The sequence below is a fragment of the Balaenoptera musculus genome, chromosome 6 (genome assembly GCF_009873245.2).
Source record: "Balaenoptera musculus isolate JJ_BM4_2016_0621 chromosome 6, mBalMus1.pri.v3, whole genome shotgun sequence".
Classification (NCBI taxonomy): Eukaryota; Metazoa; Chordata; class Mammalia; order Artiodactyla; family Balaenopteridae; genus Balaenoptera; species Balaenoptera musculus.
In genome coordinates this window covers 35,677,505-35,815,269 of record NC_045790.1, presented here as the reverse complement: position 1 = coordinate 35,815,269, position 137,765 = coordinate 35,677,505, and the positions used below count along the sequence as shown (strand labels likewise).

The 137,765-nt window shown below is 46.4% G+C and overlaps 2 protein-coding genes, 1 long non-coding RNA gene and 1 other non-coding gene across 10 annotated transcripts; all 4 read right to left on the bottom strand.

The window, feature by feature from the left end:
• Window positions 1–21,171: 21,171 nt before the first annotated feature.
• On the bottom strand, window positions 21,172–70,963 carry B4GALT1 (beta-1,4-galactosyltransferase 1). Of its 7 annotated transcripts, XR_005020266.1 has the most exons (7): window positions 70,328–70,948; window positions 44,012–44,247; window positions 30,113–30,300; window positions 27,574–27,696; window positions 24,334–24,438; window positions 23,609–24,099; window positions 21,172–21,901 (listed from the first exon to the last, which is right to left on the bottom strand). XR_005020266.1 is itself a non-coding variant. In XM_036854981.1 (6 exons), the coding sequence occupies exons 1-6, from the start codon at window positions 70,755–70,757 to the stop codon at window positions 23,967–23,969; spliced, it is 1,215 nt and encodes a 404-aa protein (XP_036710876.1). In that variant the 5' UTR covers window positions 70,758–70,948; the 3' UTR covers window positions 21,172–23,966. The 7 variants fall into 7 exon arrangements, 6 of the variants coding, with proteins under 6 accessions (XP_036710876.1, XP_036710878.1, XP_036710881.1 ...); XM_036854981.1 differs by having other exon boundaries at window positions 21,172–24,099; XM_036854986.1 differs by lacking the exons at window positions 21,172–21,901; window positions 23,609–24,099; window positions 24,334–24,438; window positions 27,574–27,696; window positions 30,113–30,300 and adding exons at window positions 37,634–37,677; window positions 41,939–41,942 and having other exon boundaries at window positions 70,328–70,959.
• Window positions 70,964–72,042: 1,079 nt separating this feature from the next.
• On the bottom strand, window positions 72,043–122,573 carry LOC118897037. The gene is made up of 3 exons (XR_005020328.1): window positions 122,378–122,573; window positions 74,505–74,645; window positions 72,043–72,518 (listed from the first exon to the last, which is right to left on the bottom strand). It is a non-coding gene; the product is annotated as an uncharacterized LOC118897037 (long non-coding RNA).
• LOC118897036 (syntaxin-17-like) lies at window positions 99,584–101,168 on the bottom strand. The gene is given in 1 exon segment (XM_036855776.1): window positions 99,584–101,168. A coding segment is annotated over 1 exon segment (960 nt). The 5' UTR covers window positions 101,140–101,168; the 3' UTR covers window positions 99,584–100,179.
• Window positions 122,574–124,179: 1,606 nt separating the features above from the next.
• LOC118897641 lies at window positions 124,180–124,348 on the bottom strand. Its single transcript, XR_005020525.1, has one exon. It is a non-coding gene; the product is annotated as a U1 spliceosomal RNA (small nuclear RNA).
• Between the last annotated feature and the right edge of the window lie 13,417 nt (window positions 124,349–137,765).

Sequence of the window (137,765 nt, the reverse complement as noted above, 5' to 3'; positions counted from 1 at the left end):
AAAAACAATGAAACCAAATGCAAATGTGTAAAGGGCGATTTGAGACGTCTTTTGGTAGACTTGAAACCATACATTATTAAATTAGTAGAGACAAATGTAAAGATATCAATGAATTTCATAAAGATTATTTTTAAAAAATATTTTATTGCCATCCTATATAAATTTTTAAAAATATTTGCAGCACAATGATAAGAAATCTCTGTTGTGAAAATTACATATTGAAATGATTTATTTGGAGAGTTCCTATTGGCTTTCAGTCTTATCTGATATTTTTTCCAAAGGTCTGCCACACAACTTCTCTGTAGACTCTTAAATACTACTGCTTTTTTCAAATCTTTCTCAATTTCCCATTGACTCTTGAAGGACATGGTCTCCAAGATCTCAAAGGCCTTAAAAGTCTAAATGTTTGCTCCAACGTGTGGTGAGATATCTAGATGGGTGTATGATTTCTGACATATTCTTTCACTATCCCATCTCATGGAGCAGCATAGAAAATTATTATAACATCTTCCTTGAAACAAGACTTTGCTCATTTTCAACAATAGTGTATGCCTTCATTTTCCCTACCTAGTACTTACCAGGTTATTCTTACTTCCATGAAGATTATTTCCCTATTTCGCTTATACAAATAAGTCTCCTCTATAACTACTTAATACCAGGTTTTATTCTAGTGTCCATCACACCTCTGCTATCATTTTGAATGGAATGGCTTCTCTTCTTATAACTTCTATTAAATCCAGACTTGTTCATTATACATACAGCAAGCGTCTCATTGCTTCTTTATGTCTTTAGTAGTAATGCCCAAGGATTTAAATATTGAAATACATATTACTATATTTTATAACAAGTTAATTTCTTTTTATTTTCTACATATTAGGCATTATATTAATTTTTTCATTATCTATATGAGTAGATTATGTTATTTATGAATTTCAGGATACCAAAGAGAAAGTTACAGAATACTTGGAGGGCCTTAAGCCTAATAGTACTGAGAACATGTTGGGAAGATCCCCGTCAGAAATTATTCCAACATAATGACTCCAATCTCTTATTATCTTTCTTACTCTCATCTTTTAACCTTAGAAAGATATTTTAGAAAATAATATCTCTTGTGATAAAGAAATGTTTATGTGAAGTATGGCAATTCCTTTGGTTTCACTTCAGCTTGTATTTATTCAGTCAGTTATGGATACAATTAAATTGATTACTTTTTCTCTAAAAAATAACATGTATTATATTATCCTATTTTATGAAAGCACACATCCACGATTCCTTACCTGTAATTCTGAAATTTAAAAAGCTGTGAAAATTAAATATATTTTATAAGTTGTTTAGCAGCAAAATCTGTCCTGAATTTAAGTGAGGCTATTTGCAGTCTTTTAAACATCTTATAGTGTGAATATTCGTATGCAGAAGTGTTAATATATTTAATTATGTACCACCTAGATCTTGCTGGGAGATATTGTAAGATATACAGTGTATATACCATATTATCTTACTAAAATATAAAAAACTCCAAACTCCAAAACATGGCTAGTCTCAAGATTTTCAGAAAGAGTTTCATGAGCCTGTTCTGTCTGTCTATCTATCTACCTGGTCTGCTATTGTACGTAATACATAAAGGTTCGTTGGATGATATTCACCTAACATCATCTGGGTGACAGGATTTGTATTAATATTATATTGTCTTCATTTTTCTGCATCATTAAAATTCTTTTTCACAAGCATGTAAAAATAAAATCTTTTTTTTTAATTTTCAAGAAGAACAGTTATAGTACTTAAAGGCACAGATGTCAGTTATCAGAAAAATTTACTTATGTGGAAAAATTCAATCTCTGATAATTCTGATTTCAGAGAAAAAAATTGCCTCTAAAGAAAAAAAGGGGTGTGGACAGCTGTTTGGTGTTTGGGAGGGTGTAAACTATATTCTAGCTGCACTGCTTACTGCTTGAGAAAAATTCCTGGTGCCAAGAGACCTGTTTCTCTTGGCACCAAGTCAGAGCTTGCTATTTGCTGCTGTGTCCGTGGTTTATGCATCCATGGCAATCAGATCATCAGACACCATTCCTGAGAAATGAAACTTTATGATTACAGTTAGCATCCACAGATGTATCCTCATTCTTTGCTCCTTAAATGTATTGGATTTTTAATCTCTGATTGACAGCCAATGCCCCTGGCATCCCAAACCTCCTCCTCCATGTTTCCTCTCTAGCAACGGACTTGACTGTGACATTTGTTACTATATGTAATCAAACTGCACTCTTTACCTAGTTAGGGAGTTCCCCCACCCCCAAACTAGCTGCTTATGTTAAGTCTTCTGTATCCCAACTATATAACCCATCAGTTTCCATATCTTTTCTATACCCAAAGCATAAGCTTCATTATCTGACTGATCCCTTATTAGCAAGCTGATAAACTTTGACAATTGCTAAACATCAATTTGTCTAAGAAATTTTGTTTTTAACACTGGACAAAAAAAATATTCCTCTCTCCGTCTGTATATGGATGAAGAAACTCACACGGGCACACAACACAGACAACTTCTAACCTCTAAACCAAGCAGTTGTGTTCATCAGGAAGCTTCCCACCCCACGCTCAGAGCTGGATCACCACCTCCTAGACCTAATTTCTGGTGAACAAACGGCATAGAGTGACCCCAAGGGAAATCCGGTCTCCTGATCACATCCCCTTTCCGGAAAGCTGGCCCTTCCCAGAAGTCCACGTCTCCGCAATCTATCTCCTTAATCCAGCAGAGGGCAGGCCAACCACAGAAAAGCTGCCATTGTAAACCAGGCCAACAGGTGTCTAACTGGCATTGAGGAGGAGAGGTGTATGGGAAAGACATCCTCGGTCCAATGGGCAAAGGAAGTAGAAGGCAGGGTCAGTATTTGAGTGCTAAAATGGAGCAACAGTTTGGCCTTTCCTATTAAACAAGACCAGTTTCATCCAACATGATAACAGGGCAAAATCTAGAGAAAAATTATCACACAATTCTACCTGTTCATGGCAGAACATGACTTAGAGATCTTTTAACTCAACCTTCTCTTTTTAAATTCCCACCTCTGACCCCAGGGCAGGAATCCCTGTATCATCCCTGATGAAGGGCCTTCATCTTTTTTGTATACCTCCTTGAATAAAAGCCACCTGTTCCAACTTAGAACAAAATATGCTTTCCTGTAAATCCCAAAGAGCTAGGCTGTTCTCTTCAGAGATTGCAGTGTGGCTCTGGCCCTAGAGTCAAAAGGAGAGTTTCTCCACATGAATGATTTTTTTTTTTTTTTTTTTTTTTTGACTGTGCTGCCTGGCTTGTGGATCTTAGTTCCCCGACCAGGGATTGAACCTGGCCCACTGCAGTGAAAGCGCCAAGTCCTAACCACTGAACCACCAGGGAACTCCCCACATGGATAATTTTTATCAAGGACAAAAGCCTTTCCCAGGGACTTCCCTGGTGGTCCAATGGGTAAGAATCTGCGCCTCCAACGCAGGGGGCCCGGGTTCGATCCCTGGTCGGAGAACTAGATCCTCCATGCATGCCGCAACTAAGAATCCGCATGCTGCAACGAAGATCCCGCATACCGTAACTAAGTCCCAGGCGCAGCCAAAAAACAAACAAACAAATATTTTTTTAAAAGCCTTTCCCAGAAACTCTTCTTCTTCAGCTGATACATTGGCCAAGGCGGCATCATGTGTCCATTGTCAAGTTGAAGCCATCACTGGCAAGGGGAGTGGAATTGTCACATGTGGCCTAAACATGCACATGTGCCCTCTGGGGCTGTGAAGGGACCACTTTCCTGAGCATCCAAACACGACCGCAGATCATCCAGCAAGAAAAAGTAGATGGAGCCAGTGTAATGACTGTTGGGTGGACAGCCAACCCTGTCTGTATGGTCTGGTCTGTGAGGCTGGTAGGAAGCACTGAAGGGTCCCATCACACAGACAAGAAAGTGGAACAGAGGAACTGAAGGGCCCCACCCGGATCTCAAAAGGAGTAAGTCACAAGCTTGTAAAAATTCACCTATGCTGGGGCTTCCCTGGTGGCGCAGTGGTTGAGAATCTGCCTGCCAATGCAGGGGACACGGGTTCGAGCCCTGGTCTGGGAAGTTCCCACATGCCGTGGAGCAACTGGGCCCGTGAGCCACAATTACTGAGCCTGCGCGTCTGGAGCCTGTGCTCCGCAACAAGAGAGGCCGCAATAGTGAGAGGCCCGCGCACCGCGATGAAGAGTGGCCCCCGCATGCCACAACTAGAGAAAGCCCTCGCACAGAAACAAAGACCCAACACAGCCATAAATAAAATAAATTTAAAAAAAATTCACCTATGCTGACTCCTGTCCCTTCCCTTCTTTCTTTGACCAATGTCCAAATCAATGACAGCGGATGCTGTCCTCAGGGGACTAGCCAAGACCAGGCTTATAGGGCTGAAGGGAAGGAGAAAGGAAAGACGCCTTCCAAGGAGAGCAATGAAATGGGACTGATTTAGGGCACAGAGAATAGCTCTATCCTGACGACATGAGGCTTAGCCAGGACCGGAGCTACACGTGCCTATCGTGGAGACACCTAAGGAAACAGCATCACCCACAGTGCCACCTAAAAAGGGCAACCACAGGCGATCATGTTTTATACCATGTAACTCCAATCCCCTTCCCGTACCACACCCAAGAGCAGACAAACCATAGGCTGACCAGCATCCTATGACCTGAACTGGCTCAAAAAGATAAGTTGAACTGGTCAGTTTTATGACCTGGAAAATGTGGCGAGATCAGGCACTTAGGAATAGGAGCAGCTGAAAGTTTTTAAGGTGGAAGAAGCCATGAGATGTGTAAGATAGAGTGTGAGGTAGATTTAGCTGAGAGAGAAAAAAGATATTGAGCTGAGAGAAGGAAAGAGAGTGAGTGCCCAAGGCAAGCATGGAGCAGACATTTAAATTATGCTAAGTAGTGCTAACGAAGGGACTCTGGAGTGGGGAGCCTTGAATCCATCTTGCTGCTGAGGATGCTGGAGCGACCTTTGAGCCCTAGAGAACATTCAGACTCCTAAAGGCCTGCACCGTGGTGCCTATTTTTAGATTTCGAGCTTCCACCTCTTTCTTTCAGCCCACTTCTTCCTTTGAATAACCCCTCCTTTCCTTGAAAAAGCTTGTGGGAAGCTGCTTCTTACTTCTAAAAGAGCCTAAGAAGTATACACCATTGGGGTGAGAGCCGCAGTTCTGAGAGTGGTTAAGAGCACAGATTGCCTGGGTTGAAATCCTAGCTCTGCCACTTACCCGCTATGCAACTTTAGGCAAGTTGCTTAACTTCTTTTTGTCTTGTCTCCTCATCTGTAAAATAAGGATAATAATAGTACTACTTCAATAGTTATGAGGATTAAATGAGTTAATACATATAAAATACTTAGAGCACTGCCTGGCATATAGTAAGCACTGATAAGAGTTGTTTATTATTATTATCATCATCATCATCATACATTAAGAATTGTAAAAGTCATACTCATTTATGTTTCTTAACACCATAAGAGAATTAATACTAAAAGTCAAACTGAAGTCTAAAACTGGTTAAACCGTTTTGAAGGGAGGGACTCCTCCCCTCTTTTGTGTGCTGCTGCTTTGCCAGATGGGTTTGTATCCTGCTTATGTGCCACCAGCGGATGGATGGCTGGTCTCCTGTAATCCTCCACTTTGTCTGGACCCCTGGAATTCCTGTCTGTGTCCCCGCTTGCCAATTCTGCCCCTGTGACCCAAAGCCACAATGGGGTGTGTTGCCAGCACCACCTTTATTTACACAGAAGGTGTTCTTCCCACAAGCCTGGGGCTCAGATGGGAGGCCAGGGTTGGAGAGCCTATCTCCCCAAACCATGACTTGTTAGCACTTGTAGTTTCCGGAGGCTTCCCTTTACGCATCTTTGATCTGGAATCTATGCAGATGGAATCCACAGATCCAGGCCAGGACAAGCCCCTGCAGCTTCCTGTACTTCCCCCGCAGGGAGTTCCCACTCTTGTCCTTTTCTTAAGTAGCATCTCTGATCTCCTTATCAGACTAACTTCCATCAACCTCCAGGGACTCTAGGGTATAGAATAAGGATTAACTCTAGACACCTGGAATGCTTGGCCTTTCTCTACATTGAGGGAAACGGTCCAGGTTCATTCCCCGTATTACTCCTACTCTTACAGCAGACTGGGATTCCCCTCTCTCCAGTTGCAATTGACACCTTTTGAGATGTCTGGCCAACTCACAGTTCTTTCTCCTTTCCCCTTCTAAGTATCCTCACTCAAGGGTGGGCTTGCTACAGCTACATTTTACCAGGTATTTCTCTTCCCACTATACCTGAATGGCCCAGTGGTGGACACTGACCCAAACTAAGCTGATAGGATTCTCTCTTCCAAGTACTAAGAATTGGAATTAAAATATTCTAGTTCTAACTGGCCTGATAATGCTGAGGAGTTGTGGGGTGGTCACTTTCCCTACCTGACTGGAGAACAAAGAAAATCAGGTTGCAGAGAAAAGGAAACCAGCTGCATAGAGAAAAAGAGAGATAAGAGCACCAAGGGTGCTATCTGAGTTTCTGATGGCTTTTATTCCTCACAAAAACTGTGGTAGGGACTATTAATATCCCATTTTACAGATGAGGAAACTGAGGCACAGAACCATGACATTATCCAGGTGATATCACATGAGCTCCTGCATCTAGCTGTTCCTACACAGGATACAACTCTGCGCATCCTACTGTGTGAGTTGGTAAAGGGTCTCCTTTTGTCTCCTTAAGCAGGTTTGGGTTGGAATTCTGTCACTTCTGATTAAAAGAGTACTGACAAAAGAGAACTGAAATGGGTTCTTTGGGATGGATCTAGGCTTGAATGTGAGGAAGGACACCAAGACCCAGGAAAAGGAGATGAGAATGGGTGCAGCTGCAGACAAGTTTGGCGGTGGGAGGGGGCAGGAAATGGAGCATGTTCACACCCACTGGCCTCGGGTGGGGCGGGGAGGTGTGTTCTGTGAGGTGCTAGGAGGCAAGGCATTTGTGTTGAGCCCAGCTGAAGCCCCTGCGGTGGGGGAAAAGGGTGCAGCTGGAAAAGGCAATAGCTGTATGTTGTTTTGTTTTGTTTTGTTTGTGTTTTTGGCCGTGCCATGCAGCATGTGGGATCTCAGTTCAGGGATCAAACCTTCACCCCCTGCATGGGAAGCACGGAGTCTTAACCACTGGACCACCATGGAAGTCCCCTTGTTTGTTTGTTTGTTTGTTGTTTTGGCGGGGTGGGGGGCAGTTTGGCCACACCACGCGGCATGAGCAATCGCTGTAAATGGGAGAGGGAAGGCATGTATCAGGTAGAGGAATCCCCAGCAGCGGTTACAGGTAATGAGTTGTACGTAGACTCATCCACCCACCTGTACAATTTTTCTCCAATGAGGCTCCACTACACTGTTGGGGATTAGCCGGGTGGGGTAAAAGTGGGAGGTTAGGACAGTGAGGGTGCTGAGGAGAGAGCTGTCGAAGGATACACCTGGAGGTCAAGGCCGAAGGAGATGGGGAGCCCTGAAAAGGTGGAGGCCCCACTGAGGTGGGAGACAAGTGTGACAAGAGTCAGAGTGTGAGAGAACTGGAGAGAGAGGGGCAGGTCAGAGCCTGAAATACTGGATTTTTGAGACTTCTGAGGTGGAGCCCTTCTAACTGATGACAAGAGTCAGGACATGACCACAAGAGGGAGTGGCTGAAATAGAGTGAAGGAGAAATGCTGGCGTGGAAGAAGTCTGGGATTTGGGGGCTAAATACATATAAACATATAGGCTTAGAAACTCATGCAAACATATATCAGAGACACCCAGACACAGGATACAGACATACATGCAGATATACACAGGCACACAGCACTGGCAGCCATCACAAATGCACAGACACAGGACACGATGCAGACCCCACCCCCCATCTCCCTCCCAGCATACAACACAAACAGGGACACATATGTAGAGACATATATTCATGTGACAAACACGGAAACTTTGACACACATACATCCCACAATCCGGTGACTTAAGGGAGTAGGTTTTTCCTTGGAGTATTGTTTTTCTCATTGATTCTGGCCACTGTGGTGCCCATGTGGCACATCCCCAGTTCTTAGAAAAAAAGACAGAAACCTGAAGCCTCTCCCAAGTTAGAAACAAAGGGCCTGGCACGGCCAAGCCCTGGCTCACCAGTCCAGGATGTCTGCTCCTACCTGGAAGTGCAGTTCTGGTTCAAAAGCTGCCCCAGGGGCTCCCAGCCAAGGGAAACAGAGCCTCCCTGGGCACAGGGTAGCCCTGGGACAGCTGGCCCAGGCTGGCTAGACAAGCTCTGACACCCAGAGCCCCCGCCTTCCCAACCCAAGCATCTCTTTCCCAGACAGGTCAGCCTTAGCCCACACAGCAGCCCGCCAGGGAAAGGGAGCAAGAGTGAGACGGGGGAGGCTGGAGAGACAGGCAGGCTTCAGCTAGAGGAAAATGGGGGAGCCAGGGAGTGTTACTAACTGAGAGGTGACATGTTTAAATTTGCACTTCAGAGCTCCCAATACAAAGAATTTATTATGGCACATAATAAATATGAAGGGCTCTGGTGGCTTCCTGTAAAAGGGTCTGGAAACTGGTGACTCTAATGGTAGGAACCCTAATTAGGAGCATCAGATCAGTTAAAGGGGATGGGGACTTAGTCTAGGGCCAAGGATGATGTAGGAGTGAATAGAGGAAGAAATGGAAGTGACTGTGGATGTGATAAGAAAGGCTGGCCAGAGCGGGACCCCAGGAGTGCCAAGACCCATGGACTTTAACTCATGCTGATTAAAACACATGAGGCAGACATGGAAAGCCAACTTGTTGATTTACCTGTCACATGGGTATGAAATATACCTGTCATGAGGGTGGCAAATAGCTACATCAGCATAAGCATTCCCATCAGCATATAAACATGCTCTGGTATCTCTCACTCTTAAAATTCTTCTCTGACCAACATTATCCCTCTTCATCTCCCACATCACTTCTCTGTTTTCCTTCATAGCCAGATTTCTAGAATGAGTTGCCCCCCAAATGCTATTTCTATCCCTCACCCCATTCACTCCTAACCTATTTCGATCTGACTTTCATTCCACAAAGCCTTCTCATGTCAAGACCATCAGTGACTTCATGTTGCCAAATCCAGTGGGCACATCTAGGTCATCATCTTGAGAAAACTGAGGTTCAGAAGTTTAAATAGAGTTTCACTTCTTGCAATTAGGCCCAGCCCTCCTAGTGAGGACAACTGGAAAATATAAAACAAATCTGCTACAAGGCATAGAAGAGATAATAAATTGAGGTTTGGGACCACTTTTTCCCAGGGTGGGGTAATATTTGTTAGTACCACAATAGATGACCAAGAGGCAGATGGTTTTTTTGAACAGAACAGGGATTGGAGTTTATGGATGGCCAAAGTGAGAAACCCTGATGAACCTCCCTTGGGTTAAGATACGAAAAGGTTGAACCTTAGAAGAAAGGATGAATTATAAGTACATGGGCCCTCATAGGGATCAGCTTTAAATCATCTCAATCCTTGAAACTGGAATAAAGTAATTCTGGAATGCCAATGACTCCCAAGAGCCTGGCAGAAGCAAACTTAAATCCTTTCTGAAGAAAGATATCTTGGGCCTCAAATTGCTGCTATAAACAAATTTTTGTCTTGTGTTTTGCAAATACAGTGGCCCATTTACTCTCAATAGAGCATAGAGCATAAATGAAAACCAGCAAAAACAACAGACAATAGAAACAACTCCACAGGGGCTCCAAATATTGGAATTATAAGACACAGACTTTAAGGTAACTATGTTTACCATGTTGAAAGACAAGATTGAGAATTTCAACAGAGGACTGGGAACAACAAAAAAACTAAATGGAAATTCAACCACTAAAAATATAATAATCAATAATAACAAATCATGGATAGCGTTTACCAGACCATTTGACAAGCTAAAGAAAGAATTCATGAATTGGAAAATGTCATTAAAAAATAACCAGAAATAAGTGAAGAGAGACAAAAATACGGAAAATACAGAAGAGAGGAACAATTCATAAAGGGTGTGAAGAAAAGATCTAACACATGAGTAATTCAAAATCCAGAAAGACAGAAGAGACAGAGAACAGGATAAAAGCAAATCTTGAAGGGTTAATGGCTGAAAACTTTTCAAAGCGGAAAAAAGACATCAAGCCAGAGATTCAAGAAGTCCTGGAAAGGACTTCCCTGGTGGTGCAGTGGTTAAGAATCTGCCTGCCAATGCAGGGGACACAGGTTCAAACCCTGGTCCAGGAAGATCCCACACGCCATGGAGCAACAAAGCCCGTGTGCCACAACTACTGAGCCTGCACGCTAGAGCCCACGTGCCACAACTACTGAAGCCCACATGCCTAGAGCCCATGCTCTGCAACAAAAGAAGCCACCGCAATGAGAAGCCTGCACACCGCAACAAAGAGTAGCCCCCGTTCACCGCAAATAGAGAAAAGCCCACACGCAGCAATGAAGACCCAACACAGCCAAAAATAAATAAATAAAATAAATAAATTTTTTTTTTTTTTTTTTTTTTTTTTTTTGTTGTTTTTTTTTTTATAGCTACTTTATTTATTTATTTTATTTTTTTATTTTTGGCTGTGTTGGGTCTTCGGTTCATGCGAGGGCTTTCTCTAGTTGAGGCAAGTGGGGGCCACTCTTCATCGCGGTGCGGGGACCGCTCTTCATCGCGGTGCGCGGGCCTTTCACTATCGCGGCCCCTCCCGTTGCGGGGCACAGGCTCCAGACGCGCAGGCTCAGTAGTTGTGGCTCACGGGCCCAGCCGCTCCGCGGCATGTGGGATCTTCCCAGACCAGGGCTCGAACCCGCGTCCCCTGCATTAGCAGGCAGATTCTCAACCACTGCGCCACCACGGAAGCCCAATAAATTTTTTAAAAAAGAAATAAGGCCCTGATTGTTTAAAAATTAAAAAAAATAAAAAGATTGGGGACTTCCCTGGTGGCGCAGTAGTTGGGAATCCACCTGCCAATGCAGGGGACACATGTTCGAGCCCTGGTCTGGGAAGATCCCACATGCTGGGGAGCAACTAAGCCCATGAGCCACAACTACTGAGCCTGCGCTCTAGAGCCTGCGAGCCACAACTACTGAGCCCACGTGCCACAACTACTGAAGCCCGCACACCTAGAGCCCGTGCTCCACAACAAGAGAAGCCACCACAATGAGAAGCCTGTGCACCGCAACGAAGAGTAGCCCCTGCTCGCTGCAACTAGAGAAAGCCCACAGGCGGCAACAAAGACCCAAAACAGCCAAAAATAAATAAATAAATTTATTTTTTAAAAAATACAAAGATTGTTAGAATGGACTTAAAAAATAAAGAACTATATGTTGTTTACAAGAGACACAGGTAAAACATAAGGATACAGAAAAATTAAAAGTAAAAGGATGAAAAAATATAGAATGGGAAGACTCTAACCAAAAGAAAGCTGATGTGATAAAAGCTTTAAGCCAAGGAGGATTAACAATTCTAAATTTGTAAGCCCCTAATAACATATCCTCAAAACAAAAAAAGGTCAGAATCAAAAGAACTACAAGAATAACCAGAAAAATGCACAATCATAATGGAAGATTTTTAACAAGTAAAGGGTTTAGAAGATTTTATTTAAGAATTCATTAAGGGGGGCTTCCCTGGTGGCGCAGTGGTTGAGAATCTGCCTGCCAATGCAGGGGACACGGGTTCGAGCCCTGGTCTGGGAGGATCCCACATGCCATGGAGCGGCTGGGCCCGTGAGCCACAACTGCTGAGCCTGCGCGTCTGGAGCCTGTGCCCCGCAAGCGGGAGGGGCCGCGATAGTGAGAGGCCCGCGCACCGCGATGAAGAGCGGTCCCCGCACCGCGATGAGGAGTGGCCCCCGCTTGCCGCAGCTAGAGAAAGCCCTCGCACGAACCGAAGACCCAACACAGTCAAAATAAATAAATAAATAAATAAATAAATAAAGTAGCTATAAGAGCACCCAAGCCCTTACATTAAAAAAAAAAAAAAAAAAAGAATTCATTAAGGTTATAAAAGATTTGAATAATACAGTTAGCAAATTTGAACTAGTGGTCATACACAGAACGCTGTCCCCAAAATTCTGACTACATTGTCTTTTCATGCATATAAGGACACTTGCAAAAGTTGACCATATGGTGGGCCACAAAGCAAGTCTCAACAAATTTCAAAAAGTTGATAACCATACTGAGGATCCTTTCTGCTTACAATGCAATTGAGCTAGAAAGCCAATAACAATGACCAAAAACAACAATTTGAAAACCCACGTATGATAGGACACTTAAAAAATGTATTTCTACGTTATCTTTGGATGAAAGGAAAAAATCAACTGAAATCGGAAAAAATGTTGAACTGGAATCTAATAGTAATAAACATAACACATAAAATTCTAGAATGCAGTTAAATATGTGCTTAGAGGGAAATTTATAGTTTTAAATGAATATATTTAAATATGTATCAAGAGATCATCTTTAGTCTCAAAGCATTAGGAAAAAAGCAAACTAAGCCCAAATAGAGTAGAAGGAAGGAAATCTTAAAAATTTGATCGGGACTTCCCTGGTGGTGCAGCAGGGATCCCGCATGCTTCAACTAAAGATCCCACATGTTGCAACGAAGGTCCTGCGTGCCACAACTAAGACCTGGCACAGCCAAATAAATAAATATTTTTTTAAAATTTGATCATAAATTAATGAAATGGAAATAAAATACAATAGAAAGAGTCAAAACCAAGATGTTTTTCTTTGAACAGACTTTTAAGATTGCAAGAAAAAGGAAAAATAACTCCTTCAGAGATATGAAAACCTGATGAGGATATTATGAGGATATTACCTGCCAGTTTCATTCATGAACATAAGTGCAAAAATCCTAAACAACAGATTAGCCAACCAAATCTTGCAGTACATAAAAAAGTTAATGACTAAATTTGTTCTATTCTAGGAATACAAGGTCGGTTTAATATTTGAAAACCAATCCAAGCAGTTCACCTCATTAAAAGAATAAGGAAAAAAAATCATATGGTCATTTTAATAGATGCCAAAAAAGCATTTAATAAAATTAACATCCATTCATGATTAAACAAAAACAAACAAAAAATCACCTCTTAGCAAATAAAGGACAGAGGGGATTTTCTTAATATGACATAGAATAGCTACATAAAATTACATCAAATATCATTCTTAACGGTGAAATAGTAAAGGTTTTCCTTTACATATCTAGATTCAGAATAAATAAAAAGGCCTGGACAGCACCGTAAGGCAAGCAATAAAAGCTAAAAGAATTGGAAAGGAAGAGACATCATCTGCAGATGATAGGATAGTATACATACAAAATCCAAGAGAATGTAGAGGGACTTCCCTGGTGGTCCAGTGGTTAAGACTCCGCGCTCCCAGTGCAGGGGGCCTGGGCTCGATCCCTGGTCAGGGAACTGGATCCTGCGTGCCGCAACTAAGAGCCTGAATGTCGCAACTAAAAGATCCCAAATGCTGCAACTAAAGATCCCGCATGCAGCAACAAAGATCCCTCATGCTGCAACTAAGACCCGGCACAGCCAAATAAATAAATAAATAACAAAAGAATGTAGAAAAATTATTAGAATTAATTAGCAAGGTTACAGAATACAAGGTCAATACACAAAAATCAATTGTGTTTCCATATAACAGCAACAACAGAAAAATAAATTTTAAAAGGCTATTATTTATTACAATATAAACATATCAAATACCTAGGGGAAATAATGTGTAAGACCCCTAAGGATAAAGAAGACTTAAGCCAGACTTACCTGGTGATCCAGTGATTAGGACTTGGTGTTTTCACTGTCTTGGCCCTGGGTTCAATCCCTGGTCGGGGAACTAAGATCACTCAAGCTGCGTGGCGTGGCCAAAAAAAAAAGAAAAAAAGAAGACCTAAACCAAAAGAGGATTATAGCATGTTTATAGATTGAAGGCTCGGTGTTCAAAAGATGTCAAGTCTCCTTACGGTGGTCCATAGACTCATCATCATTTCAATCAGAATCTCAACAAGCGGGGTGATGGTGGTGGTTGTTTTCTGGTGGAACTTTTGGGGGAAAGCAGGAGTTAGGCCACCAGAGACCCTGGGGACAAGTTTTGTGTTTCACCTTGTGAGCTGAACTTTGTGTTCTTGCAGCTTCAGTCCAGGTGATAAGGCAGACGGAAGAAGGAAAAGCAAGAGACTGTCATACAGAGTGAAGTAAGTCAGAAAAAGAAGAACAAATACCGTATGCTAACACACATATATGGAATCTAAAACAAACAAAAAAAATGGTTCTGAAGAACCTAGGGGCAGGACACGTATAAAGACACAGACGTAGAGAATGGACTTGAGGACACGGGGAGGGGGAAGGGTAAGCTGGGACGAAGTGAGAGAGTGGCACTGACATATATACACTACCAAATGTAAAACAGATAGCTAGTGGGAAGAAAAAATAGCTAAAAAAAGAAAAAGCTAGCTATCTTTTTTTTTTTTAAATTTTCGGCTGCGTTGGGTCTTTGTTGCTGCGCGAGCGCTTTTACAGCGAGCAGGGGCTACTCTTCGTTGCGGTGCGCGTTGCGGTGCGCGTTGCGGTGGCTTCTCTTGTTACGGAGCATGGGCTCTAGGCACGCGGGCTCAGTAGTTGTGGCACGTGGGCTTATTTGCTCCGCGGCATGTGGGATCTTCCCGGACCGAGGCTCAAACCCATGTCCCCTGTGTTGGGAGGCAGATTCTTAACCACTGCGCCACCAGGGAAGCATAGAATAGGGAGATCAGCTCCGTGCTTTGTGACCACCTAGAGGGGTGGGATAGGGAGGGTGGGAGGGAGACGCAAGAGGGAGGGGATATGGGGATATATGTATATGTATAGCTGATTCACTTTGTTATAAAGCAGAAACTAACACACCATTGTAAAGCAATTATACTCCAATAAAAATGTTAAAAAAGAAGGAAAATCAATAGAGCTCTCCAGGAAGGCTTGCAGCAAAGGCTAGTTCCCTTTGGACTCTGGACCATGCCCCTGGGGGTGCCTCGGGACTTCCAGGAGCTTCCCTTCCTTCCACCCTCCCCCGCCCTGGTTTCCTGGATTGACAAAGAGGACTTTTGTTTCTGGCCTTGAGTCCTAGCTTAAGTGCCCCAGCAGCAACCTCAAACAGGCAGAGGGGCCAGGCGGAATAAAGCACCCCAAAGAGTTTTCCTATAACCACAAGCTGGCAGCCCCAGCAGGCTCTCACAGCCTCCCCATCCAGTTTCTGGATGGGGATCAAAGATAATCTGGTCTTGGTCACCTAGCCAGTCAACACTGGTCTTCCATTCCAGGGCTTCCTCAGGTTTCTCTCCTGCCTTCATCCTCCCAAAGCCAGGCACCCCCCGCAGTGTGCTAGGATGTGTGCTCGCCTCAGGGTTGGTGGAGGGCCAGGGAAAGACCTAGCAGGCCTTGTTTCCTATGAAGAAAAGCTCGGGAAAGGTCTTCTGGAGGGTGTGGGCAGTGAACCTGCAAGGCAGGGCAGGCCCAAGGTGGCGAGGGTACCCACAGGCCCCACAGAGCCAGCAGGGCCAAGGTCATTAGCCAAGCCCACCAGGCACCAAGTCCAGGGCCTGTGAGAGACGAAGTTGAGCCCCAGCACCTGAGTCAGAGACAGAGTGTTCTGAGCTGGCGGGCAGGGCCCAGGCTGGCATCTGAGAGACATTGCCCAACAAACTCGTCATGGTGGAGATTTCTTCCGTCCTCAGCATCAGGTCAGTTCTCCTCATTCCACGTCTCACTGTGGCTGGGTCAGCTTCCATCCAGAGCGAACCGCATGAAACATAAATCACTGAGGTCTGGAGTCCGATGAAGTTAAACCCAGCAGAGCTTTTTAGAACTCTTGATTCAGCCTGTCTAAAAACCATGAATCATCAGACACAGCCCCTGGTTTCATTTAGGAAAATGCCATTGGCTAAGAAGGTTTGGGAGGACTGGGAATGGTGTGGCGGCTGCCCTTCTTTGGGGAGAGGGTGCACGGGGGGAGAAGAGGTGCCTAGAAGGAAAAGGGAGAGCTGAGCAGGAGTCCAGGCCTCAGCACAGCTGCCTGTCTCTCTGCCCTCCCCATGTCCCCAGCAGCCTTGGGACAGTACTGTGCCCAGCCCCCCTGGACACCAAGTGTCAGCCCAGGGAGGGGACAGGGCTGAGCACTGGGATGAGGGAGCTGTACTGTCTGTGAACCGGGGGTTGCTGCTTGCCTCACAGCACGACGCCTCCACAGGCAAAAAGGAGCCCAGCTTCTTCTTCAGGTCCACGTGGGTCCTCAGCTCTCAGGCGTCTCCCTTCCTCCCAGTACCCATGACCCAGGCCCCCTGCATCCTGGTGGATGATTTCAGTGTTAGCCACTCCCATGTGTCTCCCAGATGGAGGCCGCACTAATGTCCCTGGTATAGGGAGCTGCTGCCACGAAGTGTGCCAGATTCCCAGGTCCTCTGAAACTGTAAAAGGAAAACAAAACAAAACCCAAACAGCACAAAACAGAAACCAGGTCTTGGTTCTAGCCCCCTCTCTACACTGCACTTCTCTTGGCGCTGCTGCTGAGGCCAGGCTCGAAGCGAGGGCCGTGTCTTCTGGCTGAGGCTGGGCACCGCTCAGCCTCAGGCCTCCAGCTCTCACGCTGTTTTGTGCAGGGAGAGCAGCTGAGGCTGGATGAGTGGCTGGATCATGGTTCTGTGGCCAGAGCCCCGGGCCGGGACTCCTGGATCAGACACTAACTCCATGTGACCTTGTGCAAGTCACATGACCTCCCTGAACCTACGATTCTCATGATGGGGATTACTGTAATGAGCAACGCAGCGCAGGTGGGAAAGGGCCAGGTGTGCTCATAAGGGGAGAAGCCATGTGAGGGATCACAGTAGTGCAGCAGTTCGCCAAGTCCTCCTGTTCCCTCCCTCATTACAGACGTGCCTTTGGTGAAGTGGGGAACCAGAGAGCTGGGGCCTGGGACCTGGCCTGTCTCCTGCGCTGCTGGGGAAAGCAAAGTCGCTGAACACACAGCAACACGACATTTCACAGAAAGGGAGTACTCTGAAGGCCCCACCAATGGCCCAAGTCCCCGGCTGGATAACCGCTGGTGGCCCACCCTGACCAAGGCTCTCAGTGCAGGAAGCTCCAGCTGGCTGGGCCCCCGTGGAGCTGAGTGAGGGGGTGGGGTGCAGGGCTCAGCACCCAGCTCTCGGCACCCCACCAGACAGAGCATCAAAGACAGTGGCGTGCACTCTTACTGGTCACAACCTGGTACCCTCCCTCCTGTGGCACATGCCTCCCAGGCAGGGACGAGGTCCAGGAGGACACGCCAATTGTCTGGCACTCACATCTGGCCCGGAAATGAATCTACGATAGCTGCAGGCTTGGGTCCGTGTCAAAATCCAGATGTCAGGGCCTCCCTCAGCAGCAGGACACCTGGATTCCGGGGCCAGAGATCCACAGGCAGCGGGATCGCCCCCGCTTCCTGCTGGGTTCTTAGTCCTCCCAGGGCCCTGATCAGGTGCCTCAGGCCAATCTTGCCCCTCCAGAGCCAGGGCACAGTGCCCCCATCCCCGCCATTTTTTCTGTTGGTTAACATTTTTATTACCCAGGTATAACAGGCACGAATATTTAATGGAACTGAGGAAAGAGTGGCAAAACTGTCCTAACTTTATTTTTCTAAATCCGAGAGAATCGCTAGAAGCTCTCTGGCCCTAGTTGACCCCGTCCAGTCTCCATGGACATCCCCAGAGCATGCCACGTCCCCCCTCAATGTGAACAGGGCACAGGCCTCCATCACTCCCCCCATAGGAGGAAGCCCCCGTCTCCCTTCCAAGTCTGGGCACTTTCATGGAATGCAACTCCCCTGGGGGGCAACCAGCTCATTCTCTCAACGGGGCTAGTCCTTGTTAAAGGCCTCGGCCCTCAGGCAGCCCCCAAAACACTAAAGGTAGTTACCCCAGAATGGGAGCCTGGCCACACTGTCTGTGCAGAGAAGGGAGATCATCTCTTCATTTTATCGCTCGTGCATCTGCTCCCACAAACAACTGCAGAATAATCTCTGCACTAAATTATTCATTTTCCTGCCATATGTGGAAATACCATTCTGTAGTTTGCTTTTTTCCCTCAGACCTCTTTCTAATCAGTAAGTATAGATCCACCTCATCATTCTCAGTGGCCGCCTAGTACTTCACTGTTTGGATGATCCTCACTTTACTTAGCACAGTCCCCCATTGATGGTGGCTTCTAGGTTTTCAGTGTTACGAGGAATGGCAGGGTGAACACTGCTGCATGCGACAAACACTCCCTCCTGCGCCTCTCCCTCAGGGCCGATGGGATAATCAGGGAGCCTGAGTTTGGAAAACCTAAGGGGGAGCAGGTGCAAGGAGTCTGCCGGAGCTTGGAGGGGACTGCAGAAGAGGGAGATGGCAAAGCCACAGCATCTCAGCCTGCGCCACCAGGTAGAGCTTCAGCAGATTATCCTGTGACGCTCAAGGCCTTCCTGGGAAAGGAGGGGGGAAGGCAGGGGTGATCCTGCTATTTTTACAAATGAAGACTCAGATAAAATGACTTTCTTCAAGGCAGTATGAAGGGTGAGCCTCAGGGACAAGGGGAAACCCAAGACCACGGCACTTCCTACTGGCGGGAGAGACCAGAGGTGGATTCATAAAACAGAAGAGCAAACTGAGACTCAGAGAGGGGAGTGGACTTGCCCAGAGTGACACAGCAAGTGGGAAAGCGGAGGGCCAGACAATGACCATTGTTTGTATGGCTTCTTCCCGGGCCCCCTCCCTGGTGACCTGGCACACAACTTGCGCAAGGGCAGCTATCCTGGGAATGCCACGGTCCTCTGGTTTCTGGTCCATTGACCCTATCACTTCGCATGACATCCATACACTGCCGGTTCCTCTGCCTCCCAGCCTGGGTACAGGTCCTGGAGCCCAGATGAAGGCAGCAGCCACGTTCCCTGCCCGGGGACTGTGCCAGAGAAGGAAATGAGGCTTGTCTGGCACAACCGGCTCAGCCAGGCAAACCTCATTTCCTTTCTGATGGGGGAAGAAGTTCCAGTTCTACGAAGAAATTGGCCTCTAGGAATGTTCGAACTCCCACCTCCTGGAAGAAACTGGAGGAGGGGAGCCTGGGAGTGTGGCGGAGACTTGGCAACACCTAGAACTCAGTTATCTTCTCATTTCCTCAACCTCTCCCCCATCCTCCCCCGACACAGCTTCCCTCTGTCACCAGCAGCAAACGCTCCTGCCTGGGGAGGTTTTACTCGTATATCGATACCTCCATGGGCACCCACCCGTCTGGGCACCACAGCTCTGCTTCCAAAGGACATCAGTGATTAGGCATCCAGGTCACATTCTCCCATGGAAAAGAGATAATATACTGGGGGGGGTGGCTGGTGTCCACCAAATCCACACCCACGGCTACTGGGCTCTGCCTGGCTCAGACTTGGTTTGGGTCTCAGGTGAAGTGGGAGACTAAGGGCACTTCTCAAGGAAATGGCAACCCCAAGAGCCTGGCCCTGGCCCCCTTCCTCCCTGGCACCTTGGAGCCCACCAAGGAGGGGTTCAAGCCCCCCTCCATCACCAAGGCCGTCATTCCAAACACCTTCACTCAGGGGAGGCAGGAAGGTGTGGGAAAGCAGCACTGGTGAGGTCCTGGGCGTCTCCAGAAGAGGAGCGGTCACTTGCCCTGAGATCCACTCACCCATCTGCCACAGACACGTGCCCTAGAAGAGGAAAAAAGGAAGATTCCCAGCACACCTGGTGTGTGCATGTGTATATGTGGGTAATGTGTGCACAGCAGTCTCTATGTACATCTCAGCACGTGTGTTCACCTGCACTTTTAAAAATTTAACAAATACTTGTAACATGTATAATGCTTATTATGAGCCAGTCTGAGTGCTTTATAAGATTAATTCACTTGACAATCCTATGAAAGAAGTACTGTTATCCCCATTAAACAGAGGAACAAACTGAGGCACAGAGAGGCTAAATCATTCACTCAAGGTCGTGGAACTAGGAAGAAGCAGCAACAGGATTTGAACCCAAGCATTCTGGCCTCTCCTAGGCACATGTCAGCATATATGCATCTGGGTGGATATGTGCATCTTTGGGGAGGGAAGGGTGCCCCACTTAACCTGGACCTTACAGCTTGGAAAGCCCTGTAAGGCAGCACTTTGTCCAAAGGAGTCTCCTGGCTGGAAAGTCAGATCTGAGTCCCAGCCACCTCTGCTCAAGCCTGAGGCCACTAGGGCTCCTTCCAGCAGTCACAGGGATGAGTGGAGACAGGCAGATGGCCCTGGTGGGGCTACAAGGGGCTGCCCTTCCTGCTCTGTTTCCCAACCGGCCCCACAAGCACAGCTCCATCCCAGCAGGGCCTGCAGCCCCCTCAGCCTGGACGGCGGGAGTGACCTCTCCTGCACACTGGTTTCCTCCGGCCCATTTCTTCCAGATGCCGATTCAATCGAAGCAGCATGTCAGAGGCTGCTAATGCCTGACCCCAGGGGCACTGCGGAGGAGGAGGAGGAGGAGGAGGAGGAGGTGGTGCCCAGGGTACTTACCGTCTCAAGTCCTTGGGTCACGGCTAAGACCCTTGAGAGCGTCTGGTTAAATTTCCTGGGGCTGACAAGAAAGCTTATTTATCTAAGCTACCCTGTGAACACCTTGCGTAAATGGCTCTGAGAACTATCTCAGAACCACGCTGGCGTTTGTGGAAAACAGCAGAATGTGGCCACTCGAGAACTGCTGGGGAAACTTCTACTCTGAAGTGGCACCAGCTGCTGCATAGTGAGTACCTGTGAGGTGTCAGTCATTGTGTTTCAGGCACATCATCCCTTTTAAGCCTCAAAAAGTCTCTCCGTGTTATTATGCCCATTTTACAGATATGAATATGAGGCTCGGATGGGGAAATGGCTGATCCCAGTGAGGTGCGTGCACTCTGTGTGATCCCAGGCAGGGGTGTGGAGCGTAGCTAGGTGAGATACCACCTCCTCCCCCCACCCAACCCCCCAGCCTCCCGAGTGAGGCAGGCACAGGAGGCAGACCTCTGCTTTCCTCAGATCCTCCCAGCAGGCAGCCCCAGTCACTGCCCTCCAGCTCTGGGAGAACCCAAACCCCTTACATCAGAAGAGAAACCACCTGCCGTTACAAAGATAGGGTCATTTATTCACGTTATATTACTGGATTTTAAAGGCAAAAATACAGTTCTGTTTTGAACACCAAGGTCAGACATTCCCCCACTTACAATGGTAAATACATACATTTGCATACACGGGAAATCGAAATACACAGCACAACAGGTCTCCAGGACAGGGACGCTCCCCTCCCAGCCGTGTGGGGTGCCCCACATCCAGCCCTCAGGTCAGCAGAGACCCTGCCCAGGCTGACAGTCAGCACCAGCATTTCCTTTACCCTCTTATGCCACCTCTGCCCTCTGATCTTTCCCAAAGGCCACTTTACAGGGTCACCAGCAACAGAATGGACAGAAATAGAGAAAGTCACAGCACATGACAACTTCATGGTGACAACTTCCAGGTGAAGGAAATGGTCCCTGAACCCTCAGCCCTGAACTCCCCAGTGAGGAAACAGGACCTGCAGCATCTCATGAACCAGGCAAGGTCCAGGCCTAACCTTGAGACCCCGTTAGCGCACCGGAAGATCAGCAAATGGGGAAGAGGTGCAGCAGGATTTCCCTTGGTCCTGAGAATGAACCACATACTTGACTATTACAATGGAACATGAAAGAAAATGTAATAGGAAAACAAAAATGAAAAAAAAGTCAGAATTTTGTTTTAAGAGTAAAGTAAGTAACAAAGAGGTTACCACCCAGGATATTTGTCTCCTTTCTTCTAAGGCACTTTGGAAAAGTCAGGATCTGGGGATAGAAAAAGAGGCCTTCATTCTTTGCATTTCCCAAAACTTCCTGTCAGTACATTCCTGGCTTTATCAACATCACTGTTAAGGAGTGGGGAACTGACAGAAGGAATACTCTTTGCATAGCCCAGCTGCTTCTGCAGTGGAAAATAATTTGTAACCAATACAAAGGCTTCTGGAAAAAGAAACACGTTAGCATCTGAGATGCTCAAAGTGATAAAGGCACAGGTTCAGACTGGGGCCAGGCACCAGCTCAGCCTCCACACTGAGGGCTGGTTTCCAGGCTGCCACCAGCTGTAAGGTCCACCCTGGGGTTAGAAAGCTGAATTTTAAGCCCTCAGCCCAGGCTGGACCCAGCAAGGGCACCCAGTGGCAGGAACTGCCTTGTGCATCTCACCCCAGCCAGGCTAAAACCTCTGGCAGCAGAGGTGGGCTTGGGGAAGACGTCGCTGTGGGTCAGCCTCCCTGAAGTGGGAGCACCTGCTAAAAACCTGAGGGGGAATGGGAGGCATTAGGCACCAGAGTGGTCGTGGGGGAGTGTGGGTGGGTTCAGCTGAACTTCTTTCTAGATGTCTAATTAAAAGGCACATTCATGCTGGAGAATGAATAGTCTGTTTGACCCTGAGCGCCACAGGCCAGTTTTAGGGAACAGGCAAGAGGCAAAGGAACAAAAAGGGGGAGGGAGGGAAGAGAAAGGCAGCAGAAGGGAGGAAGGAGGAGGAGGGAGGAGAACCGGTCCTGCAAGGTGGGCCAGGCAGCGTGGCCACCAGAGCCCAGAAGGCAGCACCCGGGGGCCAGAGGGAGGCTTCCTCCTCCTGCCTTGGCTAAGGGCCAGCGAACAACCTCACGGCTGTCATTTACAGCTCCACAGCCTAGGGCCCTAGCGGGAGGTCTTGGGGTCAGTCTGAGGAGGTGAGGGTTCCCTCAGCCCTGCCCACCGGGGGGAGGGGAGGGAGGTAGAGAGGTCAGCCAGGCAGGCCGAGGCTTCTGTCTCCCCCAGGAGTCCAGCTCAGTAGTGCTGATGTGGAGGGAGGCCTAGCTCTCATGAAGGGGCCCAAAGATGACTCTGCCCTTCAGAAAACCTGGTCTGCCAGCTACATCAGAGGCCCGTGTGTGGCCACTACAGCATACATCATTTTTTCCCTTAAAAAATGCTCAGTCCCCTCCCCACATTTAAAACACCACAATAAAAATACATGGGAAATTCAAGTTTATATAGCATGCTCAGAAAAATAAATTGCCATGACTAAACACTATGCAATTCTGGATCAACACAAAATCAAGCTAGCTTGTAATTAGAACCTGATTTGTTCTTTCTTTAAAATACTACAAACTGCTATTTTAAAAAAGGATTTACATTCAGAAATCAGACAATCTGGAGAAAGGCCACTGAATGTGAGAACACCCAAGGCTTTTGCTCTGGTGGCTAAAGTCGCCTTGGAATTCACACGTTAGCAGGGCGAAAGGTCCCAGGCTCAAGTTTTAAAGTTGTTTTGCTAAGGAAAGACACACACACACACACAGTGATTGTAACAGTTGCATACCACGGAAAGAAGGTGGGGAAAAGGGGGTAAAATGAGAATGGTTGAAATCGTGTGTTTTTCTGTTATAATGTGACACCGAAAAAACATCACACCAATCCAATTTCAGCAGCACTCTCCAATTTTTCATAAAGTAATAATACCACAATTTAAAGCGAAATTCTTACCTATATCACAACAAATTAGCAGTTTTTCTCAGGGAGTGAGTCCCACAGTCACCAAATTTTGGGCTGTGTATAGCTCTGATTCTTTGGGGTGACACTGTGAACATGTTGAGAACCCCCCAAAGGCTGATAGTTGCTATGCTTACATACACCTCGTGGGGCTAAGAAGTCACATGCCGAGCCAAGTTGGGGGCAAAATATCCCACTCGTCCTGGTCATCTGGAAAGGCGTCTGAACGATGAGCCGAAAAGGTCTATCACTCTGATCGGTAAGAATGAGAGGGACCAGCCCAGCAGATTGGCAGAGACACACAGCAGAGGTCCCTGGCCATTTTCAGGTCTCTTATCAGTGCACCAAAATGCTAGCTCGGTGTCCCGATGTCCACTGTGATTTCGGTATACAACGGGAATCTCTGCACGTCCAGCACCAGGTAGGTGAGTGTGTTCAAACCGTCAGAGAGCATTGTCTCTTTTGTGTGTGCAATTCGGTCAAACCTACAGGGAACAAACGGGCAAAGGGTTGAAGCCAAAACAAAAATCTTAAAAAAAAAAAACTTAAAGCATTTGTACTTTTTGGCCCCTCCTCCCCCTTCCTACTCCAATCCTGTCCCGTGGATTGAACCCTCAAGGCATGAAGCCCATTCCAGAGCTTCATTCCTACAGCCTGCCCCACCTGAAAGGGGAAAGAAGGAAACACACACGGGGGAGAGAATAAAACACAGAACACACCTCTGAGGATTAGGTTCATTTTTCTTGTCTCTCGAGTGGCGGATCATCCGACACTTGCCGATCACAGCATTTGGGCGAGATACAGACATGCCTTTAAAAGCTAATCTGTAAGGCGTAAAGAGACAAGTCGTCATTACAGAGCTTCCATAAGGCTCGGGTCCCACAGTCCCAGCTGCAAGACTCTTGTCCTGTCCACCATCCTGTCAGCTGTTCTCACCCGGCCCACACCCCAGCCCAGTGCACAGGCATTGCTTAAAACTCACACGCCTTTCCCATAACATTTTACCACTGGTTCTAGGTCGTGTTGGTGACCACCCTGTGCCAAGCACTGGGGGTGTCTGCCCTCATGGACTTTATAATGTGGGTGCTTAGAACATAGGGCCATCGGTGCCAGTACGGAGGGGAGGAGGGAAGGGTGGGGATGCGCGCAACAGAGGGAGAAGCAACCAACTCTACCTGAGCAAGACTAGGCAGAGCCAAATCTTGAAGATGAGTGGGTGCTTGCCAGAGCACTTCGGGCAGTTAGGACAGCACACGCAAAGGCAGGGAGGCGAGGGCAAGCACAGTGCCCTCAGGGAGTACCACAAGCTTCTGGGGACTGGTGAACAGGGTCTGGGGTAGGAAGTGGCCGGAAAGAAGGGCAAAGACTACGTCATGGAGGCCTTCTTAGAGCTTTTAGCATCCCTGAGAACAGTGCCAGTGTCGGAAAGGGATATAACACCAGTCATCCCTCGGTATCCGCGGGGGACCGGTTCCAGGACAACACCCCCCTTGTACAGTGGATGCTCAAGTCCCTTATATAAAATGGTGTAGCATTTGCATAGAACCTATGCACATCCTCACCCTCCCATATACTTTTCTTTAAGCCTTATTTATGTATTTAATTTTTATTGGGGTATAGCTCCCATATACTTTAAATCTCCTCTAGATTACTTATGATACCTAACACAGGGACTTACCTGGTGGCGCAGTGGTTAAGAATCTGCCTGGCAATGCAGGGGACACAGGTTTGATCCCTGGTCCGGGAAGATCCCACATGCCGCGGAGCAACTAAGCCCGTGCGCCACAACTACTGAGCCTGTGCCCTAGAGCCCATGAGCCACAACTACTGAGCCCACGTGCCACAACTACTGAAATCTGTGCACCTAGAGCCTGTGCTCCACAACAAGAGAAGCCACCGCAATGAGAAGCCCACGCACCACAACCAAGAGTAGCCCCTGCTCGCTGCAACTAGAGAAAGCCGGCGTGCAGCAACGAAGACCCAACGCAGCCAAAAAATTAATTAATTAATTAATTAATTAATTAAAAAGAAAACCTAATACTATGTAAATGATATGTAGCTAGTTGTAAATACAATGTAAATGTTATGCGAATAGTCGCCCATGCACAACAAATTCAAGTTTTGCTTTTTGGAACTTTCTGGAATCTTTTCTCCCGAATATTTTTCGATCGAAGGTTGGTTGAATCTGTGGATGTGGAATCCGCAGACATGGAGAGGTGACTGTATACAGTGTTTCCCAAAGGTTTTTGGCCAAAGGGAAGTCTCTCTGATAAGCAATATCAGAATGGAGAGCTGGGAACAAGACTAGAGGCAGCCAGAACGGGGTGCAAGAGCCTGTGTAGGTTCTGGGGGAGAAAGGAATGAGGACCAAAACCAAAGCCTTGACAGCAGGAGTACAAAAGTAAGCTAAGAGGCAGGAATGGCCGGTCCTAGATGACTTCAGGGTTCCCAGCCTGGCCTCCCTCAGTGCTGAGCTAGTGCCTGGCACACAGCGAGTCGGTACACAACAGGAGTTAGGTTCCTTATCATTCAGGAAAGCTGCTCCAGGGGGAGGAGCAAGATAGGGGTAGGGGATTAAGAGGTAGAAACTACTATGTATGGAATAAATAAGCTACAAGGATATATTATTGTACAGCACAGGGAATATAGCCAATTATCTTATAGTAACTATACATGGAGTTTAACCTTTAAAAATTGTGAATCACTATGTTGTACACCTGAAACATATACATTGTACATCAACTATACCTCAACTTAAAAAATAAAAAAAAATTGAAAAAGGAAGAAAAGAAAGCTCCCCCACAAACCACTCATGCTTCTAGTCCCGCCACCCTCGGGAGGTCGTCCTCGGGGCTCGCTCCTGCCAACCTTTCTGATCACTCAGGTCTGTGCATCGCGGCAGCCCTGTACACCATCATACGGGCCCAGCTGCCCAGGTGTGGCGCTGTGAAAGCAGGTTTGTTTCTGTCTGGACTCCCTGCTCAGGGCTTCAGTGCCCTCCTCCCCACCGGGCCTTCCTGGCCCAGTGCTCTGCACACTGATAACAAATCTGGACACTTTAAAACATAAGTTTTCTTCAAGGCCTGTATTAAAGACTTGGGTCAATGTCAAGTTCCCACACGAAGCTAACCTTACATGACTTTGGGTGCTGCTCTGACAGACACCTTCTGTTAATTATCAAATTAACGTCCTCCAATTCAGAAAGGCACTAGGGTGTATTGTGATAGCAAACTCAGTGACAAGTTCAGACTGGCTCCCAGAGGGAGAAGGTGCTTTCTGCCTGCAGCCAGCAGGGTTGGAAATTCCATTGCCGGGAAGAACTGAGCAGAATGTGGTTTCAAATGCCACGGACAAATGGTTTTTTACCATCTGTGATGACAACTCACATGATAAAGGTTTACCAGCTTACAAAGAGGCCCAGGGTGTGGACGGCCACATAGCATGAGTCAAAGTAAACTCACCCCTTCACATGGTTCTTATTTTACATTTTCCAAAAGGGTAATGCAAAAATCACAGAAGCTGCTTTTCCTAAAGACACTTTTTCAATTTATTTTGGCTGCGTTGGGTTTTCATTGCTGGGCGTGGGCTTTCTCTAGTTGCGGCTCTAGGCCACGCGGGCTTCAGTAGTTGTGGCTCGCAGGCTCTAGAGCACAGGCTCAGTAGTTGTGGCGCATGGGCTTAGTTGCTCCGCGGCATGTGGGATCTTCCCAAACCAGGGCTCGAACCAGTGTCCCTTGCATTGGCAGGTGGATTCTTAACCACTGCGCCACCAGGGAAGTCCCACCTAAAGACACTCCTTATCACCTATAGCACCTACAGCAGGGCACACCTAAGAATTTGGGCTGGGTGGGAACTGCATTCCTCCTGAGGGTCAATCCTTGCAGAATAACCAAGCACTGGTAGAAAGACCAGAAGTGAAGGGAGACACTGAAGAAAGAGATCTAATTTGTGACCATTACCTGTTAAAAATGTCATCATCTTCACCTCCCCAGCCCCAGTAGTTATTAGGAAATCCATTGATGGTGAGAAACTGTTGTTTACTTAGAGCAGAGACACCTCCAAAATACTGCACATAAGGTAGGCTGGGGGAAAAAAACAAAAACAAACACACACACACACACACACACACACATGACCAGTGGTTAGTAAGTTTTGACTTTTTGAAATAAAGCTGGCTCAAAATATAAACACTTCTAAAGTTATTTTTATTCTCTGGAACTTTTAAATTAGGGATTTATGTGGGTTTTCTTTGTTTGTTTTGTTTTCAGATCAGACTCAAGATTATCTTAGAGAAGACACAGATACCAAAAAGTAGAATCTTGCTCTTTCTAAGAACATTGTGTTGCCCCTGTGGTTATCTAGAAAATCAGTCTGTGACAAGAACATAAGCCCAGTTCTGTTGCACCGCTCAGGAACCTGCTTCCCATGTGTCTTGCTTGCTCCTGCACAGGAAATCCTTGTACAGAAGGTCCTAGGAGTCTCCTGTGCCCACACTGCCAACACCCCCTTTCCACCCCCAGCCCATCTACAGTCTAGCTTTCATTCTTCCAGAGATATACTAGCTTCAACACTGACCCCAAGAGTCAAGACAGCATTTCTGAAAATTTGCTAAAATAAAATTTTCTTGGAAAATTCTACCATATCCTGACATAGCAAAATGTATAATGGTGAATCTATTTTGACACATTTTCAAGGAGTAGGGCACCTGGGCTCTCATCCTTCCAAACCTTTTTGTATTTCAATATTTTGGTGGTTATGAATCGTGGACTCCTGAGGGATGCAGAGGAAGAACTGACGAGAAATGTTAAGAATCTGGACATGCCTAGAGGCCAAGCAAAGGCCTTCTTGTGGGTCTTTTAAAGGTTGCGGTTTTGTGACAAACCTGTGTGCAGCTCCAAACCACACTTGAGCTCTTACTGTAATCCAAAGAGACCAAAGCCCATCACACAAATGAAGGCAAACTCTAACTCAGACTTTGAGGGGGAAGTCAGCCAAACCATATAGAACATATGAAAAAAAGATGCAATTATTATTTTCAAATACATTCCGGAATTCTGACTGCAAGCATATACAAGCAAAGATCCCTGGGGGCCTGCTTTAACGAATCAAAAATAATCTACTTGTAAGTAGGTGTCATCATTTAAGTGCCAAGTCATCCCCCTTTGGCATACCGCACATTACAGTCTGCACTTGTAATGTGAGGGTTTGAACCAGAGGTAGCCAGGCCATTAAGGCTTCTTCATAATCAGTGTTCTTATAGAAATGGACTCTTAGCCACTTCAAGGGGGAAGTATATGCTATTTTGACAAGATTTGGTTTTGTTGTCTCTGCTGCTTTCTCTTACCTACCTGCCCCGTCTCCCAAGCCTAACTAGTTCTGGGTAAAACAAACACGGTGCTGTGGTAAAGAATTAGGTAAGCACCACCACGCTTCAAGGGAGGAACTCAGAGGAGCTGGTGTATCTCAAAGAGAAGAAGATACACAAACAGGGAGGGAGAGGGGGAAGATAGGAGGGTACAGAGTGCCATTTGTAGTCAAATTTCCCCCCTTTAAGACAGTAAGTTTATGGTCTGAAGGCCTTTAATTTGGGGGAAGGACTTCAGAACATCCCTACGTTCATCTCACAGCCCTCATGCTCCCAGCAAGGGAGGACAGAAAGAAACGATGAGAATAAATGAGTCTGAAAGAAGTTGTTGTATCTAAACCAAGGCATTGCTGGGCGGCAGAGGCCCACCACACCGCGGTAGTCAGCCGAGGCCAGGGATGCTTAGCACACGGGTACCCGCAGCGCAGCTTCCCAGAGCTCCCGTGTCGACTCAGAACAGGGAGGGAGAGCTCAGGGTTCCCAACTGATAGGCGACTTAAAACAATTTTATGTTGATACAAACGTGGCTAAATTACGGAACAAAACGCAAATTTCTTTTTTAAGATTAAAAAAAAAATGGACTACCAGGCTATTTTCCCCCTGTGACAATGTGCTTTAGGTAACACTGCTGCTCCTGGGGACAGGCTTCAGCCGGCTTCCTCACAAGAGGCATTTTGGTGGAGAAGTTTGAGCCCCAGTGTTTGAGCAGAAGCCTGTGCTTTGCAAGGACACAGAAACATGTTCCTTCTTAAAGTGCCAAGGAACATCTACCGAAGTATCCAAGCCCAAGAATTTACTGGGGGAAGATGATTCCAATTTGTTTCCCAAACTGTGTGGGGAAGGGGAGAGAAGAAAGTGAAATAATATAGCTGCTGTTTGGAGCCTAAAGACGAACACCATCCCAAATATAACAACTCTTCTTGCCTGGATGTGCAGAGGTATAGGTGTTTCTGGACTCCATTTTCCTCCTTAAATAATAACTGACTATGGGCTTAAAAAGCACCCAGTTCTCAGAGCAGGCATTCTCCTCCAGAGCCTAAGAGGCACTACTCCTGGGCTGGAGGAATTGCGTTCCCTAGTTGTCACAGAAGAGACCAATATGTTTTCTGCAGACTCCGGTGAACATCTCTTACCTAAATCCAAACTTATCCATTGCTACAGAAATGTGCCGTGGCTGCGAAAAACACCTGTAGGTGTTACGGTCGTTCATTGGAATGAGGTCCACGTCACTAAACACAAAGCAGTTGTATTCATAGTCCTTCAAGGCCTCTTTAAAGCCAACGTTGAGGAGCTTCGCACGGTTGAACATGGATTCTCCAGCCTGGTGCAGAAACAAAAAACATGATATCAGATGCTATAAGGCCTTTGAGCAGAACACTCATGGGGACTGGTGACTTGTCCACTGCACGTGGTCATTAGACCATTCCTGGGCCTCATTTTCTGCCCTCACTTTACAACTCAATACCGAATGGCATTCCCTGAATCAGCAATCCCACTTCTAGGAGTTATCCTGTAGGACTTGCAAGTGTGCGAATGACGGGTGAACGTGTTCACTCTGTTCATCACACGTTCACCAAAACAAAAGATTGCAAGCAATGACGTAAGCATGACCAGGAAACTGCTTAAATAAACCATGGTACAGCCATACAATGGAATAGAGCTGTTTAAAAAAAATAAGGAGGCTCTAAAAGGAAATGATCATCAAGATGGTATTGTTAGGTGAAAGGCATTTAAAGATACGTGTCATTTATTCATATAGTATATATAGGCTAATTGCAGGTCACGCAGGTAACTGGTGACCATGGGACTTTTTCACTTCTACCTGCTTTGTGTGGTTGACTATGGTTTGATCACCACATTGTGTGCCTTCCAGGTGTTTGTCACTAAACTAGGTACCAGAGAAATAGGGCAAACCCAAATCAATCTCTGCCCTCACAGCGCTCACAGTGTAGGGTGGGGAGCGGTGTGATCCTCGGCACGATAGACACAGTGTGTATGAGCGAGGAGGACACCTGCTTCAGGACGCCAACCATCGGGTCCCCCAGAATCAAGTGTGTTGGTGCAAAGGTACTTCACATTTTATTTACTTCTCTTGTTTATTTTCAGTCTCCCCCCACTAGAACATAAGGTCAATGAAGGCTGGAATTTTTTACTTTTTATTCACCCACTGCCTAGAATACTGCCTGGCATATAATAAGATCTCAGTAAATAACCACTGGATGGATGGATGGATGGATGGATGGATGGATGAGTAGACCAACAGATGGGCTTCAACATTACAATGGCAGATGGCAATCCTTTTGGGAGACTCCGAACTAAGGGGCCCCTCAGGGTCACCACCATGGGTCTGTGCTCTTACCAATCACAACTCCCATGACCCCAGGTTAGTAAGGCTAGTAACAGCATCGACACAGCCACCCTTCCACCCTTACACTTAGTTCACAAGCCCTTCCATACCCATGCTCTCATCCTGGCCAGAATTCTCCCAACGTTGCCATGAAGAAACGAAGGCCACATACATGACACAGCTGGTGCTGGAGCCCAACACCCTGGAATCCTCACTGAGTGCTCTTTCCCAATATCTCTTGGGACCAACAAGATCAGGGCCCTCTACTTTGGGGAAAAAAAATGTGCCCCAGAAGGGCCTGCAGTAGCTATACAGTCTCAAAGGTAGAATGCTGAATATCCTCTCTCCAGGACTCCAGTGGAGAGGACTGTGTGAGTACGGAGAGCACAGACGGTGCCACAGCCCCCTGTCTCAGGAGGGTGACTCAGGGAAACAAACCACTTGAGAAAGACAAGTACCAGAAAGTCAGAAAAAGCAGCCCAGAAGAGTAAATGAAACATCTTACACAAGGGCTCCTTTCTTCAGTCCGTGACAAAGCTTTCTCACCATGCATGGTAAAGGGAGAAGGCTGTGCCCTGTGGCACTCAGGGTGTTCTTTGGCTGCCTCACCAGTTAAGAATCATTTAGAATTCTGCCTTCAGCTAATTCTGTGTAAGTCACGAGGTCACACACACAAAAAAAAAAACCCAAAAAAAAAAAAACAGCCAAAGTTTAGGAAATGCATATGAAGAATATGAAGTTGTTGGAATTATTACAATAACACATTGCTAATATTCTCTGGGGGATATGATACACCAGGCACAGGTATGTACTTTTCAAGCACGGTGCATGAAGGTTGTAACAACCTTCACGCCAAATCAGATTAACTTCATTCCTCCCACACCCTTCTACCTCCCAGTGATGGGAGAGAGGCCTGTACCATCTTCCTCCTCCAGCCCCATAAAGACCCTAAAAGAGATAGCTTTCTCTAACATTGTGAGATAAAATTCAGCCCCATTGAACATTTTTCCAACAAGTGGAAAGGCAATGTTCCAACAAAGCCTTTTCCCAGCTGTGCAGTAGGCCCCCACGGGTGGCTGCCCAGTGCTCCCTCCTCTTGGTCCCCTCCCCGTAACAGGAGCAGGTGTTGGTGGCCATGTCTGAACCACAGCACCTGGCCTACTGGCCACGACTGCTTGATCTAAGCAGATGCCTGACTGAGACTACACTAAGCATTCTCCTCTCTCAGGAACTAGAAATATGGAACCATGAGCGGGCACCTCTGGTGCCAAGCCCCAAGACCAGTGGCAGCCTGGAGGAGAAACCCAAGGAGCAGACCTGTTCTACCCCTTTCCACGTGTGTGGCCTAACAGCTCCTTCAACTCAATAAGGTGCTGCAGTGTCTGGCCCACGCTTACAACTAGTGAGGCAGTTTTCCAAAATACCCAAAACTACACATCATTCCTCCCATCCTCCCTCTCAGCCTGGCCTCACCGGTGTGATCCTGGGAGCTGGAAAGGGCAGGGTACACTTTTGCAGGTGTACCTACCAGGGCCCCTAGGAACACCAGAGCAGCAGAATGGTAGATGAGGAAAGTGTGTGTGTATGTTTCTCTTCCTCCCCTGGGATTATAGAAAAGTCAGTTCTAGGCTTCTTTGGATGAAATGGTACAGCACCTTGGGTAACTTTCTGGATAAGAAAGGCCCTGGGCAGTCTGCCAATCACCACGATTAACAGGAGGTGCTCGTTCCTCTCCAGGGAATGGGAAGACACCCAGCTCTCATTCCTGCCCCTCTTCATCGGGCACATTCATCCAGTGCATCCACTACTTTATTCACTCAGGGAAACACTGGTCAAGCACCTACTGTCTGGCAAAGCCAAATACACAATTGTGACAGACACATGCACTTTTATCCCAGGAATGCCAGCTTCTTCACTTATTAGCTATATGACTTTGGGCAAATCACACCACTAGGCCTCCATTTCCTCATTTGGGCACAGGGATGAAAACAGATGAGTTGTGTTCAATGGGACAATGCATGAAAAGGCTTTAGCACACTGCCTGGCAACGCACGAATGGCAGCTACTCTCATTATCACAGGAATAGGTTTTCCCATCCATCTTGAACAGTCAGACCTTTTCATATCCAACGTGGAGACTCCTCCTTCTCTCATGTTTGTGTGTGTCCCTCCTAATCAGCTTCAAGATTCCTCCCAAATCCTGCTTCTCTGATGGAGGAGGAGGGTTTTAAAAAGGATTAAGGCTCAAGTGAGTTAGCCTGTGGCTCATATGATCAGGACCTCTATAGCAGCAGAAAAAAGTCAGAGAGACCTTGAGAGATGTGTGATAAGCTTGGGAAGTCATACTTGGCATAGAGAAGTTGGTGCACTGGGAGCAAGTGTCCCTCTGAAAGGCCGAGCTTTTTAAGTGCAGGCTGCATCTTACATTGATAGACAAGAGTTAGTTATACTTATCCATTCCTTCTAGGGCAACTGGCTCCTCTTAACAGAGGGAGAGAACAGGAAGAAAGAAGAAAGGCCAAAAACCAATATGACATTCCCACAGCTGGACAGGGCAACTATCTCACTGACCAAAGCTCGCAGAAAAGCCTGTAAACTGTTTATGACGGGGCATACGATCCTGACAGTGGGTGTATCAGTCAAGCAAAGCCAACAACGATCAATCCAGAGAGGACAGAAGCCCGGGCCTGGTCAGGCGTGTTGGCCTGGGGTAGAGGGAGGAGATGTGAGGTGGGAAGCCTGGCAGAGGCTACACCCTTAGACATTTCACACAGCAAACCCAGTGCCCTTCTGGCAGATCTGGGCGGCAGGGACAAATGTCCTAAAAAGCATCAGATGGGGCTTCCCTAGTGGCACAGTGGTTAAGAATCCGCCTGCCAATGCAGGGGACAGGGGTTCAAACCCTGGTCCGGGAAGATCCACATGCCGCGGAGCAGCGAAGCCCGTGCGCCACAACTACTGAGCCTGTGCTCTGGAGCCCATGAACCACAACTACTGAAGCCCACGTGCCTAGAGCCCGCGCTCCACAACAAGGGAAGCCACCACGATGAGAAGCCCATGCACCGCAATGAAGAGTAGCCCCCGCTCGCCGCAACTAGAGACAGCCCGCGTGCAGCAACGAAGACCCAACAAAGCCAAAAATAAATAAATAAATAAATAAATTTATTAAAAAAATAAAAAAAGCATCAGATGGCTCTCTAGGGCATTAAAACCTTTTTCTAGAGCCCTCATTTATACTAAACATAAGGAAAGGCAAGTAGTATGTCCACTGAAAACAGAATCCTCATACACTGCTGGTGGGAATATAAAATGGTGCCGCCATCTTGGAAAACAGTCTGGAGTTCCTCAGATGGATAAACAAAGAGTCACCATATGATCCAGCAATTCTACTCCCAGGTATATACCCAAGAGAAATGAAAACACATCCACAAAAAAATTTTAAACACCATGCTAAGTGAAAGAAACCAGTCACAAAGGATCACATATAAGATTCCATTTATATGAAATGTCCGCAATAGGCAAATCCATAGAGACAGAATGTAGATTAGTGGCTACTAGGGCTGGAAGGAATGGAGGAATTGGTAGCTAAGAAGTACAGGGTGTTGTTTTTTTTTTTGGCTTAATGAAAATGTTCTAAAACTGATTGTGGTGACAGATGCACAACTCTGAGTATACTAAGAAGCCACTGAATTATATACTTAAAATAGGTAAATTGTATGGTACGTGATTATATCTCAATTAAGTGATTATCAAAAAAGAAGGAAAAGAAAAGCCAGCTCCAGAGACAGGAGAGGACCGGAGGGTCCTGTTTCTCCCTCTTTCTCATATATCATTCTTGTCATTTATTGGGTGTCTAGTCTATGCTTAGCAGTAGGGATACAGAAAAAGAAAAGACACAAGCCTTGCTTTTGAGGAGTTCCAAGTTAAACAGGCAATTGTCATGGGGCGATGAGCTCTTTACGGTGGACAGTTACCCGGGAGGGAAGAGAAGGAGCTCCGGAGCCCGGCACATATGGAGAAGTGGAGGTGGAAACACAAACCCAATTCTAGAAAATCAGAGAAGGCCTCGAAGAAGTTAGCCAAGTTTAGTTGGGAGGCATGAGAAAAATATTCCTAGAAGAGCGAGCAGCATTTGTAAAGGCTGTGAGGAAAAGAGAGCATTCAAGGAACTACAAGAAATACAGACTGGGAAAGCCAGAATAAGACATGAAGGTGGATGTGGACCAAAACATGGTGGGGGAGAGGGAGGCTGGGAACTCTGCTAAATTACTCAAGGTTTCATCTTTTATTCAGGAGCCCTTGCGGTTTTAAACAAGAATTATGCTTTGTGCGTCAAGGAGGGATTTGTGCCCTACTCCCCAAATGAGGGCAGCAAGACCAGTTTGGAAGCTGTTGCATGATTCATGTGAGAGACATCGGAGACGAGGCAATGGCATTGGGCAAGCAGAGAATGCCTCCCCGGAAGGGCTAAGGCAAGGATTCCACTTCCCCATTTCATGCCTCACCTGCTCCCTCGGCCTGTGTACTGCACCTGCAAGCAGCCTTTGTGGGGCTTTCAGGAAAGGTACCAAAATCTGGTCTAATCCCCAGGCAAATCCTGTGGTTAAGGCAAGAGCAGCCTTTCTCTGATTGCAACAGGGGACAGATGATCAGCTACAGAAAACCACAGCCCCAATTGTCCAAGTTCTAACAGTCTCTAGAAGATCCACCAAACCATCCTGGCTTCCCTGGATGTCAGTCCCCAGTGTGTACACCAGCACACATATCCCCCGACCATGATGGCTTGGGGGCTGACTATACCTGGCCCCTCCTCCACCAAGAGACACAGCAGCAATGAGGTTGGAAACATCAACCGGAAGCCCAGAGTCTCAAAGAATCAGAATTTCTATGTGATGGGAAAGACAATTTTGCTTCTGTACACAAGCCCTGCCCATCACAAAGCCACCCCCGCAACACCGACAGTAACCCACAGGCTCTCAAGCCCACAGATCCAGAGGCAGGTCTGCAGGCAGTGCAAATGTTTGCAGAAATACCCTCTTTCATGCTTTTCTGTGCCCACTCAGACGCCAAAAGGAAAGACCTAGGCCGAATGGGTGGTAGGAAAGCAGAGGACGCTCTGGCTGGGCAGCCCTGAGGCAGGACTGACCTGCAGGCCTTGGGATGGTAGACAGGCTGGCTGAGAGGTGATCTCCAGAGAATTACTGGGATTATACAAATGCTGAGTTTGTGGAGGGCAAATATCCACTCACCCATGATTTCACAACAGTTGGGTCTCTGGCTTTGAACCATAATAATATGGTAGCCCTGAGCTTGGACAGGGCCCTCAGTAAAACCTGATCTGAGACTTAAGCTCTCCTCCCAGCAAGTGAAGGAAACGGGCCCTTTCAGGTTCAGGGTGCTGAGGGGGTGGTTCTCTGTTTGCCAAAGTCATTAGTCACAAGAGTGAGCACATCCTTGGCCTCTCCTGGACTAGAACACACGTCAGAGCCATAAGGTACCTTCAGAGAGAACTGAGCTAATAGAACAGCTTAGCAGGGATTCTGGGCAAGGTAAACACAAAGAACAGTTTTAAAACCCCAGCTCAACAGCAGCCACAGCAGGATGCCTGCCTCTCTCCCAGGGCCCAAGGCACTGAGATGATATTTTCTGCAGAAAAACACTTAGAAAATAAAGGCTTCTTTTTCAGAAAGCAATTTAGCCACTTATGTTATGAACCAGAAAAATGTTTAAACCATTTCTGAACCCATAGTCTCGTATCCGAAATCTAGCCTGGGGAAATGAATCTAAATGTGGAAGAAGCAAACACAGAATAAGCTGCAGACTGAAAGATGTTCATTACGGTATTATTTACACTAGTGAGAAAGTGGAAATTATCTAAATGTCTTCTAATATAGGAATGTCTATGTTAATTATGGTAGCACTACATGTTCAACTACTATGAAGGCATGGAAAGTGATGATTATGAAGACTATGAAATAACATGGGAAGATGCTGATGATATAGAATTTAAGAAAAAAAGCAAGATACAAAAGTATATACACATACAGTATGAGCACAACTGTGGCTTGATTTTAAGGCAAAGTCTCTTCGACCTCTGCCCAACAGGCTGGCTCCCACCAGCCTCAGCATTTCTGAGTGAGCCCACAGAGGCCGTGGCCTTGCCCGGGAGACCCCAGGGCTCGAGACGGCACACTCTCAGGATTATTTACACAGCTTCCCCCTGACCAGCAGGGCCTGGGCTCTGAGTTGGATTTAGGGGCACGTGGACATTACCAGGGTGGCAGCAGTGGTGGCAGCAGCAGCAGCAGTCACAGCAGTAGTTAGGTCGGCATTCCTCTCTTTCTTTCTCTCTCTAGGAGGTGAAGGGCACAGAAGAGGAAGTAGGTGGAGAGCAAGAAGCAGATCACAGAGAGGAGGTCCTCCTTCAGCTTGCTTTGCTACAAACAGGATTAACAAATAAAAGCAAAAGGCCCCCACTAGAAGGAAAAAAAAAAAAGAAAAAGAAAAAAGAGACAAAGATGGCTGCAAGGGAGAGACGTAAGGAGGAGAGGCAAATGTCCAGGCTGTGACCACCCTTGTTCCAGGGCAAAGGCAAATTCCTAATAAGCTGTCGTTCCCTGTCACGAAGTCAATGGTGAACAGAGAAAATGACATTTCCCAGAACAAGGCCCAGGGAGGCAATTCCCCAGCTCTGCGAGTACCTGTAAGTGCTTCTACACATTCCCCGGGAGACTGGAGTACCTGTAAGTGCTTCTACACATTCCCCAGGAGACTGGAGCGAGCCACAGACAGAGAGAGGGGAAAACACACAGCAAAGGAAACGACCAATCACTGGGGCAGCACGCAAGCAGTGGTAGGGTACAGATATCCGCAGCAAGGGGGTGCTACAGAACAGGACTGGCCTCACCCCTCCCGAGCCCCACTCCTGCACACATCAATCTGGGTGCTGCCAGCTCGGGCAGGAAATGGAAGGCAGGGCGGGGTGATGGTAAATAGACACAGTCAAGATGAAACGAAACCAGGGGGGCCTCAGGACCAGGCAGCTGTCCTCATGAGCCTGCTTCACTCTAATTCGTCTTGGCCTCATTTAGGAACCAGCTGCCTGGCCCAGTGACAGAGGTAAGCTGCTGAGGGGCGGTGACAGATGCTCTCACTCACTGAGGGTGCAAACGGTGGTCTCCAAACCTGCCCACACTTGGTCTCAGACAAGCAGCCTAGAACCACCTCACGACTGTGCACAGATGAAAAGGAAGAGGGAAAAAATTCCAAAGCTAGACGGAGACTCCTGAGGTGCGAGCTGGGGCCCCCTTTCAGGCCAGGTTTTACCTGTAAGCATGACAATTGGGCAAGCCTTCCAGGAGGTTCTGAGGCTGCTACTCCAAAGCTGCTGCCCCCCTCTCGTGACCCAGTGGGACTCATGGGGGCATTGCCAAGTGGATGTGGAGCTGTTCCCCAGTGAGGGGAATACACGTGGCAAGGTGAGGCATTCCTTAGGCCTCGGGTGATTTCTGTCCAAATCTTAGCTCTGCCACCCAGCCGTCATGGGACCCCCAGCAAGCTGCTCCCCTCCGGAAGCCTTCCCTCAGCAGGGACGGTGGGAGTACCCATTGCCTCCTGAGGGGCTGTTAGGGCCAGAATTCAAAGTGAGACCGTGAAAGAGGTTCAGTCCCAAAGACCACAAAGTTTTATGACCATCAAACACCACAGGGCTTAGAGTAGGTTCTCTGCATTTTTCCTGAAAAGGGAGGTCACCCCTGGTCCACCAGGAACAGGAAGCTTTGGGGAGAGGCCCGGGGGAGGGAGCGGAGGGAGCAGGCTGTGCAGGTTCCCGAGGGTCATGACCTGGCCTGGAGGGGAAAGGAGGCTTCACTTCTAAGAGACACAGACCTCTCCAGAGAACTGAGAGCAAGGGGTCCTGAGAGCAGGTGGAAGTAAAAGGGCAGGAGCCATAGAAAGCAACTCCGTGCTCCAAACCCTGACCCTGCGGTGGACCGTGCATGGAGCTGCGTGGTCAGGGAGACGAGCAAGTCAGACCTGAGGGTCTAGGGGCCGCTGGGCGGGGAGAACACGCACATAGGGAATCACCCCTCCACTCTCCCCCGCTCACTAGAAAGCACAATGTGGCCTGGGACAGCTCGGATGGAGAAGTCGGCTCCACTCCAGGCCTTCACAGAGCTAATAAGGCTGGGGAGGGCCTCCCATAGTGGCCAGAAAGAGAGCAACCAGGGGAGGGAAGGGGAGGCACGCAGCGGGAAGGTGGACGGTGCAGCATAAGCAAAGGTACAGGAGGGCAGCTGAGCGTGTCTCGGGGATGGTGGCGAGTCCAGCGTGGCTGTGGCCTAAAGGTGTGAAGGAGGCCTGAGAGGAGGTGGCCGGAGGTCGGTCAGGGTGGGCTGCAGAGGGCCTCCCTCAGATGCCAAGCTCAGGCCTTCAGGCCCTTTAGACCCTCGCCTGTGGACGGCAGGCACATACCGAAGAGTTCAGAGAGGGCATGACACGGCCAGAACTAGAAAAATTGTAGGCAGCTGAGTGAGATCAGAGGCGCCAGGGGATATACAAACAGAATCAGAGAGACAGATCCTGGGCACTGCTTCTGGGGCAAAGGGCTGCCATGGTTATTACGAGCCCACCTGGCCAGCTGGGCCTGCATTCCTCACCCGTTTGTTAATTCCCATGGCGGCTAACCTCACAAACATCCTGTATTTCTGATTCAGGGCTAGTGCTGCCAGGTGACAACCTGCCTTCCCCTTACCTTTGGTGGTTTTCTGGTTTCCCTCCCCAATTAAAGTATGAAGAAGTGCAGTGTGCACCCCACCTCCCATCTGCTACAACGTCTTGATCTCCTCCTCCGCACCAGGGTCCCAGTGCTGGACCTTGGGCAGGACACCTGTGCCTCAGAGAAGCACCCTTGGCTCCAAGAGGCTGGACCTGCCAGAACCCTAATGGGATGTTCAGGTGCCGGCCGGCCAGGGCAGGAAGAGAGCTGGACACTGAGAACCAACAGCAACGCTGCCGCTTCTCCAGGTTTACTCAACCCGTAAAGCACGCCACCCACCTGTACCCCGCTTATTGTGAGAGGGAAGTCATTACGGTGACTGGAGGGGACTAAACCAAACCAAGGTGGTTAATAGCTTAGTATGGACAGGGTAGGAGCCCCAAAAGCCCGTGAAAGCTCACCCCTGTGTGTGGAGCTTGAGACACAAGCCTTCTCTGAAGAAGCTGGTGGGCTTGCCGTGGTCCCTAAGTCCACTATCTGACCCCACGGAGGCCACACGAGTGGGAGGGAGGGTCTCAACGCTGGTATCGAGCGGGGGTGAAGCAGGAGGCGGGGAGAGAGCAGTAAGGAGTTTATCACCACGGTCCTGGGCAGAGAAAATAGGCAGGAAGAAGGGGACGGGATGGGGCGGGGTGGGGGGAGAAGGAACTCAAATCAGCTAATGTTTACCGAGGGTTCACTGTGTGCCGGGTGCGTCACAGCCCTGTGTGCTAATAAGGACTAAGACCTTGCCCTCCCACCACTGAGGAGACCGAGGTGTGAAGGACTCAAGCCCAAGGTCACCGAGCTGGCAAGCAGCCGAGCCGGAACCCAGGCAGCCTGCGCCGGGTGCTCACCCCCAGCCCTGGACACCCAGCTTTGAGAAGGAGGGACTAAATGGCCTTGAGGAGGGAGTGAGTGCTGACGCACTGAGAGGGCACTCGGAGACGGGCACTGGGCTCTGAGCTGCAGCCCTACTGTGGCTTACGTGGCTTCCCACCCGTCACTTCCCCTCTCCGAGCCTCAGTTTCCTCACCTGCAAGATAGAACAGTTTTCACACTATCTGGCCTCAGGGGTACACGTGAACCCCAGCAAAGACTGAAGGGGAAGTCAGGGGACAGAGATGGGGACATGGCCCCCACTTCAAGTAGAAGAGCACCATTGTGACCCACTGTGGATGGGGGGCTGTGGAGGATTTTAAAGCGGCAGGAAGAGGTTTTGTTCTTAAAAACCTGTCTGAGAACCCCTGGACTAGATGTCTCAGGGGCCCCTCCTATTTTAAGCACTTTCTCATCTTAAATGGGGTATGTGTTGGGGGTGGTGGTGAATGAAGCATCAAAATGACAGCAGGGTGTCTGAGACAGGAAGACGCTGAGAGGCCTATTTGCTCAACAAATGGTACACAAAGCCCAAGCCAGATGCTATGAACTCCCTTTCCCTTACTATAACAGTAAAGCAGAGAACACAGGAAGGTCCTAATCTGTAGACGGGGCACGCTCCAAATGTTTCCCCTCCCACCTCTTTCTTTTCAAGGCTTAGGTTTCCTATCATCACTTTATTATGGGTTCTTTACAGATACCATACAAGATATTCTTCACTGGAAAGGTAGAGCAGACTTCAAGTTTCTTTATGACTTGGTTACCCGGAAGTCAGATCATATTTTCCCAAAGAAATAATCAGGGCAGAGCTGGAGCAGAAGAAATTAGATTAACTGGGGGAGAGGGAGATAAAGAGGAAATTATTCACCAAAGGTGAAAAGTTAACCCTTGGAAGAGAAGGAAAAGATGAAGAAGCAAAAAGACACGCACTGGGGCAGGGGTAGGGGGGATGGGGTGGGGGAGAGACGACGATACTGACAAGACTAGAGGAAAAAAAGACGTAAATGTTACAATGCTTGGTGTCAGTTTATTTATCTCTTGTAAAAATAAAATACAGTGTGTGTGTGTGTGTGTGTGTGTGTGTGTGTGTGTGTGTGAAAAAAATAAATGAATAAAGTTAGATGTTGAAAAAACTAAACTCTTTTGTTACGGATGCATGCAGGTTAAAGGAAATGATTGTCAAGTAGTGAGGATGGTGTTTAACTGGGAAGAGGGAAGGAGCTTGTGATGAGAAAAGGGTATGGAGGTTGTTGAGATGTTGACAAGTATCAGTACTTTCAGATTCGAGTAGTGGTTATGTAAGTATTCTCTTTTTATTTGCTACACTGACAGTTTTGTTCTGTGCACTTCTCAGTAGGCATATCGTATTTTACAATTAAAAACCTGCGTAAAGAAAAAAAGAAAAAAAAAAAGACATAAATGTTTGAAAAACGAAAAATAAAATACTTCCGATGCTGAGATACATGGGGGAAAAGATAGGAATTGGGGATGTTTCTCAGTATCCTAGGGAAAGTAAGGAGGTGGGAGGGGAGGAGGTGTTAATGCAGGCCTGCGTTCCCCAACGTTCAATTCACGGAACATTCTTCTCCTGAGATGGTTCTTGGAAAACGGCTCTCCGGTCAGATGAGCTCAGGAAACACTATGTGCGGAGTCTTTCTGGAGGCTGTCATGTACACCAGTACGCTGAAGGCTCTGCAGGAATGAAACCTGCTTCATGTTGTTCAGTCCAGCATTCCTCAGATGCATTTGGCCTCAGATCTCCATTTCCGAAAGCACACTTTGGGAGAAGCCCCATCCTAGGCAGTGTCCAGTGTTAGCCGGCACAGTGGGGCCACTGGTCCAAGCTGGCTTGCCTAGTTGTTCTGCCAGCTTGGACTGGGGCGGGCAGGAGGAAATAGCTGGTGTAGGACGTTTGGAAATCTGTTATTGGAAACGTGGGGAATATCTATATAAACATGTCATAGGAGTTTAAGATAGTGGCTAAGTTTCACTGGTCCAATATTTGTTTTGACTTTATAATTGAAGGGAAATCTCACATTCACCTAAAATACAAGCTTTCTATACATTCGCATTCTCCCCCCGGGCGCCCACACCAAGTCTTCCTTGACCACAGTCACCTAAATTCAAAAACTTGGCATCATCACTAACTATCTTTTACACTCTTTACCCAAGTATATATTTTAATCTAATCTAGTTTATACGCCATCCAGACCACAGCTGTCTCTCCTCTGCTCAGGCAGATTTGTGGGAGGCCACCAGATGCCTTGATGAATAAGATCTGACACGGTGTCTACAGTGTATCATTCATCTACTGGTAAAACAACTGTCAAAGCGGGAAAGGAGATGCAGCTGGCGTGGCCTGTTCCTAGTAATCTCTGCTGGCTCCTGGTGATGGTGGCTTCCTCTTCCAGGCGCTCACTGCCATTGCTTTAATAACGGGCTCCTGAGTCTTGTCATGGTCAACATGTGCTCACTGGCATCAGACAAGTGTTCCTTGATGGCAGGGTTTTTCTTAAGCAAGTCTTCTGGTCCAAGGAAGGCCCACAAAGTCCCTCAACTTTGATGGAAGCTGTCAACTGCTAGCAATCTTACTACTCAAGCTAACTTACTACAAGCAGACCCAGAGTTTATCTTGAAATGAAATGGACACTGGACCTTTTAGACATGGAAATGCATCCTGTCTCTTCAGATGAATTTCAAGGGAATTTGGTATTTAGATAAGTTAGATGTGTTATTCCAGCTGGGAGGTTATAGTCTAAAGATAGGAATTTAGGTATTCAGGATAAACTTGAAATACCAAAGTTATACTCTTGGGAAAACAAAAACAAAAACAACACTGTATGGCATTTAGCTCATTTGCACCAAGATAAGGAGGGGGGTGGTGGTGGTAGTGGAGTTGCAAAATGCCAGATGTCTAAAAAATCACTTCCATTCCTTCACCCCTCATTACTCACATATTTGAGTACACAAGCACGCGCACGCACGCACACGCACGCACGTGCACACACGTGTACACTCCTTCCCTCCCTCCCTCCATCTTCCCAGACCTCACCTGGTTGATAACATAGATGCCATAGTCCAACTGCTGACGCTGTAGGATTGGGTGCAAATAATACAGCCAGTACTTGAGGTGTTCCTGCCGGTTGCGGAATGGAATGATGATGGCCACCTTGTGAGGAGAGATGCAGTCCTTGGGGGTGTAGCGACCACCCACCTTCACCTTCGGGTTCTGTTCCTCCACAAGCTTCAGGTCCACAGGTATGTTAAACTCAATCAGCATGGGGCCGACTAGAGAGGTGGAGGGAAGGAGAAGATATCAGGCCACAGGACTCTGCAGGTGGCCAGGCCGCTACCGCTGGAAGCATCTCCTCCTGGGAGGCAGTGTGGCTGTGGAAAAGGCACTCTGGCCCAGCACTGGGTACCATGTCCAGCACTAGCGTGACTGACCATCCCAGGAAACGCTTCAGTATCAGGCAAACCCAGACAGCTGGTCACCCTCTGAAGCACTTCACCTTCCTAGGACCCACTCCTCTCAGACTCTATGTTGCTCAACCGAAAAATGGAAATGGAGTAATTCCTGCTCAGACCTCCTGACAAGCTGTTGTAAGCACTTTCTCAGAAATCCTGAGGTTGAAACTCTGCCACCTCCCAGCTGCGTGCCCTTGGACAGATGACTTACATCATCTCTCTGAACCTAACCTAGTCAGGGGAAAGTGTTGCGTGTGTGTTGGGGAGGTCCCTGTGGAGGAAATGAGCCTGAAATTACAAGGCGGCAGAGAGTGGCATGAGTAACTCATGTCTCAGGAACGGAAGTGAAGCACAGATGAAACAAGCTCGACGGGGAGGGACTGGAGGAGCTAAGGGGTAGCAGGGAGAAGAAACAGCCAGAACAAACATCAAAGAAGAATGCTTAGAGTAAGTAGGGGATGAAGAAGGGAGGAAAAGTCAGGGGCAACTCCAAAGTTTCTGGCCTAGAAGAACATGGTTCCAAATGAGAGAACTAAGTTAGTAAGACAGCTCTGGGCTCAGAAGACAAATTGATGAGACGTGGATGGTGGCTTGTGAGGTAGTGGCAGGTTAGTAGTAGAGGAAAAGGCAAGGGTGAAGATCCAGATACAGGCATGAAAGTCCCCGTCTCCCAAGTAGAAACAGGTGGAGCTGAGAGAGGACCTCACTCCTCCAAGTCTGACGACCACCCCTGCCACAGCACACATGGGGAGGGCAGGAGAAAGATGACTAGCCCAGGGACACACAGGGAATTGGGAACAGAGTCAACACTTGAACCCAGGTCCCCAGTATTCCCTGTAGGCCAGACTTTCTCAAAGTGGGTTCCAGGAAACACTAGTCCCAGTGAGATGCTCAATGGAAGAACACGTCCCCTGGTCAAATAAGTTTGGGAACGCTGCATAGTAAATCTTGCTTCTGGAAAGTCATAATGCATACCAAAAGCTCTGAGAAGCTGTGCAGTCAAGAAGTTCGCTTTATCTACCCCACCACTTCCTAAAATTTGGCCATATAATCATTTTATCAGGGAACATACTTTAGGAACCGTTACTCTAGCATAACCAGCTTTACCTATGGAGTAAACTATCCACAGGAACAAAGGAAGGAACGTAAACACTACAGAACAGAAGCCAGACCCAGACCACAAACTCAGAGCAAGTTGACCTGAAACATGCTGGTGAGAACCACCCAGGGTCCAGTGTGCAGCTCTCTGCCGCCCTGTTTGTTTGTCAATAGTATGTAGCTCTCCAAGCACCTCTTGTCTTCAGGGATCACTCACCCCCCTGAAATGAGGCAGCCCAAGAAAAGGAAGCTGTGACTCTCGCTCCTCTTGCCTGTCAGCAGGTGTGGACCTGCATCTCCTCCTCCTCTCCCCTCTCCTGGATCCCCAGGACTCCTCACACCTTCCCTCCCTCTGACGCTGACCCAGTTCTATCATCACAGCACCTGCTCCCATTAGTTCATTTTCTTCTGAGACACAGCTCTGAGCCTATCACTTTCCTGCTAAAACCCTCCGATGGCTCTAAGGCTATAGCCTTGGACAAGGTAGGGCTAAGCCTCTTAGCTTGGCAACAAGGCCCTTCAGTCTCAGCTCTACCCCCCTTCCCGTTCCTATAAACTGTGCCTATGCCCACACTTTTCCCTTTGCCAGGAACGCTCTTCCCTCTTTCCTCTAACGTCATTGAGAGACTAGGATCTTAAAATCGAAGCCCCAGTCTGGCCTTGTCGTTTTGCTCTCCTCATTCCCACAGAGCACAGACGGCAGACCCCGTGCGGCAGGAAGGGGGTCTTCAGGGATCAAAAGCCCTAGTCTCTGCCTGGCCGTGCACCTCGGTCTCTGGAGGAAGAGGCCTCACAGATCAGTCCCTCACATGACTGCCTGCTGACCCAGCTCCAACCTCCCAGGGTGCCCTCAGGTGAGTAGGTACTATGCCCCAGAACTAAGTAAGGGGTCAGCCTGGCCATTGTCTCCACAGAAAAATGTGAGGAGTGTGAACACATTCTATCATCAGAATCATGTGAAGTAATCAGTAAAAATAAGGAATCTCAGGCCTCTCCCCTAGAGAACCTGACTCGGTAGATCTTGGGAAGGACCCACGTAAATAACAAGGAGCCCAAGGGATTCTTATTGGGCAAGATGGGCAGAGGGGAGCCGGACCGCCCATCTTCACAAGCCTTGGGGCTTTCATGGAGGTAGCCCTTTCCCACAGGGTCCAGCAGGCCTGGGTTGCTCTACTCCCCAACCCTGGGCAAAGCCTTCTGGGAGACCCTGCTGCACAAGGGCACTTTTCACAAGGGCACTTGTGAAAAACATGAAAAGAAGATCTGTCATTGGGCTCTTCTCACTTCAGAAGGCCCCACGACATCTGCGCCCCATCCCCAGCCCGCCCCACTTTTGCTTCTGAAGATGCTGCTAAACATAACTCCATTTTTGGGAACCCAAGAGGCATCTGGACTGTCACCCTACCAACCTTCTCACAACTTCTGAAACCAACCCAGAAAACAGGAATTCACATTTGGTCTGCCCACCCTCCCTGGAGCAGACACCTGCAGGCTAGAAGCGTCTTAATTTCACCCCTTCGGCAGTTCCAGAAAGATGGTCCTGAGGTAGAGTTTCCTGGTCAGGAGAAAGGCTGCCTGGGTCCTAGTTCAGCTCTACAAGTGACTTGTTGGATGATCTTTGGGCGACTACCAGCCACTCTCAGGATACTGGTTTCCATTTGTAAACTGCAGGGATTGGAACTCACATGAACACTTATTTAACCTCACCACCACCACCACCACCTATGGCCAATCCGCTTCTGCTCCAGAGTTCCTTCAGCAGCTGATAACACTGTCTACCCAATTATGGGAGCTGATAACCTGGGTGGTCCATCTTCCATCCCCCTCCTCTTCCTTCAGCCCCCGCATAGGGGTTAACAGCATGTGACCGTCCATCCACGTCCACAGGAGCCTACTCAACCATCAAGCCAGAGTCTTTTCTGAAGAGTTTGTTTAATGTAAACATTTTCTGTGGTGTGTCAAGGCCACTTTCAATTCGTTTCAATCAATCCTTTCTGGACACCTACTGTGTGCCAGGTGGTGTGCCAGGTCAGGGAGGCGGGAGGCGATGGGATGGACAGGACAGTTCCTGACTTCAGGGAGCCCCCTGCTGAGCGTGGCAGGACCCACGTGAAAACTACCCTGGTTCAAGGCTGTCCGAGGGACTTGCTGCCCCAGTGGCTCCATGCAGAGCTTGATCACCGAACAGCCTCTTTCTCACTCCCCTACTCCTCCCCGTGCCCTCTCACAACCCCATGTCTCCCACACATCTAGAGCACCCTGACCCCCATCTTGCCCAATCTGGCAATTCTTTTCCCTGCCTTCTCTGTGAACCCCCCCAGTTCACACCCCTGAGACGGGTCAGTGCTTGGCAGCTGTGGTGGCGCCAGACCCGGAGCTGAATGCTTTCCTGGGGCCGGCGCTAGCCGGGAGGCCTCCCTGCATGCCCGGCACACCTCCTGCCACGCGGCAGGGGACGCCCTTCGTGGCACACCTGGCTTTGCCCTAATTAGAAAGTCCAAAGAGCTCAGACTCCAAGAGGGCAGTGACCAGCTCTGCCTAGAACTACACAGACCTGCCAGCAGGTCTCAGAGCCACCGCGGGGGCCTCGGGAGAGGCGTGGGGAGGAAGCGGAGGGCTGAGGCTTCCTGACGGTCCTCGGGCCGAGCCAAGGCCCCCTTGCTGTGCAGCGCGTGGCGCGTGCTACCACAAGCCCTCGGCCCTGCTGGGCCGGCTTGTGTGTTTTCTTGGCTCTAAGAGCTGGGAAGCAGGGTTACGTAAGCAGATGAGCAGATGTGAGCCTGTCCTCGGCTCCCCCCACTAAAGCCCTGCCACGTGGGCCTCTCAGCTGGGAGTCTAGGTCACAGCCTTGCATGTAAGTCGCTCAATAACTTCAATGTGTGAACTCAAGTCAGACAGATTCCACTGCTCCCTTGCCCAGCACGGCAAACCCAAACACACATATGCCCCTCCATCAAAAGCCCTGTGAATCTAGAGCCAGCCCAGCACAGACTCCCTGCCTCACTTCCATGCTGGCTGAACCACTCGTTCATTCCTCCAGCCTCAGCAAAAGAGTCTGGAACATCTAGCCACTGCTTCCCAACTGACCAGCCAATGGGTCAAGACAGTCCTTGGCCTGACGTGAAGTGGTGACAATGTTTCACGAGCCTGAGACAAAATGGTCAAAGATAATGTAAGTGGTCCTTCACTAAGCTCAATGTAATCAATATATCAGAATGCCCATTCTTCCAAGATGAAGTGCTTCTTATTCTTTAAATGTTAAAATCCCCTTTCTTTTATGAAATGATCACAGTGGATTTTGATGCTGGATTTATCTTTTTTAATTTAATTTTTTAAAACACCCTTACTTGCAGCCATGGGTCAGGCCTCCAAGTTTTAAAAAAAAATTTTTCTTGAGCAATGAAATTCACTGATTTGGGAACTAGACAATGCCCAGAGCTTTGTGGTTCAACAAGCTGAGATGTTGGAATCTCTTCCTTGGTCAAGCCTCAGACCTAACAGTATGGCATAGCCCCCCTTCAAGCCATCCCTCCCACTGCCCACCCCTCAGCCCCACTACAGTGTCGTTCCTCAGGCTCTTGTGGGTGAGCCATTTTTCTCTGTACCAGTCTTCCGACGGCCAGATGTATGCTGGAAGCCAAGCCAGGCACTACTAAATCCCCAGGCTTGGGAATGACAGTTGTCTGCAGTGGTCCCACCAACTCATGATGCCCCTTGTAACCCCTTACACTAAAAATGAGAAGCACCATCTACTGCATGGGGCTCATCCCAAATCTTCTCCCCAGTCCTTCAGGGAAGAGAAGCTCTCCAGAATTCTCCAAGGACTTCCTTATCACCAATCCAACAGCTGCCTGGCCTCAGCTCAAACATCACCTCCCCTAGGAAGCCTTCTCAGACCCACTCAAGGTTGGTTCTTACTTTTCCTCCGCCTTCTTTAAACACTCATAGCACCACATCCATTCAACCATGCACCTGGTTAGCACACACCACATGCCAGTTGGTGCCAGGCATGCAGCAGTGGGGCTGGGTTAAGAAGAGGTCTTTGCCCTTAGCAGGGGGGAGACCAGCAAAGCAAACAACGATGGTGAGGGTGACAGTGGTGAGAAGAGCTGAAATGGCACAAAGGAAGGGGAGTCAACTCCGGGGCCCGGGAACAGAGTCAAGAAAAGCTTTGCAGAGAAGCAGCTGACTCCACTGGGCCCCTCAGCTCCTCTCTGGGAGAAGAGTTGTGAGCGTCCACTTGGCTGCCGTGGACACGGAGTACGCCAACAAATCTGAGCTGAGTGAATGGTGCACAGCTAGTCTCCCTGCCACCAATGCAAGCAACCAAGAGGATTTCAATAAACCTCGAGAAAACCCGATGGAGGAGCACAGGACAGAGAGCCACCAGATGGGACTGCTCAAGGCTCACATTAACCATGTCTTACTGGGTTTTAAAATCTAAATCACGAAGGCTTCAAAAGTACTGGAAATGATTTATTTCTTAAACCAGATGTTCAGGGTATTTTTCTTTATACCTTTCGGTATATCTTTAAAATTGAACAATAAATATTTAAAAATATAACCCAAGGACAACAATTGTGACCCCTCCTTCATCCCTTTCTCAATAAAGAAGTGTCTTCCAAAATAAAGACTTCAAAACATACAACTCCGTGACCGGAAAACAGGAATAATCTATTCCAAAGGCTGACTTGATATGTCTTGGGCACAATGCGTGCAGAATACAATTTCAACACCCACTGTTCTTTCTGCCAACTCACCATCCAAGCCACTATTAGACCCTGGGGGGAAAAACACTTCGACAGGAAGCAGAGCACATTTGTGGTCTCAGAACCCTGCATTTGGGGGCACAGAGAAAAACAAAGTAAAAATAAAATAAAAAAAAAATAAAAGAGCCTGCCACAGGAAGGCTGCAGAGCAGAGCCCAGGTGGCCAAGGGGAAGCTGGACCCCAGGCATATGCACTATCGGGCATATTGGGGCCAGCTGCTCCTCCGTCCATCTTTGTGCTGAGGAGCGGCCCTGCCGTGTGCCTGAACTGCCACGCTGTGTAGGTCTTCCAAAATATGACCTGCAAGTGACCTGGCGAGGAATGAACCTCAGGGGAACTGCCTGTTCTTGGGCACTGCTCTCGCTCCCATTAAATTCTCACCCAGCCTTCAAACAAGGGCCAAGTACCCTCACTCGCGTTATTGCATTTGCTTTCAAGATACTGTTGAGGTTTCCATCTATTGCAGAGGTTCTCAAATTGTGGAGTACACAAAGAATCATCTGGGGAAGCGTGTAAAACTGCAGATTCTTGGATCCTCCTCCCCAGAGCTTTTGATGTGCTAAGTCTGGGGCTGGGGCCCCAGACTCTGCCTTTTTACCAGTACTCTATGTAGCTTTAATGCAGGTCCCTAGAGTATATTCTGAGAAACGCTGGTTTACAGGCTCACCTGTTCAGCACCACCTCCCTCCCACCCCCATGAAGCCCTTTAAGAGTGAGGCCCCAAGAAAAACAACTTACTGCGTATGGCTGCTCTCTGACGATGTTTCACTTTTGGCTTTTGCAAAGGGACAGATGTAATAGCTATTCTGGGCTGCAGCGCCTGAATATCTACATTTTAACTCTTCCCGAATCTTAACTTTTTAAGCCACATTTTCTCTTTCTCTTGTTTTAATATGTTATTTATGTTGACCCTTTTTATGGTGTGTATTCTTATAAGTTACCTCAAAAACCTTTGTGAAGGGAGCAGTTCTTCAAAGTTCAAACTTTAAACTTCAAAGCTTTCCCCAACTCCCTCAGGCCAACTGGTCCCTGCTCCAGATGCCTACAAACACCCTTTACGTTACCAACATCACAACCTTCACAAGCACGCATCCAAGCCCCCCCCCCCCGGGGGGGAGGGTGCCCGTCTACCTCCCTGCTTCTTCCAGCAGACCCTCGTCTCCTTGAGGGCAGGAGTTGTACACCATTCCTTTTTGTACTTGGGACAGTTTCTGGCAGAACAGGCTGCGCAAACGTGTGGTGACCCCACAGCACTTGTTCAACTACGAGGTAAGAATGTGAACTAGCAGAGTCGGGAACCATCTTGCCTACGTGATGCTTGAGAATCTAGATTGCTGTCCTAAGTACACGCCTACACCCAAGGCGACCAAGGGCAAGAACACTCTCCTTTCCGGGCTCCAAAGATGCTTTTGGTTTCCAGGTATAGCACCTGATTCATGATCTACAGGCACATCCCCCGCCCTCTATCTTAAATGAGTTTCCTCCAGATTCTAGACCTATAATTTGAGACTGTGTGGCAGTGGACAGTCTAACCTCCTAATGAAAATGTTGCTATTTCCTCACCTAAACCTCACACTGCCACAGCAAACAGGCATTTCACCAAATACCACTTGTTCCTTGAGAGAATAACCCCAAAGCTCAAAGTCTAATATGGGTCATTAAGATCACCAGAAAAGCCTTGGGTGGTCACTCAGTCCAGGATCCTGTTACCAAGGGTACCAAGGCCTAAACCTAAGGGAGCAAAGTCAAGGTCAGACTCCATCACCTCGAAGGGTCAGGATCCACCTTGAAACAGACCCGTGGATAATCCTGGCAGACCAGGGCTGGAGGGACCTCGAGAATTATATTTCAACCCCAGCGTTACACATAAGGGAAACTGAAGGCCAGAGAGACTAACAGGCTTCCTCAAGGACACTCTTGGATTTGCAAAAAAGCCGTCCTTATCTTTTCCTTATTAATCCTTTAGGGTTCTGATGTTCATGGATGCATCTACACAGCAGACAACAGATTACAGCTCACGTGCCCCTCTACTCTCCCTCCACTGTGCCCACGGGGATTCTGTCTCAGAATCCTAGGGTTCAGAATCCATGGGGATTCCAGCAAGCCACCAACTGATCCAAGGAGCCTAAAAGTGAACCTGATGTGACATCACTGATCTAAACCCTTCTCAAGTGCATTTCTATACGTACATGGTCATGGCTCAGAATTCAAGGGGGCAGCAGAAACAAGGATAGAGCACTGGGAAACCCTGGGAGACCCCAGAACTCGGGGCATAACAGTACACGTCTGTCCTGGGGTGACCCAAGGAGGTTTCCACCAGCAGTGGAACCACAGAGATGCAAGGCCTGAGGTCAAGAAGCAGTGCCCAGGGATCAGGGCTTTTAAAGCCCAGTAAACAGGCTTCCCAGTGTTTGTCCTCTGGGGAAAAACTGTCCCAGGAGGAATTTCTGCTTTGTTTGGTTCCGGCCCAAACGCAGATTTCCTCCTCACCCAGCACTTCTCCTGACTGGCTGCCCTCCCTCCACTGGAATTTGTGAAAACTGCGCCTGCCCACAGTTATCACTACCAGGAAAGGCTCGGGAGGCCAACTTGCCTGGAAATTAGCCCCAGGATGATCGTGCTGTATCTCTCGCCCCTTAGAACTAGAGCACTTCTGGAAGGGATGATTTGAGCTTCTCAGGAAGGATTAGATGATACAGGCCTGGGCGTTATTTTAAGACCTTCCTCTGCAGGCTGAGGCAGCCTCCCAGTCTCCTCCAGGTCCTGCACTCTCAGCCTGGGGTCAGTCACCAGCAGGTAGGCCCCAGGCCTGCCAGGCCCCGGATGGCCACAGCCACATTTACCTCCATTTCTTTCCTGATTACTTTCCCCTCCTCAGGATGCTGTGGGAGAACACTTTGCTCTGCAACTTCTTAGGCCATTTGTTAGAAAAGATGTAGAAATTTGACACACAGTTCTATAGGAACCAAATGCAATTTGCAAGGGAAGCAGCATGGTAGGAAAGGTCACAGACCAGGATTCAAAACCCGGCTCCACCTATGAAAAGCCACAGGCACGTTTCATAACCTCTAAACCTTGTCTGTAATATAACACAGTGCCTAACACACAGTAGGTCTACAACATGTATTTGCTGAATAAATATATGAATAATACTTGCGTGCGGGCCTTACACTCTAAGAGGCAAAGTCATCCTTAATAGAATTTAATAGAGGCTAAAAGTCATAAGACAGACTGCTGAGGAGAATCAGCAGAGTTTAATTATACCAGCACATTTAAAATGCGGAGGGACTAAGGGTATTAACATAGTTACAGAAAAAGAGTACTGGTGAGAGAAGGCACAAAACAATGGGGAAAAAAGTCTTCTGTTCAAACAAAAGATAGCATGGGTAAAGCAAACAGAGCTGACAGATTGAGAGAAGAGGTCTGCAGTGTCTGAGACCCGCAAGGGATTAGTATCCAGGATGTATAAGGAAACCTTCCATGTCATCAAGAAAAATATGAGTCCCCGTGAAAAAACAGCCAAAGAATTATTATGAATAAGCAATTTACCAAAGAAGAATCCCAAAGGCCATCAAGCATATGAAAAGATGCTCCAGCTCATTTTGAAATCAGAGAAAACCAAGTTAAAACAAGAGCTTACCCAGGGACTTCCCTGGTGGTCCAGTGGTTAAGAATCTGCCTTCCCAGGCAGGGAACGCGGGTTCCATCCCTGGTTGGGGAACTAAGATCCCACATGCCGCTGGGCAACTAAGCCCACGCACTCTAGAGCCCGCGTGCCCCAACTAGAGAGAGAGGCCCACGCACCGCATTGAAAGATCCTGCGTGCTGCAACTAAGACTCAACGCAGTCAAGTAAATTAATTAATTAATTAAAAAAAAAAAAAGAGCTCACCCATTTATCTACGTGTTTGGCAAAAATTAGGAAGTTGGTTAATGCCAAGTATTTATAGAGTTGCTCTTGCTCTGCCGGTGGAAACATAAATGGGGGCAGCCATTCTGGACCCATATCTGGCACCCTCGAAGCAGCATAAATACACACATAGGTCCATAAAGGACATGTAGAAGGCCGTTCCTTACAGCAGTATGTGTGAAGGCAGTGTTGAAGGCAGTGTGGGAGTCTACCATTAATGGAGAGAGAAAACTGGGATGAACACCACAGACACTAGATTACACACGGCAATGTGGATGGACCTTATAATCAAGGGTGAGCATCTGGAGCCCGGCTCTTAGTTTCTAAATACCATTATCTACTAAAAAGAACTAGTGCTCATTGGAGAAGTGGCTGATTCCAGGGCTGAGTCAGCGAATTAACAAGAGGAGCCTGGAACATCTTGATTTGCCTAAAAGAAAGGAAATGCTCAAAGAATGAAGGGATATGCCAAAATGACACAGAAGCCAGCTCGAAGGGGATCTCATTGGCCAAAGCTGGGACAGTCCGAGCATCAAAATAAATAATGTTAGTAAAGGATTATGAATTATTGAATAAAGTAAGAATCCATAACTCTGTACTAATATATGAAAATAGGGAAACGGGAAAACTCTTCCTCACAGGAAAATGCCAACTAATAAATGTAGAAGCAATGATAGATCACCAACCACCATAATAATAATAGTTCAGGTAAGAATCATCAATAGGCACTAAAAACCAATGGATGAAAGTTTGAGGAATAACAAGGTATTTACATAATCTCAAAGTAAATGCCCATAAGACACATTTTAATTAAAAGGGGTAAAATAGCAAACTTGATAACGGAGAAACAGCAGGCACCACCATAATGAAATGATCAAAGTTCACATGGCCAGTAAGGAACGAATTAACAGCACGTGCCTCCAGATACTACGTACCGAGAAGAACTCAGCATCGTTCACTGGTATTCTTATTCAAGGCATAACCTGAACCTCATCACAAGGAAACATCAGACAGACTCAGATTGAGGGGCCTTTACAAAACAACTGGCCCACACTCTTCAATATTGTCAGTGTCGTGTAATACAAAGAAGTGTCAGGCATTGTTCCAGATTAAGAGCCGAAAGAGACACGATGACTGAATAAAATGCGTGCTCTTCAATTTTCTTTTACTACAAGGACATTCTTGGGACAACTGACAAAAATCTTCATAAGGTCTGTAGATGAGATAATAGAAAATTTTCAATGTTGATTTCCTGATTTGATCATTATACTATGGTTATATAAAAAATCCTTGTTTTTAGGAAATACATACTGAATAATTAGGGGTAAAGGGGCATGATTTGGAATATCACACAGGCACAACCATGGAGAGAGAGAAGAAAAAGCAAATATAGTAAAATGTTAACATTTGGGGAATTTAGGGGGATCCAGAGGATATCCAGAAACTCTTTGTATAATTCTAGCAACTTTTCTATAAGTTTGCAGTTATGTCAAATTTTTAAAAATTGAAAAAAAAGAAAAAAGAAAAAGCAGATCTGGGTTAAAAAAAAAAAAAGAATCAAAATGAGCTATAAAAAGGTACCATTTACATAAGTTAAAAATACATATATACATACACTGTATGATCCATTTATACGGCCTTCTCAAAAAGACAAAACAACAGTAATGATCAGTGGTTAACAGGGGTGAAGGGTGAGAGGAAAATGTGACTACAGGGGGATTTTGGGGGGTGACAGAACTATTTTGCATCTGGATTGTGGTGGTAGTTTTATATATATGTATATATACACACATATATATAAATTCATAGAACTATAAACCAAAAAAGGGCCAATTTTACTGTATGTTAATCTAAAAAATTGAATTTAAATTAAAAATTGCATATATATGAAGCAGTGGCTCCCATTTAGCAAGAGCAAAAACAAGACACACATTAAACACTTTAGAATCGCTGCCCATGGTGGGGTTGGGAAATGGAAGTGGGAATGAGGATAAAATAGAACAAGCAAATAAGGCAAGAGAGTCCTTGATGATAACAGGCTATGAAGTAAAAAGTTGGATGGCTGGATGGAAAGGAAGAAAAGAAGGAAGAAAGTACACAAGGAAATAAGTAGGGGAGTGGTGGAGGCTGGAGCTGGATGTGTCCTTCCAGGGCTGTACAAGGGAGAGAGGAACCCTGACCTCTAGACCAGACCAAGGTCCCTGAAGGAGTTCTGCAACACTGTGGGGATGGGTTCATCAGCCTGACAGCCTGACACCATCCTACATTAGGGTACAGCTCACCTCCCTGCTGTGACTTCTGACTTAGCAGCTGCCTGATTATACTATGGCTTCCCTTATAGTGCTGCCAGCAGCCAGAGAATTCTAAGCCACCTGACAGTTCCAATCTTGCAGTAGTGCAGAGATTGAGCATTCCAGCATGTAAATAAGTTTTATTACTGAGTCAGCTGACCCTCTGATCAGTTTTGGAGCCCTGACTGCATTTCTGGATCTGCCATGCTGGTTCCAAGTACATCCTTCTCTCTCCAAATAGAACCAGACCTTGGACTGTGGAAAGCCTGCTGCCCTATGGGCCACCTGAGCAGTCAGCCAGCCATGCACTCCTAGCAATACCCCTCTGGCATCAAGACCTCTTTAAATGCAGCCAGTTCCAATTTCTTCCTCTAAGGAGTGGAGATAATAATGTGTTCTCTTTACATGGTAAAGGAGATAACACATATATATTCCTATCACAGTGCTTAGCACTAACAGATGTTCAATAAGCATTACGTCGTACTAATAGATGTTCAATAAATATTACTCTGCCTTCTCCCCTGACTCCCTAGAACTTCAAAGCCTACAGATTATTACAACTCTATAATCACAAGCAGCTAAAATTTCACATTTCTATTCTAAGCCACCAGCATAAGTGATAGATTTGGAAAAAGAGTCCGGGACCTCAAAGGGTCCTGGGGATACTGATACAAGGCTTCTTACAACATATGAGGGTTGAACAGTGATTCTGTTCATCTTTTACTGTCAGGGACAAGTACTAAAATGTTAAAGAACCAGCTTAGAAAAGAATACAGGGCCTTCCTGGTGGCACAGTGGTTAAGAATCCGCCTGCCAACACAGGGGACACGGGTTCGAGCCCTGGTCCGGGAAGATCCCACATGCCGCGAAGCAACTAAGCCCGTGCGCCATAACTACTGAGCCTGTGCTCTAGAACCCATGGGCCACAACTACTGAAGCCCGCACGCTTAGAGCCCGTGCTCCACAAGAGAAGCTACTGCAATGAGAAGCCCGCACACCACAACAAAGAGTAGCCCCTGCTCACCGCAACTAGAGAAAGCCCGTGTGCAGCAACGAAGACCCAAAGCAGCCAAAAATTATTTATTTAATTAATTAATTAATTATTTTTTAAAAAGAAAAGAATACAAAAGAAAATTTTTACAATCTTAGGGTGGTGAAGACCTTCCTAAGTGCATGACAACCTGAAGTCATAAAGGAAAAGACAGACTTAAATACATAAAACTTTTGTATGATCAAAGATACCAGAGGTAAAATTAAAAGACACGTGACACGTGGAGATCATATTTGCAAATGATATATAATAAAGGAGTAATATCCATAGTATTAAAAACTCCTATAAACTTACTTAAAAACTAATAGAAAAATGGGTAAAAATATTAACAAGTAATTTACAGAAGAAATAAGAATGGCCAACTAACACATGAAATTTGCTCAACACCATCAGTAATCAGAGAGACAAACTAAAACAAGATACCACATTTGACCATCATATTGACAAATGTAAAAAGAGTGATAACATCCTGTGTGGGAAACAGGCACCTCTCATACGCTGCTGATGAGGGTAAACTGGAGGGCAATTTGACAGTATGTATTAAAAATGTTAAAAGTACATGATCGTTAGATCTCAAATCAATAACCTAACCTTCCACCTTAAAAAGGGTTTTAAGAAAAAGAAAAGCAAACTACACCCAAAGCTAAAGCAAAACAGAAGGAAGAAGATAATAAAGATTAGAGCAGAAATTAATGAAATAGAGAACAGAAAAATAATAGAGAAAAGCCATGAACCCAAAGTTGGTTCTTTGAAAAGATCAACAAAAATGCCATACTTTTGGCTAGACTGACAAGAAAAAAAAAAGAGAGAAGACGAAATTATCAAAGTTGGGAATGAAAGCAGAAATATTCCTAACAACCTTAGAGTAATAAAAAGGATTATAGGGAATACTATGAATAACTGTATGCCAACAAATTAGATGACTTAGATGAAGTAGACAAATTCCTAGGAAGACACAAACTACCAAAACTGACTTAAGAATAAAAAGAAAATCTGAATAGACCTGTAACAAATAAAGAAATTGAATCAGTAATCAAAAAGCTTCCCACAAATAAAAGCCCAGGCCCAGATGGTCTCACTAGTGAATTCTACCAGAAATTTAAAGAAGAATTAATACAACCCTCACAAACTCTCCCCAAAACTGAAGAGGAGGGAACACATCCCTACTTATTCTGTGAGGCTGTGTTACCTTGATACCAAATTCAGACAAAGACATCATGAGAAGGATGAGAAGGAAAACTACAGATTTATTTGCCAATTATACCTCAATAAAGCTGGAAAAATATCCCTATAGGTCAATGTCTCTTATGAATAAGAATTCTCAACAAAAATATTAGTAAACTGAAGCAAGCAGCATATAAAAAGGATGACACACCACAACCAAGTGGGATTTATCCCAGGGATTCAAGTTTGATTTATACCTGAAAAACACCGTATCAATAGAATGACAAGTGACAAAAAAACCACATGACCATCTCAACAGACACAGAAAAGCATTTGACAAAACACATCAACACCTATTCATGATAAAAAACACTCAACAAATTAGGAACAGAAGGGAACTTCCTCACCTGATAAAGAGCATCTGCAAAAATCCCACTGCTAAAGACTGAATGTGAAAGACTGAATGTTTTCCCCCTAATATCAGAAACAAGACAAGGATGTCCTCTCTTACTGCATCTATTCAACAATGTGCTGGAAGGTCTAACCAGGTCAAATAGGCAAGAAAAAGAGTTGCTGTGAGAGTTACTGAAAATAATGCATATGTAGTACTTTTCCCACACTTGGCGTGTCAGTAAGTGCTGAGTAAGCATTACCTGTTGTGGGAGTGGTTGATGTGATTATTGCTGGAGCCTAGAACTCAAGATTCAGAGCAGCTCCCACTGATTGGGTTTTCAAGCTGACCAATTTACTTGTGATTTGGGGCCTAGAAACTGGAATTGCTGGAAGGGTCAGCTGGGTGTGGATTTGTCCAGTAACTGACTCAATCCTGGCTCAGGGTCCACTGACAGTCACCCAGCTCTACACGGCTGGCCCACCTGCGGCCAAGACATTGAGCTCAATTAAGCAGGAGTACAAGGCTACATCAGAATTCCCAGGCAGGAAGAGACTCCGGAGAACATCCAGGCCAACCCCCTCATCTCGTTTTATAGATGCGCAAAGTGAGGCCCAGTGAGAGAACGTGACTTCTTTCAGATCACTCAGTAGGTTGGTGCCAAAACTGAACTTCAGGGCTTAGCATCCTGGCTTCCATCACCAGCCCCTGGGTAGAGTAAAGACAGGTGATCTACAGGCCTGTGTCTTAGGTTTTCTAACAACACAGTGGTATAGGCCACTGGGCAGCCCAGCCTGAGCCCACCTATGTCCAGCCCTCATTTTTTTTTTTTTTTTTTAACACAGCCCTTTTCTTACCCCCTGAGACTCCACCAAATATCCAATGCTCCCTCCAGCTCCTCCCCCCGACCACTCAGCTACATATAATCTGTGATGGCCTCTCCCCAGGACACTGACGAACAATGTCCACCTGGAGAAGGGAAGGCTCTGGATGACCACAGAATCCTGGCATGCCTAAGACACGGCAGCCTGCACTCCAAGTTCCCAGTGTTGTGGATTCAACAAGACGGAGGCTTCTCCTTGTGGCCTGGGGTCTGTTCAGATAAGCCAGGCGATATCTCTACCAAAGTCTGGCTCCAGGCTAAACCCTGTCCCTAAACTGTGGTTACAGTCTCAGGCGTCTTCCTCCTCCTCTTCACTGCCCCAGGGCAGTGGGGAAAAAACTTCATTTGAAAAAAATTTTACCCTGCAGTCTACTGTGTTGAATGTATGCCTTTGCTGCCCAAGGGGATGCATTGATCAAAAGACAAAGTACTGCCATTACCAAGTACCTCATCTCGTCCAATCCTCCTATCAACCCTCTGAGGTAAGAGTTATCTCTCCACTTTACACAGGAAGGAATTCTTGCCCTGGGTCCCCCAGGAACAAGATGCTTGACAGCAGCTCTGGCCTAGTTCCAAATGGACCCCTGAGAGTACCCTGTTAAGTCACAGCTGATTGCTGAGGAATGCAGCAGAAGAGAGGACACGTGGAGGGGCTACAAGATGAATGGAGCAGCTGTCACAGGTTGAATGCACTCCGTCTACTGAGTCTGTAAACCTCTGGTCACTGAAATCACTAGCTCTAAAGCCATTCCTACATTTATGCAAGTAGCAGGCTCCTGTTTGTCTACAAAAGAGGCATGTGCATGGGGGGTGGCTACAGGGACAGAAACGGCAATTCATGTTTGCAGACCCTGGGCTACTGATGAACTTATTTATACCCAATATAAGTTAAAGGCCTTTCTTCATTTGGGCCCCATGTCTGGATCCCATAAACCAGGGCTGTCAGATCAGAGTTCGTCCGCACGGGGTAAATGGTCAGGTGCCCAGGCTATCCCATTAGAGTCAAACATGGGTTCTGCACGCAGTGTTTCCAGCAACCAACCTGCAAAGTTTTAGATCAACAACATTTTAAAGCCAGGCTTTTAAAGCTAGGATCTGCCCCCAATCTACAGGTTTGACTCCACAAATAAAGGAAGAAGGAAAGGCCCTTATGCTGTGTAAATCAACATTTTGGGCAAAGGTGTGTGAAGTGTAGAAAGAGCCACCAGTAAGGCTCCTTTGTGGATACCCAGGAACCTCAGCAGGAACTGCCCAGAAGCAATGGCTTGTAGGAAAAGCCTCATGTCCAGAGCAGCTGCAGTGTCCTACACAGGGAACTTCACACACACTCACACACAGAGAGCTGAGAGTATAAGGGTGAGACTCCAGATAAATCTGACTCTCTCTTGGAATCCACACTCTTTAAAAGCCCATATCCCTGGCCCTGGAATTTACAATTTAGGGCCTGTGGGTTATTCCAGCCCTCCAGGAAAGCAAAGTGGCAGTGTGAACCAGTGTCCTAAAGATGACCATATCCTCTGGCCTGGAAATTCCCCTCTAGGAATTTATCCCCAGGAAATAATTCAACTGAAGCAAGGAGCTACATGCAGCAAAGATGTTCAAGATGATCTGTGATGGTGAAACATGTGATGTTGAATGCTAAGGGAATAGCCATAAGGATTTTAGACAGCAGCTACTAAAGATAATTTGGATACTTATAAGCAACATAACAGTTTATAAGATAATGTTGAACAAATATAGCAGAAGGCAAAATAGTTCACACTATGGTCGCAACAGTGTAAAACACGTATGCATTTGGAAAGTAATGGCAAGTTTTGTTACAGTGGTAGATGCATGTTTTGTTACAATGGTAGGGAGTAAAATGATATGTTTTTAAACATTTAATGTGGTGACATTGCATTTTCAATCGAAAACGGAAGAAGAAGAAGAAATCCTACAAAGCAAATGCCAAAATCTTCACAAATAAGAACTATTAGTACTACCAATAAAAGACAACATATATTTGGAGCTTATTCTGTGTTAGGCACTGTTTCAGGCCCTTTTGTGCCTACTTACTTCACAACATCTATGAGGTACTTTTATTATCCTCATTTTACAGGTGAGAGCAGTGAGGCACGGGGAGGATAACAACTTTCCCAGATCACACAGCCAGTCAGCATGATAGAAACACTACCCGTGCCATTTCAAAGGTCACCCACCTAAAAATCTTTCTGCCTGCTTAAACAGAGGTGACAAAATCTTCAGCAGAAGCCTCACCACAGGACCCCTGAAATGGGTAGTGGGTAATGAGCCTCACAGGGACTCTCAGAGGGCTTTCACGTTGCAGATATGACCAGGATTTCCCTCCACCCCAGCCTAGACTCCAGGAGGAAGAAGAGGAAGGGCACTAAAGACCAACAGGTTTAGCGTGACTCAAACTTCAGAGAGGGGAGAAGGGACCAAGGCAGTCGGGGTTTGCCCGAAATGATATAATGAGCTAGAACCAGAATTCAGACTCCTCGCTCCAGAGGCCCTCGAGGCTCGCCCCCCTGCTCTGCAGACCACAAGCACCTCCTTCTGACCTCTTCCCTTCTCCTTCCTCCCTTTGGTCCCTCAGTCTAGCTATCCTCGGCCTTCCCTCGTCCAGCACGGTCCCAGCTACACCAACTTCTCTCTCTTTTATCATCTTCCCTTCACGCCGCCTCTACTTCCTGCCCTCTCCTGCCCTGCCGGCGACTGCATGCAACAGCTGGGACTTCGGTTACGGCAGTCTCCCCATGTAACAGCAGCTAGAGGAAATGACAGGCAGTAGACCCCTGGCCCTCCCGACCAGGGAGGCTGTTCAAACATGCTGAGAGACAGGGATGCTAAAAATCAGTGCTTGGAAGAAAGGCCCTTCATTTTGACTCTGGCCCTGGCCCAGGCCACCCATCCAGCTCCCTGTACCTCCTCAGTGCCCTGGGCACACCCACGCTTCGTCCTCTCTTTGCCAGGATCTGTCCACCGCTGAGGGGCTCCCCGAGAGCGGGGGCCAGCCCTTGCTCATGTCTGTCTCCTATGCTTCATATAGTGTAGTTACCAAGAAAAGTTTGCTGAATGAGCAAATGAGTCCCCATTCACCCTCTTCGGTGGGGGGGGGTGGGGGGGTAGGGGGGTGGGGGGGGGGTGGGCGGTGCCCTTCTGACTTTGGAGTGAAGATTCAATTCTACCCATTCTCAGCCAGGCAGGGACCCTGTCCAGGCTGCCTGAAGCGCTCATCTGAATGACAGGAGCTACCTAACACCTCCACGCCGAGTGTCTGAGCTCCTATATTGCAAATACCAGCTTCCCTAGGTCCACCCTAACTGGGAGTCCTTTCCTGTTTTTTCAAGCTGGTGGTGTCGTGAAACACGACAGCTCTGCAGTTCAGTTTCAGGAACGTCAAAGGCAAAAGGACATTATGCAAAACAGGAAGAAACTTTTAAAGAAATGTTTAAAGGCATTTTCAGAATGCAACCTGTCACGAGGCCAGGCAGTTACTGGAGCCCCTGCCAGGGCCCCTCCCCAGGACCTGGAGACCCACGTGGTGAGGCAGGAAGGAGCCTGACCTCACACCCTACTGGTCACGCTGGTCTGACATACCCTGCCCCTTCCCGCAGCGCAGCCTCCCCCTTGACCCCCGGGCTCTGGGCCAGTGACCCCCGGCAGAGTCCCAAATCCAAAGTGCCCCTCAGAAGAGGAGAATTCAGCTCCAGTGAGGACATTCAAAGTGGCATAACTTCAAAACAGGCGCCTTGCGAAGAGCCTGAGTGCCAGCTCTGCTGGTCTCTGAGGCTTCTCCTGAAAGGAATTCCCAGAAACCTACAGGTTCTCACCTCCCGGCCCTTCTCCAGATCTCAGGACCCTCTGGAGGTAGGAGAACTGTGCTGTATGTTTCAGAACCTGGTTTGCTAGCTTGTTCCCACACCTCCTGTGGACACAGTCACATCTCGGTCACGTCACCAGCACTGGGTTAGCACCGGTGCTCACCCAGCACCATGGCCCCAGGGCCACGGTGCACGTAAGCCCGGCCCAGGGAATTGGCTGCTAAGGAGACAAACGGAGCAATTCCTGAGGAAGCTGACTCCTAGGGCATCACCCCCGCTGCACAGTCTGTCCTGCAGCCTGGCCCTCTGTCCCTGCCCCAAGCGCTTCCTGCACCTAGTTTTTAATCAGAATTCTAGACACACCTTTTTTTCAGCAATAAATGATGTTCATCTGCCACCACTAAGCAAATCTGAAATTTTCAATGAGTCTATCCTTTAGTAAGACTGGTTTAAAAACCAAGCCCTTCTCAAAAAGCATTCATCCCCTTTTCTTTCTTTTTAAAAAACTCTACTATGGAAACAATCCAAAAAGTACCTAAAGCTTTAGGCATGAGCCTCACTGGACCACTAAGAAAAAAACAAAAACTATCTGTATGTGTGTTCGGCAACAGTTGAATAATAAAAGTTATACCCTTTGATGTTTTTAAAGGTGTAGGACCAAGCCTGTGACAGAATCTTAAGGGAAAAATCCTGGACACCAGGCTATCTATATCTATATCTATCTATACCAATCTATCTACCCATCTATAAAGATATCAACTAAATTCTGAAACATGTACAAGAAAAAAGACTAGCAGGAAATTTGCCAACATGCGTCCTCTAGGTGATAGGAATATAGATGTGCTTTTCAACCTCTTTTAACTTCTCAAATGGTTTTCAATGAGTCTGCGTTACTTTTTACAAAAAGGAGGAAGAGATTACCCGTTCTTCAAAAAAAACAGGCAAAAGCAAAGGCCCAAAACCCTGGCCTCCGGCATCCCAGGGAGACAAATCCTCCTCCTCTCTCTCAGGGCTTTGTGAGGGGCTTGGAGAGGCGGCAGGGGGAAAGAGAAGCAGCTACACTACACACCCAGACCAGACATTAAAATCACTGCCAAAGAATTCAGCAACAGCCAATAATACAGTCCCTGGCCTTCATTTGTGCAAGGAAGGGGCGGGCTGAGCCAGGCTGAAAAGTAGAACCTGAAACACTGAGCGTGTGACTCAGCCCTTCTGCCTCCTAAGGACGAATCCCTTTAGGCCACGTTCTCCCAGAACCAGCTCCCCGCCAGACCCTGTCCCCTACCCCCCAAGCCACCGCAACCTTCCAACCTGGAGGTCTCTGACCTTTAGAAAAGGATCCAAGATCTCTCCCCCAAGCCGGCGACCTGCGTAGGCCCAGGTAAACACAGAGGGCCTCACAACTGAGGCTTTTGCAATCACAGCCACAGTCTGGCTCTCAGGATCCCTCGCCAAGTTAAGGGACAGGAGGGACCCTGTGGAGATCACCGAATCCAACCTCATGCCTTGTTAACTCCCCAGGAGTCAGGGTCTGGCTTACAGTGACCTCATCACCTGGACCACATGGGCAGTACCAGAGGCAAAGGTAAAATGGCCACGGCGGAGGCCCTCAAGGGAGTTAGCTGCGAGGGAGGACTGACTATCTGTCCTAAAACAACTGGACTGCTGCTTAACCAGATAAGAATAACTGGAATTTCCAGGTGGACATGGATTCAAGCAGAATTTCAGTCTCTGCTTCTTATCAAGTACAGGCAAGGAACACTGAGCAGGGAATAAGGCATAGGAGGCACTGGGTAAACGGTCAGTGAAGAAATCACCAGGTTTGACTTGACCACAGGATGCCTGGGCCCCTTTCACACACATCCAGAGCCCAGCTGAGCCCAAAGGGTATGAGCCTCCTGGCCCTGCCCCCAAAGTCTGGAAGGTCCCCAGGGTGGAATCCACGGAAGGGCTGGGACTGCCTGGGCATTAACTGTCCTGTCTTTCCCAAACCATAAATTAGTCTATCCCCAGCCTGGAAATCCCTACTCTGCTGCTATCCAAAGACCGTAATACCCAACCATATGGCTGCTGATGTATCATTACAGTCATTATAAAGCAGCAAGTTAAAGATTACCCACAAAGCTAATGCAAGGCTTCAGAAATTAGAGGAACATTTTCACACAATCAGATAAAACCGGGACTGGAGAACTTTAATACCAACTCTGGGTTTCTGAATAAGGGAAAGAAAGAAAGAAGAAAGGCAGGAAAGGGGATGGCTAGGGAGGCAGAGACTAAACATACACGCACACACTCTGGCTTCCCTAAATGACACCGGCGTGGTTTAATTATGCCTCCTCTGCCTAAACTGTGAGTTCCAAAAGAGAAGGCATTTTGTCATCTCCCTCTCTGTAGCTCTAGCGCCCAGTCTAGGACAGGCATATTGTTGAATCCAGGAAAGCTGTCACCTTATCAGACCTCTCAGATGGACCCACAGACACACCTAGCAGGGATCTTCCCAAACTCAATGCCACATTAGGCCGCCCTGAGCCTCTGCACTAAGTGTCTACCGGGCAATAACTTTAAGGAAAAGCATTAGACTGGGAAGCAGGATACCTGGTTTTTCCAGCCCCAGCTGGCTACTGCCTGGCTGTATGGCCTGAGGCAAGACCCTTCCCCTCTAGCACAATGTAGGATGGGGGCCAGGGAACTGCAGAGACCCATCCTGGGATGCTGTGGTTCCAAGATGCTGCAGTTTGAGTCCAATCTCACATGTGGCTCTTGCAACCTGTAACCCAAGGAACTTGCACCTGGTTCATCAGGTGGAGGCCCCGGTGCTTACTCAGAGTCTGGGACGACTTACAACAGGCAGGAGACACTTCTGCGACCATCAGGCTGAGTGGAAAAAGGTGAGCGAAATAGTCATGGAGGGTATTTCTCCACCTCAGATTGTTAGACAAGACGGCATGTCTGTGTGTAGGTCAAGAAATTATTTTCCCCAGGAAAAGCAACAGGACAAAACTGGTTTAAAAGACTAGTTACCTAACCTCCCAAAGCTTAAAGATCTGGACACAGGGGAGGCTCCCGGTGCCTCCCCAACCCCCAGGATGAGGCTCCACCGCAAGCCAGAAGGTGATGAGGCTCTAAGACTCACCCCAAAGAAGAGAGAGAGCCCTTTCCAGAGGGGAGGCCAAGACAGATGTCCTCGAAGTACACTATGTCCCAGGCAGCGTGCTTGTGTCCACATGTGTGCATATGGGGGGAGGGGGAGAAGCGGGAACAGTGTGCTGGTGGAGAAACACCTGACAGCTGAGAGCCCGTCAGACACCCAGCAAGTGCTCTGTCTTGTCAAGGGTACAAACCACGGCAGAGGCTCGGCTGACTCCCCCCATGAGACCTGGGGAAAACAGCTCACGGATAAGTGCTCTCCCAGGGCCCTGGCTACCTGTGGCTGTTTGCTGGCCCAGATGCCCATGACTCTCTGGCGCCCACCTCTAGATCAGAGTCCTTTTCTGAACAAAGGAAGAGGCTCTCTTCAAAGCATAGCTGGGCAAGAGGAGCCTCGGGTTTAGGCAGTCCTATACTCACCACCGCCCGCCTCCCACCCATAGACTGTACCAACTGCCCAGGTCAGCCCAGCCTCCCCTAACCAGTCCTACCTGAGGTACTGCCCCCGCCCCGCCCCCAGTCAGCCCCTCTCTGGGCGGGCAGCGCCAGTGCTAGTCAAGTCACGTGGAGCTGCCGCCAAATCTAAGCAGAGATAAACATTCATTCCGGGAAAAGTAACTCAACGCAAGGCCGCTGCTCCTCCCAGGCTGACTACATCTCCGGCAAACACCCAGGCTGCCAGAAAAGGGAGCCCCACTGCCATGGTCAGTGAGATGCTGCACAGCCCAAGGGCCAAGACGACAGCGACAGCGCCTACAGGCCTGGACTCCCCGGGAGAACTCCCTGGGGAAGTTGCAGGAATCCTCAGGAAAGACCCACCTTTCCCCTGCAGCCCTCACTCCTGAAAGCCTCACATCAGCCCAGCAGGTGTCCCGGGGCAGAGCCTACTATGGCTCCAAACTGTGCAACCTGCCCTAATGCACAGTGTAGACACTGGCAGGATTCAAACCCAAGTCTATCTGAAGTCTATCCTGAGGCTCTTAACAACCCAAGACAGATCCAACAGTGACCCGTCAGCAGCCCAGTCTGGTGCCTGGCTCCTGCAGGGAAGGGCATGCCCGTTACCCACCACCTACCAGCCCGGAGGGATCACAGCATCTGGCACAGACCCTTGGACACCAGAAAGTAGAGCCCAGTTGTGGAAAGGAACTGCAAGTAGTGAAAAGGCCACAGCTTTAAACCCCACGGATGCTTTCTCCCACCAACCTCGAAACCACCACGCAATGGCTTTGGCTGACACCTGCCCAGCTGAACAGATGGGCTTGACTCCCCCAGCCCACACACTCTCCAGGAGACTTTCAGCTTTCTCAAGCCTCTCTCCTAACCAGGAGCCTCCACTTTGAGAGCACCCAACCCTCAAACCCAAGGGCTCAATAAAGGTGAAGAAAAACACTCCACCCTCACCTTCCGGGGCTACCTCCGCAGCAGCCGAAACGTCACGGTCCCATGCATGTCACACAAAGGCAGACAAGCGACAGAAAGCCCAGGGCCTCTCCCCTCGCCCTCCAAAACTGTATCTCTCATGAAGTCTGTTCGTGCCGCCAGTTCAGAGTCAACGTAGAAACAGCAGTAACTCGTCACCCAATCACTGGGCAACACCAAGGTGGGCCACCACGGCCTCTCATGATTCATTGAGAAGATCCTACACCTCAAACACCAATCTAATGAACTTTGGGGTACTTTCCTTTAATTTGCTAATTAATTTCTCTTTCCTTCTACATAATATCCAGGCAACAATTAAAAACAAAAGATCAAAATCTGGCCTCTCTGTGGTCTGAGAACTCACCAGCCCTCTTCCTCCTTCTCTGCTGTTCACAGCCATCTCCAGAGTCTGAGAAAATGAAACTTCAAGTCCCAGGTCCTATTTGCCATGTACTTAACATACACAATCTCATTTAGTCCTAAAAATAACTCTGTGAGTTAAGCATGGACAACCCCGTTTTACACAAGAGAAAGAGACTCTGAGGAACTCTGTAACATGCCTGAGGTCAGACACTTAGCAGCATGGCAAAGATTCCATTTCATTTTACAGGACCAGTCTGCTTCCCAGACTAACCATCAAGTCCAAAAGAATTCAAGTTTCTGCTTAAAAAAAAAAAAAGTCCCCTTTATTACCACAGTTCATGTCTGACCAACTCCAGGAGCATCCTCCCAAACTTGATATGAAAATATTGAAGTAATTATTGGAGAAATTGAGCAAGAGTGTGTAGGAGGCCTGCTCTGTCTGGGCTCTGTGAAAAAGTGACAGAGTTCCTACTGGCAGGATGCCTGCCCTCCTGCCAGGGTCCCTCACTCAGAACGACATTCTCTACACCCTGGCATTGAAACTGAGCAGCCACCTGTCTGGTAATCTTGGGAGCAACCTGTGGCTGCCTTGTGCCTGACTGCCTGTGGATTACAGGTCAAGGGGAGGTCCCGGTGGGCATGGGCTCAGCCTCCTCGTGACATAAGGAATGCAAACCCACCGACCCAAGCTCTCTGCTTGTGCTGAAACAGAGGCTGGAGTCCCGGTTCAGATCATCTGGGCAAGATACCTGAGACTCCAGGCTGCTGCTACCAGGAAGGGACAACTTGGTGCTAACTGATTATATTTTAGCCCTCCAACCCCCAGGGTACACACATTATACTGGTACAAATACCCTCGGCCCCTGGGAGGGCCCTGCTTTTGGGAAGCTACAAGGGCAGGAAGCAGGGTAGGAGGGCCCCAGGGCACGGATCTCCGCAGAGGAGGAACTGAACACAATAGTGACAATTTACTGAGGGCTTACCCTCATTCTTGTAAACGCTTGTTTACACTGTTTGGTCTAATCTTCCAAAACACCCCCCGGAAACAGGTACCACTTATTCCCATTTAACAGATGAAAAACCAGAGATTTAGGGACAAGTTACTTGCCCAAAAGCTTAGGAAAAGAGTTAACCCACACTCAGGAGGCAGTGGCTCTATGTGAAGACAGGAGATGTGACCTGGGAGGTCTGCTCCCTTCCCTCCTGGAGGCCTCATCATCAGCGTTCCAAACTAGAGAGAGCGGGTTACTCTGAGCTGCCTCGTAGTCCCTACCAGAGTTAGCAGAGAGAAGGCTGCTCCGAGTTCTAAGCAGACTCAAACTCCCAAAACTTCTTGAGGCTTGGGCCAGAGCAGGGAAGTCTCCAAGGCCTTCTCCGGTTCTGGGATCGGGGGTGGGTGGGTGGCGGTGGCTACGGCTTACTTAAACCGTCCCCGACCCAGCCTCCAGCATGAATCCGAAGGGACTCACCTCCCAACCTCTCACCCCCATCCAGCCCGGAACCTGTTTGGGATTAGGGGCTCTGATCCGGAATAGGGAGACTGGCTGTCGAGGAAGAGGGCATGGGCGAACGTGCATGGTACCTTACCGAGCAGCGGGGACTCCTCAGGGCATGCGGGAAGCGACAGTGCTGTGGCGGGGGGCACTGGGGCCGAAGTCAAGTTGCTCCCGGGGCCGGGGCCGGGGCCGGGGCCGGGGCGAGAGTCCGCGTCTGGGTTGGAGGCGCCACCCAAGCGCGGCTTGGAAGAGGTGCGCAAAGGAGGCGGCGGTGCGGCCCCTCGGGGCCGGAGCTCCCCGGAGGGCTGCCCGATGGCGGCGGCGCCGTTAGAGCTGCCCTGCAGCGGTGTGGGCACCCCGACCAGCTGAGGCAGGCGGCTCAGGTCGCGGCCGACCAGGTAGTAGACGAGGGTGACTCCAAGATGCAGCGCACAGACAGCCACGAGCAGGCGGCAGGCCCGCTGCAGGGACGCGCCCGGCATCGCGGCGCTGCCGCCCAGGAGCGGCTCCCGAAACCTCATCTTCCCGCCGCCGCTTTAAGGGGGGGGTTGGGCTACCGCGGGCAGGGCGGCCCGCCCGCGGGCCGCCGGCCAGACACTGCCAGACCACTGCAATTGGGGGAGGGATCGGGGGAGGAGGCGAGGGAGCGGCGCCGGCGGGCAGGCGGCGGAATTCAGACTCTGGCCGGCTCAGCAGCCCAGCAAGCAAAGTGCGGCCGAGGAGCTGGCGCGGACGGGGGCGGGGCCGAGGCCGCCAGCGGGGCGGGGACAGGGCCGCCGGCTGGAGCCGCGTTTTCGGGACAGGAGCTGGGGGCGGGGCCGTGTGGGGCGGGGCCGAGCTGTGGGGCGGGGCCTGTGGAGGGTGGGCCGCCGGGGCGGAGCCGTTCGGGGCGGCAGTTGGCAGCCCGCAGCCTTGGAACCGAGCTTTCGGGCCCTCACGCCGCCCTCCTCCGCAGCCTGCCCCGTGGGGCTTCGGTCCCTACTAAGCCGCGCTTCTCCCTCCTCCTCCTCTTCCTCCGAGCTGCCCCCGAGAAGCGCCGCCATTTCCTGCGGTGCTGAAGGGCTGGGTTATGCGCCTGGGCCTGCAGCGCCGCGTCAGAGAGGAGGGAAGAGAACAGAGCAGACTAGTCGTGGTCTTGAGGGGTCGGGGGCCGCGGCGGCTTTCCTGACGGTGGACCTCGGTAGACCTGGGGGGAGGGTCAGGAAGAGGGGCGGAGAAGGGTTGCCCAGGAAACGGCTTCGACGCCCAGCAGGAGGTAGGACAGCGGAAGAGGGAGTCTCTGGGACGTTCGGAACCCCCTCCTTTGGCCGAGCTAGGCCCCTCTACCGAGGTGGGGGCCCAGCAACTAGGCGCGGCTCACCCGGCGCCCTGCGGAAAAGAAAGTGGACGAGTCTCCGCCTCTCTGAGCTCACTGTCCTACAGCCCAGGTTAGGGGATCCCAGGGACCCGCCCAGCTCGGTTGTGGGGGATGCGTGGGTGCTTCTTCTAGCGCATCCCACACCATGCACTGCGTGGGAGGGTGTCAAAGAGCCCCAGTGACTCCCGCGCCGCCATGCAGGAGGAGATCAGCAGGCTTTATTTACAGTCTGCGCGGGCCTGGACACAATGTCATGAAGTAGGAATTGTTCCCATTTTACAGATAGAATTCAAGGCTCAGGAAGGTTAAGAAGCTTGCTTAGGATCCCACAGCTGGTGAGAGGCAGAGGCAGAATTCTGGCTCTAAAACCTTTATTTACCACTTGTTGATTTGCTAGTAAGGGCTGGAAGCTGTGTGGGTGAGAGGTTTAGGCACTGAAGTCCCTTGGTTCAAATTTGACCCAGAGGCCACTCGTCAGGCCCACCTGGTTGCCTGAGTGAGCAGGGACACCTCATTTCTGAGAAGGACTCATGGAGGTGCTGTCACTTATGTGGATGGGGAAGCTGAGGGCTGTGGCAGCCTACTCTGAAGTGGAGGAAATAATAACAATGCTACCATAGACTGAGAGTTTCCTATATACCAGTCAGACACAAGTGTAACTGCTTTACATACATTGCCTCAATCCTAACAACACCATGAAGTGGGCAGTTGTTACTCTCACCATTTCACGGATGAGAAAACTGAGGCTCAGGAGTTGACATGTGGTTGTGATCACACAGAATCTACTTTCTTCACTTGGCTTCCTGGACATCAGGCTTTTCTGATCTTCCTCATTTCACTGGCCACTCCTCTGTCTCTTTTCTGGGCTTCTCTCTTCCCTGGTTGTTGAAGGCCTCAGGCCATAGTCCATGATGCTCTTTTCTGTCTACACAGAAAAGAGTGTGATTTGTATTCAGTAATATCTGTATGCTGATGACTGCAAAATTTTCCATCTCCAGCCCTGACCAACCAACTCATATTCCACTGCCTCTCTTACTGGCATCTCAAACTCAGCACCTACTCCCTACACTCCACTCCCATTCTTACTTACCTCAGAGAATGGCACTGTTGTTCATCTATTTCCCCCAAGCCTCTAACCTAAAAGGTGTCCTCAATGTGCTTTTCTTATTCTTAAATGCCGTTTCCAATCCCTCAGCAAGTCTTGTCAGTGCTACCTTCAAATTATCAAAATTAACCACTTGCTAACTCTGCTGTAACTGTCCTGGACCAAGCCACCATCATGTTGACCTGGGTTATAAGGTAGCCTCCTACTTGGTCACCCTGCTTCTACCTCCACCATGCCCCCTCCCCAGTCTATTCTCCAAACAGCAGCTAGGGAGATCTTTGTAAGCGTAAATCAGTTCATGCCATTTTATTTAGAACGAACCCCAAATTTGTAGAAGCCCTGTCTAATCTGGTTTCTATCTCTATTCCCCTTCCTCTTCTCCTATCACCCTCTACCATGCTCTACGTACTTTAACCACACTGACCTAACTGCTGCTATTCCTTGAACTTGCCCTGTTACTTCCTACCTCAGGACCTTCGTACTTGCTGTTCACTTAGCCTGAAACACTTACGAAATACTTAGCCCCATACTTCATTCAGATCTCTCAAATGTCACCTTATGAGAGAGGTCTTCTCAGACTACCCTATGTAGAATAGTCCCCCACCCAAAGCTGCTTAACCTGCTGATTTTTTTCAGAGTAGGTATCACTACCCAGAATTATACATTTAATTTATTGTTTGTTGTCTGTCTCTCTCATTAGAAGATCAGCTGCATGAGTGCAAGAACTTTCTCTCTTGTTCACTACTATATCCTCAGCTCCTAGAAATGAACCCGACACATAGTTGGCACTGAATAGATATTTGTTAAAATACCTGTTAATGAATGCTTATGATCATCTTGATAATGTGGGAAGGGGAGAGGGGAAGAACTATTGTAGTTAGAACACAAATTCAAGAGTCGTTCACCAGGGAACTGGTGAGGGTGAAGCTGGCCCCAACAGTCTATGCCTAGAGAAAAATGCCTGGCTAATAAGTGAGGATGGGTCAGAATAGTCCCCTATCTGAAAAATGTGAGGAGGGGAAAATGGAGGTGTATCTTCCATTTGTCCAGATAATGACCAGGAGACAGACTTGAGGGGAGGTTAGGGGTCACAGACCTACCCCAAGACCCTCGCTGTGGCCAGAAAGCAGGAAAAGGAACAGTACTTGCTAACTATCTCTTGGGAACATGCAGAGTCCACTGAGGCCTGACACAGCCTCAACAGCCCCCCACCCAGAGGTGCCTAGAATTGGTAAATTTCTTGCTTCACAAAGGCCCAGAAAGTCAGAAACTCTCCGGACAACATTGTCCAGCTGTCTAAACCTGAACTGGAGTTACAGACAGAGACAGGCCCAAGATAACCTTCTCCAGCTCTTTTCACTCTCGGCTTTGTCAGGTGAAAAATTAATACCATGGGGAGATACCTGGAGGAAGAAGTAGCAGTGCTGACTGGACAAAAGCTAGGATCTGCGTGGGTTTGGCAGTTTGCCCATCCAATGCTGATCTGCCCAGAATCACCCCGCTGTCTGCTCCTCCCTGCAGGCTGCCTTCAGCTGGTTAGTGGCATTTCCTCTGCCCTCTCATAGTACCCTCATTGCACCTGTCAGTTTACATTTGTTTCACCCTAGTAGATCAGAAGGGCATATAATAGTGCCTGGCACATGGTAGACAGTTATTTATTTCTGTGTAACACACCACCCCAAAGCTTAGTATCTTAAAATGAGCCATTTCTTTCTTAGAATATTGTGGGTTGACTGGCAGTTCTGCTTCACGTGGTATCAGCTGGGGCACTGGCACAGTTGGAAGTTCCAAAATGGCGTCACTCACATGGCTGGCAGCTGACACTGGCTGGGGGCTGGATTAGAATGGGTCATGTTTCAGGAGCCTTGGTTCTTCTCCACATGGATTTCTCCACAAGGGCCTCTCACATGGCTACTTGGGTTTCCTCACAAACTGGAGGGTGTGTTCCTACAATGACCATTTCAAGAACAAGGTAAGAAAATGCACATCCCTTAGGGCCTAGCCTTAAGCATCAGTTCTGTGGGCATTTTAGTTAAATTACGGGGCAGCCCAGATTCAAGGGGAGTAGAAATAGACTCTACCACTTGATGAGAGGAGGGGTAAAGAATTGGCAGCCATCCTTTTTAATCCACCATAGTTTGCCCAGTGGCCATAAATTTCAATTCCTCGAAATCATATCATCTAAATTAGGTCCAGATATGGTTCCTCAGGTTCAGTGACATATGAACTATAAAACAAATTACCTTCTTCCTCTTCCTAATTCAGTCCAAAGGCCACTAGGTAGGGATGAAACAAGGTAGGAGTCCAAATGTCATAGGCATGGATAGTGTGTCAAAGCTCAACTGAACAAGGAGGGGAGGGCAGCCCAGCTCAGGGTGTCAAAAGCCCAAGCAGAGTAAAGAGGGCATCCATAGAGCATTAGGGTATTAGGGGTTTCTGTGAAGTAGGGCAGCCCAGTGCAGCGTGTTGGAGCCCAAGTGGGATGAGGAGATTGTTAAATACAGGGAGACTGATTAAAAGTAACTATATATATACATAATGAGAGTCACCCAAGTTTCTGACTGTCCAAGAAGGGAGTTACAAATATGGACAAATAGAAAACTAAAATGAACTCTGACACTTTACTGGAATTGGAGAAATTGCTGTGAATTCATAGTTTTCAATATATAGATAGATAATGAAATAAATATAGATGTGTGTGTGTTTATATGTAAATATGAGGGAATATCTGGGAGAAGTCCTGAGGGCAGAAACTTCCCAATAGCAATGAGCACATCTATACCCAAATCTTGGTTTCTAAATACCATTTTCGAATAAAAGAAACTAGATATTCTAGGAGAAAAGGCTGATCTCAGGGATATTACAAGATGAGCCTGGAAAATCTTGTGCCAGAAAGTAAGAAAGAGCTCAAAGAATGAAGACAATATGTCAAAAGAACACAGAAATCAGTTTGAAAAGGCTCCCATTGGCCAAATCTGGAACAATTTGAGCATGAAGATAAATATTGATAGGAACAGTTTACAACCACTTGAACAAAATAGGAAACCATGAGTTCATACTGATATAAAGAAACTTTTTTACTTTATTTTATTGGAGTATAATTGATTTACAAGGTTGTGTTAGTTTCAGGTATACAGGAAAGTGATTCAGTTATACATATACATATATTCTTTCTATTTTGTATTCTTCTCTCATATAGGTTATCACAGAACATTAAATTTTTTAAATTAATTTACTTTTGGCTGCATTGGGTCTTTGTTGCTGTGCACAGGCTTTCTCTAGTTGCAGTGAGCGGGAGCTACTCTTCACTGCAGTGTGCAGGTGTCTCATTGCGGTGGCTTCTCTTGTTGCAGAGCATGGGCTCTAGGCACGCGGGCTTCAGTAGTTGTGGTGCAGTCTCAGTAGTTGTGGCTTGCGGGCTCCAGAGCACAGGCTCAGTAGTTGTGGCGCACAGGTTTAGTTGCTCTGCGGCATGTGGGATCCTCCCAGACCAGGGATTGAACCCGTGTCCTCTGCATTGGCAGGTGGATTCCTAACCACTGTGCCACTAGGGAAGTCCCTATCACAGCATACTGAATAGAGTTCCCTGTGCTATACAGTAGGTCCTTGTTGGTTATCTATCTTACATATAGTAGTGTATGTACATTCATCCCAAACTCCTGATTTATTCCTCCCCCCACCCACATTTCTCTTTTGGTAATCGTAAGTTTGTTTTCAATATCTGTAACTCTGTTTCTGTTTTGTGAATAAGTTCATCTGTATCATTTTTTAATTAGATTCTACATGTGAGTGATATCATATGATATTTGTCTTTCTCTGTCTGACTTCACTTAGTATGATAATCTCTAGGTCCATCCATGTTGCTGCAAATGGCATTATTTCATTCTTTTTTATGGCTGAGTAATACTCCATTGTATATATGTACTACATCTTCTTTATCCATCCCTCTGTTGATGGACATTTAGGTTGCTTCCATGTCTTGGCTATTGTAAACAGTGCTGCAATGAATATTGGGGTACATGTATCTTTTTCGATTATGGTTTTCTCTGGATATATGCCCATGAGTGGGATTGCGGGATCATATGGTAATTCTATTTTTAGTTTTTTAAGGAAACTCCATACTGTTCTCCATAGTGGCTGTATCAATTTTCATTGCCGCCAACAGTGGAAGAGGGTTCCCTTTTCTCCACACCCTCTCCAGCATTTATTGTTTGTAAGTTTTTTGATAATGGCCATTCTGATGGGTGTGTGGTGATACCTCATTGCATTTCTCTAATAATTAGTGATGCTGAGCATCTTTTCATGTGCTTTTTGGCCATCCGTATGTCTTCTTTGGAGAAATGTCTATTTAGATCTGCCCATTTTTTGATTGGGTTGTCTGGTTTTTTGACATAGAGCTGCATGAGCTGCTTTTGTATTTTGGATATTAATCCCTGTTGGTCGCTTCATTTGCAAATATTTTCTCCCATTCTGAGGGTTGTCTTTTCGTTTTGTTTATGGTTTCCTTTGCTGTGAAGCTTTTAAGTTAATTAGGATAAAGACACTTTAATGAGTAATGAGATATTTACGTAACTTCAAAGTACCTCCCCCACAAAACACTTGTGATTTCAATGGGAAACATTAGAGGAATCCAAATTATTAAACATTCTACAAAATAACTATCCTGAAATCCTAAAAAATGTCAAGATCATGATAGTCAAGGAAAGACGGAGGAACTGTTCCCCATTAAAGGAGACTAAAGAGAAGTGAATGCCAAATGCATCACCGTGATTCTGAAGTGGATCCTTCTGCCATAAAGAATATTTGGGGAACAACCAGTGAAACTTGACTGGGGCCTAAAGGTAAGATGATAGTAAACCCACGCACATATGGTCACCTAATCTGTGACAAAGGAGGCAAAAATATACAATGGAGAAAATACAGCCTCTTCAATAAGTGGTGCTGGGAAAACCAGACAGCTACATGTAAAAGAATGAAATTAGAACACTCCCTAACACCACACACAAAAATAAACTCAAAGTGGATTAAAGACCTGAGTGTGAGGCCAGACACTATAAAACTCTTAGAGGAAAACATAGGCAAAACACTCTTTGACATAAATCGCAGCAGGATCTTTTTTGACCCACCTCCTAGAGTAATGAAAATAAAAACAAAAATTAACAAATGGGATCTAATTAAACTTAAAAGCTTTTGCACAGCAAAGGAAACCATAAACAAGATGAAAAGACAACCCTCAAAATGGGAGAAAATATTTGCAAACGAAGCAATGGACAAGGGATTAATCTCCAAAATACACAAATAGCTCATGCAGCTCAATATCAAAAAAACAAACAACCCACTCAAAAAATGGGCCAAAGACCTAAATAGACATTTCTCTAAAGAAGACATACAGATGGCCAACAAACATATGAAGAGATGCTCAACGTCACTAATTATTAGAGAAATGCAAATCAAAACTACAATGAGGTATCACCTCACACCCATCAGAATGGCCATTATCAAAAAACCTACAGAGCTTCCCTGGTGGCGCAGTGATTAAGAATCTGCCTGCCAATGCAGGGGACACTGGTTCAAGCCCTGATCTGGGAAGATCCCACATGCCGCGGAGCAACTAAGCTCCTTTGCCCTGTTGGGCCATCACACACACAAAAAAGATGATAGTAATATATAATGTTAATTTCTTTATTTTGATGATTGTGGTTATGTTGGAAATATGCACGTAAGGTTTTGGGTAATGTGGCATCATGTCAGAAATTTACTCTCAAAGAGTCCAAAAAAGTATTTGTACTAAGCTTGCAACTTTCCTGTAAGTTACCTTTTCCCGTACAGATCCAACATACAATGGGAAGACAGAGACAGGAAAATCATAATAGAAACTCCCACTTAAAAAGGGGTAATAGGGCTTCCCTGGTGGCGCAGTGGTTGAGAATCTGCCTGCCAATGCAGGGGACGCGGGTTTGAGCCCTGGTCTGGGAGGATCCCACATGCCGCGGAGCAGCTGGGCCCGTGAGCCACAATTACTGAGCCTGCGCGTCTGGAGCCTGTGCTCCGCAACAAGAGAGGCCGCAATAGTGAGAGGCCTGCGCACCGCGATGAAGAGCGGCCCCCACTTGCCACAACTAGAGAAAGCCCTCGCAAAGAAACGAAGACCCAACACAGCCATACATACATACATACATACATAAATAAAAAGAATGTAAGCAGACAAGAATAGCATTAAAAAAAAAAAAAAAAAAAAAAAAAAAAAAAAAAAAAGGGGTAATAAAAGGCTCATAGCGGTCCTTAGGTCTTTAGGAAATCTGAGATCCAATAGCGCAAATGTCACCAATTCCCCCTGCTCCAGGAGCAGGGAATGTGATTCTCTGTGGCTCTTCACCCTCTGGGCTCTTGGCTCCATCCTCTGGGTCATTCCTCCTTTCCCTTGTTTGCAGCAGAGTAATTTGTTCAGGCTGCTTTGCTAAGTGCCCAGTGTCCTCATTTCATTTTGAACTGTCTTTGCCTATTTTAGTCCAAGCTAGTGGTACTTACGCTGGTACAATTCTCATGGAGGGGAAGAAAATAAACAAACAAAAATATTGTGCATTTCCCATGAACCTTACTGAGTTTCACTCCATTAGACAAAAACTATATCCCCAAACCTTAAGATAAGTTCCTCCCTTCTTTCGGCTGTGAGTCGGGGTACTATGGGAAGCACTTTTGTCTAGCTGAGAAGTCTATAAGACACTGCTTGAAATCTATGAGATCGTAAAGAGCCACAGTCACATTCTTGACTTTATCCAAACTTTACTGGGAGTGTCCTAGAATTAATCTTTTCTCTAGGTTTTAGTTTACTTTGAGTAAGCTGTTTTTGCAGTCAAAAACCCTGATTGGGGTTTCTTAGAAAAACTAGGTGGTTTTCTGCTTCATATAGTGTTGGCTGGGGTAATAGAATGTCTGGAAGGTATAAATGGCCTTATTCACATGGCTAAAAGTTAGTGCTGGTTGCTGTCTGGGTGTTTAGCTGGAACCCTTAGCCAAAGGTCTCAGTTTTCCTCCATGTGGGCCTCTCCACATGACTGCTTGGGCTTCCTAACAGCATGGCAGCTAGACTCTAAGAAGGCATATTCCAAATGCATAGGAGGGAGTGGAAGATCTGTTAAGGTCAAGTCTTGGAAGTTATTCAGTGACACATATGCCACATTCTATTGGTCAGAACAAGTCACAGAGCCAGCCCAGATTCAAGAGGAGGGGAAATAGACTTTACCTCTTGATGAGAGATGTGGTAAAGAATTTGTGGTCATCTTTAATCCATCACAACACAAACTGTTTCTCAGGATGGTACTCCCATCCACACTTTCTTTTGAGTGTCCAGCTGGACTTCTTCCCATGACCTGAAGTGAGGTTGGCTTCCTCCTCTCACTCTTTACCCCAAACCCACAAAGTGCCTCCAGCACTGGGTCTGTGCCCCACAAAGTGACCTTGGCCATCCATTCCCAGCAACATCTATACCCAGGACAGGATATACCCACAATCTGTTGGGATGAGTTCCTTCCCTCAAGTGCTACTTCCTCAGATCCTAGAAAGGCCAGCAGAAGCCTGAGAACTGCCTTCAATACTGTATCTGAAAGTCTGTTGGAATATCCGATCTGTCTTATTGCCATAATGATGCTACGTAGCAAATAACCACCAAATCTAAGTGCTGTACAACAATAAAGCATTTATTTCTCTCTCATGTGTCCATGTGTTAGCTGGGGCAGCTCTGCTTAAGGCTTTAGGTCTGTAAGTTGGCTAGGTGAGTCTACTCCATGTGTCTCTATTCTGTGATACCTACCAAGGGCATGTTTTTCACATGGTAATGGCAAAAGCACAAGATGGGTGAGCAAAAAAATCCAATGCCTCTTAGAGACTCTGCTTGGAATGGTCACTTCTACTCACACTCCGTGAGCCAAAGCAAATCACTTGGCCAACCCAACATTAGCAGGACAAGAAAGTGTATTCTATCTCTAGTGGGAGGGACTTCAAAGTCACATGGCAAAGGGATTGGGTACGGGGAGTGGTGAAGAATTCAGAATAATGCAATCTTCCATTCCTTTTTTTTTTTTTTTTAATAACTCACAATTTGCAATTCCTCTGGTCTCCCCACCTCCAGTTTCCTCCCCTTCCCAACCTGTCCTATGGACTTGATAAGATTTAAGAATTGGAGAGAAGTTGGAAGGACACCAACTCTTCCTTCACCCACACACAGTAGGATCCCCCAACACAATATACTCTCTGAGAGTTCATCCAGTTTTGTGTGCACACCTCCAGCGACAGTGAACTCACTATATTATGAGGCAGCCTGCTCTGTTGTGGATATCATGGACCCAAAAATTAAACCCTTCTCATATTAAGGTGAAACTCGCTAGTAGCAGTGATGCTAGCTATGTTACATGGAGCCACAGAGAATAAACTGAATCCTCTTTCACTTGATGGTCTTTATTTTTATTTTATTTTTTTCTGCGTTGGGTCTTCGTTGCTGCATGCGGGCTTTCTCTTGTTGCGGGGAGCAGGGGCTAGTCTTCGTTGCGGTGCATGGGCTCTAGGCGTGTGGGCTTCAGTAGTTGTGGCATACGGACTCAGTAGTTGTGGCTCATGGGCTCTAGAGCGCAGGCTCAGTAGTTGTGGCACACGGGCTTAGTTGCTTCACAGCATGTGGGATCTTCCTGGACCAGGGATTGAACCCGTGTCCCCTGCATTGGCAGGCAGATTCCTAACCACTGTGCCACCAGGGAAGTCCCTTGATGGTCTTTAACTTATTTAAAAAGATCAGACATATGCCTTCTCCCAACCTAAAGACAATCTCTAGGCTGACTAATACCTATCATTTCTACTGTTCTTCATGCTTCATGGTTGAGTTCCTTCCCTGTCTTGATCATTCTTCTTTGACCAGGCTCTAGCCTGTCTTTCCTCCATAAAAGAGCAGTGCCCAGGACTGAATTCAACATTCCAGCTGGGGTCTCAGCAACAGAAGAGAACAGGACCATCACTCACCTCCATAGTCCCAAATACTGTACTTTCACCAATGCCTTCTAACACAACTTTCACTTTTTGATGTTCATGTTAAAGACAGGGCTGAAGACAAATCCTGGAACAGTGGAAACTTGAATCCTTTTAAAAACAGTCCTTGTACCAATCAAGGTTTTTGACTGCATAAACAGTTAATGACACCACTGCTCTGCCACAGCCACCACTGCCAGGGAACACTCAACATCACCACTTCAGGACTGGCCAAGCTGCTGCTGCTGTTGCCATGAATACTTCCTACACTACATCTGCCCCTTAAATTCACCTCCTAAAAATTAAAAGTCCTTGGTGGGAGTGGCTGAGCCCAATTCACATGATTGAGCCCTGGCTGCAAGGAAGTGAAAAGGAAAATCTTCCCCTTTCTGCTTCCATGGTGGGAGCCAGGGCACTACAGCCCTCCAGTACTAAATTGTTATTATTAGAAAATTCTTGCAAAATAAGATACGGGTTTGCATGCTGAGTGGACAAATGTAATGACATAGGTTCACTCCAGTCATTTAGCAGGTTACTTTTCCTCTTAATCATACTGTCATCTAACCCATATTTCCCATTTTATCCACACAAGGATATCATGGCAGAGATTGTTAAAAGCCTTACTGAAGACCCAGTTTACTAACAGACAGGCTATCAAATGCAGCTCTGTGATCTGTCAGTTCAGGGACCTGTCAAAAAAGAAATTTGATTGTCCTTGCCTTGAATTGTTCTGAGAAATCTCTCCTTCCTTTATTATTTTTTTAAATTTATTTATTTAATTTATTTATTTTTCGCTGCATTGCGTCTTCGTTGCCGCGCGCGGGCTTTCTCTAGTTGCAGCGAGCAGGGGCTACTCTTCATTGCAGTGCGCGGGCTTCTCATTGTGGTGGCTTCTCTTGTTGAGGAGCTTGTTGCTCTTGTTGCTCCAGGTGCACAGGCTTCAGTAGTTGTGGCACGCGGGCTCAGCAGTCGTGGCTCAGGGGCTCTAGAGCGCATGCTCAGTAGTTGTGGCACACAGGCTTAGTTGCTCCCCGCCATGTGGGATCTTCCCGGACCAGGGATCGAACCCGTGTCCCCTGCACTGGCAGGCGGATTCTTACCCACTGGACCACCAGGGAAGTCCCTGTACTTCCTTTATATTTTAAAAAATCTATTGTTGGATGAGAGCATAGTCTGTAGAATCAACTTTTTCTCCCTGTAATGGACAGGTGTTAATTTTGTCTTCCCTGTATTCACTCCTCATTCTGGTAAAAGATGTCCACTCTTCCCCATGTGGTTGGGATAGTCTAACCTCACCACGGTCCCCTGAATGGATGTGGGACTCATATCTGGCCAATGAGAGCACTGTTTCCCTTTGGCCATAGTGATACGTTCAGGAAGCAAAGATCCCCTCCGCCCCCAAATTTCTGTACGTGTTGAGAAAAAAGGCTCTTCCTTTACTCTAGGGTGGCCAGCCTGGAGTTGCCGAGGGTATTGTATTAGTTTTCTAGGACTCCTGTAACAAACTGCCACACGCTTGTTGGCTTAAAACAACAGAAATTTACTCTCACAGTCCTGAAAGCTAGAAGTCCAAACACAAGATGTCAGCAGGACCATGCTCCTTCTGAAAGCTCTAGGGAATAAGTCCTTCCTTGCCTCTTTTATCTTCAGTGGCTCCCAGCAGCCTTGGCATTCCTTGGCTTCTAGCTGCGTCACTCCAATCTGCCTCTGTCTTCATACGGCCTTCTCTGTGTGTATCTTTTTCTTCTGTTGATGCGTCCTCTTCTTATTAGGGCACAAATCACTGTAAATAGGGTCCACCTTAATCTTGCCTTAACTAATTACATCTGCAAAGACCCTCTTTCCAAATAAAATCTCTTCTGAGGTTTTGGGTAGACATGAATTTGGGGGGTACACTATTCAGCCCCCTCCAGCTACCATGCAGAAAGAGCCTGCCTAAGAAGCCAAAAAGGAGGCAGGGGGGTGTGCCCTGCTATGGCCATATCAGACTCTCCCTGGACTGATCGGTTTTGTGAACTGGCAAATCCCCTTTCCCTTTTTCCCCTTAAGTCTGTTTGAAGTAACAGAAAGAAACCAACTACCACCCCTCCTTTTTCAAAACTGAAAGATCATCTGCACGTGACCAATGTTCCAGACTTCTCCCTGCTGCACTCATCCTCCAAAATCTCTGACAGGGATTGAGCAATCTCATTTGGAAGTTCTCTTAGTGCCTTGGATTGACTTCATTTGGCCAGGAAACAAATTTATTTTGAGCAGCTGGACCATCTCCTGCAGTGTCTTCCAGCTTTATACAGACCACAAGGAGAAGTGGGCCCAGAAGTGAAGAGTGATTACTGCCCAAGTTCCCGAGGCTTCTTGCCCCATTTGTCCCTCCTGCCCATGGATTCTGTGCCTCAGGATCCATTCTCCTTCTATTGGAACCTTCCTGGTATTGCACGAGTGAATTTCAGATCTTTACAATCAAAGAGATTGACAAAGAGCCATGGTCATATAACAAGTGGGGACACAATTGGAGAGGGTGAAAGGTAAGGGCTGCTGAGCCTAGGAATGCAGGTCAATCTGGGTCACCGAGCAGGTGAGTAGAGGAGAGGCCATTCCTGGCAGGAATGAAGTTTCAGGAACCAGAATAGAAACTTGCTCCCGGCAGGCAGAGTAAGCTGGGCCCTGCCCAGACTTCCTTGGAAGCCACCTGGCCTGCCTGCCATCCTCACCTGGGCATTTCCCAGTCTCCCTAGTTGTGTAAGACTGGCCACGCCAGAAGGCACCTGTTCCCACTAGGTTCTGAGGGCTGCAGTGTCCCTGCTTTGTTGCCACCTGATATTATAGTCCCCCCTCCTAAGTGTCTGGAAAGAGCTGCTGCCAGCTGGCTGTTATTCTGCTCACCTTCCCAATCAGCACGTCATTCTGTCAGTCTCTAGCCTGGGAGTGTGAGGAGGAAGTTGGCCTGCAGGTTGGTCCTGAAGGCAATGATCCAAGCCCAGCCCTTTCGTTACAGGTAGGATGATCAACTTACCCCTGTTAGCCCACAGTGGCCCCACAGTGGTTTTAAAACTGAAAATCCACATCCCAGGACCCCTCTCAGCTGTGGGAAAACCAGGAGAGTTAATCAGCCTAATTATAGAGCCCCCAGGACCTTAGTGGAAGCCTGCCTTAGCATTGTGCCTCAAAGGCACCATCCCAGATCTGGGGACTCCAGCCTCCAAATCCTGCTCTCCTAAGGATTCCCATACAACTGGCATTTCTGAAACCACCGCATCTCTCCATAGGCCTGCAGGCAGTATGGCAAGTTAAGTGCACAGATTCTGAGGCCTCCCATTCACTAACTGGGTGAGCTTAGGCAGCTATCTAACCTCTCAGTGCCCCACTGGAAAGTCGTACCAATAATAGTGCAGCTAGCTCATCGTGCTGCTGTGAGAAAAGTGAGAATAGTCCCTGACTATATAGATGTTGGCAACTATTCCCATGCCCTCACCCTGGTCTAGTCAGTTCCTCTTCCCTCCAATGGGCACTCCCACCTCTCCGCTGGGCACATTTGGTGCAGACCCTGGCACAGACAGTGGGAGGACCAGCCTGACTCTAGAGGCTTGACCTGGTCCTCCTCTCCCTGGCTCTGAGATGGGGCCTCAGAGGAGGGCCTGATTTCTTTCATTTCTGGGCAGAATCCTTGAAGAGGAATGCTCATGGGGCCCGTTAGAAGGGCCTAGCAGAAAGGGATGCGCAAAGGACCTCAATGGCTTGGCCAGCGCTCTGGTATGGATGGGGGGCCCCCGTGTCTCTGGTCCCCTGCCATCATGGTCAGCTGCGTCCCTCAACCTGTTTCTCAGCAGCTGTGCCCTCACACCTGTCAGCCAGAAGTAAGAGATTCCAGGCCAGGAGCACTGTCTCCTGAGAACTCCGCGAACAATCACAGCACACCTTGAGGACTTCCTCTGTGTGTGTGTGGTGGGGAAGTGTACGGACCCTCTGCAGACAGCTAATCCCCACGACCACTGACAACTGGAGGTGGGCGCTGACTACCCACAGAGGCGCCCTGGCCTGTGTTCATTTCTTCCTCTCTGTTGACCATGGGGAAGTGTATGCACCAACGCCGGCTTTGTATGTCACGATGAAAGCAAATCCCAAAGCCCTGGTGCTGGGTTTCAGGCCCTTAGGAAGAAAACCCGAGGAGTGCCTGGAGGTCTCCCCACCTCCCCTCAGGCCAGCCACACCAGGCCAGCTCTCAAAGGCCTCTTGCGTCTGTCTTTTCTCTCATCTTTCCCCACTCTGATAAATGTCTTGGGATTAGCCCGTCTGTGTTTATTGGATGAGCAATTTGTGTCTGTCTGAAAAGCTGCATCTGAATAATATTTGGCACGAGCTGAAGAAATGTGATCTGCCACGTTCCCCTCCAGGCAGCTCTCGAGCCAGCCCAGCTCCTGCCAACAGTGCTATACAGCTCTGCAGCCTAAACACATTTGTGGGGTGAGGAGAAGGGGAAGTGGGTAGGAGGGTGAGGGAGGTGGGCACCAGAAACCCAGAGTGACAGAGCAGCCTGAGCGAATCTGCCAATCATCCTGGAGCCCCTCTCATAATCTGGGGACATCACAGATGCCCCAAATGGGGAATGCCCTGGTGGTCACCAGGGCACAGGCGCACCAGGGCACCCATGCAGCTCAGGAGCGCGGGTGGTTACCTGGGCCCAGAGTCCCAGTGTGAACAGCAGCTAAGGAGATTCAAGGGAGTCCAGGGGGTGGCATGAGGATCTCAGGCCTGGAATGGTAATTAGCGCTGGGCTCTTGAGGTCTGAGTGTTTGTGTGGGATGGGGAGTGGTAGGATGCACTGAGGCTGTTTAAATTTTTCCTGATGCTGGGACTTCCCTGGTGATGCAGTGGATAAGACTCCGCACTCCCAATGCAGAGGGCCAGGGTTCGATCCCTGGTCAGGGAACTAGATGCCACATGCATGTCATAACTGAGGGTTCACATGCCACAACTAAGGAGCCTACGTGCTGCAACTAAGAAGCTGGTGAACCATAACTAAGGAACCCACGAGCCACAACTAAGGAGCCTACCTGCCGCAACTAACACCCAGCACAACCAGATAAATAAATAAGTAAATGTGAAAAAAACATTTTTTTTCCTGACTCCATCTATACGGGCCCTGAAACTTGGGAGCACAGAGCTGGCAGTGACAATCAGGCAACCCAGTCATGAGGTGCTGAGGATCATAGAGAAAGAGGCAATTTGGTGGATGTGGATGTATCAACAACCTCCACCCCCACCCCGCCCCAGAAGCCTCTGTTTTTCTCCCGCAGCACCCTCCCTACTCCTGTGTTAGGGTCCACATTGCTTCTCCTTGGATCCCACGACTCAGGTCTCCGTCTTTCCACCACCTCTGCCCCCCTCTCCCCAAGTCAGTGATCAGATTAAAGGCAGGACATCGTCCCTGGGCCCCTAACAGCGAGCACAGAACTGGCCAACGAGGAGGCATCGCCGTGGTTTAGTGAGTAAAGGAATGAATTAGAGAAGTTGGGAGCTCAGACCTCATGGTCACAGATGCACAAGACGACAGCAGATGGCAGGTCAGACAGAAGCAGCAGTGCAGGAAGTTGGTTCAGGAGTGAGAACTAATCTGTAACAACACCATCCCCAGAGTCAGCCGAGGCCCATGGGGAAGGCCAGCTCCTCAGGATGGGCCCCTTGCAGCCCTTTGTACGTCCATCTTAGTGCTCCACATGGTTCCATCCATTCAGTTAATGTGTTTTGAATCTCTCCCTTGTACCATGCTCCATAGGGTACCATCTGTCCCCTCAAATAGAAAAAAAGCAGATGTACCCATAAAAAGGTAGGAGAAACCAGTGCTCTTACAGTGGCACAGAGAGAAGGCTATAAAAGTTCAGAAGAGAAAGAAGTTAATTTCACTTGTAGGAGCAAGGAAGTCTTTATGGGGATGGGGAGATGCGTAAGACCTGGACCTGGAACAAAGTGCACATGCATCCAGGTGTGCTGTTCATCACCACCCACTGCCTCCCACGCCCATCCCCAGCACACACCCAATTTGGTGGCCATGGTACATTTTGCTGACTGATCCTTTACTCTTTCACTGAGCCCAAGTATGTCTACAGAATCCTTCTGAACACAGCAACACAGCCCAGACGATCAGAGCAGGCACACGAAACGCATTTGCCACCCCACACCTCGGAAGGTGTGTACAGCCGGGACATACAGGAATGGGAGACAGAGGGAACAGAGTGAGGACAGGCACCATGGTGGGAAAACACTGAATGCATCTGGTGAAGGTGAGTGGCGCGGTTAGACTCGTGGGTAAGGTTTGTGAACGGGGAACAGTGGACAACATGGCTGAGAAAGTAAGTTGAGGCAATATCTGGATTAGGGTTTTGCCAGGCTAAGGCATGTGGGCTCCGGCCTGCGGGGGGCAGAGGCAGTCGCACATCTGTTCGGGGAGACATTCTGGCGGCAGTGGGCAGGGTGGGCTGGGGTGGGGAGAACCTCGAGGCGGGTAGACCAGCCAGACGACCATCCCAGGCAACCAGCGACAGAGCCTCCTCTAAGCTCCTGCGGCACTTGCCGAGCACATCTGTTCAACACTCACCCCACTGTCTCTCTCAGAGCAGTCTTTTGACGGCCTGATGGCCCCACAGCCTGAGGGTTCCTTGACAGCAGGAACTGCCTCTCTGGGGCCCCAGGCCTGACTTGGTTCTTGGCAGGTGCTCCTTATACATTTGCAAAGTTACTGAATAGGGCAGTGAAGAAAAGGACAAGGAGCGTACAGAGAAGGGCACAGATTTCCGGGATAACACCCTGCTTAGCAAGTGCAGTTCCTCGGGCCTGGGCACTGGCGCAGCTGTCTTTTGGTGTGTGTGGAGAAGTAGAGGCCTGCGCGGGCAGTGCAGGCGGGGAAGGAACTACAGCTCTCTCCTAGGAGCTGGCAATTGCCATGACTCTGTGTGAGTGTGTGTGCGTGTGCGCATGTGTCTTAGGGAGGGCTTTTCAGAGAGAGGTGGACAGGAGACCCCGTGATCTGTACTGTCCTAAGGTGCCGTAGGAAATGTATTAAAACTCTTTTGATTGCAGTGACAGAAACTCAATGCAAGCAATCTTAGAGAAAATGGGACATTCATTGGCTCATACGGTGCCTTTGGAGACAGCCAAAACTAAGGGTTCCAGTAATGTCAGACTCTTGCCATTTCTAATGTCAGCTTTTCTCCACTGGTCAGTCAGCCTCACTCTCGAAGCTGGACTCCTTTCACAGGAGCTGGAAACATGGCTACCAGGAGCCTGGGTCTCACCTCGGGGAGCTTCCCCACCAGAAAGGCACCAAAGGCTTCTTTTCTCATGTCCCAACTTCAGAGTTCCCAGGAAAGGACTCTGATTGGCTCTGCTTGTGTCAGGAGCCTGCCCCTGGCCTAAGACTAAATGCAGTGGCTAATCCGGAAGCAGGGCCATGGAAGAAGGAAATGCTTCCACCAAAACCACCCTAGCTGAAGTGGTAAATGGGTATTTCCCAGAGGAAGAGCCAACAGTAATAATCCTGTCTGAGTGCTTTGCATAAATTAACTATTCCTCACAACAACCCCAACAGGTGTTACTATGTTACTATTGTAATCATTGTTACCCTTGAGAATTATTACCTTGGGAAACCAAAGCACAGAGAGGTTGAGTAACTGCCATAGAACACACAGCTAGTAAATAGCAGAGATGGAGCTGAGATTTAAATCTACTCAATCTAGCTCCAGACCCTATATATTTCTGTTCTGTTATATTGCCTATTCACTACAGAAGGCGAGAAAGCAAGGTGTAGGGCTATGAGGAAGAAACCTACACAGTTTCTCCTGGGAAGATCCAAGGCCTGAGCTGAGGCGCCTGTGGCAAGTGATTGGCCCAATGTCATGGAAATCTGGAATAAGAAACACCACCACCCATCTTAATCTCACTGGAGATATCTGAAAAGGAATGTTTCATTTTAACTTCTTTTTTCTTCCGTCTTTATTTACTTAAAGTAGAATTAGATGAAGCCAAGAAAAGCATGAAAGAACAATGAGGTCCCATTTTCACCTATTAAATATCTAAGCAGCCGTGTAATAGTCATGCTGGCAGTGGTGGGGAGATGGTTTGCTTCTAAACGCTGGCGACAGGACAAAGCGGTCTAACCAGTGAAAAAATTATTTGGCCATGAGGGTCAAGAGCTTTAAAAGCTTTCTTTGACCTGATCACCTCACTCTTTAGAAACAGCTCATGGAGTCATAAAACAAAACCTAACTAGTGCCATGTGTGAGAGACACATCTAAAATAGTGCTCCTCAGAAAGATTGAAAGTAAAAGAGAAGGAAAAAATAGAAAACAAAACAAATACCACATATGCAAATACAAGCAACGACAACAACAACTAAAAAAACCCAAGGGTTATAGTATTAACACCAGACACAGTTGAATTCACAGAAAATCAGAAAACAAGATACAGGAGAAAATGTTGTAATGATAAAGGCTGAGAGCCACAATGAAGATCTGTCATCAATACTTATGCACCAAAAATACAGTATCAGAACTTATAATGCAAAAACAATAGGAAGTACATGGAGAAATGGACAGAAATACAGTAATAGTAGAAAATTCTAAGTCACCTCTTTTAGCCCATGACTGATCAATAAATCATACAATAAGTAAGGATATGGAGGACTTGATTTGTTAACTTAGTAAGGTAGATCAAATTAAAAGATATCAAGCTCTGTACCTTGAAAACCTAGAATATACTCTATGAGATCATTAACAAATGACCACATGAAAGGCCACGAAAAACAAACAAAATCTCAGTACATTTCAAAAAGTAGGATGAATACAGATAACATTCTCTAATCACAATGCAGTAAAACTAGAAAGCAATAGCAAAAACAGAAACTGAAGAGCAATAGAAAAGTTGAAAATTAAACAAAAAGAAACAAACAAAAAACTACACCTGAATGGAATATTATTCAGTCTTGAAAATGAAGGCAATTCTGACCTATGCTACGACATGAATGAACCTTGAAGACATTATGCTAAGTGAAATAAGCCAGCCACAAAAAGACAAATACTGTATGATTCCACTTACTTGAGGTATCTGGAGTGGTCAAATTAACACATCACATTGGAAACAACATATAATGGTCATTTCCAGGGGCTGGGACGAGTGGGGAGTGGGGCGTTGTTTAATGGGTATAGACTTTCAGTTTTGCAAAATGAAAAAGTTCATCTTATATTTTGCACAGTAATGTGAATATACTAAACATTACTGAACTGTACATTTGAAAAGGGTTGAGGTGGTAAATTTTATATTATACGTATTTTAAGAAACTTTCTCTTAGTTAATTCTCAAAGTGTAAAATACCTTTTGGAGAAAAAAAAAAAAAAAAGGATAATTCCCAAGGAAGTAGTGCGAAAGACAAGTCAAAGGAACGAGCATTTCTGTGGTTATTGTCTAAGTTTCACATAATCTCCAGGGGAGGATTTAGAGGGGTAAATTCTGAACAGCACAAGCTCTGAGAATGACACGTTGACACTGCTCAGAAAAATGTTGGTTTTCTTCCTGCCCTTAGTCAACAAGCATGTGTGCCAGGCCCTGTATTAGGCCCTGGAGAGACCAAAAAGTATTGAGTCTGTCTCTCCTCGGTGAGGACAGCCTGGGGGAAGGCAGGCTTTGGGGAGTTATGTACCTCATGAACCAGAGCCTGGCTGGACCCTGCCTGAAGGGCTACAGGAAGGGGAGGAGGAGGGGGAAGAGGCCCTACCAGGACAAGGACATTGGATCTGGCCTCTAAGAGAAAGCTAAGATTTCACCAGCGGAGAAGTGCTGTGAAGGGCAGTGCAGGCAGAGGAAACCACAGAGCAAAGCCCCAGAGAACAAAACTGAAAATTCTGTTCAGCCCCACCAGGTACTTCCAAGCAGAAGGAGAAGGAGAGGAAGAGGGAGTACAAACAGCCAAGGGTGGGTCCTTCTCCTCTCTGAAGTTAACGCCCTCCTTACCTGGGCTTCTGATTGTGGCCTCCTCGCGGTGACCACAGGTAAATCATCTCACCTCACTGACAGTCAGCTTCCTCATCGACAAAATGCAACTGATAATGCCACCCGGTTTCATGAAGATCAAATGAGATAAGGTGTGTTAAGAGTCTAAATGTCCATCATCGGATGAATGGATAAAGAAGATGTGGCACATATATACAATGGAATATTACTCAGCCATAAAAAGAAACGAAATGGAGTTATTTGTAGTGAGGTGGATGGAGTTAGAGTCCGTCATACAGAGTGAAGTAAGTCAGAAAGAGAAAAAAAATACAGTATGCTAATGCATATATATGGAATCTAAGGGAAAAAAAAAAAAGGTCATGAAGAATCTAGTGGCAAGACGGGAATAAAGACACAGACCTACTAGAGAATGGACTTGAGGATATGGGGAGGGGGAAGGGTAAGCTGTGACAAAGTGAGAGAGTGGCATGGACATATATACACTACCAAACGTAAAATAGATAGCTAGTGGGAAGCAGCCGCATAGCACAGGGAGGTCAGCTCGGTGCTTTGTGACCACCTAGAGGGGTGGGATAGGGAGGGTGGGAGGGAGGGAGATGCAAGAGGGAAGAGATATGGGAACATATGTATACGTATAACTGATTCACTTTATTATAAAGCAGAAACTAACACACCATTGTAAAGCAATTATACTCCAATAAAGATGTTAAAAAAAAAAAAAAGAGTCTGGAGCCTCACGCACACTCAGCACACAAGAACTGCTGGTGCACATATTTTATAGATGAGGGAGCATTCTTCAACTCAGCTTTATTCCTTACTCGCTCTGAAGGTTTTTTTTTTTGTTTTTTTTTTTTTAAACTTTGGGTTTATTTATTTATTTACTTATTTTATTTATGGCTGTGTTGGGTCTTCGTTTCTGTGCGAGGGCTTTCTCTAGTTGTGGCAAGCAGGGGCCGGGGCCAGCTGCTCTGCGGCATGTGGGATCCTCCCAGACCAGGGCTCGAACCCGTGTTCCCTGCACTGGCAGGCAGACTCTCAACCACTGCGCCACCAGGGAAGCCCCGCTCTGAAGGTTTTGATGGCCTTGTTTCTTCCTTTCCTGAAGCTTCTTCCAAGATTCTCTCTACACACTTATACACCAGGTTATCAGTTCCCTGAGGAAAGAGAAAAAGTTGATTCTTCTTGCTCTCTCCAGGACCTGACACTTGTCAAAAAGAATGGACTCAGCTTCAGGCAGCCTAATCAAAGTCACAGCCACTCCATGGTGCCAGCCACGGTGCCACAAACACCTGGGGCCCCAGCAAATACTACAGGGGCAGCAGCATCTTCTACCTTCTGGTGTTTTGGGTTTTGTCTCCTGTACGTGGCAGATAGCATCCTTCGTACCAGTTAAGTTACTTTATTTGTTAACTAACTGACATATCAACAAACAATTGCAAAAGTTGCACTAGAGATCTGTGGAAAATGCAGTGGGGACCAGGAGGAAGAGCACTTATGCTTCACAGAGGAGCAGCACGAGATGGGCTTTGAGTCAGGAAAGGACATGGGGGTTAAAGAAAGAAAATACAGTTAAGGAGTAGAGCTTGGGGTCCCTTGCAATAGTTGGCCAGGTTGAGCAACTGTTTCCCATGAAGCCATGCCCGGTGGCAGGGACGCAGCAACTATTAACCTCCTCTAGAGGGTACTTTGCAAATCCTTCTCTCACTGCCACAGCACTCTCGGCCTTACATCATTGGCCAGAGCTTTTTCCCTAAGGAGAATGGAGCTCTGCCAGAGTCCCAGAGTGAGCAGTAATGGAGCAGAGATTAGGATTTGACTGAGGTATAGTCCTAGCTTTTCTATTCTTAGCTCTTAGGCTTTTATGGAACTCTGGGGGTTGAGCTGCCTTTTTTTTTTTTTTTAACATCTTTATTGGAGTATAATTGCTTTACAATGGTGTGTTAGTTTCTGCTTTATAATAAAGTGAATCAGTTATACATATACATATATCCCCATATCTCCTCCCTCTTGCATCTCCCTCCCTCCCGCCCTCCCTATCCCACACCTCTAGGTGGTCACAAAGCACAGAGCGGATCTCCCTGTGCTATGCGGTTGCTTCCCACTAGCTATCTATTTTACGTTTGGTAGTGACAAAGAGAGAGCGTGGCATGAGCTGCCTTTTAAAAGCCCACACATGGAAAGCATGGTGGGTACAACTTGCTCACCAAAAAAATTAAGTTAGAGCTCTAAATCATGGCTGATGTTAGAATAAATTCCAGATGGCTGAAAGCTTTGAATGTAAAACATAAAATCATAAAAATAGTAAAAGAAGAAGATAGATGAATATTTATCATTTTGCAGGGGCAGGGGAGTACAAAAGTTTAACACCAAAGGCAGATAATAAAGAGAAGACTGACATTGGTTAAAAAAAAAAAAATCGGGACTTCCCTCGTGGCACAGTGGTTGAGAATCCACCTGCCAATGCAGCAGACAAGGGTTCGAGTCCTGGTCCAGGAAGATCTCACATGCCACGGAGCAACTAAGTCCGTGCGCCACAACTACTGAGCCTGCGCTCTAGAGCCCGCAAGCCACAACTACGGAGCCCACGTGCCACAACAACTGAAGCCTGTGCACTCTAGGGCCCGTTCTCCTCCACAAGAGAAGCCACCGTAGTCAGAAGCCAGCGCACTGCAACAAAGAGTAGCCCCTGTTCTCCACAACTAGAGAAAGCCCATGCACAGCAATGAAAACCCAATGCAGCCAAAAAATAAATAAATTTTTAAAAAAATCATGCACAAGAAGCCTGGCACAAAAGTAGAAATATTAAGAAAGAACTTCAATTTCAGACTTTCAGATTTAATGGGCCCTGGGCCATTCCTTGGGATGGTTAATTTGGAAACTGCATGTGGAGTATCTAATGAAATTATCCCCTTCTCCTCACATTTGTACTAATCAGCCAGCTGCAGGGGGGATTCACCCCAGACCAAACCACTGAGCATAGGCTCTTGGACCAGAGGCAAGGTCTTGTTCCAAAAAACTAATGCCCAGGAAGGGAAGAGGACTGTCGTACCCAAAAGACAAGGCAGGTCCTCTTCTTCCTTACATACCCCATCGATACCCAACCAGCACGTTCCACTCCTCCCACCAAGTTGCTACATGCAGACTCAGTAAACAGAACAGACAAGAACAAGAATGCACAATTAAAACATGGACAAACATCTAGAAAACTACACATTTGAGTAAAGTCAAGACTACGAAAGAGGGCCATCAAAATCCACCATCAGAAAAACTAACATCAAGAAACAGAATTAATAACTACTAAAGAACAAGCCTTCAGATTAAGTGTAATTAATAGGTTCACAAGAAATGTGAAAGGATATTTCACGTATTAAAAAGAATCAAGTGGGGATTTTGGAAATTTAAGAACTCAGTTTTCCAAATAAAAATTCAATGGACTGATCACAAAATAGATATGGCTGAAGAGTGAAAAACAAAGTTGAAAGATCAAGTGGAGAAATTCTCCCAAAATGCAGTTCAAAAGACCAGAGTTGGGAAGTATAAAAGAAAATTTAGATAGGAATTCCTTGGTGGTCCAGTGGTTAGGACTTGGTGCTTTCACTGCTGGGGCCTGGGTTCGATGCCTGGTCTGGGAACTAAGATCCCACAAGCCACATGGCATGGCCAGAAAAATAAAATAAAATAAAATAAATAATAATAAAAATAATAATAATAAAAAGAAAAGAGGCAGCAGCCAGTTTGGCCTACTGGTTGCAGTTTGCCAACTTCTGCTTTATGGCTTTCAGTGCCCTCATTTGTAAGATAGGGACAATAATTATACCTACTTCATAGGGTTGTTCTGGGAATTAAATACGGTAATGTGTCAAGTACTTTGCTCATTGCCTTACACACACTAAGGTGCCAATAAATGTTAGCTATCGTTGTTGCTGATGTGCTTGTTGATGTAGGTGCTGAGAAGGAAGAAGAAGGAGGTCATGTTTATTCAGCACTACTGTGCACACAGCAGGGCCAAGTCTTAAAGGTACTTAAGGGATTTCATTTAGTTATTTTTATTTCTTAATAAAAACACCTCATGTTGGGGCTTCCCTGGTGGCGCAGTGGTTGAGAATCTGCCTGCCAATGCAGGGGACACGGGTTCGAGCCCTGGTCTGGGAAGATCCCACATGCCGCGGAGCAACTAGGCCCGTGAGCCACAACTACTGAGCCTGCGCGTCTGGAGCCTGTGCTCCGCAACAAGAGAGGCCGCGATAGTGAGAGGCCCGCGCACCGCGATGAAGAGGGGCCCCCGCTTGCCGCAACTGGAGAAAGCCCTCGCACAGAAACGAAGACCTAACACAGCCAAAAATAAATATAAAAATAAATAAATAAATAAGAGATTACCAAAAAACAAAAAACAAAACCTCATGTTGGCATAGAAAAAAAGTTGGGGGAGGGGGGAGAAGGAGGCATGGAGGATGGATCCAGAAGTCCTACCATCCTATTTTATAGGAATTCCATAATGAGAGAACAGAGGGAATGGAGGGGGGAAAAAAGAAGTAAATTATGTCCTACTTCCTAGAGGTGAAGAAAGGAGTAAGCTTTCACAGTAAAATGGCACACTGAGCACCAAGAATAGGTTTTTTTAAAAAGACCTACACCTGGATTAATTATGATAAAATTTCAAAATACCGAGCATAAGGGAAATTCCAAGAAGTTTTGTTCCATCTCCTTACATTTGTAAGTGCATATTTCTAGGAAGGGGGCCCAGAACAAGTATCAAGTTCTCAAAAGAACAACCAAAAAGAAAGTCGAAAAACCACTGGCCTCTGTGAAGGCAACTTCTCCAAACAGGGGGGCTGGTGAAACGGGACTTGACCCCTAAGTGACACCCTTCCCCAAAGGTTGTTCCACATCTGGATCTTTAATAAAAAAAAACAAAAAAACAAAAACAAAAAAACCTCATGCTGCCATAGGGGAAAAAAAGAAAAAAAAAGGTTAGGAAGCATGGAGGATAGATCCAGAAGGTCTGCCATCCTGTTTAATAGGAATTCCAGAATAAGAGAAGAGAGGGTGTGGTCCCTTTCACTCCTTTTTCTTGCATACTTGCAGAAGGAAAGTTTGACCAAGCTCAAAACCAGACTGCCCTTAACTCAGACAGCACATTATTATATTTTCTTCTCTCTGAGAGGTACATCTACAAAGGTTTTCCTCCAGGAATGTGCCTGCTTTTCAAAAAGTCTCTAAGACTCAAGAATGCTAGTGGCATTTGCTACTCTGAAAATCTAGCTGGGGAAATGGGGTGGAAGGCGGGTCCTGAGAGCCACTGCTGCCTTGCAGGGCTGGAGATGTGGAGATGTGGGCCCGATCAGTGTTCAAGCTGCGTCTGGGAGGCTGGAGACTTGGGCTGGAGACTCAGCTCCACTACTTCCAACTGTGTGATCAGTGTGATCCAGGCAGATCACCTTTACTTTCTGAGCCTGTTTCCTGGTCAGTGAAATGGGAACACATTTGTTCTGCCTCTCAGGGTAGTTCTGAGGCTAAGATGGTAAAACAATGAAGATGTTCTGAGATAGCAAATTCTAAACTAAGGGTCATTTATGCAGATGCCTTCAAGGGCCCCTCAGGTAATGCAAATTTGTGAAGTGGCCAGCTTAAGACACTAGGGAATGGTGGAGACCCTGACCTAATGAACACTCTTGGAAGCCAAATTTGGCCCTGGGTCACCAGCCTGTGACCCCTGCTCTAAACAAAAATAAGGGTAATTAGAACAAAGCAGCTCTCAAAATTGATGTAAAATAAAATTCTTTTTTTTTTTTCCCCCTGTTATGGGTTCAATTGTGTCATCCCCTCTCAAAAAAAAAAAAAAGTAGAAGTCTTAACCCCAACAATATGAGCTTATTTGGAAATAGGGTCATTGCAGATGTAATTAGTTAAGATGAGGTCACATTGGAGTAGGACTGGCCCCTAATCTAATATGACTGGTGCCCTTAGAAGAAGACAGTCATGTGAAGACAGAAAGACACAGGGACAAGGCCACATGAAAACGCAGGCAGAGATTGTAGTGATGCATCTACAAGCCAAGGAACGCCGGGATTGCTGGCTATCAGGGGAAGCTAGGAGAGAGGCATGGAACAGGTTCCCCCTCAGAACCTCAAATGGAGCTAATCCTACCCTCACCTTGATTTCAGACTTCTAGCCTCCAGAGCCGTGAGAAAATAAATTTCTTCGGTCTTAAGCCAGCTGGTTTGTGAAATGTTGTTATGGCAACCCGAGGAAACTAATACACTTCCCTAAATGGAACTTTATTTTACAACAGACATGAATTTCTGATCTTCATCATGAGTCAGTGAATCTCCCAGCTTAACTGCTAGCAGGCCCAAGGACTAGGGTGAGGCACATAAGGTGCCAGGGCCCACCATTTCTGGATGCAATCACTCTCAAGTTCCTGCAAGGGCCGATCCTTACGGTGGGTGCCTCCTTGAGAGCTGGGCACCTCTGGCTATGTCGGAGTGTGTGGCAGTAGCCCTGCTTGAACGCTTTATCTAAAATCTTTGAATGGTGCTTTGGAGCTAATTATAAAATGTAGTTTCCAGCCACTTTAACCCAGGGCAGAGCAAACATGTACTTCTCACCATCTCAGAATACTTCCGTTTTGCTTAAGATGGAGGTTGAAGGGTAGCAGAATATGCCACCCCAAAATGTGACTGTAGGAGTTCGGGACATGCCACTCCAAAATATGCTGCTTTGATATATTGATTATTTTGGGCTGTAAGCACTTGAAAAACAGCAAATGCAAGGAGGGGCTTTCTCTGAACTCCCCTTATCTGTCTGAAGACAGAACCCCCTGTCTTCCTATGAAATGAACTCAGTTGTCATAAATCTATTCCCCAGGGGTAGCATCAGCTAGTGAAGACCGACTCTTATCAGAGGAGAGGAGGCCATAAATCATCCAGACACACTTTGTCACAAATTATCATACCTCCCATCTATTCTTCTAAGGGCCCATTCATCTTTCGTAAAAATCATTTCCTCTCCTCTTAGGCCTAAATCCCCCTTCACCTTTCCCTATTAAGATGGTATTTAATCCTGACTTCTAAGCCACCTTGAATGTGGCCAGACAAGACTGTGGGTCACACCCCATTTGCAGCTAGCCTCCTGTTGCAGGGCAGCTAAGCCTTTTCTTTCCAGCGATATTTGTGAGTAGTTCTGGATCTTGGGAGAGTTGCATCCTTTGCACCCTTTTTCAGGACAGCTCTTGCGTCCATAGTTAACTCATAAAAGTTTTGGTTTTGAGTCACTTGATAGTTATACCTTTGGTATAAAAGAAAAGGGAAAGAGATAAGCTTTAAAAAGAAGTTCAATATTGTCAGAAATATTTACTGTTTGTCCTGGCTGAAATCTGATAAAATAAGATATCGAAAGGATGTTTTTAAAAGAGTTCTATGGTCAGAAGATGGCCTAATTGGAAGCTGATATTCAGAGCCTGATAGAAGCTTTTTTTTTTTTTTCCTCTCACTTTCTTTTTTACCTAGAGGTTACAGTAGAGGATGAACAAAGATGGCAGCCAATACCAAAAAAAAAAAAAACCCCAAAAACAACAAAAAAAAACCCCAAACATTTGTTATAAAGCAGAAACTGACACACCATTGTAAAGCAATTATACGCCAACAAAGATGTTTAAAAAAAAAACACAAACAAACAAACAGATTATGAGAGAAGTCTGCATTACACATGAGTAGAATTCACCCTATAAGTCAAAGAACTTTTCAAAATTACAAGGGAGGGAAGGCAGAGGGGACTAGATATTTGAGGTGTTAAGAGACAGGCTGACAGAGCAAGCGTAGTGACTGGCTTTATAAGTCTACCACTTGAGACTCTGTGTTCTTTATTTACAGAGAGGCAGAAAAAAGAGTTCAGAGAAGAAGCCAGGGTCATAAATTAAGATATCTGAAAGAGAAGTTGGGCCTCTCTTTCCATTTTCTTACACTATTTGTTTCCTTCACTTGAAAATATTGTTAGACCAAATTGCAATAGGGCTCACCAAATAGACTCCGTTATGCAGTTTACTCATGCACCTTGTTAGATCCTGATTTCCCTATTTGATACGAAAAGCTGAACTTCCATTCTTTTCTCTGCTAAAATGCCTAAAAAATCTATATTTAGGAGATAAAGAAGCATATTTACAATATGCTTAGCCTTGGAGTCTCCAAGTCAGGGTTATGGAAGAAACTATTCTGAAAACTATCCTTCCGTAACCCAACATGTTCACACATCACAAGTTCTTATCAAAGTTATGGTTGGGTTTTCACATTTCCAGGTAAAAAATCTGTTCCCTGGCAGTCCTTAAACTTTACCTGACAAATATTGTACACCCTCAGTCCAGGCTCTTCAATCTCTAACATCCCCATTAACACCCCAGCAAACAACAAAATATATCCACTTATCACAGTTTAATCCCACTTGAGCATCTGTAGCCACTATTTTGATATAATCATGTTCCAAAAGCTGACTGAGTGTCCAACAGCAGCAAAGGATAGACATGTTGGCGCCAGTAATACTGAAGTTTGGTTTTTAACTGCATTTTTTTGTCAGTTTGGCTGGGAAGATTTGGACAGCTGGAAGTGAGCTTCTCCATCATTTTCTGTTTCTTTCTTTGTAACAATTTTCCACCTGTGAAGCCCAACACCCCACCACCAAGTGCAGCTGCAATTCCTGCCACTTTGAAGCCTGCAAGGAGGCCAGTCGGACCCCCCACCACTCCTCCGATGAGTGCACCTGCCACAGGCAGAGCTGCCAGCTTGTATTTTGCAGCCTTCCCCAAGTTTTTGGTTCCCTCTTCAACATTCACAGCAGCACTATTGACATGGTCTTCAACGCTGTCAATCTTCTCCTGCTGAGAATTCACTAGGAGAGAGAAATCAGTGACCCGTTGGCTAAGTTCAATTAAGTCCACTTCTAAGGTTTCCCATGATTCTGCAGCATTTTGATCTCGAGGAATTTCAGGCAACACATATATCTGAGTCATACTCTGAGGATCAGCTTCATCTTCAGTAGTGTGAAATGTTCCACCAACAGTCATGGATCTGGTCAAAGAAGGCTGTAATAAAGTTTCTTCATCATTAAATTGTTTCTTAAGTTCTTCTACAGATTCCAGATGGAGCTGAAGAAATTCTGCTGTTGCTGCTGATGCTTCTTCTTTAACAGGATCTATCATTCTCTTCAGAAGTCCAAGGTCATCCTTTTGGACTTTCAAACAAAGCTTCTCCATTTCTCAGATATTGGAGCAGAGTTGCTTCTCAATATTTATCTGGTGCTTTCTTAACCTCTCCAGGTCTGTTGGGATTACTATCTTAGTAAATTTCTGAATAGCTGGTTCAAGACGGCGTAATTTCACTTTTTCTTCATCTTCAGACATCCTAAAAAAATGTTGTATCTCTTCTACTTGCAACATCTACCTTCTCCACTCATGTAGAAAAACCTCCCGCCAGGACGTTCGAGGCCGGTCAGCTTTTTTTTTTTTTTTAAACATCTTTATTGGAGTATAATTGCTTTACAATGTTGTGTTAGTTTCTGCTGCATAACAAACTGAATCAGCTATATGTATATATATATATCCCCATATCCCCTCCCTCTTGCATCTCCCTTCCACCCTCCCTATCCCACCCCCCTAGGTGGTCACAAAGCACCGAGCCGATCTCCCTGTTTGATGCAGCTGAGAAGCTTTTTTTAAAAAAGACTTCTCTGTTCTATTTGATCGTGTTCCTCCCATGAGGACTTTCTGGTCAACCAAAACCCTCCTTTTTTTTTTTTTTTTTTTTTTTTTTTTTTAGCAACCTCTTACTCAATTTATTATGTATTTATTTATTTTTTATTTATTTGGTTGTGTTGGGTATTAGTTGTGGCACGTGGGCTCCTTAGTTGCAGCTTGAGGGCTCCTCAGTTGCGGTTTGTCGGCTCCTTAGTTGTGGCATGCGAACTCTTAGTTGTGGCATGCACATGGGATCTAGTTCCCTGACCTGGGATTGAACCCGGGCCACCTGCGTTGGAAGTGCGGAGTCTTAACCACTGCGCCACCAGGGAAGTCCCAACTGAAACCCTCTTCTCGAACCCCTGCTGACTGCATTCTCTGCCAGTTGTGTCCACTTCCTTTTTGTTGACATGATTTTGCTACGGATAATTTGAAACTTCACTGGGAAAACTTAAGATCTCCCCAGACTGGCTCCTCTAAGACCTCTTCCTTCCCATATCCTCTGCTCCTCCTTCCTCCTTTTGCTGCCTTCCATCTTCCATTCAGCTCCCTTGAATCCTTTGCTATGTCCCCCCTCAAACTCCTACCTCCTCCAGCCCTCTGCCCACCCTGCCAGACCTTTCCCTTCCCACTTCAGCCCCTCAACTCCCTACAGTCACTTGAACTTTAGGCCCCCATACCCTCCATCAGGGGCTCTCAAGGGGCTCAAAGACCTATAAAAGCAACTACTTGGGGCTAAAAAGGAAACAGGAGCTTTTGGAAGTTGGGAAAGTGAAAACTCTTAAAAGTCTTCTCCACAAATACAAGTGAAAACTTTAGCCATCTAGTGAGTAACCTTAACATATTCATCTGCCAGAAACACAATTTGGATCCAACTGTTCTTTCATGTACTAGTGAGTTTTGAATTAATGTACCTGACATATGGCTAAAATTTTTAAATGAAAGCTGTAAGATCTCAGTTTGCATTTGTCTGTATGTTTATGTATGTCTTTACATGTATGTTATGTATATGTGATATTTTTCCACCTCTGGATGGTGGTGCCAAAATTGATTTGTAAAAGAGCTCTATTTAATTGGCTTAACGAAAAATAAGTGCTGGGCTTATAACTACTGAGCCTGCGCTCTAGAGCCCGCAAGCCACAACTACGGAGCCCATGCGCCTAGAGCCTGTGCTCCACAACAAAGAAGCCATTGCAATGAGAAGCCCACGCATCGCAATGAAGAGTAGCCCCCTCTTGCCACAACCAGAGAAAGCCTGCATGCAGCAACAAAGACCCAAAGCAGCCAAAAATAAATAAATAAAATAAATAAATTTATTTTTTAAAAAGTAATAATGTTTAACCTTCTTAAGTTATATTTGTATGGGTGTTATATTATCAGTATAGGTGTTCCAGAAATTATATGAAATTCCTAGAATCTGATATGTCCTGGTATAATGTTATCAGTCATAACTCTAGTTATCATCTTAAAATGTTGTACGACACAGAAATAACCAAATTTCCTTGTCAATTGTGTTTAAATGAACTCTCATCAGGTTTTTAACCATGGCCATTTTTAAGTCTTTTGGTCAGTCACAGACAGTTATTGTTTTAATCTGATGTTTCCTGAAAGCTTTCGCAAGTAGCTATGATCCAAAAACACTGTGTCTTCATATTCACGGAAAGGACTTTGATAAGTACTCTAGAATATCAGTTTCCAATAACTTTGAGATCATACCATTGAACTGGGTAAGAATTTCCAGAACTCTAATGGAAAAACAGAATGATTCATAAAACTACTAGCTCAAGATCAAGCAAACAAGAATTAATTACCTGGGACTGAATAAACTGACGAGAATGATTACAATAATTATGACTTTTTGTTTGAAACATTGCTAGTTCTTTAATGTTTTGTTTTCTAGATTTAAGAAAACTTTTCTCTTTTCTCTTAAGCTATCTATGATTTACGGCAATTTGGTAAAGTGTACCTTTGTAAACAGAATTGAGGCATTTATCTTTTCTCCCTACCTGATCCCTCCAGAATTCAGACTCTTATTGAGTATTCTTATTTTTATGGCAATATAACTATTTGTGTAAGTTTCATAAGAATCTGTTCTCCTTGTGATAGGACACAATTGGAAACATTGGTTATATTACTAAGGCTTTGATTAGGATATCAAATTTGAGAATGATGTACATAGAATCAGATATGGCCAGACAGCTTTAAGGAAATAAGGTTGACTTTAAGGAGCCAATGCTTATTAAGCTCCCTTCTGAGAAATTTCCTGGTTCCTTGATTTCAGGGTTTCCAGCCTTACCAGGTGAGTGAGGAAGATCAATTCCTGGCAGACCCAGGAACCTCAGGATATTTTGGGGACTTGGAGCACAGAGGAATTCACCCAAATGCATAGATATGCATGTGAAGTCTGATGATGAGTTCTTGGCTTGGCTTCCTAGCATTGAAAGTCTTTTAAAAGTCCAATCAGAGACTCCTTATGAAAGTTCCAACAAAGCAGATTTTAAAAGAGCCTATATGGTCAATTGCTATTCTTGCTGCACTTATGTAATAATCAGGCCAAGTTTAGTGAGACTAGACTTATTTTGCAAACAGATTCATCTTACCATGATTACCTTTGCTAGAAATGGGTGTGATTGTACAGAGAAAAATTATGTTTCAATAGAAAATTATAACACATCCTTGTGGGTATGAGATTCTAGCCCTGTTCATTGTCTTTGAAGTTTTGTTATCTACCTGCAAACTGGACTGGCTCTTGAATTCTAGTTTTCTCTAATATCTGGTTAAAACTCTCCAAACTAATGCTTGCAATTTTCTTTCACCCTTCTGACTTGGAATCACTAAGAACAAAAACTTCCCTTTTCCAAAAGCCCTGGAAGCTGAAACTGGACAACTTGATATAAACCTCAGAGATATCACCACAACAGATCATGTATGGACAACCTTCATGTCTGTTGCTGTCTGGGTCACTCAGAAAGTTCACTGGAACACCCAGTGACATCATCAGAAACATTTAAACTGTGAAAGGTGCTTCTAGCCCAATATCTAGAAATCTTCTCATGGATGCCTTCTGGACTCAGAAACTGACTTATAGTGTGCTCCAACTGTTATATGTTTTGTCTCCAAAGAAATGCCTCTTATCAAATACCTGCTAGTATCCCACCTGAGATACCACCTCCTGGAATGAGGCACAGTTGTTTAACTGAACTGACCTATTCTCAGGACTAAGAGACTGGTTCAATGAGATCTACCAACTCAGCTTCTAGACTGTGAAATTTCTTGAGGAATTTTCAAAGGTGGGGAATGAGGCTAGCAGAATATGCTGCCCCAAAATATGACTGCAGGAGTTCAGGACATGCTACCCCAAAATATACTCCTTTGGTATATTGATTATTTTGAGCTGTAGGCACTTGAAAAAATGGCAAATGCAGGTAGAGCTTTCTCTGAACCCCCCTTGTCTGTCTAAAGATAGATCCTCCAAAAGGAACTCATTTGTCACAAATACCCTCCCTAGAGGCATCATTGACCAGGGAAGATTGAGTCTTATCACAGGAAAGGAGGCTAGAAGTTGATACAACATGCTGACAAACTTGGTCACAAACTATCATACCTCCCTTCTATTCTTCTAAGGGCCCATTCATCTTTCCTAAAACTCATTTCCTCTCCCCTGAGAGTCCTACATTCCCCCTCTTTTTTCTCTATTAAGGTAGTATATAATCCTTAATTCTAAGCCACCTCAGGGAGTCACTTATTTTCCCTTGGGGATCTCCCATGTACACATAAGGTATACATGTTTATAGACTTCTCTTTGTTTTTCTCTTGTTAATCTGTGTTTTTATTACAGAGGTCTCAGCAAAGAACTCACAAAGTTAGAGGGGAAATTATTTTTCCTCCCTTTGAGGACTTACAAATTGGAGTTCTCTCTCTCCCACCTGCCTCATCCACTCCCATCAATCAATAAATCAGTAAATTCTCTATCCTAGGTGCTAGGGATTAAGAATTGAATAAGACACCAAAGGTGGTGGGGGAGACAGATTCATTTTTAAAAGATCAATTACCATACAGTGTTAAAAGTGCTGTAAGAGAGACAATTTAAGGGCCTATGAAAACTCAGAGTGGTACATCACCCAGACCCCAACAGACTGAGGAGACAGGGTAAAAAGATGATATCTACACTGTCTCTTTAAGAATGAATAATTGTTAATTAGATGAGAAGAAGAAAGGAGGAAGCAAGAGGGGGTGACAGATTGAATGGGAGAGGAAAAGAAGGAGTCAAGAACAACACCCAGGTCACTTGGTTGATGAGCAAATGTGATGCAGTCACTAAGACAGGAAAGGCCAAATGAGGAACAGATATAAAAAAAAAACAGATTGATTCGGAGTTGGACACGCTGAGTCTCAGGTGCCTGCAGATATCCAGGGAAAAATAACCAATGCAGCATTTCCAAACTGTGTTCTAGGAACCCCAAGTTCCAGGAGATACTAATATTCCAGGAAAAAGGGGGGGGGGTCTGTTGCAGGTTATACTAGCCCAGGTTCCCTAGAAAACAGAGCCTGAAGCAAAGATTATATGCTCAGGCTTTTTATGGAGGCACAAAACCAAAGCCTCAAGAATGATATAAAAGGGAAGAGAGGCATGGAGGGATGGAAAGCAATGCAAGATGCAGGCAGCAGCAGCTGGTTGGCCACAGAACTACACCACTGGCTACAGTTAAATAGTTAAGGAAAAGCAAAAAGTCAGGAGTCCAGGTCTCAGGCAGGGCTGAGAGAATCTGAGGAAATGTATTGATTATGTTCAATACAGATGTCAAATAAGTTTAAGAAATACAGGGTATTACACACTCCCTCTTAAACACTTGCAATGCATAATAGCACATTAACAGTTCTAGGAGCACCTCAGCAAAAAAGTCAATTTCATTCTATTTAACCCAGCATTTTCCAAATTTATTTGACCATGGAAGCTTTCTTTCATGTCCTACTTGTCTGTACAACTCAGTTCTTGTCAGCTGTGGATACTAGAATCTGGGGCTAAAGAGAGAGTACAAATTGGAAATAAAGATTTGAGAAACATACGGATAGTGATTGAAGCCTGGAGAATGAAGGGGATCATGCAGGAAGAGTTTGTAGTTTGATCCTAATCCTGAGTCTTGGGATACACCAGTATTAAGGGACAAACACAGGAAGAACAGATTGGTTCAAGGTGGTGGAGTAGAAGGACATGCGCTCACTCCCTCTTGCGAGAGCACCAGAATCACAACTAACTGCTGAACAATCATCAAGAGGAAGACACTGGAACTCACCAAAAAAGATACCCCACATCCAAATACAAAGGAGAAGCCGCAATGAGATGGTAGGAAGGGCACAATCACAATAAAATCAAATCCTATAACCACTGGGTGGGTGACTCACAAACTGGAGAACAACTATACCACAGAAGTCCACCCACTGGAGTAAAGGTTCTGAGCCCCACCTCAGGCTTCCCAACCTGGGGGTCTGGTAACGGAAGGAGGAATTCCCAGAGAATCAGACTTTGAAGGCTAGCGGGATTTGATTGCAGGACTTCGATAGGACTGGGGGAAACAGAGACTCCACTCTTGGAGGGCACACACAAGGTAGTGTGTGCATCAGGACCCAGGGGGAAGGAGCAGTGACCCCATGGGAGACTGGACCAGACCTACCTGCTAGTGTTGGAGAGTCTCCTGCAGAGGCAGGGGGTGGCTGTGGCTCACTGTGGGGACAAGGACACTGGCAGCAGAAGTTCAGGGAAGTACTCCTTGGCATCAGCCCTCCAAGAGTCCACCATTAGCCCCACCAAAGAGCCTGTGGGCTCTGGTGCTGGGTCACCTCAGGCAAAACAACCAACAGGGAGGAAACTCAGCCCCACCCATCAGCAGATAAGCAGATTAAAGTTTTACTGATAGCTGCCAAACAGAGCAACACCCAGCTCTACCTACCACTAGTCCCTCCCATCAGGAAGCTTGCACAAACCTCTTAGATAGCCTCATCCACCACAGGGCAGACAGCAGAAGAAAGAAGAACTACAATCCTGCAGCCTGTGGAAGGAAAACCACTTTCACAGAAAGATAGACAAAATGAAAAGGCAGGGGACTATGTACCAGATGAAGGAATGAGATAAACCCAGGAAAACAATTAAATGAAGTGGAGATAGGCAACCTTCCAGAAAAAGAATTCAGAATAATGATAGTGAAGATGATCCAGGACCTTGGACAAAGAATGGAGGCAAAGATCAAGAAGATGCAAGAAATGTTTAACAAAGACCTAGAAGAATTAAAGAGCAAACACCTAGAAGAATTAAAGAACAAACAAATGGAGATGAACAATACAATGACTGAAATGAAAAATACACTAGAAGGAATCAATAGCAGAATAACTGAGGCAGAAGAACGGATAAGTGACCTGGAAGACAGAATGGTAGAATTCACTGTCACAGAACAGAATAAAGAGAAAAGAATGAAAAGAAATGAAGACAGCTTAAGAGACCTCTGGGACAACATTAAACGTACCAACTTTCACATTATAGGAGTCCCAGAAGGAGAAGAGAGAGAGAAAGGACCCAAGAAAATATTTGAAGAGATTATAGTCGAAAACTCCCTAACATGGGAAAGGAAAGAGCCACCCAAGTCCAGGAAGCACAGACAGTCCCATACAGGATAAACCCAAGGAGAAACACACTGAGACAGTAATCAAACTGACGAAAATAAAAGACAAAGAAAAATTATTAAAAGTAACAAGGGAAAAACGACAAATAACATACAAGGGAACTCCCATAAGGTTAACAGCTGATTTCTCAGCAGAAACTCTACAAGCCAGAAGGGAGTGGCACGATATATTTAAAGTGATGAAAGGGAAGAACCTACAACCAACATTACTCTACCCGGCAAGGATCTCATTCAGATTCGACAGAGAAATCAAAAGCTTTATAGACAAGCAAAAGCTAACAGAATTCAGCACCACCAAACCAGCTCTACAACAAACGCTAAAGGAACTTCTCTAAGTGGGAAACATAAGAGGAGAAAAGGACCTACAAAAACAAACCCAAAACAGTTAAGAAAATGGTAATAGGAACATAAATATGGATAATTACCTTAAATGTGAATGGATTAAATGCTCCAACAAAAAGACAGAGGCTCGCTGAATGGATACAAAAACAAGACCTATATATATGATGTCTACAAGAGACCCACTTCAGACCTAGGGACACATACAGACTGAAAGTGAGGGAATGGAAAAAGACATTCCACGCAAATGGAAATCAAAAGAAGGCTGGAGTAGCAATACTCATATCAGATAAAATAGACTTTAAAATAATGTTACAAGAGACAAGGAAGGACACTACATAATGATCAAGGGATCAATCCAAGAAGAAGATATAATAATTGTAAATATATATGCACCCAACATAGGAGCATCTCAATACATAAGGAAAGTGCTAACAGCTACAAAAGAGGAAATCAACAGTAACACAATAATAGTGGGGGACTTTAACACCTCACTTACACCAATGGACAGATCATCCAGACAGAAAACAAATAAGGAAACACAAGCTTTAAATGATACATTAAACAAGATGGACTTAATTGATATTTATAGGACATTCCAACCAAAAACAACAGAATACACTTTCTTCTCAAGTGCGCACGGAACATTCTCCAGGATAGATCACATCTTGGGTCACAGATCAAGCCTCGGTAAAATTAAGAAAATTGAAATCATATCAAGCATCTTTTCCCACCACAACGTTATGAGATTAGAAATAAATTACAGGGGAAAAAACATAAAACACACAAACACATTGAGGCTAAACAATACGTTACTAAAGAACCAAGAGAGCACTGAAGAAATCAAAAAGAAAATCAAAAAATACCTAGAGACAATTGACAATGAAAACACGATGATCCAAAACCTATGGGATGCAGCAAAAGCAGTTCTAACAGCGAAGTTTATAGCAATACAATCCTATCTCAAGAAACAAGAAAAATCTCAAATAAACAATCTAACCTTACACCTAAAGGAACTAGAGAAAGAACAAAGAAAATCCAAAGTTAGTAGAGGAAAAGAAATCATAAAGATCAGAGCAGAAATAAATGAAATAGAAACAAAGAAAACAATAGCAAAGATCAATAAACCTAAAAGCTGGTTTTTTGAGAAGATAAACAAAATTGATAAACCTTTAGCCAGACTCATCAAGAAAAAGAGGGAGAGGAATCAAATCAATAAAATTAGGAATGAAAAAGGAGAAGTTACAATGGACACCGCAGAAATACAAAGCATCATAAGAGACTACTACAAGCAACTCTATGCCAAAAAAATGGACAACCTGGAAGAAATGGACAAATTCTTAGGAAGGTATAACCTTCCAAGACTGAACCAGGAAGAAATAGAAAACATGAACAGACCAATCACAAGTAATGAAATTGAACCTGTGATTAAAAATCTTCCAACAAACAAAAGTCCAGGACCAGATAGCTTCACAGGCGAATTCTATCAAACATTTACAGAAGAGCTAACATCCACCCTTCTCAAACTCTTCCAAAAAATTGCAGAGGGAGGAACACTCCCAAACTCATTCTACGAGGCCACCATCACCCTGATACCAAAGCCAGACAAAGATACTACAAAAAAAGAAAATTACAAATCGATATCACTGATGAATATAGATGCAAAAATCCTCAACAAAATACTAGCAAACAGAATCCAACAACACATTAAAAGGACCATACACCATGATCTAGTGGGATTTATCCCAGGATGCAAGGATTCTTCAATATAGGCAAATCAATCAGTGTGATACACCATATTAACAAATTGAAGAATAAAAACCATATGATCATCCCAATAGATGCAGAAAAAGCTTTTGACAAAATTCAACACCATTTATAATAAAAACTCTCTGGAAAGTGGGCATAGAGGGAACCTACCTCAACATAATAAAGGCCATATATGACAAACCGACAACAAACATCATTCTCAATGGTGAAAATCTGAACGCATTTCCTCTAAGATCAGGAACAAGACAAGGATGTCCACTCTCGCCACTATTATTCAACATAATTTTGGAAGTCCTAGCCACAGCAATCAGAGAAGAAAAAGAAATAAAAGGAATACAAATTGGAAAAGAAGAAGTAAAACTGTTACTGTTTGCAGATGACATGATACTATACATAGATAATCCTAAAGATGCCACCAGTAAACTACTAGAGCTAATTACTGAATTTGGTAAAGTAGCAGGATACAAAATTAATGCCCAGAAATCTCTTGCATTCCTATACACTAACAACGAAAGATCAGAAAGAGAAATTAAGGAAACAATCCCATTCTCCATTGCAACAAAAAGAATAAAATACCTAGGAATAAACCTACCTAAGGAGGTAAAAGACCTGTACTCAGAAAACTATAAGACACTGATGAAAGAAATCAAAGATGACAGAAACAGATGGAGAGATATACCATGTTCTTGGATTGCAAGAATCAACATTGCGAAAATGACTATACTGCCCAAAGCAATCTACAGATTCAATGCAATCCCTATCAAATTACCAATGGCATTTTTCACAGAATTAGAACAAAAAATCTTAAAATTTGTGTGGAGAAACAAAAGACCCCAAATAGCCAAAGCAATCTTGAGGGGAAAAAAAACGGAGCTGGAGGAATCAGACTTCTTCCTGACTTCAGACTATACTACAAAGCTACAGTAATCAAGACAATATGGTACTGGCACAAAAACAGAAATATAGATCAATGGAACAGGATAGAAAGCCCAGAGGTAAACCCACACACCTATGGTCAACTAATCTATGACAGAGGAGGCAAGGATATACAGTGGAGAAAAGACAGTCTCTTCAATAAGTGGTGCTGGGAAGAGCAGACAGCTACATGTAAAAGAATGAAATTAGAACACTCCCTAACACCATACACAAAAATAAACTCAAAATGGATTAAAGACCTAAATGTAAGACTGGACACTATAAAACTCTTAGAGGAAAACATAGGAAGAACACTCTTTGACATAAATCACAGCAAGGTCTTTTTTGACCCACCTCCTAGAGTAATGAAAATAAAAACAAAAATAAACAAATGGGACCTAATGAAACTTAAAAGCTTTTGCACAGCAAAGGAAACCATAAACAAGACAAAAAGACAACCCTCAGAATGGGAGAAAATATTTGCAAATGAATCAACGGACAAAGGATTAATCTCCAAAATATATAAACAGCTCATGCAGCTCAATATTAAAAAAACAAACAACCCCATCAAAAAATGGGCAGAAGACCCAAATAGACATTTCTCCAAAGAAGACATACAGATGGCCAAGAGGCACATAAAAAGCTGCTCAACATCACTAATAATTAAAGAAATGCAAATCAAAACTACAACGAGGTGTCACCTCATACCAGTTAGAATGGGCATCATCAGAAAATCTACAAACAACAAATGCTGGAGAGGATGTAGAGAAAAGAGAACCCTCTTGCACTGTTGTTGGGAATGTAAATTGATACAGCCACTATGGAGAACAGTATGAAGGTTCCTTAAAAAACTAAAAATAGAACTACCATATGACCCAGCAATCCCACTACTGGGCATATACCCAGAGAAAACCATAATTCAAAAAGACACATGCACCCCAGTGATCACTGCAGCACTGTTTACAATAGCCAGGTCATGGAAGCAACCTAAATGTCCATCTACAGACGAATGGATAAAGAAGATGTGGTACATATATACAATGGAATATTACTCAACCATAAAAAGTAATGAAATCGGTCATTTGTAGAGACATGGATGGACTTAGAGAGTGTCATACAGAGTGAAGTAAGTTGGAAAGAGAAAAGCAAATATCGTATATTAACGCATATATGTGGAATCTAGAAAAATGGTGCAGACGAACCAGTTTGCAAGGCATAAATAGAGACACAGATGTAGAGAACAAACGTAGAAACACCAAAGGGGGAAAGCGGGGGTGGGTGGGGAGTGATGGTGGTGGGATGAATTGGGAGATTGGCATTGACATATATACACTAATACGTATAAAACAGATAACTAATAAGAACCTGCTGTATAAAAAATATATAAATAAAGATTTTAAAAAATACACAGGAAGAAGATCTCTTAAAAGAGACAAGGAAGAAACAGTCACAGAATTAGGAGAATCTGAAACCATCATTAGGTAGTTAAAGCAGAAATGAATTTATGATCAGATGTAGGTAAGCAGAGGACACCTTAGGACTGAGCTACTAAAAATCCATCCTAGTCCCCTGGCGGTCCAGTGGTTAGGCCTCTGTACTTTCATTGCTGAGGACCCGGGTTCGATATCTGGTCAGGGAACTAAATATCCCACAAGCTGCGAGGTGCAGAAAAAAAAATTCATCCTAACCATCAGATATTACCCAGGAGCTTGTGAGAAATGCAGAATCTGAGATCTCACTCCAGATCTACTGAATCAGAATCTACCCTTTAGCTGGATCCTCAGGCCAATGTGAACATTAAAATTTGCCAAGCTTTGGCTCACAATATTGCTGGAAGGCCTGGAGGAGTAGACTTAAAACGAAGCTTCCAGAGATAACTGTAAGCCCTCAGGATCACCATGCCTCTGTCATCATGATCAGGAAAGAAGCCACGAACACTCTGCTACAGGAAGCTGCTAAACCAGGAAGCTAGTGACCAGGAAACAAGTCTGCCACAATCCACGCCTGCAAAATTGATGCCTCACCTGATCCTTCTCTCCACTTAGCTCCAGGTTCAAGTCCTGTGCAAGTTCATTTAATTAGCAATTCCTAAATCACATTTGGAATGCCAGCTGCAAGGGAATCTAAGTAGTGTCTTCCCAGCTTAAACTAGAAAGAAATAGAAAGGGATATTGTGTGAATCACAGTATCCACCACTGGTGGTGTCACAGAAGCTCTGACAGGTGCTGATATCTGCCCCCCAATATCTATTCTCCCTTTCATCCATGGCAATAGACTACCCTGAATGAGGACGTTTCCCAGCCTCTCTGCAGATAGATATGACCCACGAGATTAAGTTTGGGCCAATAATATAAAAGCGAAAGTGTCACATAGCAGCTCCTGGGAATCTTTGAGAGACAGCAGGAGCATGTCCTTTATATTCTTCTTTGTCCCTCCTTCCAACATGCTGCTTGGAGCACCATCTTGGACTATGAGGTTGAGGACTACACCCTGGTGTTGGCAGAGCAGAGCTAGAAAGAGTCACCCTTCCAGCTCTGATGACTGATTCTGTATACATGAAGAACAAATCAACCACAGTTATCTTGGATCACTGCCAGCAGAACCTAATTCTAACCAATACAGATTTCAAGGGCACTGGTTCTTGACATTTTGGCAGATCACTGATCCCTTTTGAGAATCCAACGAATGCCCTGGACCATCCTCCCTAGAAAAATGCAGATTTGTACAACACTTGGTATAAAAATTTTAAAGACTGCATGTTGTTTCTTAAGACAATCTAGGGACTCATGGATCCCCAGTTAGGAAGCCCTAGAGTTGAGATTTTTCAAGAAGAAACAATTGTAATCAACAGGTAAATGAAAAATTTAAAGAAAAAGTAAGAACTGGGAAGTAGCCCCTGGATTTGGCTTCCGATTGCTGATGCCATTAGTAGGAGCAGTTGCAGTGCAGTGGGTTGAGGTGGGACAGAAGCCACACTGTAGAGTGCCAGAAGAATGGGAATCAAGGAAGTGGAGGCAGCAAGATCATCAACTATTTAGAGTAGCATGGCCCTTAAGAGAGTGGTGGCCAGGAGACAGTGGAGGCCATGGGCTCCAGGGAACATTTTCCTGGCCTTCCTCTGCTTCTAGGACTAGACCAGCCAGAGTTAGGGTAATCTGGGATATCCAATACCACTCAGTGTTGCAGCCCAACTGGTGGCTTTGGCCTTCACTGCCCTGGAAATGCTGATGCTGTCTCAAAAATGAGGGTTGAGGGGGAGCCTGGGGGCAGGAGAGGTCCCTGCTCTCCCTTAATTAAGGGAGCAGGAGAGGTCCCTTAATTAAGTCCTTCCCCTTCAGACACTACACACTAGGGTGCCTTGGACATCACTCCACGAGACGACTGCCCCTGCTGCCCCTCCGTCCCCACTTCTGGTGTTGCTGCTGTGACTGGATCCGAGACCTGAAACCAGTGCGTCCAATAGCCTCCGCACAACGGTGGAGCTAATGTCCAAGCAGACCACAGCCAGTCCTCAGGAGAGGAGACGGAACCACACCATGTATCCTGGTTTCTCTTCTCACCAGGAAGCTCCTTCGTGCTCTTCCGCAATCAGGCCTTGCACTGGCATTCCTGGCATGTCTCCATGACTCTCTCCACCCACACCTCCTCAACCCTGCTCTGCGATCCCAGCCTCATCCCTTTCTTCTCACCCTGAGCCCTTCCTTTCATCATCCCTGAACACATTGGTCACTTACATCCTCTCTTTTTTAGCATCATCCTTTCTAATGATAAAACTACCTTCCCAATGAAAGATTTATTGTGCACGGAACCCTCCCCAGCTCCCCACGGTGGTGAAATTAGACAAAGGCTAGTCACATTTGGGAAACTGGAGAAGGAAATGGCTCAGATTTACACCCGAGCCCTGGGGAACAGCACCACCAGTGGGAGCCTATGGCAGAGGCTCCACCTTGAGTGGCAGAACTTTTATGGGGACACAAACTGCCCATTTATCTCCTATCTTGGGAGGAAGCAAGGATCCTCACTGGGGCCTGGCACTTGCCGGTTTGCTGATTGCTGGGCCAAACTGTCAGGTTTTAGTAGTCCTTCAAAGGCATCCAGGGAGAAAGCGAGGGTCCCGGGTCAGAGCTGGAGCAGGGTTTGCTCTCACCTCTGTGGCCTCCACTTCCCAGGACATACTCCTGCTGCTCTGGACCACGGCAACCTCCAGAAAGGAGATCGGGCTTACGAAATGGAAATTGTCCAGCGAAACTTAGAAACATCCCACCGGTACCCGCCTTACTTCCCACTACCAAGGTCCCAGTGTTCAAAAAATACAGAGCTTAGCAGCCGCAGAAAGCCTTTCAGATAAATTAGAGCTGAGCCAAACATTCAAGTACCGGGGGCCTGGTTCCCTAGGGCAGCCTCGTCCTCCTCCCCTGATCAGCATTTCCTGGGTGAGGAGGAAGAATTCAGCAAAAGGAGTAAATGTCCCCCTGGAATTTTAGCAAGGGACCTGGAAAGAAACACAGGCTCTGGCCTCTGAAAAACCTGGGTGGCAATCCCATCCCTGCCACTGACCTGCTGTGTGACCTTGGTCATATCCCTTAACTTCTCTGAGCTTCCACTTGCTTTCTCAACTGTAGACTAAGAATTAGAATTCCTCTTATATACGGTTGTAAGAATTAAACAAAATAAGGTCTGCACAGTTCCTGGTTTTTATTAAGTTACCAACCTGCTTGCAGATAGAGCCTCTAAAAGAAACTGTTTCCCATTTTCTGAAATGCTCTCCTCTCTGCCCTTAGCTTCCCTTTCTCCTCTCTCATCATTTCTTTCTCTAGCACAGGGAAAGATCTCCTAGGTCCCCACTATTCGAAGGTCCAGGGCGGCAAGCAGCCTCAACCAGGAGTTTGTGAGAAATGCAGAATCTGAGGCCTCACCTCAGACCCCCTGAGTCTGAATCTGCATTTTAATAAGATCCTCAAGTATTTCTCTGTGCAAATTAAAGTTTGAGAAGCACTTGCACTGGGTTACCCCTTGCTTCTTTTATTTACAACATCAAATAGAACTGAATTTCACACCACTTAATGGGAGTTTCCCTCTAGCAAATTGCTACACACTAAAATCTTCTTAATTGTGACACTTGAGCAACAACAAATCATAATATTAATTAAAATAATAACACAATCTAATATGTGTTTAATGCTTTGGTATTTACAACACTCTTTTTTTTTTTTTTTTAATAAATTTATTTATTTATTTATTTATTTTCGGCTGTGTTGGGTCCTCGTTTCTGTGCGAGGGCTTTCTCTAGTTGCGGCGAGTGCGGGACACTCTTCATCGCGGTGCACGGGCCTCTCACTATCGCGGCCTCTTGTTGCGGAGCACAGGCTCCAGACGCGCAGGCTCAGTAGTTGTGGCTCACGGGCCTAGTTGCTCCGCGGCATGTGGGATCTTCCCAGACCAGGGCTCGAACCCGTGTCCCCTGCATTAGCAGGCAGATTCTCAACCACTGCGCCACCAGGGAAGCCCTACAACACTCTTTTACACCCACATAATCTCATCTGATTCTAGAATATGGGATGGCTATCTTCAATCAGAGAGTGTTTGAGTGAGCGAATGAATAAATGATTGAATGGATGACTTGGGGACTATTTAGTGGAGAGAAATTGAATTACAAGAGGGCTTTTAGGATTACACCAATGAGGAATTTTGTCCAGTCGCTGGTAAGAGATTCAAAACAACAGTGACCTAAACAAGATAGGGACTTATTTTCCTCTCATATGATAAACCATCTGCAGGCAGGTCAGGCTGGTATGGGGATTCTACAAGGTCTCAGAAGCTGGAATCTGTCATCTGCTCTGCCATCCTCAGCACATGACGTCCATCTTCAAGATCACCTCATGAGTGAAAGATGGCTGTTGGAGCTCCACCCATCAAATTCATATCCCAGGGACAAAGAAAGAAGAATCGGGGGAAAGGGAAAAGGGGTGCTTGCTGAGTTAACTCCTTTAAACAGCCTTCCCAAAATCCCACCCAATCACTGCCACTGACCTCTCATTAGCCACCCCCATTTGCAAGGAAGGTTGGGAAATGTGGTTTTATTAGCCAGATACATGGTGCCCCCAACATAGGAGTAAGTAAGGTGGGGATAATGGCTATTAGGATGAAAGTTAGCATTCTCTGCCAAAAGGGGTACGAATGAAAGGGAAGAATGCATATACAGATCATGTTCAGTGTGTCAAGGCCTTCTTGGAAGTGTTTTGTGTTTCTTCCCATGCAACAGCTCAATAAGGAATAGAACAGGGCTTCCCTGGTGGCACAGTGGTTGAGAATCCACCTGCCAATGCAGAGGACACGGGTTCAAGCCCTGGTCCGGGCAGATCCCACAAGCTGCAGAGCAACTAAGCCCCTGCGCCACGACTACTGAGCCTGCGCTCTAGGGCCCACGAGCCACGACTACTGAGCCCGTGTGCCACAACTACTGAAGCCCACGCGCCTAGAGCCCACGCTCCACAACAAGAGAAGCCACCGCAATGAGAAGCCCGCACACCACAACCAAGAGTAGCCCCCGCTCTCCGCAACTAGAGAAAGCCCACGTGCAGCAACGAAGACTCAACGGAGCCAAAAATAAATAAATAAATTTATAAAAAAAAAATAAATAAGGAATAGAACAATCTGGACAGGAGGGAGTGGTCCCTGCTAGGCTGCTTCTGGGGAAAAGGAAAGAGTCTTCTTACCAATGTATTACCTGAGGGCTCAGAATGGGGGGAGGTGAAAAATCAGGCCCCTCAGCTAGTCCAGCTCAGCTGGAGTGTGGTTTTCTCTCCAGAGGATGCTGGTTCATGATGGAGTTGTCATCACTCGTGCTCTTCTTCCTGCCTGGGATGCTCTCCCTCCTCGACATCCTAATTCCAATCTTCTTCCACCCAACCCCTGCCCCATCCTTCTTTTCTCAGCTTGTATGTTCTCACAACCCTGTGATATATTTTGTAGGGGAGCAAAATTTGCCACCCTAGAATACGACTCTTTGGCATGAGGAAGAAACAAAAGACTCAGGAAGTTTTTTTCTTTTTTTTCTTTTCACCTCCCCCTTAACTACCTAAAAGAATTCAGAGAGAGGGCCTTCTCCAGGAAAGAGAACTATCACCAGAGCTATCTATAGTATAATATGAACTAGGTGTGGTACACAGGCAGGAAACTAGCAAAGTCTGTTTGTTAAAATTCCTCTCTCTGTCCCATTGTTTCTACACGGCTCAGCAAACATTTAACAAACATTTGCTCTTTTTTCATCTTCCTACAAATTGCCTTCCTTCCCTTTGAAGTCCCAGACACATGCTCCCTTCTCCTTAGTCCAGAATGACATATATACCTCATGCTGCCTGTATTTGGAATCTCTCACGTCAATGTGGATTTCTTGTAAGTAATTAAATTTGATTTTCTCCTGTTATTCTGTCTCGTGTCAATTTAATTCTTAGACCAGCCAGAAGAGCTGAGAAAGGTAGAGGAAAATTTTTTTCCTTCTTGACAGTTCTCATAAACCTGGATTTTACCTGTATAGTACTTGTTCCAGGTCTGTCCTGCCCTAGCCTCCAAGTATAAGGTCCCTGGGGGTATATACCACGTCTATCCTATTCGTCGTTAAATTTCCAGTAGTTTGAGGGTTTTGGGGGGGTTTTTTGTTTTGTTTTTATAAATTTATTTATTTATTTTTGGCTGCATTGGGTCTTCGTTGATGCGCATGGGCTTTCTCTAGTTGCGGCAAGAGGGGGCTACTCTTCCCTGTGTTGCGCGGGCTTCTCATTGTGGTGGCTTCTCGTTTCAGATCACGGGCTCTAGACGTACGGGCTTCAGTAGTTTTGCCACATGGGCTCAATAGTTGTGGCTTGTGGGCTCTAGAGCGCAGGCTCAGTAGCTGTGGCACACCAGCTTAGTTGCTCCATGGCATGTGGGATCTTCCCGGACCAGGGCCCGAACCTGGCGTCCCCTGCATTGGCAGGTGGATTCTTAACAACTGCGCCACCACGGAAGTCCCAAATTTCCAGTACTTTGCACAGTACCTGGAACATAGTAGATGCACCAGAAATACTTCTTGAATGAATAAATGTGTTTGATAAGGAAGTTCATACTATTCCTTAGCTCTTTGGATCAATAACAACAACAACAACAAAATCTATCTAAACTAGCTTAAGCAAAAAGGGGAAACAATTTTAATGATATCACAGAGTCTAGATTACAGCCTAGCCTCAGGAATGGAGCAGAATCAGAAACTCAGACACCACTGGAAGTCTCCTCATCTTTCATTCTCTCTTCTGAGACCAGCTTCCCCTGCTTGTTACTTCCACACAGTGAGGAAAATATGACTGTCAAGAGAACCTAAGAGTTATATGTTATTGGACCAATCAGCTGGAGAGAAGTTAAGATAGCTCTTTCTCTCTCCAAAATTCCCAAGCAGAAAAATTATTGTTCCAGTGTGGGTCAAGTGCCTGACCCTGGACCAATCAAGTGACCAGGGGCCAGGGGCCTACTGTAGAAACATGACAGTTCCTACTGCAACCTTGTAGTTTGGGTGTGGGAGAGCTGACTCCTGGAAGAGAGGTTTGGGGCAGACCAAACTGTGGACGACCACTGAAGTGAGCATGGGCTCCCCAACACACACCAGCCCAGTTCCTCGGCCACAGCTCCAGCATCTCCTTGGATTAATGCCAGGTTCTCTGGGGCCTCCACTGGGTCTCCAGGGCACTTGCTGGAGTTCTCTGGTAGATTCTAGTATCTGGATTTCACTCTTCATTAATTACTCAGAACCGTTCTTCCCCAACAATGCCAGTGTTCAGAGGGACCATGGGCACTTGAGGCTTCGCAGGGAAGGCCTCCTCAACAACCAGGAGATCCTGCTGGGCCTTCCTGGCTGAAGAAGGTGGAAAGTGGAGTCAAGAGAGTCATTAGGCAAGGTCAGACCTCAGGAGGAGGCAGCTCTCTCCATGACTTCCCCCAACCAGCACTCTATCCTACCAATTACATCTGGCCATCATGCAGCTCTGAGGGCTGGGCTTCCACAACCATGTAACAAATGAGGAAACTAAAGGCCCTGAAAGGGGGCAGGATACGAGGCGTGGTCATTCAGCAGATCAACAGCAAAGATAACACTTGGAGTGAAGACTGCCGCCACATCCTGCCTGCCATCTGCTGCACATGGTGGGTTGTCGCTCCAGGACCTTGCTTCAGATATATAAGCTCCCCCATCATTAAACCATTGATGTCTCTGTTGCTGACTCCGGGCTCTTTCTTCAGTCTTGAAGCAGGGCAAGCACAGGCCTTGTAGGCCTGTGAGGTGCAGCACAACATGTAAACATAAATAGACCATCTTCCAGAGCCCATCTAGGAAGGATGAGAAACCCAGAGTCTGCATAAGGGCAGAACCCAGCTCCCCGCACATGTTCCAGCTCATCTTGCCTGGCCTCCTCATCTGTCGGTGGGGCTCTGGCCTCCTCACTGGCCAGTGGGGCTCCCAGCCTCCGAACCAGCAATGAAAACTCTCATGCAGCATCTCCAGAGACACTCTGGTCTTCAACCATTACCCCAGGCCTTCGAGCCGAAGCTGATTTTAAAAATGTGAAAGGATTTTTCTAGAAATGACAAGACGCTGTACATGGAGAGTTGGATGTTACTTGGCTCCTGTGTTAGAAACAGTTTAGGTACCTTACTGTGAAAGTGAGTCCTACAGTATTTCAGTAAAAGGTATTCATAGCAAAAAAAAAAAAAGATGACACTTGAACTTAAGCCTCCTTTTTTTATGCTCTTAGTATAGAGACTGGAAGAGCTTGACACTTCTGCAGAGACATGGCTCTGCTCACCAAACACAGACTACATTTCCCAGGCCCCCTCGCATCTAGGTATGGACCATGTGATTGAGTTCAGCCCATAGGAGAAGGGTAGAAGAAATGCATACCACCTCTACATTTGCCCATAAAATATTCCAAGTAATATTCCACACCCTCTCCCTTTCATCTGTGAGGCTGGAAGCAAAAGGCTCTGAGGTGGCAGAGCTTCCTAATGGAAGAAGGCCAAGTCTCTGATTTCACCGCTTGGAGGAGAGCTGCCCAGGAGTCACCCTACCAAGAAGATCTGCTGTGGACTTTACTGGAGCAAGAAATAAATCTTTACTGTATGTTAAGCCACTGAGTTTTTGTTTTTTTGGTTTTTTTTGGCCTTGCCGCACGGCTTGCAGGATCTTAGTTCCCCAACCAGGGATCAAACCCAGGCCCTCGGCAGTGAGAGCGCGGAGTCCTAACCACTGGACCACCAGGGAATTCCAAGCCACTGAAATTTTGAGGCTATATGTTATCATCCATAGCCCAGCATACCTAGACTAGTACAACTCTGGTGAAGGCCCTCTTCTCTATGAGAATTGGACCTGACCTCCTCTAGCACTCTCTCTGTCCTTTGACTCTGACAAAGACCCAAACTGCAAAGGGGCAGTGCAGCTTTGCAATTAGGAACAGAGGCCTTAAATCCAGTCACATCCGAGTCTGAACTCAAGACCCACCACAGACAGACCTAAGCAGCTTTCTTGATCTCTTTGAGCCTATTTCCACATGTGTAAAATAATGATACCCAGTCCAAATGTGTTTTTAAGGATTCAATGAGATATGATGTGCCAGTGGTCTCTGCCCTGGGGACAATGAGGGAGAATGGATCTGGAGGGGCGAACAAAAGACAGCAGGGCACCATGTCAATCAAGGGAAGGCTGGATTCTGTTTTATTTGGAACTTTTCAGCAGGAGAGTTCACCACTGCAGAAAAGCATAATGCAATGGCAACAGTACTGGTGGTATTTGAGCCATTAATATAACATATCTGTATCAGTGAGGGTTGCATTTGCAGTTGTTGCAGATTGGCAGGGAATAACTACTTCATTATATCTTCTAGTGAGGGTCTGCCCAAGCATTTCCCTGCTGAAAAAAACAAGTGTATGTATATATGTATATAATCTTCTCTGTATGGTTCCAATTTTAGTATATGTGCTGCCCAAGTGAGCATGAACTGTATGTTCTTATAAATTCTTTCTATTTCCCCCTTTACACTAATTGTGGCATTTTGTGGTTTAATATTATTGAACTGGGATGTAGGTTGGTTACATTATCTATAAATGCTGAAGTGGCACTGAAACGTATTATAAGAAAAGGGCACTGGGTTGCATAAAGTTGAGAACTACAAGGTGCAGGTGACTCAGTGCCAGCACACTAAGAAGTGCTCGGTAAACAGTACCTATTGTTAGGAAGTCTGTTATCACCCTTCATCGCCTCCAGGCACCGTTGGGTTGATGACCGTGGACACCAGTCCTGCTGTGAGTCACCAGCGCGGTCGGTCGCGGAGAAGAGGGCGCAGACTGGGAGCCAGTTCCCCTGAGGGTGGTGGCGCTAAATGACGCAAGCGTGGGTCCCGAGCAACCGACATTGACACCACGGACCCCTCCCTCGGAAGCAAGGTGTCTCCGGAGGAATGGACTCTCTCCCGAGCACTGAAAGCCCCGCGACGCCCTATACCAAGTGCGCCTGCGCAGCTCCCTCGACGCAGACCAGCATCCTGGGCTTTCCGCCAAAGCCGGGAGGTGGGGCCAGGCCTGGCTCCAAAGCCGCCAACGAGGCGCGCCCGGCCCAGCTGACGTCAGCGAGTTGGACGGGTTGGCGAGGAGTGGAGTTGGCCTGGAAGCAGGGCCGTCTCACCCCCAGGGGAAGGGAGGAGGTGGGAGAATTGGGAGAAGAGGGAGGGAGGAAAAAGGCAGGCGGGGACGGGAAGTGAGCCCGCGGAAGTCTGACTCAGGCCAGTCTGAACAGCCGTGGGGAGGGGAAACGGGGTACCAAGTTACTTACCTGCTTGAAACTTGGCATTCAAGGCGCCTGCCGCCATCTCCGTCCTCATCTCCCTGCCATGCCCGGGACCCTCCCGCAGAACTACTTATAGACTCCTCCGAAGGCCAGGCTAATCCATGCCTATGTGCCTTTGGGTACACAGTACTCTGCCTGAATTGCTTTTCCCTGGCTTATCTAGCTTGAGGCTTCCTTTAAAGTGTCACCTTCTCCATGAAGTGTTTCCCAGTCCAGACATAATTACTCTTATTTCTGTGCTAAAATCCACAGATGTCTACGGTAGATGAGAATGGCCGTTTATCACTTTAGTACAGTGCTTGCAAACTTAAGTCTCCATCAGAATCACCCAGAACGCTTGTTAAAGCACAGACTGCTGATTCCAGAGTTTCTGATTCTATTCTGGTCTGGGCTGGTGTTGGAGGAAGAATCGAGAGGGCATGACCACTGATTGACCCACCAGCTGGACTCAGCCAGTCGCAGGCTCCGCCCACACCCTTTGTCTTTGGAATGTACGCTCGGCCTACTTTCCCACAGTGGGAGCTGTTTCAAGGACGTAGCCTTGAGAGAGAAAGGTATTGTTGAGACTGTCTGGACTGAATATATGACTGAATCCAGTTAAGGTCTCTTTAACTTGAAGGTTTTGGTGGGCAGGTACAGGGATCTACTCGTCTTGCAGGCGCCCAAGACAAGCCTCCTAAGTAAGTACCCTTGCTTATTAAATCTGCCACCTACCAGTCTGGAGTGGTCTGCCTCTTTCTTTGGTCTCTCCCTGCCCTCTGGGTATGGGACCAGTTTGTGAACGAACAGGTGGAGCCAAGAATGTTGACTCCGAACCAAGTTCCCAGGTGTTGTTGATGCTCCTAGTCCAAGGATCACACTTTGAGAACCACTGGTTTAGTACAAGAAATCATCATGCCTGGGTACGATCAGTGCTTATTTGTTAACTCACTCAATAAATGTCTACTTTGGGCCTGCTGTGTGCCGGCCGGGACCAGGTGTTGAGTATTCAGTGTAAGCAAAACAGACATAGAACCTACCCCCATGGAGTATACAGTCAACTGGGGAGACGGAAATTGAGCAAATAATCATACTATTATATTAACAAATTGTGATAAACACTCTAAAGGAAAAGAAAAAGAATATTATGAAAAAGAATAGTAACAAAAACCTATTTTATATTTTTCCTATTTTTTTTTTTTAAAGGAGAGAGCACAAACGCAGTCCCCCACGACCACAAATTATGCAACTGAGTTTCTTTCACACATTTGGGGAAATCGCAAGGGTCGGCACACTCGGAGTGCAATGGAGGAGACTTGCCCTGGGAAATACCACCTTCTTGATCGTGGTATTTCCCCTGCCAGGTAAGTATACAAGAGCCTATTTTAGATTGAGTGGTCAGGTAAGGCTTTTGGGGGAAAAGGGACATTCAAAGAGGCGTATTTTAAACAAATTCCTATAGGGTGGACTTATTGCACAGTATTATGATCTATTTTTAAGTTGTCCAGCCTAACACTAGCCTATGTTCTCCTTGAAAGCTAAACTCTTGTCTTATTAATATTTTTGCCGGGACTTCCTTGGTGGCGCAGTGGATAAGAATCCGCCTGCCAATGCAGGGGACACGGGTTCGAGCCCTGGTCCGGGAAGATCCCACATGCCACAGAGCAACGAAGCCCATGCCTCACAACTACTGAGCCTGCGCTCTAGAGCCCATGAGCCACAACTACTGAAGCCCACATGCCTAGAGCCCGTGCTCCACAACAAGAGAAGCCACTGCAATGAGAAGCCCGCGCACCGCAACGAAGAGTAGCTCCCGCTCGCCGCAACTAGAGAAAGCACAAGCGCAGCAACGAAGACCCAACGCAGCCAAAAACACATAAATAAATAGTTATTTTTAAAAAAGACAAAAAAAATATTTTTGCCTTCAGCGTGCTGCAGAGAGTAGGGCCTTGACAGATAACGTAAGAATGGATGGAAAGATGGAGGGAGCATTGGAAGAATGAACAAATGAATGAATAAAATGTCAGATGATGTATGCATGTGTGCATGGGTGGATCGATGGATGGATGGAAGGATGGGTGGTGGATGGATGGATAACTGTCTCTGGCATCAACACAGAGAACCAGGATTCTCTACTTACCAGTGAGGCCAGAGTAGAAACTGATAGAAACTTAGCTGACTCCTTTACTGTATTTCAAAATCCTGTTCATCATTTAAGGTGACCACAAATGGCCCCTTCTCCCCAGAGCTCCCTTGATTATCATTGCTCAGCCTCACTCCCCACATGAATGCGTGTTATCACCTCTCACACTCCCGCACGTGCCACACTTACTTCAACACACGCAACTGCCCTATGCTTGCCATTTACTACCTGTGTGCAAGTTTCTTCTGTGTCAAACTCAGAAGGGAAAAGAACTGGGGGGGAGGAAGAGGAGAAAGTTTTTCTCCTGGCTCTGAGCTAAAAAAGGCACAGAGCACAGAGGGTGGTGAGGAGATTCTTGCTCTGATAATTCCTCACATGACTTCAAAAAAAAGCACTTTAAATGACACATTTCCTCTAAATATGTGTCTTAGGCTCCTAAGAGGGACATAGTTTATTCAGAGATTCAATTTGAGTTAAATAAGGAGAAGAAAATCACCCAGGGTCCCTCTGGGGTGTTTAAAAATGGAAAGTGAAAAGAAAATTATATAGAGACGAGTTCCTTCCGTTTGAAAACTCTCCAACCGGGGATGAAAGTTCAACTGGCTCTGCAGGCTTCAGACTTCCATACACTTGTTTCCAGCCCCATGGAAGCTCTTAGCCACCGAAGCCTGTCCTCCTATGCCAAAGGAACTTGACTTCAGAAGGGAATTTCCAACGGATTTACAGGTGGGAATAGAGCCCCTCTCCAACCAAAAGAGGGCAGAACAGAGAATCTGGGACATGAAATTCCCCAGAGATTGAAATAAAATACTTCTCAACTGTGAAGGACTTAAACAGAATACTCTCAAAAGAGGACAAGAGATAACAAGTGTGGGATGAACGTCCAACCCCAATATTAACTAAAGAAGTGTAAAAAAAGCAAGATTTCATATGTATGTGCACACACGCATGCACACACTTCAAACTTAATACTCCAAGTCAGGATGTCCTGAAATGGCCTTTAGTGGGACTGTAATTGGTACACTTCTGAAGTCATTGGGCAGTAAGTAGGTCTCAAATGTCTATAAAATGTTCATGCTCTTCCCCCCAAAAAAGAGGAGGATGCGATTTGACACCAATTTATTTCCAAATCCGATCATCTATCCTAAAGGAATCACTTGAAATACAAAACAACAACAGCAAAAAGAACACTAAACACAAAGACATTCATCTCTGTGTTACATAAATTAGTGAAAGACTGGAAACAGCCCAAAAGTCCAGCAACTAAAGAATGGTTGTTGGACTTCCCTGGTGGCACAGTGGTTAAGAATCCGCCTGCCAATGCAGGGGACATGGGTTCGAGCCCTGGTCCAGGAAGATCCCACATGCCACGGAGCAACTAAGCCTGTGTGCCGCAGCTACTGAGCCTGTGCTCTAGAGCCCATGATCCACAACTACTGAGCCCGCATGCCCCAACTACTGAAGCCTGTGTGCCTAGAGCCTGTGCTCCACAACAAAGAGAAGCCACCGCAATGAGAAGCCCGCACACCGCAACGAAGAGTAGCCCCCGCTCACCACAACTAGAGAAAGCCCACATGCAGCAACAAAGACCCAATGCAGCCAAAAATAAAATATTAATTAATTAATTTAAAAAAAAAACAAAATAGTGCTGGCTCAGTAGTAAGTAGGCTGTTTATTTATGAAGGAAGGAAGGGAGGAAGGAAGGTTGGTTGTTGGTTGGACATTTATAGAATTCGATATATCCATGTCCAATTATGTGTTCTGCAGGGTTCTTCCTTGGGGAATGTGCTAGCGATGTTGTGTAGGATGTAGGCTGCAGGTCCTTCAGGAGAACACCCTGACTGAGTCCCTCGAGTCCAAAACCTGGTTCTCAGCTCCTCAGGGTCAGAACCTTACTTCTTACTGCACCACGTAAGAGCAGATTCTTGGTGACAGACTTTCACTAATAACACCCATGGCTGATAACATCAAAGGCTGATTTATTAGATTATGGTGGATGATATCCCTTTTCAAACAGCAGAATACGTAGCCACTGCCCAAAATCTGTCCCTCATCTGGTTTTGTGTAGATGGGAGGAAACATCAGAAGGTTTCTTGGTGAGCTGCATGTTTGAATAAAAGAAAATGGGTAGTCTTGAGGAGTATTTTTTCAAGCCATGGTGAAGCTTGATGAAATGTCCCTGATCTATAGGACAGACAATTTCTCTAATGACTGAGATGCTTGTTTCTCTCCCCTGGAGAGCCCGAAGGCTGCTTGGTGACCAGCTGGCTTTCTTGCACCTGCCTGTCCATGCTCACTGCTTCTCTTTTTATGAATGCAGTTCCATTCTCAGCACAGGTGACTGACCAATCCAGGGGTGGCACCAGCTGGATCAGTCATCGTCCCTCCTATGGGCATATGGAGTTGGGGTTGTGCTAGTTCTCAATCTATTGCCTCTCAGCTCCAAATTCAATCTTCATTGTTTGCCCTGCAAAAATGTAGTGGATCATCTCAAAATTTTTCCTTTGCCAGCTGACCGATGTTAAGCTTTGTCAGTAGAGGGCACTGGAGAGACATTGTAGGAGGGATTTTCCTTCCGGATTCCAGTGTGCTCTGCTCAGCAGGCCCCTGTGGCAGGCAGCACCTGGCTCCTACAGCCTGGACAGCTTCTCCAGTATCCAGCTCCTGCGATGCAAGTGACTTATCCTGCATCAGCGTCCTGCAGGACAGATGGCTTCTTTAGCATCCAGCTCCTACAGTGCACAGTGGCCAGCATGATGCAAACGCCCCAGCTTCCCCTCGCACTACTGCTACAGGTGGTTTTGTAGAAGAGGAACCCCAGTAAATACATCCCAAGCACTCTAGAGGGTGGATTTCCAGCATATTCTGCTCTGCCAGTGCAGCACCATAGTGACTTCTCTACCATCCCGTGAACCACAGCTACACCCTCTCCTACAAGGTCTGAGTCTTAGCCATGAGGGTGGGATGGCGGTGTGGGCTGCCTCAGCCCGCGGGGGAGCAGCTGCTCCTTGTAGCTGCTGTTCCCATACTCCTGAAGGCCACTGGGCCTTGGGAGACTCTCTAGTATCCTAATAATCCTGATAATGTCCCCCTCTTTTTTTTTCAGTTTAATCTAGCTCTGGTGTGTTTTTGTAACTTATAAACAAAAGAGACGTAACTTGGGAATCCCTGGTGGTCCAGTGGTTAGGACTCCGTGCTCTCACTGCCCAGGGCCCGGGATCAACCCCTAGTTGGGGAACTCAGATCCCACAAGCTGAGCAGCGCGGCAAAAAAAAAAAAAGAGAGAGAGAGACTTAACTAATACAATTGGACTCTGGGAGACCCTGCACCTCTTCTCATTATATATTAACTTCAGTACAAAATTTCGAGTTTGAGAGATGTCCCCATTTGAAAAAACATTATTTATAAAAGTGAAAATAAGAAGCAACTTGGAAGTCCAATAATAGATATGATATGAAAAGTATTAATGTGCCTGTTTCTTTTGGTTTTTTCCTCCTCAGCACAAATCACGTGGGCTGGTTATTCTTCACTTGCCCCTTCGAATCCTTTGTCCACCGTTTTCCACCCTCTCGGTATACTGGGAGGTTGACCTCTGCAGAATACTTGTTCCCCTGCCTTCCCATTCAGTCGGGACAATGGGAGGCCCTGAAAAGAGATAGAGGGCAGGTGGAGGGAGATGTCAGAGTCATTAGTCCCCTAGTTCCGTCTCAGCCAGACCACGGGGGAGGCCATGGCTGCATCCCTCCTCCTAAATTCCTGTGCGACGGTCTCGCTCGCACAGCTGCAGCTTTTGCCGTTGCTCCCAGGACCAGGGGTGGTAATGCCCTCACACATCTCTGGTCCTGAGTGCTTCGCCATTTCTTACGTGTTACCCTAGGCTTGCTGGCATCTTCGTAGGTAGTCCCATTATGAAACTCTTCAGTGACTGCGTTGGGTAAGCCATCTGTTTTCTGCTGAGACCCTGGCCGATTCCGTATCCATGAGAAGGCAGGAGGAGCAGTGGTTAGAATTTGTTACAGAAAAGAAGCAAAGAGGAAGACGGAGGTTTCTGACATGCAAAATGGGGTCACATAGGAAGACAAAACCCTAAAGGCAGGCGATTCAAATTCTTTCTTCAGATTATTCTTTAGTTAGACCCACTGTTAATTTTCCCTCTTGAGGAGGTAGGAAGTTGTGCAGGAGACTAGATCAGCTAGAGACGAAGAATATAGAAATCACAGTTTTTCTGCACATTCCCAGTTGAAGTGTGATATAAATCTGTAACCACTACAGGGACATAGCTAACTAAATTATATGCGGGTAGGATGGAATATTAATGATGACTACAGCAAATGAATAAGAGCTTATAATGTACTGCCAAGTGAAAAAGGAAGGCATGAAACTCATAGTATGATCTCAGCTATGTTAAATATGTACACATATATGCGTAGGGAAAAAAAAAAAAAAACTTGGAAGGAATTCACCAAAATGTATAAAGAGGTTGCCTTTAGGTGGTGGGATTAAAGGTGGTATCTATTTTTTCATTTATATTTTTCTTTATTTTCCAATTTTTCTACAATGAGCATGAATTACTTTTGCAGCCAGAATTTTATTTGGATTTTTTTAGAGCACACATACATCATCCTCTGCTCACGTTATCAGGAACAAACCAGACTGACCCTGGCAAGTCCCAGCCAAGGAGTCCGCCCCCAGATACGCCTTGGCCTGGTTCGTGTCAGGAACCTCAGCAAACAACTCTCTAAGTTAACCCTTTCTTCAGAAAAGAGTAGGAGGTGGTGAGGCAGGTACCCTTCTGAGGAGGTTGCCTGCGGGAGCAGGGTTGCTACAGCGGATCCAGGTGTCCTGAGCACCTACCGTGGAGCTATGGGGAGCTCTTAGTCTTACAGTCAGGGTTAGGTTGGGCCACCTGTAGTGGGCTGCTGGGAAACACAGTGAGTCACAAGTAGTCCTGTCCTTGGGGAACAAACAGGGACTCCACCAACAGTGACAGGCACGGGATATGAATGGTGTCCTTGGAGAGTAGAAAACACAATAGGGCCAGCTACATCAGAACTGGATGGAGATGTGTAAGTTGATCCCTCTTCCCACCCAGGTGAGTGTGGTCTTGCCTTTGGGCCTTTGTGTGGGCCCTTCCCTCTGCTTGAAATGCCACCTCCCTATCCCATCTCTGTCTACTGCTGCCTGACTTACCTTTGGACTATCTAGGTAGAATAGCAAGAAGTCTTCATCCTGGTGGATTCAGGCACTGGGTGCTCACCTCATCTGTTCTGGCCCCTGGAGGGTGCAGAGAGGCACCCCCTGCTGGGAGATGCATCACACATAAGACCTCCTAAGGGCAGGGGCAGTGCTGGTGTTGGTATTTTGATGTTGTAGGGGAGAAAAAATAATGTTTTCTCCACCCTTCTGAGTTCTTAGCTGAGACCCCTGTAATAAAAGACAGATTAACAAGAGAAAAACAAACGGAAGTTGATTAACATGTATACCTCATTGGAGATACCCAGGGGGAAATGAATAACGAATGCCCTGAGGTGGCTTAGAATTCAGGATTAAATACCATCTTAATAGGGAAGAGGGGGGTTGGGCAGGGAATGTAGGACTCTCAGGTGAGGGGAAATGATTTTAAGGATAGATGAATGGGCCCTTAGATTGAAGATATGGTAGTTCATGACAAATTTTATCTTCTGGGTGTGCTATCAACTTCTAGTCTCCTCTCCTGTGATAAGAGTCACTCTTCCCTAGTTGATGATACCACCGGGGAGGGACTCTATGACAAATGAGTTCTTCTGGAAGATCTATCTTTAGGCAGATAAGGAGAGTTCAGAGAAAGCCTCTCCCTACATTTGCTATTTTTCAAGTGCTTACAGCTCAAAATAGCATATTCTGCTCCCCTTCATTGTGGTTATTTATGTTGTGGTTTTCGGTTTCCTTCCCCTTAGTTACCCCCACCCTAGGCTAGTCGCCCTCCACCCATCACAGCCTAGTCTGTGGGAAAAGCCTTCCCCCGGGTCCTCACCAGGGCCCCTAGCAAGGGCCCAGCCTGCCCTCAGTCTCACTGTAGCCCACAGAGCTCACCCCACCAGTGCCCAGGGCTACACCCAGACAAGTGCATGACCTGTGGAGGGAAAGAGATTGCAAAACCGGGCCACCTGCTCAGCGTCGAGGTGCGCTCGCCCTGAACTTCTTTCCTTCCCAGTGGGTCGGGCTGCCACGAACCCTCCCTGTACCTCCTCCCTCAACAAATGTTGAGGATCAAGAGGAAGAAGCTTAAAGTTCCTGAGCCCTGAGCCCTGAACCCTGGGCTCTGTGGCTCTGTGGCTGGCCATTTGTCTGGTCCAGAGCAGAGATGGTATCTCTGGGAGGGTAACGGGAAGTATCCCCTTCCCCTCCAAACCCTACTCTTTCCCTTCCTCCCAGTCAAACCCATTATGCCTACCCAGTCATGGCAGACACCTAGGCAGGAAGGACCACAGGTGTGGCCTCATTACCTCTCCCTGCTACCGGATGACATGCCTGTAGCCTTACCTGCTGAATCAGTCATTGCTGGGTGAGGGTGAGGAGAGGAAAGAAGACACTCGTTGCCTCTGCCAATCTTCCCTTCCTATCCTGTCTGACTGGCCTGGCCTGGAGGCTGCTAGGTCAGCCTTTGGCCAAGACATCACACAGAACTGCATTTTGTTTCTGTTTACTTTCTTGTCAGAGAGTGTGCTCATTTTAAGGCAGTGCTTCTCAAACAGTAATGTACATAAAGATCCCTTGGAGATCTTGTTAAAGCACAGGTTCTGACTTGGTAGTTCCAACGTGGAGCCTGAGATTCTGCCTTTCTAACAAGCCCCTGACACTGCAAGGATTAAGGGACTCGATCTCGTATTCTAGGCTTAGCGAGGTATTGCCTGATCTGTGAAGGTTAGCAGAACTCCAGTGTCAGAGTTAATCACTGGGTTCCACTGTTTCCCCAACATCTGGCTCAGACCTTCACATATCTACTGACACGATCTGATTCATCTGTCCGCCGGGGGGGCTGCCTGGACGAGTAATCTTCGTAGTCCTCATACTAGGATGGTGGAGGCCCAACAGTATTTTGAATAAATGAATGAACGCATTAATGGCTTTTGAAGGCAATTTACAAAAGATGTAGGTTGTTAATAGCTAAGACAACATTTCCCAAACTGTGTTCCTTGGGATACCAGTTCTGGGGGTGTTAATACCGATAAATATTTGTTAAACAATGGAGGAGGAATGGGAAAGTTCTGTAGTCAATCTGAGAAATGCTAGGTTAAAAATAGACATCTGAGGGAGTTCCCTGGCAGTCCAGTGGTTAGGACTCTGCACTTTCACTGCCATGGCCTGGGTTCAATCCCTAGTCAGGAAAGATCCTGCATGCCATGCAGCATGGCCAAAAAAAAAAAGAAGACATCTGAAGAGCTTCTCAATGCCTTTAATAATCTAATGGTCATTGCCAGTGTCCGAGACAGGGATTCAGTGGGCAGTGTTGTCCTCACTTATTTGACCACAGAGAACTTTCCTTTTTTTTTTTTTGACCACGCTGCTCAGCTTGCAGGATCTTAGTTCCCTGACCTGGTATTGAACCGGGCCCTCAGCAGTGAAAGTGCTGAGTCCTAACCACTGGACCACCAGGAAATTCCCACACAGAGAACTTTCCTGAGAAAGTTACAGTGCTAGTGTGCTGAGGAATATAGGGGACAGTCATCACTCTGGGTGCTTATCCAAGGACTGTAGATAAAAATTGTTACAAAAGAGATCTAGAGAGAGACTTCCCTGCTGGCGCAGTGGTTGAGACTCTGAGCTCCCAATGCAGGGGGCCCAGGTTCGATCCCTGGTCAGGGAACTAGATTCCACATGCATGCCACAACTAAGGAGCTGGCGAGCCGCAACTAAGGAGCCCACCTGCAACAACTAAGACCCAGTGCAACCAAAAAAAAAAAAAGAGAGATCTAGAGAGAGGAGGGGAGAGGATGTGAGAACTAAAAAGAAAGACCCCCTTTTTCTGTTCCCCTTGCAGACTGGGTCAACAGACTATTAAGATCTTATCAGTCACTGGGGTTCTACCTGCTCTTCTGGATTCCTCTGGGAGCCAGACACAAGGAGAATTCTGACTCTCTCTTCCTCCTCTGATGCACTTTAGTGTCTGAGACAGGGAAGCCAGGAAACCTAGCAAAGACTACTTGGTGCTCAGTCCACTAAGAGACTAAGGGCTCTGGTAAGTATCTCCAGAAAGAACGTTATTCCAGCTAGAAAGCAGGAACGGACATTTTTTAAATGACCATGTAATACAAGTCTGTAGTTGAGATTAGGGTTGAAATAAACTGACAAAAAGAAAGGGGGGGGGGGCTTCCCTGGTGGCGCAGTGGTTAAGAATCTGCCTGCCAGTGCAGGGGACATGGGTTTGAGCCCTGGTCCGGGAAGATCCCACATGCCGCAGAGCAACTAAGCCCATGCACCACAACTACTGAGCCTGCGCTCTAGAGCCCATGAGCCACAACTACTGAGCCTGCATGCCTAGAGCCCGTGCTCCACAATAAGAGAAGCCACTGCAGTGAGAAGCCCGCCCACCACAACGAAGAGTATCCCCCTCTCGCCGCAACTAGAGAAAAACCAACGTGCAGCAACAAAGACCCAATGCAGCCAAAAATAAATAAATAAATTTATTAAAAATGAAAAGGGGTGGGGGAGAGTCTAGCAAAAGGGTCCCAAGTGAATCCCAGAGTTTTTTTACCATAAAACAGTGGTTCTCAACTGGAGGTGATTTGCCCCCCTCATTGGACATTTGACAATGTCTGCAGACATTTTTGGTTGTCACAACCAGGGAGGAGGGATGCTACTGGCATCTAGTGGGTAGGAGCCAGGGACATCCTATAATGCACAGGACAGCCCCCTACAGCAAAGAATTATCACGCCCAAAATGTCAATAGTGCCACTGTTGAGAAAACTTCTTGTTCTAAAACATCACCAGTAATTTAAAATTTAGAATGTTGCTTAAATTCAGCTGTTTTACCACAAAGAATCAGGAGAAATTTATTCAGTAGAAGATAATCCACGATTACCAATTTGGAGGTTCAAATCTTAGTCAACAGGGACTTCCCTGGTGGCTCAGTGGTTAAGAATCCGCCTGCCAATGCAGGGGACACGGGTACGATCCTTGGTGCGGGAAGATCCCACATGTCGCGGAGCAGCTAAGCCTGTGCGCCACAACTACTGAGCCTGTGCTCTAGAGCCCGCAAGCCACAACTACTGAGCCCATGCGCCACAACAAGAGAAGCCACCACAATGAGAAGCCCGTGCATTGTAACGAAGAATAGACCCCGCTCGCCACAACTAGAGAAAGCCCGCATGCAGCAACAAAGACCCAACACAGCCAAAAATAAAATAAATGAATAAATAAATTATTAAAAAAAATCTTAGTCAACAATACTATTTTGTAAATTTAAACGACATCACAAAGAGCACTACACATTTTGCAGAGAGACATACAAATAAAACGACTCACAGCATACATTTCCTTTAATTTAAAAGTTTGGGATGTTGCCTGGATTCAGCTGTTTTAGCACAAAGAATTTTGGGGGAATTTATGAAATAGAGGGGATAAAAATGTACAGATAAATAAATATTATGAGTGGAGCTGGGAAGAACCTCACTCCTGGCTATATCATTAGAGAAATTCTCACACAGGTGCATAAAGAACATGTAAGAGGATATTTTATCACAAAGTTATTTGTGGTGATTGGAGTGTTGGACACAATGAGGCATCCATCACTGGAATGTTCTGTCACAGTAAGGAGCAATGAGCTAGATAGACACACAACAGAGTAAATAGATCTTTAAAACACGGTGCTGAATGGGGCAGGGGGAGGGTAAGAAACACAAAGAGACCTCCAGCACAATACTACTGATTGAAATTTAAAATTATGCTTACAGAACTGTGCCTCATGCTTTCAAGAACACTCACTAATAGAATGATTTACAGATCTTAGGCATTGCACACACTTTACAGTTGGACTCTTAGAAATTAGTTTCCACTGCCACCTGGTGATAGCAATCCAAAATTGAGGCATAGGGACTTCCCTCGTGGCACAGTGGTTAAGCATCCGCCTGCCAATGCAAGGGACATGAATTCAAGCCCTGGTCCAGGAAGATCCCACATGCCACAGAGCAACTAATCCTGTGAGCCACAACTACTGAGCCTGTGCACCACAACTTCTGAGCCTGTGCACCACAACTACTGAAGCCCACATGCCTAGAGCCCGTGCTCAGAAGCAAGAGAAGCCACCGCAATGAGAAGGCCACACACCTCAACGAAGAGCAGCCTCCGCTCGAGGCAACTAGAGAGAAAATCCCTCGCGCAGCAACGAAGACCCAATGCAGCCAAAAAATTAAATAAATAAATAAATAAATAAATTGAGGTTTAATTCAGTTTTTTTAAAGAGATATAATTTATATACTATGACATGTACAGATCTTAAATGTTTAAATTGATGAATTTTGACAACTGTATACTTCAGTGTAATCACTCCAAACAATATATAGAACATTGCCATCACCCCAGAAAATTCCCTTCTGCCCTTCCCAGGAAATCCTCCCCACACCCTTCCCTAAAAGCAACACTGATCTGTTTCTGTTCCTGTAAATAAGCTTTGCCTGTTGTAGAAATTCATATACATGGAATTATACAGTGTGTACTCTTTTATGTTTGCCTTCATTTGGGAAGTATCATGTTTTTGATTCATTCATGTTATAGCACATATAAAGAGTTAATTCATTTTTACTGCTGAGTAGTATTCTATTGTATGGATGTTTCTCAGTTTTTCTATTCTCCAGATGATGGACATTTGGGTTGTTTCCACTTTGGGGCTACTACAAATAAAGCTGCTATGAATATTCATGCATATGTCATTGTGTGGACATGTTTTTATTTATCTTGGGTGGAATTGCTGGGTCATAAGGAAGATGTATGTGTAATTTTTTAAGAAACCCCCAAAATAATGCTCCAAAGCAGTTGTATCATTCTGCATATTCACCAGCAACTGTTTACAAAGATGAACTACACTAGTTTATTCTTTTTAATTGCTGAGTACTATCCCATTGTAAGATTATAGCCTGGTCTCAGACTTACAGCCTCCAGAACTGTAAGAAAATAAATTCCTGGGGCTTCCCTGGTGGCACAGTGGTTAAGAATCCGCCTGCCAATGCAGGGGACACGGGTTCGAGCTCTGGTCCTGGAGGATCCCACATGCCGCGGAGCAGCTAAGCCCGTGCGCCACAACTACTGAGCCTGCACCCTAGAGCCCGTGAGCCACAACAACTGAGCCTGCGTGCCACAACTACTGAAGCTTGCGCACCTAGAGCCTGTGTTCCTGCAACAAGAGAAGCCACCACAATGAGAAGCCCACGCACTGCAAGAAAGAGTAGTCCCTGCTCGCTGCAACTAGAGAAAAGCCCACGCACAGCAATGAAGATCCAACACAGTCAAAAATAAATAAATAAATATATTAAAAAATAAATTCCTGTTGTTTAAAAAAAAGAAAAAGATGTACAACCCAATTTATTTAAATGGGTAAAAGGCTTGAACAGACCCTTGAAGATGTGCAAATAGCCGAAAAGCACATGAAAAAGTGTCCAACATCATTAGTCTTTAGGGAAGTGCAAATTAAAACCACAACGAGATATCATTTTACGCTCACTAAAATGAGGCTATGGAGAAATTGGAGGCTATTGGTTATCACACAGACAAGAGTGAATGACAACAGGTCTCTAGGGCCACCGGCCCTACAAAATAAGTATTCAGCATGGGATTTGCACATTCCCACATGGACTATTTTTTTTTTAATAGATTTATTTAATTAATTAATTTATTGGCTGCGTTGGGTCTTCCCTTGCTGTGCACTGGCTTTCTCTAGTTGTGGCGAGCGGCGGCTACTCTTCGTTGCGGTGTGAGGGCTTCTCATTGAGGTGGCTTTTCTTTGTTGCAGAGCACAGTCTCTAGGTGCGCAGGCTTCAGTAGTTGTGGCACACGGGCTTCAGTAGTTGTGGCTTGTGGGCTCTAGAGCGCAAGCTCAGTAGTTGTGGTGCATGGGCTTTGTTGCTCTGTGGCATGTGGGATCTTCCCAGACCAGGGCTCGAACCCACGTCCCCTGCATTGGCAGGCGGATTCTTAACCACTGCGCCACCAGGGAAGCCCCTCCCACATAGACTATTGTTGGTCAGAAGATAAAACTGATGTTTTCCATCAGTTGGATGGGGCCACTGAGGGTGCCAGAAACATATATTGGGGCAGACCCTTGTAACTGTTCTTTCTCTCATGCTATAGACTGAATGTGTCCTGCCAAAATTTATTATGTTGAAACCTAATCCCTAATGTGATGGTATTTGGAGGGGGCCTTTGGAAGGTGATCAGATCATAAGAGCTCCCTTGCTTCTTCTTACCATGTGAGGACACAGAGAAAAGATGAACTGTCATGGCACCTGTGGGTGTGTAGTTTGGCATATGCTGACCTATTACAATGAGCATGTATTGATGAGACTCAAGGTCTACTGCAAGTTGAATCTTCTGCCATCTTGGGCCTAGTTGGTTCTAACCAGTTTTTGTCATATCCTATTCTTAATGTTTGTGTCATTCTTTTAATGGTTGTGC

Bases quoted from the DNA above. Each gene is read 5' to 3' on its own strand.
- B4GALT1 (XM_036854981.1), bottom strand. From the start codon at position 70,757: ATGAGGTTTCGGGAGCCGCTCCTGGGCGGCAGCGCCGCGATGCCGGGC. The intron at 44,248-70,327 runs GTAAGGTACCAT...CCACCTCTCTAG, and splicing joins TGAGGAGTCCCCGCTGCTCG to TCGGCCCCATGCTGATTGAG. The intron at 24,439-27,573 runs GTAATGGTCACA...TACGCCTTACAG, and splicing joins GATGATGACATTTTTAACAG to ATTAGCTTTTAAAGGCATGT.